Source organism: Magallana gigas, chromosome 4 (genome assembly GCF_963853765.1).
Source record: "Magallana gigas chromosome 4, xbMagGiga1.1, whole genome shotgun sequence".
NCBI lineage: Eukaryota > Metazoa > Mollusca > Bivalvia > Ostreida > Ostreidae > Magallana > Magallana gigas.
Window position 1 is genome coordinate 28,531,989 of NC_088856.1, and position 140,339 is coordinate 28,672,327.

The 140,339-nt window shown below is 32.6% G+C and overlaps 10 protein-coding genes and 4 long non-coding RNA genes across 21 annotated transcripts in view; 2 read left to right on the forward strand and 12 right to left on the reverse strand.

Annotated features, from left to right (window-relative positions):
* Positions 1-1,096: 1,096 nt before the first annotated feature.
* Positions 1,097-5,326, reverse strand: LOC105331077 (uncharacterized). The gene is made up of 6 exons (XM_011433113.4): positions 5,250-5,326; positions 4,497-4,560; positions 4,217-4,354; positions 3,250-3,372; positions 2,415-2,532; positions 1,097-1,355 (listed from the first exon to the last, which is right to left on the reverse strand). The coding sequence occupies exons 2-6, from the start codon at positions 4,552-4,554 to the stop codon at positions 1,115-1,117; spliced, it is 678 nt and encodes a 225-aa protein (XP_011431415.3). The 5' UTR covers positions 4,555-4,560; positions 5,250-5,326; the 3' UTR covers positions 1,097-1,114.
* Positions 5,327-6,856: 1,530 nt separating this feature from the next.
* Positions 6,857-13,046, reverse strand: LOC136274610 (protein asteroid homolog 1-like). Its single transcript, XM_066081889.1, has 2 exons — positions 12,877-13,046; positions 6,857-9,783 (listed from the first exon to the last, which is right to left on the reverse strand). Exon 2 carries the CDS (start codon positions 9,703-9,705, stop codon positions 7,612-7,614), a length of 2,094 nt encoding a protein of 697 aa, XP_065937961.1. The 5' UTR covers positions 9,706-9,783; positions 12,877-13,046; the 3' UTR covers positions 6,857-7,611.
* Positions 13,047-22,046: 9,000 nt separating this feature from the next.
* Positions 22,047-36,351, reverse strand: LOC117691721 (uncharacterized). 5 transcript variants are annotated; one of them, XR_010713064.1, is made up of 14 exons: positions 35,803-36,351; positions 35,470-35,589; positions 34,402-34,522; positions 33,427-33,573; positions 32,237-32,447; positions 30,657-30,746; positions 30,202-30,294; positions 29,125-29,191; positions 28,533-28,625; positions 28,224-28,298; positions 27,433-27,490; positions 26,765-26,899; positions 26,415-26,498; positions 22,047-24,657 (listed from the first exon to the last, which is right to left on the reverse strand). It is a non-coding gene; the product is annotated as an uncharacterized lncRNA (long non-coding RNA). The 5 variants fall into 5 exon arrangements; XR_010713065.1 differs by lacking the exons at positions 22,047-24,657; positions 35,470-35,589 and having other exon boundaries at positions 26,413-26,498; positions 35,803-36,350; XR_010713066.1 differs by lacking the exons at positions 22,047-24,657; positions 34,402-34,522; positions 35,470-35,589 and having other exon boundaries at positions 26,413-26,498; positions 35,803-36,349.
* A 9,713-nt stretch (positions 36,352-46,064) lies between these two features.
* LOC136274612 (uncharacterized) lies at positions 46,065-47,753 on the forward strand. Its single transcript, XR_010713069.1, has 4 exons — positions 46,065-46,131; positions 46,478-46,541; positions 46,684-46,821; positions 47,653-47,753. It is a non-coding gene; the product is annotated as an uncharacterized lncRNA (long non-coding RNA).
* A 1,048-nt stretch (positions 47,754-48,801) lies between these two features.
* On the reverse strand, positions 48,802-50,513 carry LOC136274613 (uncharacterized). The gene is made up of 4 exons (XR_010713070.1): positions 50,431-50,513; positions 50,032-50,095; positions 49,762-49,899; positions 48,802-48,925 (listed from the first exon to the last, which is right to left on the reverse strand). It is a non-coding gene; the product is annotated as an uncharacterized lncRNA (long non-coding RNA).
* Positions 50,514-53,679: 3,166 nt separating this feature from the next.
* Positions 53,680-54,776, reverse strand: LOC136275040 (protein asteroid homolog 1-like). The gene has a single exon (XM_066083301.1). The coding sequence runs from the start codon at positions 54,703-54,705 to the stop codon at positions 53,680-53,682; it is 1,026 nt and encodes a 341-aa protein (XP_065939373.1). The 5' UTR covers positions 54,706-54,776.
* Positions 54,777-63,967: 9,191 nt separating this feature from the next.
* LOC117682173 (uncharacterized) lies at positions 63,968-65,181 on the forward strand. The gene is made up of 2 exons (XR_010713071.1): positions 63,968-64,664; positions 65,082-65,181. It is a non-coding gene; the product is annotated as an uncharacterized lncRNA (long non-coding RNA).
* Positions 65,182-69,671: 4,490 nt separating this feature from the next.
* Positions 69,672-75,177, reverse strand: LOC136274611 (uncharacterized). The gene is made up of 5 exons (XM_066081890.1): positions 75,118-75,177; positions 74,734-74,904; positions 73,643-73,768; positions 72,121-72,238; positions 69,672-69,994 (listed from the first exon to the last, which is right to left on the reverse strand). Exons 1-5 carry the CDS (start codon positions 75,170-75,172, stop codon positions 69,754-69,756), a joined length of 711 nt encoding a protein of 236 aa, XP_065937962.1. The 5' UTR covers positions 75,173-75,177; the 3' UTR covers positions 69,672-69,753.
* Positions 75,178-78,362: 3,185 nt separating this feature from the next.
* LOC105331080 (N-acyl-phosphatidylethanolamine-hydrolyzing phospholipase D) lies at positions 78,363-81,924 on the reverse strand. The gene is made up of 6 exons (XM_020068480.3): positions 81,781-81,924; positions 80,974-81,125; positions 80,262-80,750; positions 79,900-80,048; positions 79,365-79,479; positions 78,363-79,278 (listed from the first exon to the last, which is right to left on the reverse strand). The coding sequence occupies exons 2-6, from the start codon at positions 81,121-81,123 to the stop codon at positions 79,156-79,158; spliced, it is 1,026 nt and encodes a 341-aa protein (XP_019924039.3). The 5' UTR covers positions 81,124-81,125; positions 81,781-81,924; the 3' UTR covers positions 78,363-79,155.
* A 2,896-nt stretch (positions 81,925-84,820) lies between these two features.
* LOC117682172 (tripartite motif-containing protein 2-like) lies at positions 84,821-102,788 on the reverse strand. 3 transcript variants are annotated; one of them, XM_066081891.1, is made up of 2 exons: positions 102,415-102,788; positions 84,821-86,934 (listed from the first exon to the last, which is right to left on the reverse strand). In XM_066081891.1, exon 2 carries the CDS (start codon positions 86,925-86,927, stop codon positions 85,263-85,265), a length of 1,665 nt encoding a protein of 554 aa, XP_065937963.1. In that variant the 5' UTR covers positions 86,928-86,934; positions 102,415-102,788; the 3' UTR covers positions 84,821-85,262. The 3 variants fall into 3 exon arrangements, with proteins under 3 accessions (XP_065937963.1, XP_034305116.2, XP_011421416.3); XM_034449225.2 differs by lacking the exon at positions 102,415-102,788 and adding an exon at positions 87,768-87,856 and having other exon boundaries at positions 84,822-86,934; XM_011423114.4 differs by lacking the exon at positions 84,821-86,934 and adding an exon at positions 99,289-101,055 and having other exon boundaries at positions 102,415-102,531.
* Positions 96,155-99,139, reverse strand: LOC109620921 (uncharacterized). Of its 2 annotated transcripts, none has more exons than XM_066081892.1 (4): positions 98,184-99,139; positions 97,728-97,831; positions 97,384-97,503; positions 96,155-96,496 (listed from the first exon to the last, which is right to left on the reverse strand). In XM_066081892.1, exons 1-4 carry the CDS (start codon positions 98,355-98,357, stop codon positions 96,301-96,303), a joined length of 594 nt encoding a protein of 197 aa, XP_065937964.1. In that variant the 5' UTR covers positions 98,358-99,139; the 3' UTR covers positions 96,155-96,300. The 2 variants fall into 2 exon arrangements, with proteins under 2 accessions (XP_065937964.1, XP_065937966.1); XM_066081894.1 differs by lacking the exon at positions 96,155-96,496 and adding an exon at positions 96,630-96,762 and having other exon boundaries at positions 98,184-98,693.
* A 7,216-nt stretch (positions 102,789-110,004) lies between the features above and the next one.
* LOC136274614 (protein asteroid homolog 1-like) lies at positions 110,005-112,789 on the reverse strand. Its single transcript, XM_066081895.1, has one exon. The coding sequence runs from the start codon at positions 112,662-112,664 to the stop codon at positions 111,078-111,080; it is 1,587 nt and encodes a 528-aa protein (XP_065937967.1). The 5' UTR covers positions 112,665-112,789; the 3' UTR covers positions 110,005-111,077.
* A 6,852-nt stretch (positions 112,790-119,641) lies between these two features.
* LOC105321134 (tripartite motif-containing protein 2) lies at positions 119,642-133,813 on the reverse strand. The gene is made up of 2 exons (XM_020064436.3): positions 133,691-133,813; positions 119,642-121,971 (listed from the first exon to the last, which is right to left on the reverse strand). The coding sequence occupies exon 2, from the start codon at positions 121,962-121,964 to the stop codon at positions 120,300-120,302; it is 1,665 nt and encodes a 554-aa protein (XP_019919995.3). The 5' UTR covers positions 121,965-121,971; positions 133,691-133,813; the 3' UTR covers positions 119,642-120,299.
* A 4,370-nt stretch (positions 133,814-138,183) lies between these two features.
* The window catches only part of LOC117682169 (uncharacterized), a 3,324-nt gene continuing 1,168 nt past the window's right edge, over positions 138,184-140,339 (reverse strand). Inside the window, exon 2 of the mRNA XM_034449220.2 lies at positions 138,184-140,043. Within this exon, the coding sequence (XP_034305111.2) occupies positions 138,339-140,036 (1,698 nt within the window). The 5' untranslated portion in view covers positions 140,037-140,043 and the 3' untranslated portion in view covers positions 138,184-138,338. The remainder of the gene's footprint in view (positions 140,044-140,339) is intronic.

Sequence of the window (140,339 nt, forward strand, 5' to 3'; positions counted from 1 at the left end):
ATAACTCGTCGACAGTCACTCAAAGTTTAGTTTATTACTAGAAATCTTTTCTAAAGCATTGTAATCAATAAAAAAAAATATTAATGGTGAATGTCAGCAGCCAGTATTTGCATGCTACAATATTATTAGATAAATGTTTTATGATGGCTGTCAACATCAAGTGCTTTCTGGCGGCAAAATAATCAAAAATGTATACAAATGAATATCTAGCTAAGACAAAAACTTGAATTTTTAGATTATTATTTGAGCCATGAATTGACGTTATCGAACGCTAACTAACTGACTTTGTCAGACTTATATAATCTAACCAGCCATTTATTACAAAGTAAGTCTGTTGACATGATTTATTTCAAATTAAAGGGCTTGGGGACAATATTTTACCTCTGAATATGACACTCATTTCTACTGTAATCTTGGAAACCAAAGCAAATTTGTTATTCCGTAGCATAGATCGCTAATTTGGTAACTCGTCCTAGCATTTTTAGATTAGGAGGTTTAAAACATACAGATTGGGTTTAAATGTATCACTGATGCAATCATTTAACGGGTGTAAAATAATTAAATCTCAAATTATTCTCTTAGGGATAAAAAATGCTATTGAGTTAGCTAGCAGGGGATGAGTGTAGTCAGGTTTTACTACGTTGTAATGAAATCGGATATTTCCTAAAATGTTGTAAATGATTTTTGAAACAATGATGATTTCGAAAATATGTTGTAATTATAATTAACATTTTTTTTATCATTTTCGGAATTGCCATCATTTAGGATATAGCAACAAAAATTGCGACATGAAGTTTATGCACGTTTTCTGAAGGGTTTATTTTACAGAGGTGCCGAGAGGGAAATTCGCTTTATTTGCGTCGTGGTGAAATTAAAGAGAAAACACATTCTTTGAGTTAAAAGTCTTGTGCCTTTTTCTGAGACTTGAAAACGGCTTAAATTGTATTTTAAGGTCCAATAAAAATCAAGGCCATTAGAAATGAGTACAAATTCAAGTAAATGTACATGATGTTTTCTCGTGTGTCAAAACTTACACATGAAAGACAAATTCCTATTTCGCCTGCATGTAAAAGAGGAAAAATCCCAAACGAGAGTGCTTCTTACAAACATTTTATTACTTAGCACGCAAATGAGAATAATAGCAGTACATCAGTCGCTGGTTCCGGCCTCCCCCTGTTCCCAGTGGATGTTTCCCAGTCGCGGAGTTTTTATTGTTGTGGTCCTCGTCATCAAAATCTACGCTCTCTTCTCTGACGTACATCCCTTTTACCATCTGGCAAGGGGAAGTAAATCTCAGCAGATAAAATGGGTGAGAATTTGGTAAGGCAATTGGTGTGTTGTACTGCCCATCGTCCCTAATAGAGATAAACAATAAAAATCAACATTATAAATAAATTAGCGCCTTTTCTCATTTTTCGCCTACACCCGTGCTTGAACGGAAAGTGCCTGTTACTAAAAATAGACGCCGGTACTTATCGAAACATGATTTTCGAAACCTACATCCCGATTTTATAATAGCGTTTGTAACCAAAGATTTGTCATAAATTCATGAAATCGGCATCGAAAAATTAAAACATAGATCTCTGTGAATAAAGGCAGTAATACATGTACATGTATATCGATTCGTGATACCTTCCTTCAAAATGTACTGAATATAAGCGTAAATAGTGTTATAGAAGAGATCTGTTTACACTGGACGTGCTCATACTCAAAATTAAACAAGATTTTTTTTTAATCCAGCAGATAAGATACATGCACATGGAATCTAAATGCTTTATTCTTATCAGCTTTAAGTGAAAAGAAAAAAATATGTTACTACTTGGTTGAATCGATCCAGCGACCGCAAAATCAAAAAAAGATCTATGCGTTACCACTAGGCCACGCACATAACATAGAAAAGTCATTAATTGAAATACAATTTTCAGTTCAAAAATTCAACGTAAACGTGTACTACGATGTCTTTTTAACCTAATTTTAATCGGATTTTTTTTTGTTTAAAGTGGTTCAAATGCTGAATCATTTAGGTTTTTATTGCATACTACATGTAACTAATTTCCGATACCTCTCTAACAAAACTTGAAGAGTTAAATGATGCCGTGTAAGATAATTAAGACTCTTTTAATATGATTATTATGTTATTTGCATATTTTTTGCATAAATTTTTATTAAATATTGTATAATATTTAAAAATAATGTCTGATGTTTGCAAAAGTGCTATATTGTAGGCGAAATTGAAAAATAAGTGCGCTATACCTCAGCAGTAACCGAGTGCTTGCATGATACATTGATGTCATACTTATGTAGGTTTTATAAACAAAATTATTTAGCAGATATGTGATATATTGTCACATACCTTAGATCATTAAATAACGGTATGATTTTGATGATTTTGGCACCCGTTGGTATATATTTACCTGCAGCAGTAGTTTATCTTGGTGTTTCTTCCGTAGGAACCCGTCGGTAATACTCCTCCGTGCGAGTTCCCATTGCGAGAATCCTCGTCATCCCAATACACAGAGCCAGGTTGAAATCCTTTAAAAATCAACCCAACTTAACTCATTACAACATGATCTTACATGTACAATGTTAAATGTCGGCCAAACATTTCAAACCAACAAATAACGTTGCCTGTGTTTATAGATCAGTACGGCTGTCAGATATATGTACATGTAACTACTAATGTGGAATCATCGATTGTTCGTGGAGGACCAATGTTCATGGCTTTCTTAGATAACCTTTGCCCATGAATTTACGTTCCCACCAACGTATATACAAGCATGTGTTAGATAATAATCATTCAAATTGTCCCGATTAGACTACCAACGAAATTAGGTCCCCAAAAAAACCAGTAAAGTTTTGGCTTCCCACGAACATTAATTGACCCCCACGAATAAAAATGATTCCACGGTATACAGTCATTATAATATATGTAGTAATTTGAAACTATCTGCAGGTCAGCTGCAGAAAAATTTCGGATGGCCGATCTTGAAGCTACAATTTTGAACGTGTTCAAAAGTTGCAATTTACGGCGCACAAAAAATTACGCTAGTTTTGTACTGATTAACCCTATTTTTAGACAAATTCTATTTTTAAATTTTACAGATAATGTATCACTTATATCATTGCAATATTCGTCTTAGACTTTTTGAAAGTATGCATACGGAGAGATTTAGCTGAATAGATTTTAGCCATGAAATAACAAAAATACTTAGTGTATTGAAAGTTTGTATTAGAGTTTACAAACCATACCCACTGGACACGACTCCCCATGCTGTAGTATACAGTAGTTCCCGCCTGGCCACAATCCGCCGTTCATGCCGATGTTTGGATTTTTGGTACAGTAGTAGAACTTCATGTTTCTTCCGAAACTTCCTGTGGTTTATTTTATTACATATTACTAAATTGTTTAGACCACAAGACATAAAAAATATTGAATTTTGTAAATAACATAGCAATCGACGCAAGGAATTGTTTTGATACACAGTGACGTTTCAAATAACACAACTATCATAACTAGTAATCAGTTTAAAAATTTGGGTATAATTCTTCGAAAAAATAAAAGTGTTTCATGTCGAATTTCTCAATAAAACTGAGAATGTAATATGAAAATGTTATGATAAATTCTAATAATTATAACATGATATTGATAGTTCATTAAATGAATTTGAAATTGTAAAATTATTAGAATTTATCATAACATTTTCATTATTCATTATGAATATCGTTGCTGGAAATCGCCAGTTTATGTCTGACACTTCGATGTAGATGCCTATTTTTTATGATAGAACGGTGCGGAAACGTCAAAGTGGAATATTAGGAAGCTCAATGGCCGTGGACATCTCTAGACTGTATTGATCTCCATTAGGAAAAAGAGCTCTATATAAAAATGTAGGAAAATACCCAAATTTTAAAAGAAATCATAATTGAATCTTTTTTACTAGATAATAAATATTAGCTAAAATAACAATTTCTTTATAATTTAGACACATCTGATGGTTAATTAGTTGATCACCCAGCCTCCTTAATTAGGAATAGCGCCTAATGCATTTTGACGATATATTACATGTATCAATCCCTTACAGATACATACAGCAATTAATTTTTGTTTTAATGAACTGATAAACTATCATTAATAGTGAACTCAGTTTACATCTAATAGATAGCGATTAATATTATGATAGAACATATAAATGCAACGACTTTTAAAATCTGGTACCGGCAAAATGGTGTCCGTATGATATACTGTTCCTGTTATGGCTATCTTCGTTATCTTGGTCGGTCCAGCCCTCTAGCCAGTCAGGCGGACAACCAGATCTTGGTTTTACCAATGTGTAAGTTCCAATTGGCCATTCCACTGATAAAAGGAAAGGAGATATTCAAGAGTTTATATATCATTCTCTGACACTGAGCATATATAATTTTGCTATTCAGTTATAGGCAAATTAAACATTAATTTTTCAAAACCATCATAGATCAATCAAATTAAATGCAAATACCTGCAAATGTGACGCCTGCGATCAAGCAGAGGACAAGACAAATTCCACGTTTTTCCATTAGAGACTGCAAAGATGAAAATAATTATCTCAGTGTGTTTATTGCAACCAATTCTCAATTAAGCTAGTATAATCGTAATGTTTCATACATGAATGTACTACAATCTCGATATTAACGCTGAATTCATTCTCAGTAAAATTCTTGCTTTAAACTTTGGCTTATGATATTTTTGGCCATAAACTAACATTCAATAAAAAAAAAATTGAATATTTTAGCTTTGAAATCTTAAGCAGTTTACTATATCTTTATACATAACTCTTGTTTACATGGAGGTACAAATGGCCTAAAAATGGCCACGATCATCCATAAAACAAGCATTCTGAGAGTATTGCATAAGCAATACACGTCCCCTACCGGTTTGTGGAAATTGTGAAAACAATGCACTGTTATGCAGAATATCGAACCCAAACAATAAAAAATTGGAATATAAAAAATTGATTTTCTCGAAAATATGTCAACCAGACGCTACAAAAGTGTAAACTTGATCTGTAGTTTGACATTTTGAATCTGTTCACCAAATTTCATATCATTCCTCAAACGCATGAAGAAAAAAAGTGTGGAAAACTGAAGTGGGACAGACAGACGGACGGACGGACAGATGGACGGACGGACGGACAGACGGACGCAAAGGAAAGCTTTAGTCCCCTCCGGTGAAAACCGGTAGGGGACTAATAATATGAATGAAATCAACTCACCTTGATTTGTACCTGATATCACGAACTAGGTATATTCCGGTGTTGCCATCGTTTTATACACATGCATCGCCGGAAAAAAACAATTTGGAAGGGGACACTTCGATAAATCTGTTACATTTTCTGCTGTCATTTCTATACCTTAATTAATAGTTGCTGAAGTATGTAATTCCAGCTTTGGCGTATGAAAATATGGAGTTAAAATAATGTTAACAGCTTTAAGGATGCATGTTGCGTTCTAGATTATTAAACTGAAATGTATGAAGAGTTGTTTAGTATCAATGCATGTATGAAATATGCACGCATCGCATGTAACCCATAACAACCAATCCCTCCAACGGAACTCAATAATCCCAGTAAAAAATGTTAGCTCTTATCAGCGGAATGTTGGGGAATCCGTAATGCAAAACAAAAAAAACTTGACATAAACAAATACATTTTTAAATGATAAAAAATGAGTTTCATATTATTTATAGAATAATGAGAAATTTCATTTTAATTATTATAACTAATTAAAACTGAACCCCATGTATGGCGAAATTTTAGACTTTTAATATAATTATGTTATAGTACGAATTACGCCCTTTTAAAGACATTATTGTCATTCGTATATCTAAATTTCTCGTACAATGTTCGTAAGACAAATTGACTCGAAAGAAAAGAATGTAAGGAAATTGTCTTGTACATATGACATATATCTTGACTATTCGAAAACTATTTCTTAAATACGACTGAGTCTATGTGGCTTGTACGACTAGTATCTTGAAGTTACGACCGAGTCTTAATACATTATAATATGATCCCCTATATTCAACAAATTCTCTCATATATACGACTTCTTCTGATTTATGTCGTTTGACTCGTAATTACAACATGTATCCTCGTTCTTGCGACTTGGTATCTTGTAAGAACGACTTGTTGGCTCGGATGTTTGACTTGCTTGAACCTCGGTATTACAGATTTAATATCTTGTATGTATGACTTTGTATCTCATGTGTATAAACAACATGAATATGTATACTCTGTCAAAAGCCATTTATGCAGCACATTTTGTTCAATAACTTAAAACTCATTAACACCCAAACTTTTAAAAGATGGTTATTCAAAGAGAAAAAGAAGAACGTTTAGAGAAGAAATCAGTATTTTTCAGATAAATCGGACAGAAACATTGGTAAAAAAAAAAACTAGAGAAATTAGTCTCTCCTCATCTCCGCCCCGGCCGGGGCTTGAACTCACGACCTCTGAAACCAACTATACTAGAAATGAGCAGCCGGGTTGGAGGTGGAGCTCCAATATAGTGAATTTTTCTGCCTAAAATACATTCCCTACTGTGGGAATGCATATCTCAGTTTGAGAGTTTGAGAGTTATTGCAATGTTTGCGCTTATTATATGTATATGTTAATGCGATATGTATCCTTACGATCCTCTCAAATTGTTGTTCAAATGCTGTTTAAATGCATTCAACCTGTCACTCAAACGATCCTGTATTGCGCGGCTGGAACGCTAGGTTCCGTTTGTCATAGAAAACAATAATAATACTTGTATTTGCTATATATATATTTTTATTTATTTCACATGTCTAGTTTAGATCCATTCAGATATGAATAATATACATATGTGCATACTACAAGTTTATTATCCAATCTGTAGTGACATTGACAGATTGTACATGCAAAGAACAAAAAGCAGGATAAATTGTCGGTTATATAAAAATGAATAATAAAAATTGCGGCAACGAAATAAAATTCTTACTATAAGTAACTGTTGTAATATTCAGATAGATTTTACAGCAAATAAACAACATAATCCTTAATTTTCGTTTAACACTTTTTCTGATTGTATGGAATAAGGATCATGACAGATGATGAATAATTAATTCAGTCCATTCAACCCGAAAAGCAAACCCGAATCATCATGATCACTGATGCGTTTTCTGGGTTTGTTCAATTAAAGTACTGTTAAGCATAAAATTGTGACATTGATATATCTCAAGTGTACTATGTTCTACAGCATCTATCGTAGGAGAGGCTTTTCTTTCAATTTTTTTCAATTTATTCTGGTCGACTATGTGATTATCGAAAATATGTGTAAATAAGCTTAACTTTAGCATAACATGTCAGGAACGTATTTTATGAATATCTGTACCTTCTTTTAGAGAATAACCAATCAACCCATGTACATGTAATAACATGACAATATGTAGACTCAACAAATGAATATGATCAAAATATAATGAGACGTCAGTGAATATATTCCAGTTGTTATAATACTTTTCTTCATGTCATACATGTATATTATTCGTATGTGCACCAGCAATGTATATTTTACGATAAATAATAATATAACTCCCCTTCAGATAAGCTCCTAGTCTTCGTCACTTTCTCTCATATAAAGAACGCTAAATCTGTTTCCGGTACTCTGGGAACTTGTTTGAACACGCTGTGTTCTTTTGTGTTTTTTCTTTTTTTCTGTATGATCCGTACACTCTTCAAAATATCTGGATGCGGCAGCTATTCCCTTTGAGTCAAGAGCATTAATCACAGCATCAAAAAGGCATTGATGTATTTGTGCAAGACTTGATTCCATTAAAAGAACTTTATGTATAAATAAGTCAGCAGATTCTTGTTTCTTAAGCTCTAAATAAACATTGTACAGAAATGTCCCTGAAAATAGATGATGTATGCATGGGTTTGGAAACGGGCACATCAAAAGAGAGTTTAGGTGCATAGTACCCATAAGACAAGTCTGGAATTGTGCAAATCCATGGATTACACTAGAGTCAACCGGGTGTTCTGTGGTATGGTGAATTTTGGCACTATATTGATTGAGTTTGAAAAAGACCTCTTTTAGAGACTCACCGGTCATGTCCAGAACTGTAACTTCTATCAAATTTTTTTCACATCCAGTAGTACCATGATGAAAAAGAACCCATTTCAATTTCAACATTATCAAACAGACCAGTATGCTGTGCAAATGGAAAATAGTTACATGTGGTTTGGCTCTCTTAATCCAAAATAAAACTATTCCCAGAACTAGTTCTAGGTCCTTAGTCATATAATCGATGCTAAAAGACGGCATATCGATTATCCGACGAAGAATATTTTCTTTTTCAGATGACGAAAGGTTTGGAATTACTGAAAGATATGGGAGTTCGCCATATCCTGTCAAAGTTCTAAGAGCATAAACAGTTTCACTCAAAAGTGTATGCCCTTTTCGATCATACTCCTCGACATCTGAAATCATGTCTGCTGTCAATCCTTTGTCTTCTATATCTTCTGAAAGCAATATTCCGTACATATATTCTCTAAGTTTTGCACTACACCGATAGGAGGATGTTGAATTTGGATCTTCCACCTGAGAGATCAAAAATTTTCTACGCAATGTTATTATGTCTAAGGAACTTGGCGGAAGAATGCCTTGTCTATGGTAACAAACATACCATTCCGGAATCATCGAACCATTTTGCCCTCGTATTGATTTTTCAATTGCACTGCTATTTTGCTTAAAGTGTGGAAACAGAGTAGAATCTGATGCATTAAAAGTAAATGCCGTCTTAGTTCTTTTAAGAGCAGATAGGATAGTTTCTAGATGTTGTGAAGTTAACGCTCTTGATGTGATTGCTGAAATTCCGTCCTCATATGTTTTCAACCCTCGTAACCACAGAATAACTTTGAGGGTCCTTTTGTCAGTTATTGGAATACTAAACGGTGTATAGCCTTCATACCTCCAGATTGAAGAATAAAATGGTTTAAATATTTGTGTGTCAACATAGTCATTTCCTAGGAGGGCAGCAATCAAGTGGAGGACTTTTCTACCTAAAGATGGAAAGAAATGTACAAAATTGTTCACATGATATCTTCGAGCAGAAAGAAAGTTTTCCAAACTATCATTCTCCATTCTGGTTTCCTGCTCCGTGAAACTTACACTTTCAAAAGGTATAAATCCAGCTGTTAAAGGAAAGATATAAAAATCACTATCATCAGACAAAACCGGACAGTTCAACTTATTTGCAAGTTTTGCGATTTCTATGTCAGCCTCAAAGTCACAAACTGCAAACGGAATCATAATTTCTTTCAAAACTGCTCGAAAAGTGTCAAACGCCAAGATAGGCATAACTTTACAGTCTCCCTTATGTCCTTTTGCCAGTTGCATAGCCATCTCGAGCCTCTGTTTCATCCTTTTATGACTTGTCTGGAATTTCATGTCATTTGGATCATTTCCTCCATCAAACACAATGTAAGGCTGAATGTTGCAACAGTGGAGAAGGTTAAAGAATTTAATTATTTTATATGCGTACTGGTCATAATCTCCACCGTGAAGAAAATCCAATTGATTACTATAAAAGATGAAGTGGTACAAACTATTTCCATCTATGACTACCTCTGTGTCATGCAGTCGAATTTCTTTCATAAGCTGTGGATTACTTTTCATGAACGTTGTCAATCCTTTAATTCCCATGTTTCACCGTCGTAAAGTAAACTAATATTAGGTTGTAACAACTGTAGATTTCTGATAAAAATGTCTCAATCGGGGGTTCTGAAAAAGAAATGGAAAAATACAGAATGTACATCATTAACATAATCAACGAGTACTTTTTTGGAAAGCAAAACAAGGAATGCAGTAAAAACTTCGACTGTTTCACATAAAAAAATAATCATATGCATATAATTATATTATAATGGTTATCATTGTCTTCAGAAGAGCATTCAAAACATAGAAACAAATATTGTCCAAAGAAGGATCAACTTCCTTGACAACGGGCTTTCATTGCAAATGGCCATCAGTGCATGTACTGCACTTATTCAGAATTGCTGTCTGTAAAAACCTTACATCATAAATAAACGAAAACTATTTTTTAATAATGAAGGTTTGAATCTAATTATCTGATTTTTCAAATGTATAAATCAATTTACAAGTTTCATTATTCAGAACCCAGCTATGTGTTCCCAAAACAATTTTAAACTTTGACTTGTATGATTTTCTTTTATTTAAATAGAAAGTTGGAGGTTTTCCAATAAACACTTTTCATGATCAAAGCCAAGAAAAAGATGTTAAGAAATTTTATTTTTATCTTAGATTGTGCTTCTTAAATTTGTTTACATATATTTTGTCCTTCTTTTCAAGCATTAGATAGATAGATAGATAGATAGATAGATAGATAGATAGATAGATAGATAGATAGATAGATAGATAGATAGATAGATAGATAGATAGATAGATAGATAGATAGATAGATAGATGCATTTTACAATTCATTAAATTAGGCTTTGCAAATTGAACATTCCTGTCGGGAATGCCATGATAAGCATGTTTTGTTATTGCTTGTTACGCGGGAGTTTATACTATCATATTATGACATTTCCGGTAAATTTCAAATGTTTGAACTTAAAAAAGAATATATGGTACACTTGATGATAATTTTGGTTTTTAAATAACAACCTCAAATTGATTTCGCAAAATCTAATCATAGGACGGTAAAACTTTTTTTTCAAAAAAGAAGAAAAAAGATATTCTACGAAGAAATCGTATAAAAGATTCAAAACTAAAACGGATTTGATACAAGATTCCTCAAACTTTGGATTGAATTCGGAATTAGTACGGGCCAACTAAATACAACACCAATCAACTTCATTTTCAATTACAGATATTAATAAAAGACGTGGCGTTTGCCAGATTTTGTAAAGTGTCAACCGTTTTGTTAATCCAAATGAGTGAGATCTTTTCAGTAATATGTTTGCTATCAATTTCATTTTAACACTGAGCTGCAACCCAGAACGACGGTTTGTGCAGTAATGACGCGGGGTATTCTTTTATCAAGACACTGCCTTGACAGAGACATATATAATTCATGTAAATGCTTGTATATTCATACCCTGTGTTATTTCTCAAAAATCAAACTGCATAAATTATCAATGCACTTTGAAAGGATTTATTCAACTAATGTTATGGCATACACTGTATTGGTTTAGAGACGTCGTCAGGAATCAAATTAAAAGTTCTTCATATTAATTCATCATAAACTTTCATCATGTTTCGTTATTTCGACACCTTCTACGGAATACATTCACAAAAAAACAAAACTTTAATTAATCTATTAAGTTTTATTTTAAGAAATTATTTTGACATAAACGAAAATGATTCTATAGATATAGTGGAAAAGTTCAACTTACGTATTTGGATGAAAAATTAAAAATTCCCCTTTATTTTCCTCCTAACTATCAGCGTTCTTGACAACGGAATTTCATTTTTTTTTTCATTATCACGCTTACATGCACTGCATTTGTTAAGATGCATCGTCGTCAAGAAACAAAAGTTCTTCATATTGATTCATCTTAAACTGTGTTCATCTACCATTGGTGTAGCTCTCTCTCTATTCAATACATTCACAAAATAATATAAATATATGTAAGCTAGTTGTAAAGGGCGAAGTGTGGGCCAATGTAATTCAACATAAATAAATATGTTTAAATGCATTCATCAAACTGAATTCATGATGATTATTTGCGCAATCATGACGCAGTTGATTCTTTTTTTGATGGACGACAAGGTCTTGTTTATCGATTAGTGCTATTCAATCGCTATATTTACTACGCACGAATTTGAAATCTATACAAGTGAAATACATCGTCTATGCATCTTTGTTAAGATACAAAATTGTACATTGGTTTCCTTAGATTCTTTTAATTTTCACATATTCATTGATAATGAAATTCATTTTAATTTTTTTATTAGAAAATAAATGCAATATGTATGTTTAAACAATAGTTGTTATTTTTGTTTTTTCAAACGATTTTTCAGACAGTTGCATTTTCAGACTGTAATCATATACTAGTTTCTGAAATAAAGGTGTTAGGACCCTTAAATTTTTGAACTGCTCCACTTTTAAATTATTGTGAAATGGCTGGGGCCATAACTACCTTTTTCAAGGTCTTCCTGTGAAACAAATAATGATTATTCGAGCAAAAAGATTAACGCAATAGCATTCGGACTGAACTCCGGGGGTAATGGGTAACCAAAACATATTTTAGATTCCTATTTAAACGCGAGGAATTAATATCTGCGTAAAAATGCGAGAAGCACATCTCACAAATTTTAAACACTCGCTTTAATTTTTGAACATATATTGTAAAAAACAGGAAACTGAGATAAAAATTGGAATTCGCGATTTTATATATTGTCGCGATTAGAAGGTAAACGCCTGAATCGCGGAATTAAGTACTTGCGTAAAATTAGGAATCTACAGTACATACACATTTATGGTTGAGTGACTCAAGATTTTTTAATTGTAGAAACAGAGAAAAAAAATATTTTGCTTTGGAGTCCTGAAAGTTTTACGTATACAACAGTGGTACATGTAAATACACTGCAATAACAGGTACCTTATCAACATAAAGATAAACTATAATCTTCACAACGTCAAGGCTTTGTGATTTCGAAACTCCATACAAACCTTGACATTGTGAAGATTATAAACAATATATTCCTGATATTGTTATCGAGAAAAGTAATTTTAAGAAGGAAACAGTTATAATAACTTTTATTTATCTATCTGTTTTTATCTAAAGAAACTAATTTGAAAAATTCTAAAGATTTTCTACAGAATGATCTATGAATAAAACTTATACTTACAATCTCACATGAAAAAAATAATCTCCGTCTAAATAACCATGAACGTACCAAACAACGAGTTTTATAAACTATGTTAATGATTACATGAACTGCATTTGTTTAGATTCGTCGTCAAGAAACAAAAGTTCTTTATATTGATTCATCTTAAACTGTGTACATCTACCACAAGTTTTTCCCTTTTTATAATACATGCACAATATTTAAAATGAAAGTAGACTAATTTTAAAAGCGAACTGATGGCCAGTATTTTTTTTAGTTTCAAATGATTTAAATTTAGGAACCTTTTTTATATACAATTCAAATTAAATCAATTTGTTGAAAGGCATTCATCAAACTGAATTCATGTTGATTATTTGCGCAGACATGACGCAGTTGATTCCTTTGAAAAATATCAAAAGGTCTGGTTTATCGATTAAAGGCAATTCAATTGCTAGTTTAATAAAGGAAGGAGAATTTTGAAGAAAAAAAGTTTACAAAGTTTATGTATCTATGAGAAGATACCAATTGTGTATTGATTTCCAATTTTCTTCCAACCGTGGTACATGTACACTCCGTTTAAAATTCATGTTGATTTGAATTAAGAACGCCTTATATATATATGTGTGTTCGAAAAATCTATTTTAAAGAAGCAATTTAATTGTTTAAGTATTTTGTCCTTTCAGACGTTATTTTAAGACACGTATTTACAGAATCCGTTCATGTACTATTTTTTTTAATACATGTATAAGAAAGTTAACCTAAAATTTCTTAAATGCTTCACTTATGAGTTATTGTGAAATAACTAGGACAAAAAATACCCTTTTCATGGTTTTCTTCGATAGGTGATTATTGGAGCATATACAGTGAGACAATATCACTGAAAAAGACATCTGTGGATAAGGGGTGACCATGGAATCCATAAAAATGCCATATATCACAATAATGTCAGGTATTTCTGTGTGATTCATTCATGTACAAGATTTATTTAAAAGAACTTAACAAGTAAATGAGTAGTTGTGGCGTTCTTAGTAATTCAAACTAATAAAACTGCCCTACAGTACACGTAAAGAAGAGTCAAATGCTTGGATATATCTTTGCACATGTATTTTCAAGCGACACGGTCTAAAAAGTAAATAGTGTGGATCTTAGAAAAAACGCAGATTTCAAAGAAAAATGACAGTGTAATTTGAAAACTTGAATTCGAAATTTGATATGAGAATTTAGAATAGTTACAGGAAATCGGGAAGGCTAAAAATAAATACAGAAAGTATGTTCAGACTATGAATCCATGGTAGACGAATATTCACAGGATGAATCTCTGTCATTCAGTTAACTGAAATGTGACTGATCGGTAACTGAAAGGTGACTGAATGGCATAGCTGTGCCATTCAGTCACCTTTCCAGACCATTCCGTTAAGATTCAGTTGACTGAATGGCAGAGATTCATCCTGTGATTGAATCCATTTGATGTAATGTCATGCCAAATTCCCAACGCCAAGGTTACTTTCACTTAGCCGTTTGTCGTCGGCAAATTTTATTTACATTAAATAACACAGAAAACGGATTGAGAGAGAGAGAGAGAGAGAGAGTGCCTTGCAACAGTCTTTTTTCTCTACACCAAATATAGGTTTTAATTCAAGTTGTACGGCTACTTAAAGGGTTATGGTCACGATTTTGTTCAAATTCTATTTTCTGTTTTTATTATTTACAATGCTTAAGGAATGCATTTCTAATGAACAAATGAAATTTGAGAGTCAGTCGTAGGGTTATAAGCAAGATACATGACTCACAAATCTATGTCATGTAAACAAGGCTCGTGCCCTGTTTTTTTAGTACATATATTCAATATACTAGTAAAAAATCGTTTTAAACCTGCTTTGTCTATGTTGTAATTCATTTCCAGCATAAATTAACAGTTCCTTACGTTTAACACATTCATTTTAGGTCTTAAACTGGAATTTTTACATTTCAACATTCAAAATGTAAACAAAAGCTTTGATCACATAGCAAGGATCGCAAGCTTTGTAACTCGCTTATAACCCAACGAATAACACTAAAATTTAAGATGCCTATTAAAAATGCCTTAATAAAGCATTGTAAACATTAAAATCGAAAAATTAATTTCTGACCAAAATCGTGACCATGTCCCTTTAAAAGAAGGTTTGAGTTTTAAGGTGTAACACATTACATTGCAAAATTTGAATTTACAACCGTTCTGAGGTTATAACCGTCGCATATTCAGGGCATGGGGATTTTCAAAAGCAGAAAAAATAAAGAAATGATGTAGAACAAGTTGAAACATGTACGTATAAGTAACCGCCTCCTAATCACAATTACGCACAGAAAATTAATAAAGACCATGCACTGATGTTTTGTTGTTTGTTTTTGTTTTTTTCGATACACCAAATTATGACATGTACATGGAATATCTATAATTACATTGAAAGACGACAATCTTAATAGTTGCATAACACATTAATATATGTAACACACATATATATAGTATATTCTTTCATTCGTTAATAATTTTAGATTAACAGCTGATATGTATTTACATTTAAATCAAATTCCATGAATACATAAAAGCGCATGGAACCCAGACAAAATATGTAAAGTTGAGTTAACGAGTTACACAATTTACATGAATCTTACTTTAAAATAGTGTTCCTGTTACCTTTTAGAAACTTTCTCTTCTAATGTGATATTTCCTTTTGACTATATTGTACGACCTACGATATCGTAATATGTATATGTATACTAGTTTTAGTAAAATGCTATTCTTTTCTAGTTTCCATACATTAAGACTACTTTTTTTCAAATCTGATTGCTTATTTCCTATACTTAGTTAGTTATTCTTCCATGAAATATTTTATATTCATTTTACAAGTTGAAATCTCCATCGCATTATGAAGAGTTCTTTTATCTATTTTTTTGATTTTTTTTTTGGGGGGGGGGGGTTGGGGGTTGGGGGGGGGTTTGGTGGGGGCATTGCTCTCTCTCTCTCTCTCTCTCTCTCTCTCTCTCTCTCTCTTTATCTGACAGACAGAACTACGATTTAATAGTCTGTGTACAGATGACATATAGAGCTTTCATGCTATTCATATGGAATAATGACAACCGATGAAAGTACTTCTTCCATTCGACGTGTACAGTCATTTCTAAGTTATTCAATCGTGATTATTTATCTTTATTAGTTAGAACATAAACAAGTTCAAACGTTTCCATCAAATATCAATTATTTGATCTTATACAATATTAACTTGACTTTTTTAATTTTTGTGATCGCCTTCGGCCGATCACTATTGTGTCCATATGAGGCATCCGGCAAATGCTTCCACGTGTGCACACATTCCGCTTGCATAAGTAGTTCTTATAAAAACTTGAGGTTTGCTTTAGTATTTAAATAACATTTTACTCAGTTTTATTTCAATTCATTTACCTTAAGAGATGCAAACATACATAAAATACAGTTCGACCTGTTAATTCAAGAATGCACATTTTGTCTCACGCGTAAGAATTTCGATTGAAATATTCATTCAGTAATGCAGATGACCTCGATGAACTGACCTCAATCATAAGAAGATGCTCCATGAACTGACCTCGATCTATTGATGTTGCATAATAGTAGCTAGGAAGACGGCTTGATTTATAAACAAGGTTACGTTATAATGCTACCTCAATAGCAAGTTATGATGGCATTCAATGTTTTTCAGTCGCATTAAATTATTTAATACAACTCTTTCTTTGCATACGTGTTAATTTTGAAGAGCCCTATTCAGTATTCTGAAGATACATTAAAATTTAATACTTACGTTAAAAATATAAATCTATACAAGGAGTTTACGAACGGTTTTCCCCAAATTTATTTCAAAATTAAATTTGTTGACGGTTTATAATGATGAAATTATGGTGTACAGATTCAAAATATTCTATATTTTGTAAAAATACACATCTTCGCTAGCCAAGGGTTTTCGGTCCACTTTGCTGATGAAAAATACAGTACTTTAAATAATTATTTTACACCAAACTGATCATGTTGATTGCTTCTAGCTATCAATATATCATTATTGCCGATCATTCCTTTAAAAGGAATACTTGGTTTTTCTTTTCTATTGCCACTTAATTTCAAAGAATGTCAACATGGACAACACTGCGCAATAACAGTTAAAAAACAACAAACAATTAAAGAAATCCATTTGGTTATATTTTAAGTCATGTTTTAAATCTGACCGAATATTAATCCATACTAAGTATGATGGCATGGTAATCATCCTGAAGTCATTACAACATTAATTGTAAATGTTAATAAAACATTTTCATCATTTGTTCATAACTCTTTCACCTGACGACTAGTAAATTGATCACAAAGATGACATCGTATGTACAAATAAATCTTTAAAAAATTAAGTTAATAAACATGTGCTCGTAACACTACTGGCTCTAAAAACCCCTGTCCGTATGAAAATCCCCTGTCTTCCCCTGTCACCCCCTGTGTTTTCACTGTCATCCCCTGTACATCCCCTGTGTGCCACTCTACAGAGCCCCTGTATACCCTGTCATCCCCTGTGCGCCCCTGTACACATCCCCTGTGTGCCACTGTAAGCCCCTGTCACCCCCTGCACGCCCCTGTCATCCCCTGTAAGCCACTGTCTGCCCCTGTGCATGCCCCTGACATCCCCTGTACGGCTTTTGACTGGGTTATTTTTAATATCATTTTCTTAATTCAACTATTGAAATCACATGTGTTATATTTTGAGCTATAAGTCCATATTTGCACTCAACAGCGCCGAATCACAAGACACACTGTTATCGTAATTTTAGAAATCACATGTTTTAGTTGATAATTTATTGACACTTCAAAATTCATGCTAACAACTAAAGATTTGAGATTCACCGGGTGGTAAACCTCAGGTGAGGGCGGGAATTATGTTTTATATTAGGTGTGCAAGCCCTCAGGGCATATAGTCCTTTGGAGCTCGGGAACATCGCTCCTCCCTAATATTTGAAAAACAGACATAACAATACAACATAGAGTGAACATAGAATGAATTATTCAGTTTTTAAAATTGTCTACAGATATATGTTCACTTTACTTATGAATATCTTAAGCCTATGAATCATATGATTCTTGGTAATAAACAACACACTACAAACTAGGATCAAGCGCGGCACATGGTTTTGTATATATCTAAACATATAAGAGCGACCTAAAATCAATAAATCAGTCAGAATATAGAATTTATAACCAGCTATGTAACGAGAGTACACCTTTTTACTTTGTTCTAACCAAGTTCTTGGTTATACCTTCATTAATTTCCCGTGAATACCAAAATAAAGCTTCAATAGCTTATATAAGTTTGTCTAAGAAATATTTTAGTATGTTTGTTCAATACGTTTCTGACCGGCTTATTGGACTCTTGAATTGAATTTAAACTGCTGTTTTAATCTCATAATCAATTTCATTAATTTCCAAAATCTAATTGTCATATCTCTTTTTACTGCAAAGTGGAAGATATCAAAGATAATTAAATTAATTGCCAGTGAACAGAAATCTGTCAGAAAATGTAAATGTGTTTTTTACACATGTAGGAGGTTTTATAGATATTGAGATATTTTTAAAAAACCCTGATTAGTAATGAGAGAGAGAGAGAGAGAGAGAGAGAGAGAGAGAGTTTGCATTGACTTTGAATTAAATTTATTAATTATATAGTTTACCCGGGAATTTCCTAATAAGAAAACATGCAATCCTAATTTTTATTACCTATTCTTTATTATTCCGCAGCCCTGGTCAGAACATACACAACATAAATGTAAATGTAGAACTAGTGTTTTCTATACATTTAGCCTATGGAGTTTATACAGAGGGAGAGAGAGAGAGAGAGAGAGAGAGAGAGAGAGAGAGAGAGAGAGCGATTGCATTGATTTTTAAATAAATGTTACTATTAGTTTAACTGGGAATTAATTTCTTAATAAGGAAACATTCAATTCTGATTAACTTTTATATTAAACAAATTTTCTATAATTATTTAGATTAACTTAGCTGTCAAATTGATTTTAAATTCATTAATGTTTTATACTACGTATACTAGATCAATTGATCAAAAAACTTGAAGACACGTGATTAACAACTAGCTGATTGAAGCTACAGTTTTCAAAGGAGACGATGTTGACATTATTTCACTCGGTCAGTGATTATATAATAGCTACTGTACACAGCCCTTCTTGACAATTTGCAGTTCACGGTAGCGAGATAGGTAAAAAGAGATGAAAGACACACGTGTACACGTATATATACACACACTTCCTCAGATCTGAATGGTCGGTCAGTGATTATATAATAGCTATATACTGTATACAGCCCTTCTTGACAATTTGCAGTGCACGGTAGCCAGACTGGGAACAATGAGGTGACAGACACACGTGTACTTGTATATACACACACGTCCTCAGGTCTGGATGCTCGGTAATGCTACACAATAATGCAATATGTTGTTGAAACACCCCTTATAACCCTTTTCCCAGTCTGTCAAGTAAAGAAACAAGAAATTGAAAATGTCAATTTTTCAGTTCTGAGAATTTCAAACATGAAAAGATTGAAGAGCTTACTTTAATTTTTCTCCAACAGTCATTTTTTTTGCGTTGGTTACCTGATTTGTCTGTTTACTCTGGATAATATCGATATGTTTCTCAACTTGTTCAATTATGAATAAAATTTCGTCGGGTGAAAAGTTCTCACTTCTTTTTTGGCAGTCATGTTTGACAGACGGACAAAGTAAGTGCATTGTGGGATACTAACCACTGGTTAAACAACAGTAGCCAGTGGTTAGTTAACCACTGGCTAAATTCGTTTTGAGCAACACAACTTTGACCACTGGTTAGTAAACCAGTGGATACTAACTTTAACCACTGGTTAAGTTAACCAGTGGTTAAAGTTAACCAGTGTTTTGAGCAACCCGGTCTAGTACGTTAGCTAAAGAAACAGCCTAATCGTCTCCTATGGAAATTTGAGTCGTGATGAACGAGAGATATAAATATACATTTAAGTTGTATTATAACTTGTTTATCAATCGTTGTAAAATATATAAAGTTTAGTTTATTGGTTTGTAAGATATATGTGCTCGTCTAATTTTAATACACTTGTAAATGAATTAGTTTGTTTGTAAACTGATTTTGATTTTTTAAATGTTTTCTAACTTATATTACATGTCTTCATGGATAACAGTACTAGAATGTGTGTTCATCGGTAACAGAAAAGCCTTTTTGTGTTATGTCGCCCTCTGCCTTCGGCATCGGGTGACATATCACGCTAGTGATTTCCTGTCATCTCGGTGCAAACATTCCGGTATTGTCGCCCTCAAAGCAATATGTAATAAATTATATGAATATTATAAACACTGTGCCAGATAACTCTGCCAGTGCCAAGGTGGCATTTTTGCACCCTTCAAAGCTGCATATATCTCACCTGTCTGGTGAGATATTTACTTTTCAAAAATAAATTCCCATAGGAAAAACAATATTCCTATTAGAAATTTGAAATTTCCTATCGGAATACAAGAACTTCCTATAGGAATTTCAATTCCGGTAGGATTTGATAAAATCCTATAGGAAAACTTAATATCCTGTAGAAAAACTACATGTCTGAATCAAATTCCTACAGGAAATGATAATCTCCTATAGGAAATATAATTCCCATAGGACTTTCTAAAAATCCTATAGGATTGTCAAATTTCCTGTAGGAGGTATAACTATAGGTATACCCCCCGCACCCACGGATTAGGATTTTCAAGATTTTAGGAATTAGTTTTTTTCCAATATTTCTGAGGATTAGTCAAGCCCCCCCCCCACACACACTTTCAATTTGCTTCCGACCCAGTGAATTTTAATGGTTATGATACATACAGCGCAACCCACTACCCAGAGAGAGAGAGAGAGAGAGAGAGAGAGAGAGAGAGAGAGAGAGAGAGAGAGAGAGACCGACCGGTACCTGTTTGTAGGTGTGTAGTTTCCAACTTTTAAATTTAATGGTCTGACTATATGCAATATCTACATAATTTTTTTTACCTGATTTTGTTTTCATTTTATTCCTTTTTATTTAGTTCAAAATGTCCTATTGTTTATTTCCTCCCTACTCATATACTACTGTACATGCATGCACAATTAGCTTAAAAATGGATCGATATTGACAGTAAAGTATGGCTCTTGCTAATATATATATATATATATATATATATATATATATATAAATCTGATTTAGGCATTGAGGAGACCATACCCTAAAATGTAGTTTAGGGAGACAATATACAAAATTTTTATATGTGCATATTTTTTATTGCAAATAGTCATTTAGAGGTCTTCAAGATTCAAATAACTTTACATGTGTTTTAATTTTTCAATATATCTTGTCCTTAAAAAAATACAGCAAAAATGGTCTCCTTAATATTTTGTTACTCTCTCATAAGGCTTAAGGAGACCGTGCATATATTTTCATATATATTTTTTATGGCTTAAGTAGACCATTCTTTTTTCCCATAGTTTTCATGATTTGCAAGTGCTCTATCATTTTTTATCGCCACGCAACATAGAATTAAGATATAATGCAAGGTCACTGTGTACATGTGCATGTATATGTAAGCTTTGTTAATATCTCACATAGTTGATGGTGTGGACTTTTAATATTCATAGATGGTCATTTAGAGGTCTGTGGAATGGCAATAATCTCACATCTGTTTTAATTTTTCATTACTATTAGCCCTTAAAAATATACTATATTGTCCCTCTAATATTTTGCTACTGTCTTATGCGGCTATGGGATACCGATAATACATTTTTATTAATATTACTTAATTAGGGTTTAGGTAGACCATTCTTTTTTTTTAACCATAACATTCGTGATTTGCAAGCCCTTTAATTTTCACTGTCCGGTTTTTTTTCGCATGTCACGAAATTTGCGAAAATGGGGAAAATATGTAGCATTTTAAATTTGCGTCCCTACTGAAGATTATCTTCTCAATTCAATCCATTCTACATGTATCCTAATGTGTTTTAGAATTTCACATTAATAAATGAAAAAAAAAAACATTTCACGTTCATGAACAAACTTTACTAATCATCAAAACTAATTCCAAATAGATTTCATTTATAATTTATGGACCAGGGTGTAAACATTAGTTCAATTTTGAAAGTTTAAACAATTAATCATTTCAAATTTATTAATAGAGCAATCATTTCCATTCAAAATTCAGTGTACATAACATGTCCATTATTTTGGTGAACTTGCAGTTCAATTACAACAGTTTCATTTTTTTCTGTGCAACAAAATCATGTATGTAAGGATCTGTAAATTTATGAAATCAAAATATTCATAATCTATTTTCAACCTTCATATTTCAAATTTCATACATTTCAAGAAAATAAAGCTTTTAAAATTGATTTACTTAATATTCTTCATAATTCATATATAACAATAAAAAAAGGTGATCAAAGATCACGTATTGAATGAACCATTCATTAATAAATGTTAATGAATAACATTGATAATAAGTACACATGTAAGAAATTGACAAAGTTTAAAAGTTACTCTGGGAGCAAAAATGACTGATCAAATGCATGGCCAAAAAAATATTAAAGGACGAACAGGATTATGCAGCTAAAAAAAATTCAAAATTTTCAAACATAAAGACATTAGGATGTCGTCTGCAATACATATCACGTTTAGGGGCCACTTTCTTGCCTTATAAGGAACAAAGGTAATCACAGATTACAAAGCACCGAGACGAGGCATCACCTTTATAAAGCATCACCTTTATGAGACCACCTTTATCATATTACCTGAAAATCATAGTTAATGATCTTGGATATCTATGGATACTGTTTCGAAACAATATCATATTACTATATCATATGTTAAAAAATTGGATAATAATCATATGTTCATTTCATATATTAATATAAGATACACACATATAATAATAAGAATAAAATACTGTAATAAATAAAGATGCAATATGATATTGTAACATATGATATGACATAGTGTCATGTTAAATACATTATTGCATTTGATCACATAATACAATATCATAATATATGATACAATGTCATATCACATAATACATCACAATTTTGTAACACATTATATTATATTGTATACTTAAGTATGATATTGTATGATATTATATCATATTTGATACATAATATGATATTGTATCATAAGATACAATATAACTTGATTCAACATTGTATCAAATCATATGATACAATATCATGTGATACAGTAATATATTATATAATACAATATCACTTTATACAATATCGTATCATATGTTACAATATTATATATTCCAATATCAAATAATACTATTTCATGTGATAAAATAATATATTATATAAACCAATATCATTTTATACAATATCATATCATGTGATAAGATATTATATATTACAATACAATATTGTATCATATTATACCATATTAAATATGGCAATATAATATGAAACAATAGCATGTGATAAAATAGTATATAATACATTATCATTTTATACAACATTGCATCATAATAAAAAATACTTTACATTACAATATAATGATACAATATCATATCATAATGCACAAAAATATTGATACAATATCCTACTAACTTTTTACAATATATGATATAACATTGTATCATATAAAACAATAGTGTATCAAATCTGACAATACTATATCATATGAATCATGTTATATCATTTAACAACAAACACATCTATCAATCAGGTTAGAGTGAGGTAGGATATTCTTTTTAAACATCCTTGATAATAGAGATCAGGATCTGAAACTGAAGCAACCTCTATGATTCATTTATATTATAGTTAAATTAACTATGCAAGCTATTGTCTATAAATCATGTGACCTGTTCCAAAATAAATAAACCTCATCCAGCATCCAAAACCTATGACTCAGATTCGGCATTCAAGCCTGCCAGATGCATCAGTATCATAAGACGCATCATCAATTCAAGTTTGGTTAAGTTAGGACCAGTCATTACTAAGATATATTTTTAGCATCCTTGATTATGAAGATCAGGCTCTGCATCTGAAGCTACCTTTGCAATTCATTTATATTATAGTTAAATCAACTATGCAAGTTTGAAATAGTACTAAATAAATTTAATATATGACCTGTTCCAAAAAACATAACCTCATCCAGCATCCGAAACCTATGGCTAAGATTCAATATACAAGCCTTTCAGGTGCATCAGTATCTTAAGATGCATCATCCATGCAAGTTTGGATCAGTAGTAATTTAGAAATTGCTATCAAAGGCCACCTGCACCAAAAACTTTAACCTGTTCCAAAAACCTTAACCTCCAGCATCTAAAATTCATTGCCCAGATTCAGCATCCAAGTTTTTCAAGTTCATAAAAAGGTCCAGATGCATCATCCATGCAAGTTTGGTGAAGATAGGACAAGAAATAACTAAGATAAAGGACCTGCAACAAAAACTTTTACCAGGTCCGGCCGCCAACGCCAGCAGTATAGCATAAGTTCCCCCGAACTTCGTCTCAGTGAGCTAAAAATAAATTATCATACATGCCCTACGTCTTGTTGTTACATTACAGTTACATTATATGTAAAATCATGAGATTCATGTTTGCTTTTTCATTGATTTCATTTCATTTAATTTTTTTAATGTCCTAAGTCTTGTTGTTTTTCTCTCGTTGAAGATTTTAGATCTAATCTTCAAAACTTTGGTCCTCTCATCAAGCCGTTCCAATGAATACATTTCATGTTTTTCCAAAAACTCCTGGATTTTTCTTTTACCTTGAAAAGATTTTAAAAATAATATAAACAATCAGAATTATTATATTGTTACATATTCATGTAAAAAGGATAATACCTATGTATAGATTCAAGGCATACCATACTCTGTATGGTTTTTGCTTCCACTACTTCTTGCTGAATATTTTGATTTTCATAAATACATTCATGCTCGAACTACATTCATCCACTTATATGTCAAGATTATCTGTTTTGAAATGCCCCCTCTACCGCTTTAGGCTTCAATACACAACCCAAAATAGAAAGCCTATAGGGATTTTGCATTGCATCGGCCATGAAATAGCCTGGATGACATAATTGAAAAATTGTATGAGGTATTTCAAGTGGGTTCCGAATGGTGAAAAGATGTAAACATTTCACATCATAATTTTCCATGAGAAATTTGTTTCTATTCCTGTAACGGTCACCTGAGTAGCATATAACCCATACACAAACTTGTCGAGGAGTCTCATATATGCATTTAATTAATTAGGTTTTATTCTGGAGTAGAAAAATTATAAATTAGTAATGACGGCCACCTCCCTGCCTGAAATCTTTCAAAAAGAACTGTGAAACCTACAATTTTGGCAAAAAACTTAAAAGATCGGGTCTACAAAATCATGAATTCAGTTTCCTTTCAGGTGTGTGGGAGTAAAAAGGATAATTTTTTAACACTATATGCAATAACACCTATACATCCATTTTGGCCCTGCCCTAGAGTTAAAACCCATACTCCAGGGGACATGAAAATTAAAATTTCAGTAGAGGACTTCCTGGTAAACATAATTATAGGTCAGTTTTTTATACAGATGTGTGAGAATAGAGAAGAAAATGTTATAACATTATATGCATTAACACTATATTGCCTCCCCCCTCATGTCCTGAACCCCTGACCCAGGGGCCATGAATTTTACAATTTAGGTAGAGGAGTTAGTGGATATCGTAACCATGTATTCAGTTTTTTGCCCACATGTGTGGGAGTAGAGAAGAAGATTTTTTAAGATTTAAAACATTTTACTATATGGCCATATTGGCCCCACCCTAGAGCCTGAACCCCTGACCCGGGGGTCATAAATTTCACAATTTTGGTAGAGGGCTTCATGGACTTTATAACCAGATATATATATATATTTATATGGGAGTAGAAAAGAAGATTTTCTAAGATTTAATACATTTTTACTATATGGCCATATTGGCCCCACCCTAGAGCCTGAACCACTGACCCAGGGGTCATGAATTTCACAATATGGACATCATAATCATGCATTTAGTTTTAACAAATATATATGGGGTAGAGAAGAAGATTTTCTAAGATTAAATACATATATACTATATGGCCATACTGGCCCCATTCTAGAGCCTGAACCCCTGACCCAGGGGCCATGAATTTCACAATTTATGTAGAGGGCTTCATGGACATTATAACTATGCAACCAGTTTTTTCCTAACATGTGTGGGAATAGAGAAGAATATTTTTTAAAATTTGGCTCTTTTTTTGCAAATTTGGCCCCACATGTGGCGCCCCGGGGGTAGTAGAGCCATGAATTTTACAATTTAGATTCCTCTCACCATAGAGATGCCTCACATCAAAAATGGTAATAATCAGCCCTGTAGTTTTTAAGAAGAAGTTAAAAATGTAAAATTGTTAAGGCACGATGCACGATAACGGACGAAAACGGATTGCAATAAACTCAGGTGACCTAAAAATTGCTAATTCATCAAATTGTGGATAGATAGACCAAGCAACAAAGATATATCACCTGAGCTGCTTTTAGTCTTCTTGGCTGCAACTGGGCTTGCAAGAACTTTAGTTCCATTATCATCTTCGATCTCAAAGAAGCACTCTGTAATAACAATATCATGAATATCTTACTTTGCAAATACTAAGGACAGGCATGCATAAAACGTAATGAAAAGAGAAAACATTATGGATGGGTTTTAATTATTAAACGATGCAAATCAATGTACCATTGTCATCTTAAAGAAAGAAAGAAAATTATTGAGAAAAGTTTTTATCATTTCAATAATATGACTTCTATTACCCCCCCCCCCCCCCCCCCCCACCACTACCACACACAGATTCACACAAATAAAAAAAAAGACTGATCACCTTATGGTGTAACATCCGATGCATTTGCATTTCCACTCTCGCAGGGTTTGGACATCAAATCTTCTTCAGTCACATGTGATTCAGGTGCTGTACTTGGACCTTTAGGATTGTGCACATGTAACTCCGACACTCACCCTTTTAGATAAACTTTCAAAAATGTATACAAATACAAAAATTATTTAATGAAGAAAAAAGAAAAAGAAATACATACACAGTGATTTACCACACTAAAGCACTGCCCATATGCAAATGTGGGGGTATTTTACCCAGTTTTAAGCTTAAGTGTAAAATTTTCCCTTACATGTAAATAATCCCTTTTACAGTATTGAAAGTGGTACTCAGCAAATGTTATTAAACACTTTACATTTGCATTACTATCTGAACATTTCTTGAAAGTCAAATGGAATTGTGCACTACAGCCTCTGTCACAAGTCACAAGGAAATAACTCCATCTATACATTGTCATTCAAAAGCCAGAAGCCTAACACCTAGCTGCAATAATGTAGCCCTCTCCTGTTTTTTTTTTTTTTGTTTTTTTTGGGGGGGAGGGGGGGGGGAGTAAACATCAGTTATAAAAAATCGGAGAGGGCTACATTGTTGCAGCTACATATGTATGACTATCCTATTATCAAACAAGAACAACATTCACAAAATAGATTGAAACAAACCTATCAAGTTGACTTCTTTCATCACAGGAACTGAGAGAGGGAAAACAATGGTATGGAACTGCAAAAGATCAAAGAATCGTTATTGCATAAATAAAGTTTAAAACAAGAAATCTTTTAAAGAAACAGTTGCCCCTTTTGTGGCTTTATCAATCTTAAAATGATTACTTTCTTTCACAAGTCAAAATTAATTATTCTTACTAGACTTTGACCCGTGCGTGCACGGGTTGACATTGCATATGATATCGGACATTCACTACATCGACGCACCGTATTGTTTACAATTACAGAACCAAGCTTTAAGCCTACAATAATGCTATTAATTTCACTACACTCTGTTTAGTTATAATAATCTGACAGGAACGCCTCCCATATACCCGTAATGTAGCAGAAAATTGCAGAATCGCTCCGAATCGATTTTTGAGAAAAATAATGAAGTTGTATTGAAAATAACAGTCAAATTATTCATAACAAACCATTCTGAGGCTGTAAATACTTTTCATCTAAATATTTAATTCATATTATTGAAGGAATCAACACTTTTTTGCTCGCTTCAAAATTACATACCATGTTGATATTCGGATCTCTTGGGATTTTACTCTAACACAGTGTATTTATATTTAGGAATATTATTACATATAGGAGAATTTATTACATCCATTACATTCCACTCATATCATGGAAATCAAATGCATTATCACAGCATTAGGGAGACCAGACAAACATGTTAATTGTTATACATAATAACGTTGCAACTTTGATTCTAATTCATTTACTTTGTTCAAAATGCTCACTGTTTTCTCTGAGGTTCAAGATGTCCTGTTTTTCCATTGCGTTGCGGCTAGCTTTCAATAAATCTGTGGTGGACTCTGTATAAAAGTACTAATATATTGTATTGTAAATTCAAGCTTCAACATTTACTTTTTAAATCATTGCAAATTTTATTCCTTATGACTAATTAAAATAAATATTACAAATATATTACCGGTACATCCATTACATTCCACTCATATCATGGAAATCAAATACATTATCCCAGCATTAAGGAGACCAAGCCCCAGGATCACATAATAACATTGCAACATTTAGTTTAATTCATTTACCTTGTTCAAAATACTCAGTGTTTTCTCTGTGGGTCAAGATGTCCCGTTTTCCAATTGTGTTGCGGCTAGATCTCAATGAATTTGGGGTGGACTCTGTAAAAAGTACCAATATATTGTATTGCAATTTCAAGTCTCTAAGTTTACTTCTTTATATCATTGCTAAGTTTATTCCTAATGATTAATAAAAATAAATATAACAAATATATTACATCCATTACATTTCACTAATATCATGGAAATCTAATGCATTATCACAGCATTAGGGAGACCAGACAAACAATTTTATTATACTTTCATGTTAAATGTTAAATACTGAAATCTGATTGGTTTAGACGCAGTTGGTAATCCGTTCTATTACCCTCAGCGTTAGCAACACACTTGGCAATTGGTAACACAACGAACTGTTACATGCGCTTAAATTATGAGCGTACGGTTTGTCGTAGAATTTACTTCATTTCTAAATAAAAGCAGTAAAATTTTCTTTAGAAATAAGACATTCAGTAAAATAAAATGAATAGTGCCTGTTTGGGAGGGTATCTATTGAAATTGACACCCCTCGAAAACCATTGTCAACCTCCGCTCACTGCTTTACCTTAGAGTCAAGCTGTCCTGTTTTTCCATTGTGTTGCAGCTAGATCTCAATGAAACTGGGGTGGGCTCTGTAAAAAAGTACCAATATATTGTATCATAAATACATGCTTCTAAGTTTACTTCTTTATCTCTTTGCAAAACTTATTCCTAATGACTTATACATGTACTTATAAGTATAACAAATATATTACATCCATTACATTCCACTCATATCATGGAAATCAAATGCATTATCACAGCATTAGGGAGACCAAGCCCCAAGATCACGAGCAATCTTAGACTTGAGTAGTAAATTGTACACTGCCAGTGGCGTAGCTACCATGTATGCTTATATGCCTGAGCATGCACATCATTTGGGGGAAAAATCAGTAAAAAAATAAATAAAGAAAAAAAAAATATAAAAATAGAATTCAAGTATTAAGGTCCATACTTAGTTATTCCATCAGCCCGTTTCCGTCACTCGGTCCTACTTTATCCGAAATCAATGCTAAACAAAGACGTATTAAGCACCAAATATAGCCACACAATATGGTCTTAAAGTACCATATTAAAGAAACAGTACACAATGCATGTACCTAAAAAGGCAACTATTTATTTTGCAGTTGAACTTAGTTTTACACATTTTAAATTTCCCCGATAGAATATCACAGCTTTATTGAGATATTCATTACCATAAACTATGTGAAAACGAACTTAAGAATAAAAGCTTTGAGTGGGTCAAAGGCAAATGTCAAAAAAAAATTCTTCTTTTAACTTTTAATAAGTTTTGTGATTTTATTTTATGCCTAAACTATAGCCAAAACAATTTTAACTGCCTAAAAATAGGCTTAAATAGTAAGCATTCCTTTCAATTTCTGCTTTAATTTTTGGTGTTAAAAATCGTCGGAATCCATGAGCTTCCAGGGGCTTTCGCCCCCTGAGCTTTGTCCTGGACCCACTGGGGGCCTCATGGTGGCCCCCACACCCCCTGCCATTTTAAGCATGCACTTCGTTTCAGGTCTAGCTACCCAACTGACTGTATTAATGTTTCTTGCTTAAAAACATAATAACATTGCAACATTGAATTTAATTCATTTACCTGCTTCAAAATGCTCACTGTTTTCTCTGAGGGTCAAGATGCCCTGTTTTTCCATTGTGTTGCGGCTAGCTCTCAATGAATTTGGGGTGGACTCTGTAAAAATACCAATATATTGTATTGTAAATACAAGCTTCTACGTTTACTTTTTTAAATCATTGCAAATTTTATTCCTAATGATTAAACAAAATAAATATAACTGTTACAAATATATTACATCCAGTACATTCCACTCATATCATGTAAATCTAATGCATTATCACAGCATTAGGGAGACCAGATCAACATGTAGATTGTTATACACAACTACATTTCAAAGTATATCTAGTTAATATAAATGGATTTACTTTAGTCTGAATTAAAATGACTGGGCTCTCAGCCTCTTGTTCTTTCAGGTATTTTTTGCAAAGTGAAAATGGACTGCAGATGCAAAATTATTCTTTAAATAATAACATTACCCAAAACCTTCGTATTTTCATCTGATTCAGAATCAGAACTTGGCGAGTAGTTTGATACACTAAATGGGTCAGAATCCACATCAGAGGGAACTGAAAGAAATTAAAACAATATAGAAAATTTTCTTTCATAAACATTCATCAATTATTAGTTTACCACATTTGGTAATTGATGTTTCTTTTTTATAAATCTGACAACAGACCACTGACTAAATCAAACTTTTCAGCCATGGTACAAAAACAAGACTGTACCAATATTCAGTGAAAAATGAATTCCAATTCAGATTGATGCTTAAATTAACTAACCTACCAAATCTGATAATTCTATGTAAATGTATATTTTTCAAGAAGTACATTCTGTAAACAATTTGCAAAATATACATATTTACTACAGAAACAGATCTTGTAATTTATCTAACAAAAAACAATTTTGCAAAGGAGACCCTCCACATTAGTGACAGATTCACAATGCACACTGACTTATATTAATAGCTTTTTGTTGGCATGGATGTTAGCGCGAGTGGGTCATGATGTGGGAAGAAGTTGGGGTGACTGGAGAAAACCCACGTGTCCAAGCAGGCGACCAATGTACCCTATCATATACAACAACTGTCGATCATGGGGATTAAACTTGGGTCGCAGTGGTGATAAGCAGGTGCATTGTCAACTGCACAACTGGACACCTCTTTCAAGCTTTTAATTTAATAGTGCTTGATAATGAAAACAAAATAAATCTATTCAGGTCAGCACAAGAACCGTATATAATGTTAAAATTGAAAGAAAATCAAACAACTATAAACAAAATAAAGTGAAATAAAACCTAACAAAACCATTACCAAAATCAAAAGGATCACAGCCTTTTCTGAAATCAATCAAAACTAGTACCGGTAAAAACATGTACATGAACAGGGGCTAGTGTTGTCACGATGATTGAATTTCAATCAATGATCAGTTGAAAAGGTTGTCGATTTATCATAATCGATTTTAGATTTTATAATCAATTATACTCAGTCTGGGTTTATTACATTAATATTATACCTATCATTTTGTTTTCTAATCTGTATTGAATGAAATGAAAACTGTTGTGAGCTGGGGGTTTTCTTCAATCTCAAAAGATGTGTAACATTCTACCTAATAAAAATACAGCAAAAGTCTTATAAGCTTTTAAAAGGAAGTGAAAATAGCACTTATATATTTTAGATTATACATAGCATAAAATTTAGTGCCCCATATTATTGAATTTAATGTAATTTGTTACCGATTCGATTATTGACCGATCATCAGATGGCAAGAGACAACCAATTCTGCTGATTAATTGATCACGATTTTTAACCTATTTAACAACACTTACAGAAGTTTTAGGCTTGTTTTTCAATAAAAACATATAAATTATCTATTCTGATACTTTTTAAATTCTTGAGAAAAACCTATTTTTTAGATTTGTTTAAAACAAATCAATGTACGAAAAAATGCAAAAACAAAACCAAAGCCGGATAACAAGATATCCAAAGCCTGATTGTAAATCACTAAACTCTCTCTTAATAATTATTTTTTGTGTATAATTAATCCAACCATTTTCCTACCTTGCTGCGCCACCGCAAGCTTTTCCCATCACAACCATAGTCATATACATGAAGTATCTCTTCCCCAACCACAATGTCTCTCTTAGCAAACAATCATAGGTATTCCCTTCCATTAAACACTCTGAGTTTATGGTGGAGTTTGCATCGTCCTTGCCATCATTTACAAACTGGCAGATACATGTATGGTTGTTCACTCCTGACAGCATCAATACTCCAGTGTACATAAAAAGAAATCAAACCTTAAATAAGAAGCATATAATTAAGAAATAAAGTACGAGTTTTCGTGAATGTTGCAGAATAACCTCCGAGGTCGAGAAATGTTGTTTTGAAATATAAAAGCCGAGGCGTTAGCCGAGGCTTTTATATTTCAAACAACATTTCGAGACCGAGGAGGTTATCCTGCAACATTCACGAAAACAAGAACTTTATTTCTATTCTACTAACAGCCCAGTATTTCTACAGATCGTTTCTCCTATAGAGAGACGATCTAGGTCATTTTGACGGCTGTTCCGTGTAACCCCAACGGTTTTGTTAGTAATGTTTACATGTGTATCGATCAAAGGAATCACATGCAGACGACATACTTTTTTCTTAGGATTTTAATACTCTTCACTTATTTATAAAATATCTTTGAATCACATTCCTAATATTTTAAAGACAATATAATACGATTATTACTACAACACGTTATATATTTTATGTAAAACCACGCCGTGAAAATGTGCTAGGGAGGTCCTAGGAACAGCCGCATTGATTTCTTAAGAATAAAGATTTGAGGCAATACACATTGTTTTGACTGGAACTAACACGTGAAATTGACATGGTTTTAAAACTTTTTACGGTTTGAAGTGGTACTTCCATGATCAGTGCGAGACAAATAGGTATTTCTGATCTGATAATTTACTGATGACGTTCGTGGTATATTGGAGAATAATGTCCGCGGCATCTCTTTGATCTCGGCAATAACTGTAGTAGAATTACTGGTATTTTTGCTTGACTTAATTAGAATTGTTTATAGTTATTTCTAGAAACATTACTGCCATACATAAATGTTAAAATATTACATTTAGCTGCAGGTCTGTATCTCCTGGTCTGAAAAAAAAATTTGGATAAACGTTGCTTCAATTTTTTTTTTTACATCAGGAGCTACATACCTCCAGCTTCATGTAAATATGTATAAATCGTATTACCAAAGTTCTTTTCCATTATATTTATAGATAAATATTTTGTTTTCTGTGCTTGTCTTCAATCTCTCCTCCCCATCCTGTCCTTTTAATGTTTCTCCTGCAGGAGAAAATCTCCACTGACATGACTGGTTGTGCTAATAACTCCAAAACCTACATTAAAACCACAAGCACCTGTGTGAAAGCATTGTTTATATGCAAAGAAAACCTTTGGATTCATAAACATCTACATTGAGCCCCATTCACAATTGGCGTACGAGCACTTTACAACTCTTTGCGATCGGAATGTTTTAGATTCGCACGAGCTCTCTCATATATTGCATGAGGTCTCGCATTTGTTGCATGCGTTTTAGTGCTTGCATCAAGTCTCCTTAAAAATTGTGGACATGCACACTATTCAGACGCGACTGAATGCGATCCAAATCATCGCAGTGCAATGCACGAACAATATATAGTACGAACATTTTACAACATTTTGTATACTCGCAAGAGTGCAGGTGCATGATTTTTAAAGGTCATAAGATGAATCGCTGCTGTAGAGAGAGAGAGAGAGAGAGAGAGAGAGAGAGAGAGAGAGTTGAATGTGATAATAGTCTACCATATATCATATGTGCATGTTCTAGTGAGAACATACATTAAATTGGTAAACAACAAAATATTTACAACCATCGACCTTTTCTAATGCTATCATGTATGAAACATGTCATGTTGTTCTAATAAATCAACAATTACAGGGGGAAGGGCGCCCCGGGTGCGCATAAACATTAAAATTAATACAAGTATCAAAAAGTAGTTTTAAAAGTGTTGCTACATTTGTCATGCTTCTGGATTGAATGTTCTTGAGAGCACATTGTGCACAACGCTGTGTAATCAAGACATACATGTTTTGCCTGGTCAACAGATCACACTCAGCCCAACGGGAATCTGCAGACACATTGTTTACAGTATTATTAATCATCAAAAGCCAAAAATTTTACAAACCTGATAATATCCGAAAACCAAACGAGAGTGATACTATGATGTCACATTTGTAAATGTGGGTCACAATTGTAAATGTGGGGTGAGCATCCCGGTTGTAAACATGGAGGCCTGACTATCTTACCTATAATAATTAAGTCAATTCGTACATAGAATAGTCGGCTATCTTTCCACTATACAAGTGAAAAAGAGCAACTGATCTTAATTTGCTTTTAATTCATTTAGGTAACAAGGGGTACATGTACATATATCTACATTACGTACATAATTAATTTAAAACAATATTACTTGTACATATAACTGTAATATAGAAAATTCTTCATCTCGATCTATTTACATAAAGCGACATTCTTCGGTTAACTTTTCTGTCCATTTTCAATAAACTAGCTATATAATTACAGGGATTTTTCAGCCTTTTTTTATTTTGAAAATGCCAATTTTTTTGGAATTGGGAAAATTGTATCGACAATTTCATGCAGTTGGGAGAAATCATATGTTGCATACATCATGATTTCTGAATTTATTATCATAATGGAAAACGATCAAAGAGCTAGACTTTAATTGAATAGAATCTAATTAACTTCACAATATAGATATATGTATAATATTCCTATATTTAGTTATTAGAACAAGTCTTTTTCCCTGAAATAAACACCTTCAACACTGGTCATAAAAGTATTACATTATTAAGAATTTATCAACATCCCCTTTTAAATTGAGAATGTATTTTTCTGTTTGAAATATTTCATAACATTTTTGCTCTGGAGAAGGTACTGATAAATCCTTGAATTACATTTACCTTTTACTTTTATATCAGTCTAGTGTGTGTAAAAAAAAAAACATGTACCATTTACAGTACGTACTGTACTGTATACCACAAAATAACGATGTTTTAGAAAAACAGAGGAAAATCGGATTAAAAGTTGGCGATGTTTACAGCGTGTTTGGAAACTTTTATGACTGCAGTTTTGCTAAATGGGTTTAATCATTTGTTAATACTGAACATTTATGGACATTCTGGTTATTTTACGAAGTATTTTTTGATAAGAAATAAACATAAGAACTATTTACCAGTTGGGGGAAAAATACTGCTATACTAATTGGGATCATAATTTGGACAGCTGCTGAAGTGAACTTATTTCCAATTGGGAATGGGGACGACTTTTGCTCTGGAGAAGGTACTGATAAATCCTTGAATTACATATACATCAAACGTACAGTGGAAATGAAAATCATGCTTTTATTGTTAACTTCGTTTCGAATGTCCTCGAAGATTAATCAACATTTGGTGTAAAATAGTCAAGTTGCACACATTATCGCCCTATTTTATTTGAATATTTTAAAAAAAAACTTCATAAAAACATTACTTTGTTCAATTGTAGTAGGATTATCAAAAATACTTACCATAAAATGGCTTTGATTCCTAAAAGGCAACACGCTGGCGTTAAAAGGTCCATTGTTTTAACCCGAGACGTTCCGAGAGTACTCGGAACAAATGGCGGAGAGCACTTGCCAAATGTTCAAACATGGTCAAGAAATTAACGACTTTTTTTCTAGTTAGGCTTTATACATAAAAAGTGAAAAAGTATTTTGAAAACAAGTTCATTTAGAATAATTAAAGGCTAAACAAATTATATATGTTAGATTTTTTGCAATATTGCAAGTTTTTGTTGGTCTCCTAAATGCAGAAAAATAGTCATTGCTAATTATACGATGGAGGCAGATTGAATTCCTTTTTACGAAAAAATATAGACAAAAGGTAACTATTGGATGTCAAATAATAGACACATTGATGCATTTTAGGCAAAGACACACCGTTCATTCATTTAAAGATAAGCCAATTACATTTTAGACAAGGTCAAAATAATACGGAGACCAAAATATGTCTCCCTAATCTACTGGTCTCCCTAATAAAGATAAAATAATACAATCGGTCTACCAAATGTATAAGTCAGGTATATATATATATATATATATATATATATATATATATATATATATATATATATATATATATATATATATATATATATATATATTTAATCTCTATATTAAAAAAAAAGATTAAAAACAAATCATATGTCAATGAGGCAGGTTTCGCAGTCTATACTGAAATAGCCAGTACACTCATTACAGATCATGTCAGATGTTTGATCCACCTCTAAATTTATCGCGGGAAATATAGCACGAGTGCACTGTGACGTCATCCATGACTTTGTTAGTCTTTGTTACGTTTCTTGACTCAATACGAAGGTATGGAAGCATGTAACAAATCTTTTGAGTCTCGCCAAAGCATATGCGGTACTCAAAACGTGTCTTCAAACTTTAAGTCACCGTAAATTACGAATTAAAAGTCGGCCATTTTTGGCATAGCACCACGGGTGAAAACATTAGAAAGCATAAGGGACGTAGACAAAAATTTTTGTTTGATGAACTGTAGGTTTAGCTCGTTCTTTTTCCCGCACACACTGGTTCATAGAGCTCGCTTCGCTCGCCGGCGCTGCGCGCCGGTGAGCTGCGCTCGCTATAACTATATGATATAAAAATCATAACATGGCAATTTTTATATCGCATCCTATATTAGCCCTCGGTCGCGGTATATCAGCCCCAGGCTAAAGGGCTGATATACCGCGACCGAGGGCTAATATAGGATGCGATATAAAAATTGCCATGTAATAATCTATATGTATGATACTGTATCATATTTGATAAATAATATGATATTGTATTATATGATACAATATAATTTGATACAACATTGTATGATATCAAATGATACAATATCATTGGATAAAATAAAACAGCATATAATACAATTAAATTAAACATATTGTATCATATGATACAATAATATATATAACAACATCATAAAATACAATTTCATGTCATATGATAATATATCATATTAACCAATATCATATTACACAATGATATGATACGATATTTTATAATATTACAATATCATATATACAATTTCATTTGATATAATTCTATATTAAAGAAACCAAGATCATATTATACAATACTGTATGATACAATATCATAGAATATATAATATTATATCATAGGATGCAATATTTTATATTGCAATATCATATGTAATAGTATCATGTGATTAAATAATTAATTAATAATACAATATAATATTATACAATATTGTGTCATAATATACAATCCTATTCATAACAATATCATGATACAATATCATATCATAAAATATTAAAAAATGATACAATATTATATCGTATCATATAACGTTACACAATATAACATATGATATTGTATTGTTTCCTATTAAACAATAGTGTTTCATATCATACAATACTAAATCATAGGAATCATGTTATATCATTTAACAACAACCACATCTATCTATCGTTTCATTTATAATATAGTTAAATCATATAGTAGTATCACTTCTTCGTCTTCGCATCTTCACGCTTCGCCGTCGCATCTTCTATATTCTTCATATTGTTCATGAATTATCCTTGCATTGAGGATTTCCACTATCATTTTGGATACAATAAAGATCGTGTGATCAAAATCAAGGGGGATATAAATCCCTAACATAGGCCCTAACCTTTTATCAACGCTTTTAGAAACAAACTTTTATTACTATAATCGATCAGTGTTTATTATCTACTAAGATATACTATAGTCAGGTACTCTTCACACATTTGCTATAAAAGAATAAAGTCTATTCATGATCACAAATACAACATAACAACAAATGTTTTGAATATGATGTTTATGTATTACGTAGAAGAAAACAAAACAAACGCAAAATGATTTTTTAAAAATCACTTTCCTCATGAAATGTAAATAAGAAGTATTCATATACCTGCCCCCTTAGTATTTTTCCATAAAGATATATACATGTATCATTCTAAGATTGACAATTCATTCACCAATGAAAGTTGCTTATATTATTACAACAATTATTCTTTCATGATTATTGTTCGTTAATTATCACACAATATCCTCATTGTGTATGAATCTTTCTTTATTTGCGTCATTTCCCGCCGTATGTCGACGAGAGAAGTGACGTAACTGTTTAACAATCAATTTGTGGCAATGTAAGAGTGTTTTGTGTGTGCTTGCTACGAATATGAAAAACTATATACAGCGATTTATTTACGGGGTAACCAATAAGGGGGGGGGGTCATTTTTCTATGGGGGTCATTTTTCTTCATGTTTAACATGAAGAAAAATAACCCCTGGGTCTTTTTTCTTCAGAAAAATCCAATTATTCTTCAGCTAGGGGGGGGGGGTCATTATTCTACGTCGAAAAATGACCCCCGGTCATTATTCTACGGGGGTCATTATTCTTCATTACACCGGTCCTATAATATCACGGTTGTATTTAATCATTTTATCGAAAAATCTATCAATACGGATATATTTCCAAAAACTAATGTTATTGCTAGATTCCTGCAATAAAAGGCCTGTCACGGTCTAACTAGACCGTGACAGGTCTTTTATTGCTATGTATTTAAATGGGATTCAATCGATATTTTTCAGTTATTCCATAAAGCACTAAATTGTATTAAAAGACTGTATAATAATTTGTCAATAAGCTCATATCTGTCCTCCAACAAAACAAATATAATCCTTCACTTGCACTAAACTCATTAACTAGTAATTAATTTCAATTGTACTTTAAAATGTGATGTAGGTAGACATCGAATAGATCAATACCATAATAATTGCTCTTAGTGAGATTAATTAAATGTAAAATGTTTAAGTGCAGTTTTTAACATATCGTTGAAATTTAAATGTCTTTTATCAATTTATTTTCTCAATGATCAGTAGTTAAGGAAATCAGATTTGATAAACTGGAACGGCAAGTAATTAATTGCAGCATACCAACTTTCAATAACTCTAAAAGAAAATATCTTACCTAAATGCAAACTGTTAATGAGTATTATTGAAGTTTTTTGTTTTAAAAAGTTCTTTCTATGATCAAGTAAAATATTGAATAGATTTACCAATCTAGTCTGAAATTGATGGATCTATAAGAAGCGCATCGAATATAATTGAAAATGAAAATCTGTAAAGAAATAGTTAAACATGTACTTGTAACGTCAGTTGAATAAATCCTTACAAAATGCAATGATCATTTATGCAGTTCAAGTTTTGCTAAAAAAGAAAGGGTATGAGTTTACAAGCACATAAGGCAGTGTCTCGATTAAAGAAAATCCTGCGTCATTACTGCACAAACTTTCGTTCTGAGTTGCATTTCTGCATTCATGCTTAAAATGAAATGGATTTCAAACATAATACTGAAAAGATATCATTCATTTTGATTAAAAATAAACCAGTTGGCACTTAGCGAAGTCTGTCAAACGCCTCGTCCTTTATTCATGTCAGTAATTTAAAATAAATTTGATTTAGTGTTGTATTAAGTTTGCCCGTACTCTTTCCGTATTCAACGGAAAGTCCGAGGAATATTGTATCAAACCCGTTTTAGTTTTGATTCTTTTATATGATAATTCGCAAAATATTGTTTTTGAGAAAGTGCTACCGTAAAGCACGAAATTGTATTAAAGACTGTATTATAATCTGCAACAAAAACTCGTGTTTTTTCTCTCACATTGTACTCTTCTTCGCTCTGCTCTTCTTGCTTTAACAAAACAATTCTATTCTTCCAATTGCATTAAACTCATATACAAAAAATACATTTCATTGTATAAAAATATATCATATAGGTAGATATAGAATAGATCAATATCTTACTAATCATACTTAATGAGATTAATTAAATATGAAGATGTCCATGTACGGCTTTTGACACGCCGTTTAAATTTGAATGATTTTATCCATTTCTCTTCTCAGTGATCATTACTTGACGAAATCAGTTCTAATGAACTAGATTGAAAAGTTAGTCATTAAATCAAACCAATCTTGAATAATTCTAAAAAATAATACCTAATCTGAATGCAAACTGTTATCGATTTTAATGAATTCTAAAAAAAGTAGTTTTTGGTTTTAAAATTCTGTGATGCTTTAAAATACTATATAGATATACCTAGTCGGACATTGATGGGTCTATGAGAACCCCATTGAATGTTATTAAGAAAGAAAATCGGATGAAGGAATAGTAATAACATTAGTTGAATAAATCCTTACAAAGTGCATTGATCATTTATGCAGCTCAATTTTTGCGAAATAACACAGGTTATGAATATACAAGCATTAACATGAATTGGATATGTCTTTGTCAAGGCAGTGTCTTGATAAAAGAAAACCCTGCGTCATTACAGCACAGACTTTCGTTCTGAGTTCAATTGCGTGCGTTCAGGCTTAAAATGAAATGGATTGCAAACATGTCACTGAAAAGATCTTAATATTCATTTGATTTAAGAAAGAGCGGCTAGCATTTAACACAATTTGGCAAAGGAAGCGTCTTTCATTAATATCTGTTATTGAAAAAAAGTTGATTGGTGTTGTATTTAGTTGGCCCGTACTCTTTCCGAATTCGATCTGAAGTTCGAGGAGTCTTATATCAAACCCAGTTTAGTTTTGAAGTTTTTGTACGATTTCTTGGTATAATATTTTTATTCTTCATTTTTTGAGAAAAAATTACCGTCCTATGATTAGAATTTGCGAAATCAATTTCCAAAAAAAATTTATCATCAAGTGTATCATATATTCTTTTTTAGGTTCGAACATTTAAAATTTACTGGAAAGGTCATAATATGATAGCATAAACTCCCGCGTGACAAGCAACAACAAAACACGCTTATCATGGCATTCCCGACAGGAGTGTTAAATTTGCAAAGCCTAATTAAACAAATGGTAAAATGCATATTATGTCATGCTTGAAAAGGAGAACAAAATATATGCAAACAAAATTAAGAAGCACAATCTAACATAAAAATAAAATTTCTTAGCATCTTTTGCTTGGCTTTGATCATGAAAAGTGTTTATTGGAAAACCTCCAACTTTCACTCCAAATTAAGAAAATCGTTCTAGTCAAAGCTTAAGATTGTTTTGGGAACACATAGCAGGGTTCAGGATAATGAAACTTGTAAATTGATTTATACATTTGAAAAATCAGATAATTAGATTCAAACCTTTATTATTAAAAAATAATTTTCGTTTATTTATGATGTAAGGTTGTTACAGACAGCAATTCTGAATAAGTGCAGTACATGCACTGATGACCATTTGAAATGAAAGCCCGTTGTCAAGGAAGTTGATCCTTCTTTGGACAATATTTGTTTCTATGTTTTGAATGCTCTTTTGAAGACAATAATAACCATTATAATATAATTATATGCATATGATTATTTTTTATGTGAAACAGTCGAAGTTTTTACTGCATTCCTTGTTTTGCTTTCCAAAAAAGTACTAGTTGATTATGTTAATGATGTACATTCTATATTTTTCCTTTTCTTTTTCAGAACCCCCGATTGAGACATTTTTATCTGAAATCTACAGTTGTTACAACCTAACATTAGTTCACTTTACGACGGTGAAACATGGGAATTAAAGGATTGACAACGTTCATGAAAAGTAATCCACAGCTTATGAAAGAAATTCGACTGCATGACACAGAGGTAGTCATAGATGGAAATAGTTTGTACCACTTCATCTTTTATAGTAATCAATTGGATTTTCTTCACGGTGGAGATTATGACCAGTACGCATATAAAATAGTTAAATTCTTTAACCTTCTCCACTGTTGCAACATTCAGCCTTACATTGTGTTTGATGGAGGAAATGATCCAAATGACATGAAATTCCAGACAAGTCATAAAAGGATGAAACAGAGGCTCGAGATGGCTATGCAACTGGCAAAAGGACATAAGGGAGACTGTAAAGTTATGCCTATCCTGGCGTTTGACACTTTTCGAGCAGTTTTGAAAGAAATTATGATTCCGTTTGCAGTTTGTGACTTTGAGGCTGACATAGAAATCGCAAAACTTGCAAATAAGTTGAACTGTCCGGTTTTGTCTGATGATAGTGATTTTTATATCTTTCCTTTAACAGCTGGATTTATACCTTTTGAAAGTGTAAGTTTCACGGAGCAGGAAACCAGAATGGAGAATGATAGTTTGGAAAACTTTCTTTCTGCTCGAAGATATAATGTGAACAATTGTGTACATTTCTTTCCATTTTTAGGTAGAAAAGTCCTCCACTTGATTGCTGCCCTCCTAGGAAATGACTATGTTGACACACAAATATTTAAACCATTTTATTCTTCAATCTGGAGGTATGAAGGCTATACACCGTTTAGTATTCCAATAACTGACAAAAGGACCCTCAAAGTTATTCTGTGGTTACGAGGGTTGAAAACATATGAGGACGGAATTTCAGCAATCACATCAAGAGCGTTAACTTCACAACATCTAGAAACTATCCTATCTGCTCTTAAAAGAACTAGGACGGCATTTACTTTTAATGCATCAGATTCTACTCTGTTTCCACACTTTAAGCAAAACAGCAGTGCAATTGAAAAATCAATACGAGGGCAAAATGGTTCGATGATTCCGGAATGGTATCTTTGTTACCATAGACAAGGAATTCTTCCGCCAAGTTCCTCAGACATAATAACATTGCGAAGAAAATTTTTGATCCCTCAGGTGGAAGACCCGAATTCAGCATCCTCCTATCGGTGTAGTGCAAAACTTAGATAATATATGTACGGAATACTGCTTTCAGAAGACATCATGGACGAAGGATTGGCAACAGACAGGATTTCTGATGTCGAAGAGTATGATCGAACAGGGCATACACTTTTGAAAAAAACTGTTCATGCTTTGAGAACTTTGACAGGATATGGCGAACTCCCAAAGCTTTCAGTAATTCCAAACCTTTCGTCATCTCAAAAAGAAAATATTCTTCGTCGGATAATAAATATAACGTCTTTTAGCATCGATTATATGACCAAGGATCTATAGAACTTGTTCTAGGAATAGTTTTATTTTGGATTAAGAGAGCCAGGCCACATGTAACTATTTTCCATTTGCACAGCATACTGGTCTGTCTGATAATGTTGAAATCAAAATGGGTTCTTTTTCATCATGGTACAACTGGATGTGAGAAAAATGTGATAGAAGATACAGTTCTGGGCATGACCGGTGAGTCTTTAAAAGAGGTCTTTTTCAAACTCAATCAATATAGTGCCAAAACTGACCACAACAAAGAAAACCCAGTTGACTCTGGTGTGATCCATGGCTTTGCACAATTCCAGACCTGTCTTATGGGTACTATGCACCTAAACTCTCTTTTGATGTGCCCGTTTCCAAATCCATGCATACATCATCTATTTTCAGGGACAATTCTGTACAATGTTTATCTAGAGCTTAAAAAACAAGAATCTGCTGACATATTTATACATAAAGTTCTTTTAATGGAATCAAATCTTGCACAAATACATCAATGCCTTTTTGATGCTGTGATTAATGCTCTTGACGCAAATGGAAAAGCTGCCGCATCCAGATATTTTGAAGAGTGTACGGATCATATAGAAAAAAAGGAAAAAAAACAAAAGAACACAGCGTGTTCAAACAAGTTCCCAGAGTACAGGAAACAGATTTAGCGTTCTCTATATGAGAGAAAGTGACGAAGACTAAGAGCTTATCTGAAGGGGAGTTATATCATTATTAATCTTAAAAAATACATTGCTGGTGCAAATACGAATAATATATGACATGAAGAAAAGTATTATGAAAACTGGATTATATTCACTGACATCTTATTATATTTTGATCATGTTCATTTGTTGTGTTTACGTATTGTCATGTTATTACATGTACATGTACATTGTGACGGGTGAATTGGTAATTCACTAAAAGAAGGTACGGGTATCCATAAAATACGTTCCTGACATGTTATGCTAAAGTTAAGCTTATTTACACATATTTTCTATAATCACATAGTCGACCAGAATAAATTGAAGAAAATGGAAGAGAAGCCCCTCCTACGATAGATGCTGTAGAACATAGTACACTTGAGATATATTAATGTCACAATTTTATGCTTAACAGTACTTTAATTAAACAAACCCAGAAAACGCATCAGTGATCAGGATGATTCGGGTTTGCTTTTCGGGTTGAATGAACTGAATCAATTATTCAGCATCCGTCATGATCCTTATTCCACCATGCAATAAGAAAAAGTGTTAAACGAAAATGTTTATTTGCTGTAAAATCTAACTGAAAAATACAACAGTTACTTATAGTAAGAATTTTATTTTGTTGCCGCAATTTTTATTATACATTTTTATATAACCTACAATTTATCCTGCTTTTTGTTCTTAAGTGCATGTACAATCTGTTCAATGTCACTACAGATTGGATAATAAACTTGTAGTATGCACATATGTATATTATTCATATCTGGATTTATCTAAACTAGACATGTGAAATGTCAGACTGAGATATGCATTCCCATAGCAGGGAATGTATTTTAGGCAGAAAATTCACTATATTGGAGCTCCGCCTCCAACCCGACCGCTTAATGCTAGTAGAGTTGGTTTCAAAGGTCATGAGTTCAAGCCCCGGCCGGGGCGGAGGTGAGGTGAGGCTAATTTCTCTAGTTTTTTTTTTTACCGATGTCTCTGTCCGCTTTATCTGGAGAATCATCTGATTTTTTCTCTAAACGTTCTTCTTTCACTTTGAATAACTATCTTTTAAAAGTTTGGATTTTAATGAGTTTTGAGTTATTGAACAAAATGTGCTGCATAAATGGCTTTTGACAGAGTATACATATTCATGTTGTTTATACCCATGAGATACAAAGTCATATATACAAGATATTAAATCTGTAAAACCGAAGTTCAAGCAAGTGAAACATCCGAGCTAACAAGTCGTTCGTACAAGATACCAAGTCGCAAGAACGAGGATACATGTTGTAATTACGAGTCAAACGACATAAATCAGAACAAGTCGTATATATGAGAGAATTTGTTGCATATAGGGGATCATATTACAATGTATTAAGACTCGGTCGTAACTTCAAGATAGTAGTCGTACAAGCCACATAGATTCAGTCGTATTTAAGAAATAGTTTTCGAATAGTCAAGGTATATGTCATATGTACAAGACAATTTCCTTACATTTTTTTCTTACGAGTAAATTTGTCTTACGAACATTGTACGAGAAATTTAGATATACGAATGACAATAATGTCTTTAAAAGGGCGTAATTCGTACTATAACATAATTATATTAAGTCTAAAATATCGCTATACATGGGGTTCAGTTTTAATTAGTTTAAATAATTGAATGACATTTTTCATTATTCTATAAATAATATGTAAACCATTTTTTTCATTGAAAAATTTATTTGTTTATACGACAAATGTTTTGTTTTGCATTACGGAGTCCCCTACATTCCACTGATAAGAGCTAAGTAAACATTTTTTACTGGGATTTTTGAGTTCCGTTGGAGGGATTGGTTGTTATGGGTAACATGCGATGCGTGTATATTTCATACATGCATTGATACAAACAACTCTTCACACCGTTCAGTTTTAAAATCAGGTGTATTCTGGAACGCAACATGCATCCTTAAAGCTGTAACATAATTTTAACTCCATATTTTCATACGCCATAGCTGAAATTACATACTTGAGCAATTATTGATTAAGGTATAGAAATGACAGCAGAAAATGTAACAGATTTATCGAAGTGTCCCCTTCAAAATTGTTTTTTCACAATGCGTGTGTATAAAACGCCGGCAACATCGGAATATACCTAGTTCGTGTTATCAGGTACAAATTAAGGTGAGTTGATTTCATTCATATTATATTAACTACGGAGGGTTGGATGATCACGGCCATTTTAGGCCATATGTACCTCCATGTAAAGAAGAGCTATGTATAGAGATATGGTAAACTGCTTAAGATTTCAAAGCTAAAATATTCGGGGTTTTTTTTTTACTAGATGTTAGTTTAAGGCAAAAATATCAAAAAACAAAATTTAAAGCAGATATTTCACTGAGAATGAATTTAGCATTGATATCGAGTTTGTAGTACATGCATGTATGAAACATTACGATTATCATAATACTAGCTAAATTGAGAATTGGTCGAAATATACACACTGAGTTAATTATTTTCATCTTTGCAGTCTCTAATGGAAAAACGTGGAATTTGTCTTGTCCTTTGCTTGATCGCAGGCGTCACATTTGCAGGTATTTGCATTTAATTTGATTGATCTATGATGGTTTTGAAAAATTAATGTTTAATTTGCCTATAACTGAATAGCAAAATTATATATGCTTAGTGTCAGAGAATGATATATAAACTCTTGAATATCTCCTTTCCTTTTATCAGTGGAATGGCCAATTGGAACTTACACATTGGTAAAACCAAGATCTGGTTGTCCGCCTGACTGGCTAGAGGGCTGGACCGACCAAGATAACGAGGATAGCCATAATAGCAACAGTATATCATACGGACACCATTTTGCCGGTACCATTTTTAAGTCGTTGCATTGATATGTTTTATCATAATATTAATCGCTATCTATTAGATGTAGACTGAGTTTTCTAAATGATAGTTTATCAGTTCATTAAAACAAACTTTAATTGCTGTATGTATCTGTGAGAGATTGATACATGTAATGTATCGTCAACATGCATTAGGCGCTATTCCTAATTAAGGAAGCTGGATTGTCAACAAATTAAATCATCAGATCTATCTAAAATTGTAAGAAATCGTAATTTTAGCTAATAATTATTGTTTAGTAGACATAATTCAATTATTTTTTTTTAAATTTGGGTATTTTCCTATATTTTTATATAGAGCTCTTTTCTCTAAAGGAGATCAATACAGTCCACGGCCATTGAGCCCTGTTAATATTCCACTTTGACGTTTCCGCACCGTTCTATCATAAAAACATAGGCATCTACATCGAAGTGTCAGACATAAACTGGCGATTTCCAGCAACGATATTCATAATGAATAATGAAAATGTTATGATAAATTCTAATAATTTTACAATTTCAGATTCATTTTATGAACTATCAATATCATTTGATATAATTATTAGAATTTATCATAACATTTTCATATTAAATTCTCAGATTTATTGAGAAATTCGACATGAAACACTTTTAATTTTTCGAAGAATTATACCCAAATTTTTAAACTGATTACTAGTTATGATAGTTGTGTTATTTGAAACGTCACTGTGTACCAAAACAATTCCTTGCGTCGGTTGCTATGTTATTTACAAAATTCAATTTTATTCATATCTTGTGGTCTAAAAATATAAGTAAAATGTAATGAAATAAACCACAGGAAGTTTCGGAAGAAACATGAAGTTCTACTACTGTACAAAAAATCCAAACATCGGCATGAACGGCGGATTGTGGCCAGACGGGAACTACTGTATACTACAGTCGTGTCCAATGGGTATGGTTTGTAAACTCTAAATTGGTTACAATGCACTAAGTATTTTTATTATTTTATGGCTAAAATGTATTCAGCTAAATCTCTCCGTATGCATACTGAGAGTCTAAGACGAGTATTGCAATGATATCAGTAATACAATATCTGTAAAATTTAAAAATAAAATTTGTCTAAAAATAGGGTTAATCATTACAAAACCAGCGCAAATTTTTGTGCGCCGTATTTTGCAACTTTTCAAAACTGTAGCTCCCAGATCATCCATCCGAACTTTTTTAAAGACCATAGGCTGCTGACCTGCAGCTAGTTTCAAATTACTACGTATATGACGGTATACCGTCGAATCATTTTTATTCGTGGGGGTCAATGTTCGTGGGTAGCCAAAAATGTACTGGATTTTGGTGGACCTAATTTCGTTGGTAGTGTAATTGGGATAATTTTAATGATTATTATATAACACATGCTTATATTTACGTTCGGGGGGACGTAAATTAGTAGTTATATACATTGTACATGTATATCTAACTGCCTTATTATTCTTTAAGTGGAATAACACATCATTACAAAATGGCTGACCGCTGATCGAAAATACATTTCGTTTTATTAAATGGATATTATGGACTGAAACATGGAACTTACTCCAGAGCCGAGTGAATAGTACATTTTTGGCTACCCACGAACATTGACCCCCACGAATAAAAATGATTCGACGGTATACCGTCATATACGTAGTAATTTGAAACTAGCTGCAGGTCAGCAGCCTATGGTCTTTAAAAAAGTTCGGATGGATGATCTGGGAGCTACAGTTTTGAAAAGTTGCAAAATACGGCGCACAAAAATTTGCGCTGGTTTTGTAATGATTAACCCTATTTCTAGACAAATTTTATTTTTAAATTTTACAGATATTGTATTACTGATATCATTGCAATACTCGTCTTAGACTTTCAGTATGCATACGGAGAGATTTAGCTGAATAGATTTTAGCCATGAAGTACTAAAATACTTATTGTATTGAAACCAATTTAGAGTTTACAAACCATACCCACTAGACACGACTCCCCATGTTGTAGTATACAGTAATTCCCGCCTGGCCACAATCCGCCGTTCATGCCGATGTTTGGATTTTTTGTACAGTAGTAGAACTTCATGTTTCTTCCGAAATTTCCTGTGGTTTATTTCATTTCATTTTACTTAATTTTTTCGACCACATGACATAAAAAATTGTTAATTTTGTATATAACAAAGCAACCGACGCAAGGAATTGTTTTGATACACAGTGACGTTTCAAATAACACAACTAGCATAACTAGTAATCAGTTTAAAAATTTGGGTATAATTCTTCGAAAAATTAAAAGTGTTTCATGTCGAATTTCTCAATAAAACTGAGAATTTAATATGAAAATGTTATGATAAATTCTAATAATTATATCAAATGATATTGATAGTTCATAAAATGAATCTGAAATTGTAAAATTATTAGAATTTATCATAACATTTTCATTATTCATTATGAATATCGTTGCTGGAAATCGCCAGTTTATGTCTGACACTTCGATGTAGATGCCTATGTTTTTATGATAGTACGGTGGGGAAACGTCAAAGTGGAATATTAAGATGGCTCAATGGCCGTGGACTGTATCGATCTCCTTTAGAGAAAAGAGCTCTATATAAAAATATAGGAAAATACCCAAATTTAAAAAAAAAAATAATTGAATTATTTTTACTAAACAATAATTATTAGCTAAAATTACGATTTCTTACAATTTTAGATAGATCTGATGATTTAATTTGTTGACAATCCAGCTTCCTTAATTAGGAATAGCGCCTAATGCATGTTGACGATATATTACATGTATCAATCTCTCACAGATACATACAGCAATTAATGTTTGTTTTAATGAACTGATAAACTATCATTTAGAGAACTCAGTCTACATCTAATAGATAGCGATTAATATTATGATAAAACATATACATGCAACGACTTTTAAAAACTGGTACCGGCAAAATGGTGTCCGTATGATATACTGTTGCTATTATGGCTATCCTCGTTATCTTGGTCGGTCCAGCCCTCTAGCCAGTCAGGCGGACAACCAGACCTTGGTTTTACCAATGTGTAAGTTCCAATCGGCCATTCCACTGATAAACGGAAAGGAGATATACAAGAGTTTATATATTATTCTCTGACCCTGAGCATATATGACTTTGCTATACAGTTATAGAAAAAACATTAATTTTTCAAAACCGTCATATTAAGTTAAATGCAATTACCTGCAAATGTGACGCCTGCAATCAAGCAAAGGACAAGACAAATTCCACGTTTTTCCATTAGAGACTGCAAAGATGAAAATAATTAACTCAGTGTGTTTATTGCAACCAATTCTCAATTTAGCTAATATTCTCGTAATGTTTCATACGTGAATGTACTACAAACTCGATCTTAATGCTAAATTCATTCTCAGTAAAATTTCTGCTTTAAACTTTGGCTTATGATTTTTTTGGCCCTATACTAACGTTCAGTAAAAAAAATCGAATATAATAGCTTTGAAATCTTAAGCAGTTTACAATATCTCTATACATAGCTCTTTACATGGAGGTACATTTGGCCTAAAAATGGCCAATATCATCCAACCCTCTTTAATTAAAATAATATGAATGAAATCAACTCACCTGAATTTGTACCTGATAACACGAACTAGGTATATTCCGACGTTGCCATCGTTTTATACACACGCATTGTGAAAAAAACAATTTAGAAGGGGACACTTCGATAAATCTGTTACATTTTCTGCTGTCATTTCTATCCCTTAATAATTGCTCAAGTATGTAATTCCAGCTATGGCGTATGAAAATATGGAGTTAAAATAATGTTACAGCTTTAGGGATGCATGTTGCATTCCAGAATACACCTGATTTAAAAACTGTTTGTATCAATGCATGTATGAAACATGCACGCATCGCATGTTACCCATAACAACCAATCCCTCCAACGGAACTCAATAATCCCAGTAAAAAATGTTTACTTAGCTCTTATCAGTGGAATGTAGGGGAATCCGTAATGCAAAACAAAACAATTGACGTAAACAAATATATTTTTCAATGAAAAAAATGGTTTACATATTATTTATGGAATAATGAAAAATTTCATTTTAATTATCAAAACTAATTAAAACTGAAACCCATGTATGGCGAAATTTTAGACTTTTGATATAATTATGTTATAGTACGAATTACGCCCTTTTAAAGACATTATTGTCATTCGTATATTTAAATTTCTCGTATAATGTTCGTAAGACAAATTGACTCGTAAGAAAAAAATGTAAGGAAATTGTCTTGTACATATAACATATACCTTGACTATTCGAAAACTATTTTTTAAATACGACTGAGTCTATGTGGCTTGTACGATTACTATCTTGAAGTTACGACCGAGTCTTAATACATTGTAATATGATCCCCTATATGCAACAAATTCTCTCATATATACGACTTGTTCTGATTTATGTCGTTTGACTCGTAATTACAACATGTATCCTCGTTCTTCCGACTTGGTATCCTGTAAGAACGACTTGTTGGCTCGGATGTTTTACTTGCTTGAACTTCGGTATTACAGATTTAATATCTTGTATATATATGACTTTGTATCTCATGGGTATAAACAACATGAATATGTATACTCTCTCAAAAACCATTTATGCATCACATTTTGTTCAATAACTCAAAACTCATTAAAATCAAAACTTTTAAAAGATGGTTATTCAAAGTAAAAGAAGAACGTTTAGAGAAGAAATCAGATGATTCTACAGATAAAACAGACAGAGATATCGGTAAAAAAAAAAAACCTGAAAAATTAGCCTCACCTCACCTCCGCCCCGGCCGGGGCTTGAACTCATGACCTCTGAAACCAACTCTACTAGCATTGAGCGGCCGGGTTGGAGGCGGAGCTCCAATATAGTGAATTTTCTGCCTAAAATACATTCCCTGCTATGGGAATGCATATCTCAGTTTAACATTTCACATGTCTAGTTTAGATAAATCCAGATATGAATAATATACATATGTGCATACTAAAAGTTTAATATCCAATCTGTAGTGACATTGAACAGATTGTACATGCAAAGAACAAAAAGCAGGATAAATTGTAGGTTCTATAAAAATGTATCATAAAAATTGCGGCAACGAAATAAAATTCTTACTATAAGTAACTGTTGTATTATTCAGTTAGAGTTTACAGCAAATAAACTACAAAATCCTTAATTTTCGTTTAACACTTTTTCTTATTGTATGGTGGAATAAGGATCATGACTGAAAAAAAACTGAACTTTATTTATTTTACGATTGATAAGCAAGCTCTACAACTTATATTAATATACAATATAGGATCATGACGGATGATGAATAATTGATTCAGTCCATTCAACCCGAAAAGCAAACCCGAATCATCCTGATCATTGATGCGTTTTCTGGGTTTGTTCAATTAAAGTACTGTTAAGCATAAAATTGTGACATTAATATATCTCAAGTGTACTATGTTCTACAGCATCTATCGTAGGAGGGGCTTCTCTTCCATTTTCTTCAATTTATTCTGGTCGACTTTAGCATAACATGTCAGGAACGTATTTTATGAATATCTGTACCTTCTTTTAGAGAATTACCAATCCACCCGTCACAATATACATGTACATTTAATAACATGACAATATGAAGACTCAACAAATGAATATGATCAAAATATAATGAGACGTCAGTGAATATATTCCAGTTTTCGAAATACTTTTCTTCATGTCATATATTATTCGTATTTGCACTAGCAGTGTATTTTTTAAGATTAATAATAATATGAATCCCCTTCAGATAAGCTCTTAGTCTTCGTCACTTTCTCTCATATAGAGAACGCTAAATCTGTTTCCGGTACTCTGGTAACTTGTTTGAACACGCTGTGTTCTTTTGTTTTCTTTCTTTTTTTCTGTACGATCCGTACACTCTTCAAAATATCTGGATGCGGCAGCTATTCCCTTTGAGTCAAGAGCATTAATCACAGCATCAAAAAGGCATTGATGTATTTGTGCAAGATTTGATTCCATTAAAAGAACTTTATGTATTAATAAGTCAGCAGATTTTTGTTTCTTAAGCTCTAGATAAACATTGTACAAAAATGTCCCTGAAAATAGATGATGTATGCATGGATTTGGAAACGGGCACATCAAAAGAGAGTTTAGGTGCATAGTACCCATAAGACAAGTCTGGAATTGTGCAAATCCATGGATTACACCAATGTCAACCGGGTGTTCTGTGGTATGGTGAATTTTGGAACTATATTGATTGAGTTTGAAAAAGACCTCTTTAAGAGACTTATCGGTCATGTCCAGAACTGTAACTTCTATCAAATTTTTCTCACATCCAGTAGTACCATGATGAAAAAGAACCCATTTCAATTTCAACATTATCAGACAGACCAGTATGCTGTGCAAATGGAAAATAGTTACATGTGGCTTGACTCTCTTAATCCAAAATAAAACTATTCCCAGAACTAGTTCTAGGTCCTTGGTCATATAATCGATGCTTAAAGACGGCATATCGATTATCCGACGAAGAATATTTTCTTTTTCAGATGACGAAAGGTTTGGAATTACTGAAAGCTTTGGGAGTTCGCCATATCCTGTCAAAGTTCTAAGAGCATGAACAGTTTCCCCCAAAAGTGTATGCCCATTTCGATCATGTTCTTCGACATCAGAAATCCTGTTTGCTGCCAATCCTTTGTCGACGATGTCTTCTGAAAGCAGTATTCCGTACATATATTCTCTAAGTTTTGCACTACACCAATAGGAGGATGTTGAATTTGGATATTCCACCTGATAATGTTATTATGTCTAAGGAACTTGGCGGAAGAATGCCTTGTCTATGGTAACAAACATACCATTACAGATTCATCGAACCCTTTTGCCATCGTATTTGTTTCGCAATTGCACTGCTATCTTGCTTAAAGTATGGAAACAAGGAAAATTCCGAGTCTGTTGCATTGAAAGTAAATACTTCTATGGTTCTATCTAGAGCTGATGATATAGTTTCTAGCTGTTGTGGAGTTAATGCCTTTGATTTGATTGGCGAAATTCCGTTCTCATACGTTTTCAAACTTTCTAACCACAGAAGGACTTTGTGGGTCCTTTTGTCAGTTATTGGAATACTTCTAAACTGTGTATCCCCTTCATATCTCCAGATGGAAGAATAAAATGGTTTAAAAATCTGTATGTCAACATAATCATTTCCTAGGAGCAGAGCCAGCAAGGGGAGGACATTTCTTCCTAAAAGTGGAAAGAAATCAACAAACTTGTTCACATGATATATTCGAGCAGTAAGAAATTTTTCCAAACCATCATTCACAATTCTGGTTTCCTCTTCAGGAAAACATACACTGTCAAGAGGTATGAATCCAGGTGTTAAAGGAAATATATAAAAATCACTATCATTGGACAAAACTGGACAATTCAACCTGTTTGCAAGTTTTGCAATTTCTTTGTCAGCCTCAAAGTCACATACTGCAAACGGAATCTTAATTTCTTTCAAGACTGCTTTAAAAGTGTCAAATGCCATGATAGGCATTACTTTACAATTTCCCTTATATCCCTTTGCTAGTTGCATGGCCATCTCAAGCCTCTCTTTCATCCTTTTACGATTTGTCTGAAATTTCATGTCATTTGCATCATTTCCACCATCAAACACAATATAAGGCTGAATGTTGCAACAGTGGAAGAGTTTAAAGAATTTAATTATTTTATCAGCGAACTGGTCATAATCTCCACCGTGAATAAAATCCAATTGATTATAATAAAAGATGAAGTGGTACAAGCTATTTCCATCTATGACTACCTCTGTGTCATGCAGTCGAATTTCTTCCATAAGCTGTGGATTACTATTCATGAACGTTGTCAATCCTTTAATTCCCATGTTTCACCGTCGTAAAGAAAGTGGAATTTAGGTTTTAACACTTGTAGATTTTTTATACAGCTGATTCAAAAAGGACTTCTGAAAAAGAAAAGGAAAAATACAGAATGTGAATCACTAAGTTACTAGTAACATAATCAACGTAATAATTTTTGCAAAGTAACACAGGAAATGCAGTGTAAAGTACGATTGTTTCAACAACAAAAATTCGTAATACCATATAATATAATTACATGTATAATAATTACAATTCTCTCCAAACGTGCATTTCAAACGGAGAAATAAAGTTTATCTCAAGAAGGAAAAACGTTACAAATTGCACTTGCCCATTTTGTGCTTTTTGTAACGACCAACTTCATTGACAAAGGACTCTCATATTTTAGGACCACCAGTGCATGAACTGCAATCCTGTAAAATTACCTCAGTAACAACTGAACATCATAAATAGATCATTTAAAAATAAATGTGTAGATCCAAATACTCCAGTTTTATTTTTCAAAACTTTAAATCAGTTTACAAATTCCATAACCCTAAGCCTGGTATTCGTTCCCAAAACAATTTTAAACTTTGACTTCTGTGTGGGTTTTTTTTTTTTCATTTAAATAGAAAGTTTACTTTCGTTCTGAGTTCCATTGCGTGCGTTCAGGCTTAAAATGAAATGGCCTGCAATCGTATCACTGAAAAGATCTCATTCATTTGGATTTGAAAAAAAAAAAATTGTACTGACGCAGGGTATTCTTTTATAAAGACACTGCCTTATGTGCCGAGATCCGATTCATTGGTAAATATTCAAATTCTTGTATATTCATACCCTGTCCTATTACGCAAAAATTAAGCTGGATAAATGATCATTGCATTTTGCAGGGATTTATTCAGTCTGATGTTATTACTATTCCTTTAACCGACGTTCTCTCTCAATGCCATTCAATGCGGTTCGTATATACCCATCAATGCTAGACTACATTGGTAAATCTATTCAGTATTTCACTTCACCACAGGATTTTAAAACTAAAAACAACATTTTTAAAATAATTCATTAATACTCAATAACATTTTACATTCAGCTAAGCTATTATATTTTGAATTATTCAAGATTGGTTTGGTTTAATAACTGACTTTTAATCTAGTTCATTGGATGTGATTTCTTCAAGTACTGATCATTGAGAAGAGAAATGGATAAAATCACTCAAATTTAAACGGTGTGTCAAAAGCCGTACATGGACAGCTTTATATTTAATTAATTTCATTAAGTGTGATTAGTACAATATTGATCTGTTCAATATCTACCAATATCATATAGTTTAACACAATGAAATTTATTACTTGTATATGAGTTTAATGCAATTGGAAGAATATAATTGTTCTGTTAAAGCAAGAAGAGCATAGCGAAAAAGGGGAAGAGAAAAGACAGGAGTTTGTTGATGCAGATCATAATACAGTCTTTCATACAATTTGGTGCTTTACGGTAAAACTTTCTCCAAAAACAAGCATTCTGAGAGTATTGTATAAGCAATACACGTCCCCTACTGGTTTGTGGAAATTGTGAAAACAATACACTGTTATGCAGAATATCGAACCCGAACATTAAAAAATTGGAATATAAAAAATAAATTTTCTCGAAAATATGTCAACCAGACGCTACAAAATTGTAAACTTGATCTGTAGTTTGACATTTTGAAGCTGTTCAGCAAATTTCATATTATTCCTCAAACGCATAAGGAAAAAAGGTGTTGAAAACTGAAGTGGGACAGACAGACGGAAAGACAGACAGGCGGACGAACGGACGGACAGACGGACTGACGGACGCACAGGAAAGCTATAGTCCCCTCCGGAGAAAACTGGTAGGGGACTAATAAAATTTTTTTACGAATAAATCTTATAAAAGATTCAAAATTAAAACTCTTTTGATACAAGATTACTTGGAATTTGTATTGAATTTGGAAAGAGTACGATCCAACTAAATACAACACCTAATCAAATTTATTTTCATTTACAGATATTTATAACGGACTAGGCGTTTGCCAGATATTGTTAAGGGCCAATTGCTTTTTTTTTTAATCCAAATGAATCAAATCTTTTCAATAATTTGTTTGAAATCTATTTCATTTTAAGCCCAAACGCACGCAATGGAATTCAGAGCGACAGTTTGTGCAGTAATGACGCAAGGTAATTTTTGATCTTATGGAACGCGATCAGATACATTGGTAAATGCTTGTTTATTCATTCAGAAATATGCCAACATGCATTTTGAATGTTGAAGTGGAAATTCCAGTTTTGCACCTAAAATGAAGGTGTGAACGTTAGAAACTTTCAATTTATGCTTTAAATGACTAAGAAGATAAACAAATTAGCTCGAAAAAAGGTTTTTTTCTCGTATATAAAAACTCATGTAAACAAAAACAGAGCACGAGACAAAGAATTGTAAGCAATGTATCTTGCTTATTATTCTAAGACTGACTTTCATTTGATCATTTGAAACGCATTTCTAATGCATCGTAAATAATAAAAACAGAAAATTATAATTTAGACAAAAATCGTGACCATGCCCTTTTATAATTGAAAGCTCTCCTAATATACCCAAAAATGTCTTCTGGTTTTTTTTGTCCACAAAATTTAGATTCGAATTCTTTCAAAGTTTTAGAGATAATCTGATAACACAAAATATTCCTTTTATACACACGAATCATTGACAAAACACAATGTTTAGTTCGTTAATGCTCATTCATTTTCTACTGTCATTCTGCCTTATTGAACAGTTGCAAATTTGGCGTGAAAATATGAAGTTAAAAAAATGTTTACAATTTTATGGTGTTCAAATTTGCATATCTGTAGAATAATTATTTGTGAATTTATAGGTGATATTTCTTAAAGTGCATGAATGTGAAATAATTAGACAAAGATAAAGACATAAATAATGTATAATTATTACTTTAGATTTTTATTAAATGAAAAATGAAAGCTAACATCTTAAGAGGATCTCTTATTCGCATACATATGCTTTATTGACGTATACATTTGTGTTAAATTAATATGTACCTTCTATACGTGTAATCATCATGTCCTTATACTCGTATACGACAGCTTATTTTCATCAACAAAACGAAACAAAACAAAAAATAAACATAATTCATATGAAATACCACCTTACTGTCTATTAAATTTAACAATGCTTAAAGGAATAAAAAGAAAGTTACATAGATAAAATATCAAATATTAAACGTGCAATAAATAACACGTATATCGACGGTAAAGTGGACAACAAGAAATGCTGTCTATACACATGTATTGTAACGGTCATTACAAACAAAAAATGTAAATCAAAAAACTATACAACGCCTGTCGTTAACAATTATGGGCATTATACCGAAAAAAAAAATAATTATCATTTACTATTCTATCGAATATTTGTTTTGAGTGCTGATTGACTTTTTCAATCAATCTAAAATGGCCAAAATAACAGATTTTAAGGCACTTTTTTAAATCATCCAAACGACTTTGACAACATAAGCCAAAGTTATAATTGTACTAGCTATAGTATATTGACAAATTATCTTTGCATAGAAAAATCTTTAATCGTTAAACAGTAGTAACGTTGACGTTTCTTGAACTGATTCAAGGAACTGCGGTTATATTTTATTAGTTTCACGGTCAAGAGATATTTTTACATATGGTCCACTCACTTTCTAACTAAACAAGTGCCTTTTGTGATAATTAATATGTAAACGGTGTGACGTAGGACCGAGCGCAGATTTAACACTTTGCAGTTTGATTTTTGTAGAACAAATTAAATTTATTTGAAACGCACACAGCAGAATCCGCCTGGTTGCCTACTCAAATCATTAGCCAAAGTTTAACTAAACGTCGCGTGCTCAGTATATATTATGACGTCATGTTTCAGACATAAATCGTACACGCTTTGTCTTCGGAAATAGCCGAAGAGAGTTATGTTAATTATTCCGAACTTTTTTTATTTCTTCTTTCATATAAATGCCGCGGTAATAAATTTGAATACTTATTCAGTATCTAAAGATCAGTTCCTTGATGTTAATGTTTTTTTTCATTTTCCGATAATTTGATAAGACATACATAGAACTAGTCGTGTCTTTTGATTGAAGCACTATTGAAACATATCTGGTGTCCTCTTCTATTTCTTTTAATTCAAACTACCTTCTATTAAAACACTGGAACATTTTAATCGAGTTTAGGGGCAATAAACATCGATAAGCACCAGTCAATCAATAACCGAACTAACTTTTTAAAAACAAAATGGCTGCCAATATGGCGGCGCCCAGGGCTGGAGGACATTTTTTTGGCCTTAGTACCCCTGATTCAACTTTCATTTTTCACTGATTTTCTTATATATATGTGTTACCATTCATCCTTGCTTCGCCCACCTCTTGCTGCGCTCGGTATAATCATTAATATCGTTGCCATTTTTAGGCTACATTGATATTTTTTATAAAAAGGACTTCTATATGAAAAGTAGGAAAATATCGAAATTTAAAGTGTAAAGGACTATATATGATAAAGGCCTAAAATGGCCCCCTAAAATGAACATCATCATTTTACTATCATTCTTTGTTTTCTTAGTACAGATATGTATGTGATGTGTTTACATAATATTCATTTTTGTTCAAGTGCTCACAATTTAGAAATGCGACATTGTAAAGACAACCTTTTCCCGCCATTTTTGCATTTTTAGTGTAAAACAGCTTGTTTTCAAGCAGTTTTTCCTTCCGAAAACATAGAGCGCATTCTTGAACAAATAAAATATTTTAATCAGAGATGTATCTAGCCAAGACTAATAAGTGAGAAAAAATTTTCCTTGTTCAAGCATGCGCTCTATATTTCCCATTCGTAAATAGATAAGAAAAATGTTAATTTTTGGCTGATTTTGATTGAATTTTAGAAATGGCGTCACTTTTGACGTCATATACTGCCAGTGAGTGCAAATAAATCAAATAAATAGATGAAAAATATATTTTATATCAACTCTTCTAAAAAATTAATTAACATTTTATTGTATCCGAAGCACTTAAAAAATGGCCAATTATGGGGGCCAAAATTAACTCTTATCATATATAGTTCTTTATGGATTTTTTCTTTACAAAATGATAGTTTATAGCTGAACAAACCATATCTTAAAACTTAAAATTTGATGGTTGATTTGTTGACCATCCAGCCTCTTAATTAGTTTTTTCTAATTTGTTTTCACTTGCAATTTAATAATTTGATGACCTAATTATGATAAATTAGTTATATCCATAATTTGTATATGCGTTAAATCTGTGGATGTTTGGTACTTGTACATGTACATATATGTACCATTAAAGTTCAGCCATAATGAATTTTGATGATTTTACAGTTGAAACAAAATAATCACTTGTATTGTCTACATCACTCTTCAGAAAATATCACTCACTTTCTGCAAAAGAAACGGGGGCAACTTTGTTACAAACGATTTTAAAGTATATATATCATTCATAAATTTGGACGCAACATGATCATTTGTCTTTACTGTTGTCTTCATGATCAATTTGCTATCTGAAACATCTATATGCAAGTGGGCCGAGAGCCTTAATTACAGCATCATAGAGGCACTGGTATGCACGTGAAACACTTGAGTTCTTTGAAAGCAGTTCATGTATGAATAAAATAGGAGATCTTTGTCTCTGGAGCTCTATACAAATGCTGTGCATCAAAGTTCCTGAAAATATTTGTGATATGGATGGACTTGGGAAGGGACACATCAAAAGATAATTAAACTGCATAGTTGCCATAATGCAAGTTTGAAACTGTGCAAATCCATGAATCAAATCACATTCTAATGGATGTTTCTTATTTTCTTTAGACCAGGCGACAAATGATTGAAGTCTGGAGCTGATCGCTTTTTGATTTTCAGTACCCATGCTTAAAACCGCATCTTCTATCAAGTTTTTCTCACATCCAGTAGGACCATGGTGAAAAAGTACCCATTTTACTTTCAACAAAATTAAACAAACCAGAACACTCTGCAAATGAAAAATGGTAACTCGTGGCTTGGCTTTCTTTATCCAAAATACAACGATTCCGAGAACTAACTCAAGGTCTTTGGTTATATGATCGATGCTAAAAGAAGGCATATTAATTACTAGACGGAGGATATTTTCTTTTCCACATGGTGAAAGGTCTGGAATCTCTGAAAGTGTTGGAAGTTTGCCATATTCAGATAAAGTATCTAAAGAGTGAACAAGTTTGCCCCTGATTTCTTGTCCACTACGATCAAACTCCTTGACAACATACATCCTGTTTGAAGCCACTCCCTCATTTGGTAGAAATCCATCAATGTGCTCTGAAAGTAAAATCCCATACATATATCTTCTTATACTTTCGCTGCATTGATAGGAGGACACTGACGATTTAGGATCTTCCACTTGGGGAACCAAAAGCTTTCTGTGTAATGTAATAATATCCATGCAACTTGGTGGAATAATTCCTTGTCTGTGTTGACAAACATACCACGCTGGAACCATCGATCCGTTCTGACCTCGTAATGGTTCGCTGAATATAGTGCTCTTTTCCATGAAGTAAGAACTCAGAGAAAATGTGGTACCTGTTGTATTTGGTTTAAACGCCTCCTCGGTAATTTTTATAGCCAATGAAATAGCGTCCTTATTTTGTGACTTTGACAGAATTTTCTCAATGCCTTCTCTATATGATTTTAAGTTTTGCAGCCAGAAAATGATTTTAAGAGTCCGTTTGTCGTCTGTTGGATCCGTGAGTTGTGTTTTTCCTTCTAATTGGATTGAAGCACAAAACGATTGAAATACTGTATGGTCCACATAGTCATTTCCAAGGAGGGCAGCTAATAATGGTAATACATCTCTTCCTAGAGACGGAAAGAATTTAACAAAATTATTGACATGGTATCGTCGAGCAGGAAGACAATGTTTCAGACTACCATTCTCCATTCTCATGCCTTGCAACGTGAAATTTAGGCTTTCAAAACGGATAAATCCAGATGTTATAGGTAAAATATAGAAATCACTATCGTCGGATAAAACTGGACAGTTGAACTGGTTTGCCAGATTTGCTATTTCTATGTCGGCCTCAAAATCACAAACAACAAACGGTATCGTAATTTCCAACAAAACCGCTATAAACGTGTCGCGTGCCATTATTGGCATAACCCTGCAATAGTCACGTTGTTGTTTTGTTAGTTGAATGGCCATTTTTAGCCTCTTTCGAATTCTACTTAGAACAGTCTGGAATTTTTTATTATTTGGTTCATTCCCACCATCAAGAACAACAAATGGTTGTATCTTGCAGGAGTGAAGAAGGCTAAAAAACTCTCTGATTTTTAGAGCATACCTGTCATAATCTCCACCGTGAAGGAGGTCAAGTTTGTTTTTGTAATATAAAAAATGGTACAAGCTATTGCCGTCTATGACTACTTTTGTAGCATAAAGTCGAAATTCATCCGTAAGTTGTGGATTACCATTTATAAAGGTTGTCAATCCTAAAATCCCCATGTTTCATCGAGAATGTTGTTATTTTTGTCGAAACAATTGTAGACCTAGAAAGAGATATGTTTTTTATGGGGTCCTGAAAGTTACAACAGTGATGCATAAATTGAGATACCAGGTCAACAATTATAAAAATTATTCATGATATTTTGCCGAGCAATTAATCAGGGAAATAGTCATCATAACTTTATAAAACTATCTAGTTTTACTTAAAGAAATTAATTTGAAAAAATTCTGAAGATTTTCTGTACATGTATATGTATTGCATAAAAGTTTTACTTACGCATTCATATGAAAAATAATTTCCCACTCTCTTATTTTGCCTTGTCTAAATACGAGCGTCCTTCACAACGGGTTTTTATTTTCTATGCTCATGCGTACATGCACTGTATTTGTTTAGATCTATCGTCGTCAAGAAGCAACACTTCTTTATATTGATTTGTGTTAAACTGTGTACGTGTACCATAATTTCAACTCTTTCTGTTTGATATATTTAAAAAGTTCACATATTTCAAATGCAAGTACCTTAGCTCTGAAAAGCGAATTGTTGGCCAATATTTGTTAAAATTCAAAATGGTTTATGAATTTCTTTTGATAGATTTTTTTTCTTATGCAATTCAAAATAATCTTATATGTTAAAAGGCACTCATTAACCTGATTTGCACAGTCATGACCCTATTAACACTTTTATATAACGTCAATAAGCTCTGATTTATTGTTTATTGTTATTCAATAGATCTGTTTAATTATTGACTATTTAAAATGTTAATAATTTATATAAAGATAGAAGAATATACAGTTCAATCGTTTAAGTGCTGTGTCTTTTTTTATAGACGCTTTGCAAGACAGTTGTATTCTCGGAATCAATTCATTTACTAGTTTTTTGAAATGCAGGTGCAAAAAACTCATTTGTTATCCATAAATATTTCTTTAATTTCAGACCAGGGAAAACATTCATAATTATCCAGAAAGTTATACATGTATCTATGTAAATAAATATACTAAGTTCTATATCTATCTATCTATCTATCTATCTATCTATCTATCTATCTATCTATCTATCTATCTATCTATCTATCTATCTATCTATCTATCTATCTATCTATCTAATAAACTACTAGTATATATTTCTGATTGTTTTCGAGTTCAAAGTGGTGAAAGGAAAAAAGTACGTATATTTATCTATTTGGTTTTCTCAGAAGAAACTGACTTGATAAAACTAAAAATTTCTACAGATATAAGGCATATATTTTAACTTACAAATTCATTTGACAGAAATACTCTCCGTCCTTACAACCATGAGCGCACTTAACAACATAATTTTAGTCTCTTTTCACATGCTCGTATGCACTGCGTTTGGTTAGATTCGTCGTCGTCAAGAAACAAAAGACAACTTCTTTATATTGATTCGAATTGAACTGTGTACATCTACATGTACCATGATGTTTACTCTTTCTATTCAATACTTACACAACAATAATTTAAATGCAAGTAACCAGTTTAAAAAGTGAACTGTGGGCCAATATCATTTCCAAATGATTTTTAAATTTAATTTATTTTTCATATGCAATCCAACGTAAATCAATATGTTGAAAGGCATTCAGTAAACTGAATTCATATTGATTATTGCGCGGTCATGACGCAGTTGATTCTGTTTTTAAACATCGACACGGTCTGGTTTATCGATTAAATGCTATTCAAGTGTTATGTTCAATAAACGAGAATTTAAAAAAGTTTGTTTACAAAGTGAAGTGCATGGTGTATGCATCTATGTAAAGATACATAAATGTAAATTGATTTCCCATTTTTCTTTTAAGGTGGAAGGCTACATCGTCACAACATGTCTGACTTCCGTTCGAAACGCCATTGTGTTCCGGATTGATAACATGTCGAGGTACAAAATAGCTATACACCGTTTAATCGAACTCTTCTAACTGAGGAGAAGAGATTTGAATGAAATCACCAAAACGCTTAGAAAATATGTCAATTTTCTTCTTGTTTAAAGCTTTTAACTAACATTGATTATCAGCTGTTTTGTACGGAAAACGTGGAATCTAAAAAATATACCGTTTCCCTGCTCTGCTGCTATTGGCAAAACATTTTTGTCATGTCATCTGCAACAGACGATCATACATATGTGGCGGATTATCGATATAGGTAAGCAGATGTCAAATTTTCATTTAAATTATATATGCCTATGATGAATATAAAACGAAAGTACCGTAGTGCGATCTTTTGAATTGATCCTAACTTCCCAAATTAAAAAAAACATTTGCAGTAAAAGACTTTCACTGAAACTTTGACATTAAACTAATGTATTTTGATTAAAATAGATACAGCTAGAGGTGTAGCAATAGCAGTGGAAGCCCGCAAGCCAAATGAGGGAAAGACAGAATTCTGAAAAGGAGCATGTTTTTCATTTCCACACATGCATGTGTATCACTATGGACATCTAATGTATGTATTAATATGCGTATGGTTGTTGTGTATGATTGCTATTGTATATAAAAAAGTAAAAGGCAATTTATAATATAATTAACTACTAGTATTCTGTTCTGAAGAGTTAAATATATATAGTGCATTCATCAATAATATAATTTTTCAGCTTCAAACATTATCATAAGCACTACTTATCTTATATCTACATATTTAGCATAGACTTGTTCCTTTTTTTAATTTTTCTTCGTGATTTTTATTAATTAAAAAATTGATCCCAAGATATTTGAGACCATGTAAAATAAAGAAACACAACTCTTAAACAGGATCTTTCATTCCAAGATTTTTGCAATAATTAAGTATTTCCTTTAATTTTTCAATTTCATTCAATTTCTTTTCTTCATCCCATTCACCAACGAATATTGTTTATATTTTCAGGTTTTTGTGGGATTTTGTCCAGCAGTTTGCCTTAAAAGAATTTTTTTTATATTTTAGTTTCATGTTTATGTGGATTCCAATAAAAATCATACAAACTTCATTCATGATCTTTTGTTTTTCATTTCTAAACTTAATAACATTTCACTTTCATAAGAATTTTAAAACAGAAATGTTTAAAATTTTGATACATAATTAAGGGGTTATCTGGAACCAGACTGATATTTTAAAAATTCTCTAGAAAATAGTGTATTGTAGTTTGAGGTCTATTATTGTTGAATACTGTGCCTAGTATTGGTAACAAATGCATGCAACAAAAATCTCCTACACTTATTTGGTGTATAGATCCACCTTAACCATGGTACATGTATACTTGTTTTAAAAAATTTCTTAATTTGTATTTAACAGTTAACACAAAACTAAATGCATTATATATGTGTTCAATCACTCGATGTCAGAGTAGCAATTCATTTTAAAGTATTTAATCCTTTTAAACGTGTCTTTTAAGACGTGTATTTACATAATTCGTTCATATAAAAGTTTTTGAAATGTAGATGCAAGAAAATTACTTAATCGGTTTGTAACAGAGAGAGAGAGAGAGAGAGAGAGAGAGAGAGAGAGAGAGAGAGAGAGAGAGAGAGCCAGCCTTGCCAGAGAGCTTGTCTAGACTCGGTTAATTAAACAATATTTATATTATCAACCATTCTACACGTGGTTGAACACGAACGATAACTCGGTTCTGAATATCATCGTTAAATTTAAAAATCCACTAGATGGTGAAATAAGACATACATCTTAAAAGATGATGATATTTTAATATAAATCAAAGTAGAATATGATATGAAAATCGACCAGTAATTACGTATTTTGAGAGTATTATCCGAACACTTATACTTACGCTCAAAATTTCTTTGAGAGGGTTTATATAGGCTTTGCCTGTTGCCTAATCCATTTGATTACTCAATAAAATATGTTTAAATTTACATTATAAAAAAAATCACAGGAACTGAACAAATCTCGGTGAAGTCTCGTGAACTTTCATTCGAGCACCTCTGGATTTATTACACACTTACCAACGATAAAGAAAACATTCCGAGCACATTCGCAGGGGTGAATGTGAAACAACAATGCAGATTTTGAATTTGTAACTGCTCTGCGGGTATAAACGTCACATTTTCAGGGGTGAGGAATTTCAAAAGCCAGAAAAAATAGAGGATATTTTAACGTTTTTAACAAACTGAAACATGTGCATAAAGTAAACGACTCCTATTCATATGTATATATAGAAAAGATAAACAAAACAGACGTTGCGCTTTGTGGTTGTTGTGGTTTTTTTTTTCGAAACACCAACTCATTAAATGTTCGTGTATAACATAATTTTATGGAAAGACTACCTTAATACTTGTGTAACATTTATGTATGTTACACAATCATATAGTACATTCTTTCATTCGTTTTTAACGTTGGTTTTATTTGCCCATCTGTATTAACATTTAATAAAATTCCATACATGAAAGCATTTGGAACCCAAACAAAATATGGTAAGTTGGGATAACAATTTACACGATTTACATGAATCATATTTACAAAGATTGTTCCTGTTATTATACTCTGTTCCGAGTTGTTTGCTTCCACCACTGTTTGCTTGATATTTCGATAATCATAAATACCTTTGTGCTCAAACTACGTTCATCCGCTAATTTGAAAAATGTCCAGATTATCTGTTTTGAAAGCCCCCCTCTACCGTTTCAGGTTTCAATACACGTCCAAAAATAGAAAGTCTACGGGGAATTTGCATTGCATCAGCCATTAATAAGCCCGGATGATAACGTTGAAAAATTGCTTGAGGTATCCCGAGTACCTCCGAATGGAGAAAAGATGTAAACATTTCCCAATTTAAATCTCCGTAAGAAATTTGTTTTCGTTCCTGTGAACTTTTATGAGTGAAAAATGATAAGTGTTCAATGAAGATATCTTGGATATATTCCCTTTTATCGATAACAACTGTTATTCTTTCACATGAATGTGTATTTTTATTAAAAATCATGACGATCGTACAACCTAAGATACCGTAATACGTATATGTATATTAGCTTTAGGAGACCGATTTTCTGTTCTAGATTCCATATATATATATATATATATATATATATATATATATATATATATATATATATATATATATATATATATATATATATATATTTATATATATACATATATATATTATTATTATCTGATAGCATATTCCCTATACTTAATTGGTTATTCTTCCATAAAATGTTTAAATGTTGTTAGCAAGCATAATTTTATATTCATTTTACAAGCTGAAATCTCAATCGCCCTGAGAAGAGTTAATTTAATTTTTTGGGCACTATTCTCTTTCCTTTATCTGACAGACAGATCTAAAGATATAATAGTCTGTGTACTAGATTGCTTCAAACTAAATTTCATAAATAACATATAGTGCTTTCATGCTATTCATATGAATCAAGGCTAGGACAACGAAAAAATAGTACTATTTCCATTTGAAGTGTAGAGTCATTTCTAAGTTATTCAATCGTGATTATTTATCTTTATAGTTAGAACATAAACAATTTCAAACGTTTCCATCAAATATCAATTGTTTGATCTAATACACTAAAACTTTTATTTTTTTATTTTTTGCTCTTTTCTACTGGCATGTAATTGCAAAGACAGCCAACATTTGACAACACTTCGCAAGTACAATTGAAAAACATCAAACAGTAAAAGAAATCCAGAAGAAATTGGTTATATTTCAGTCATGTTTTCAAATCCGATCGAATATTAATATTAACAAAGTATCATGGCAATCATCTGTGTTTATTAAAATATTAATTATGAATGTGAAAAAACTACTTTCATCATTTGTTCATAAATGTTCCTCTTTCACGTGACTTTCTTCTCTGGTGACTAGGAAATTTATCACAAAAATGACATCGTATATAAAAATGAAGTTCACAAATGTGTACATGTAGGTCATGGTAATTATAAGATAAAAATAACTGTAAAAAATGTAGCAAAAATAAAATAATTAGAAAATAATACAGTATTTCAAATATGTCAAATACTTGTTTCAATACGAAAAACGTCCGGTGCTCATTAACAACGACAAAGTACACGTATGATGAACGTATGCAACACTAGTATTTAAAATTATTAACATCTTCAATATTACATTGCTCTGTTTTAATTACTGTATACAGGGTTATTTTCGCCCCGTGTTATTCTCGCCCTTCTACACTTGCAAAAGATTTCGCCCCGTCTTGAATTCGCCCAGACATAGGTTTGTTTAAAGAGATTATTTTAGACATTGGCATTGTCCCTGTCTTAAATTCGCTCGCAGACAACGAGGGCAATATCCTAGCAAAAATAAAACAGGGGCGAATATTTCCCTCTATACAGTAATAAGTATGGAATCATAATTGAAATTGACAGAATTTTTCCGAATTGCCTTAGCGCAGCACCATTGATATGAACCATCAAATAAAAAGATCAATCAACAATACAACTATATAATCGACTGAAACAATCGATATATCGATTAATCAATCAGTCAGGAAATCTACAAAATATCTATACACAAATATATCACAGTAAGTTAGTTGTGTCCAATAAATATTTGAATGTTTTACATTATTAAATCGTAACTCCTCCCCCCTTTCCCTCGTTTGTTAAATAATTTTTCCCCGAGAGGCGACGGTCAAACATGGTTTACCACACGCAAGCATGCAGAGTAAAAACACAGTGTATCAAGGAATGTTTACACTAATTGACTCTATGACTTTGATTACTAATGATTTTATACAAAAATACCCAGTTACAAAATTAACGAGTAAAGAAAATGGTAAATATTAACAAAAACAATTTTGCATGCATTTTGAAGTTTCTTTGACTGCACAATGCATTAATAATTTTCCTAAGATTTCTTAAATGAATCTGGTTATACAGATTTGAAAATGGTTTTCATGTAGCCTTATATATGTGTGTTTAAACAAACTTAATATTGTTAATATCATAAGAGGTAGTGCTCTATCACCTATAAACTCTATGTTTACGTCAGCAGCGTGACGTCACCGTTGTCAAGATGGGATTGGTTGTCCGATCGTGTGCACTTGACCGTGACGGAGTGTGAAGAATTTCTCTCTGTCGATTTTCTTTTTCAATGGTGCAATAACAAGTACACCAGATTGTTTATCAAAACAGCATGCACTCGTTAAAAATAAGATAAGAGATCGTGTGACGAAAAAATCCCGACTTTTGATAGCACGATATACTATAAAATATGTATTTATTTATCAATGAATTTATGGATAAATTCATTCAGATTAATATTACAGTTGTTTAGTACGCTACAATCACAAAAGCGATAACTGGTCCAAGGAACCGTCATGAATGCGAAAACAAGATTTCTAAGGAGCACTTGAAATAGTTGTACTATGTTTTATATATAAAATAACTTAATAGAAAGAAAGATAAGGAGTCAACCATCTATACTGTCAAATTCTATGAGGACATATTTTGATAGATATAAAATACGATGAAGAAAATAACGTAATTTTAAGCCGAAAACCAATACCAACAATGGGAAGGAAAAATCTACAAAAATGTAACAAACTTAACAAATTGAATCAACCAATCAAGCACATTTTATTTATTCAGTATGCAGTGGGGTATAGTAGCAGTACATGAGGTGCTGGTTCCTTACATATCCAGTTCCCATTGGGTGTTTCCCGGTCGCATAGTTCTTATTCCTGGTGTCCTCATCATCAAAATATACGGACTCTTCTCTGACGTACATTCCTTTTACCATCTGACAAGGGGACGTAAATCTCAGCAGGTAAAATGGGTGAGCCGTTGGGAGAAGAATTTCCGTGTTGTACCGACCATCGTTCCTGAGAAAAGATAAATATCATGAAATAGCACTTTTCTTAAAACTTACCAAGACCGACCAAGTTCATATCCAAATGAACTCTTTTAACATTTCTGTGTTTTTCTTCTATTAAAATATCATATTTACAAAAAAAATTTATAAGACAAAGAGCTCGCAGTCAAAATGGACTTTAAAATGGGAATGAAGAAAAACATGAATCAGTGTATTGCTTAAAAATTATAAATCAATTGCAAGGTAAAAAAGCATTCACAAAATAGGGATTGGAGTAATATCATTTTTTCTAAATTTGATGATTTGTGCTATTGATTGTTTTAAAATTTGCCCCAAGGAAAGCAATCGAAATTTACGCCAAAAATACACATTAAGCCGATATAAAAAGAAAGTACGTCGAATAATTGCGACGGTGCCCAAATCCCCCTTTAAAGAAAATTCGGTCACTCACTGATGAATAATTTAATTTTGTGGGAGCCAATTTTCGTGGATTGTGGGGTTTTTTGGTCATTCAATGGAATATAACTTCCTCGAATGATTCTATTTTTATTTTCAACAGAAAAAATTAATTTTTTAATTAGTTTTCGTCAAGGATGTAAATTTGTAGGATGGAGCGCTACCCAAGAACATCTCGAAAATTGGGCCAAAACAAATTATAATGATTCCACAGTAATTTTAAATGCAATTTTAATTTTAAAAAAAAACCAACATCTCCGATTTTCCGCCCCCATCTGAATTTATATATATATATATATATATATATATATATATATATATATATATATATATATATATATATATATATATATATATATATATATATATATATATATATATATATATCTATCTATCTATCTATCTATCTATCTATCGTATGATTTAGATTAACATGTATTGCAACTACATGTAACACTTTGTCGGATAATAATGCCAGTTCCAAGGTGACATTTTTACATCCGTCTAAGCTGCATATTCTGCAAAATTCAACTTTGCCATAAAATAGACCATTGCTTGAAGAGTAACCAGCCACCTTTGTTATCCTTGTATCTCACCTGTCAGGTAAGATACTAACTTTTCAAAAATAATTTTTTACGGTAGAATAATTTTTCCCAAAGGAAAAACAATATTCCTATGGTAAATTTGAAATTTCCTATCGGAATAATAGAATCATTCGTTATTACGAGTGTGGTATAGTGAAATTCCACCGATGGGACAAGATTCACGGTCTAGGACGAGGCTTTGCCGAGTCCTAGACCGTGAATCTTGGCCCCGAGGTGGATTTCACTATCCCACACGAGTATATAATGAATGATTACTTTTCTCGCATTATATTACCTTAAAAAATGATGTTTGACAACTTTCTGTTTTGACGTTCAAAAGATTACTTTCGGTTTATCCCTCCGCGTGCTTCAAATAGTGCAAGTCAAAATGAGAGCATACGACAGTTTTTTAATTAAAAATATGATAAATTGTAATTAATTAAGCAACACAATTACTTAATGGATAATCTCAATGCACCATTTTGCATTTCCCTACAGCAGACAACGTTTGTTTACGTTTTAAAACGGCTTAGTAATACACAGTGTAAGACAGAAAAATCTCACACTGCTGTCTCACACCGGACAAACCGATCTCACACCGGTGCTAATGCGAGAATACAATATCTCTGATACGATTTGATAAAATCCGATAGGAAATCTACATTTCCTTCAGGAAAACTATCTGTCTCAATCAACTTCCGACAGGAAATACTATTCTCCTATAGAAAATATAATTACCATAGGGTTTTTCATAATATCCTATAGGATTGTCAATATTTCCTGTAGGAGTGTCATTTCTCCTATGGGAATTATCATTTTCTTATTGGATATAAATTTTTAAAGATAAATATCTCACCTGTCAGGTAAAACTCGCTAAAAACAAAAGTGGTAAGCAAAAGTGGTTTTATACCCTTTAGACAATGGTTTATTATTTAGCATCTATGGTTTTTCCCAGAAATGTATCTTAAACAGGTGCAATAATGTCACCTTGGCAATGGTATAATTATCCGGCACAGTATTATATACGGAATTGAATAAAACGATTTTAAAAAGTTTTAATTGGTGGTGTGCGTTCGTTTAATATGCATTTACACACCTGCAGCAGTAATAGATATCGGTGTTTCTTCCAAATGAACCCCTTGGTAATATTCCTCCATGCGAGTTTTTATTTAACGCATCTTCGTCGTCCCAATGAACATGACCAGATTCAAATCCTTTTAAGAAATCACATTATTTATAATCAGTGAATTGATATCTACATATTTATTGCGATCATACATCATTAAATCTTCTTGATTTAATTTAAACAGGACTGCTTTGCGACGATATTATTTCCTAACTTTGCAAATCCTAAATATATTTACATTAGGAATACTGGAATTAAAAATCGGTGACACTTAAAACTAAATCAGAAGATCTCCTTGGGCCATATCGCTCACCTGAGCAACAATAGCCATAACAAAATCACTTTCATGGAGCTATAAACAGACTAATGAAGTAAAATAGGTCCTGAAATTTTATTTTCAAAAATTCTAATTTGCTTCCAGATAATCTTATGTTAAACATCAATCATCTTCTTGTAACAGGATGAATTTATAGTTTTATCACAAATCAAGCATTAATGTCCTCAAAACAAAAGATCTCAAACAACTGTTCATATTAGGGATATGAATTAACATCAAACGTTGAGCCCTTTGTGGGGCCCAATAATTGTTAAGGGGCAAAAATCTAAACAATTTTTTAAAAAAAATGACAATATGTCAAAATGCTTGCATATTCCATATGTTATAACATTTGAGTTTTTGAGAATAATTTACCTTTTTTTCCTTTGTTAACTTTGATCCCCCCAAATGTGGCCCCACCCTACGGAAAATCCTGAAGACTATGATTTTGACGGATTGAATTTACATTATATAAGATTTCTTTCACAAAAGTTAAAGCTTTTTTAGGCAAATGGTTTTTAGATGAAATAGGTCTTTTCTCTATATCTTCCGATGTAAAAAAAATTCGGCCCAAAATCGTGGCCCTTCCTATATCCCAAGAATCATCATTTTAACAAACATGAATCTACCTACCTGAGGATGTTTCCACACAAGTTTCAACTTTCCTGGCCGATCGGTTTCTGAGAAGATTTCTAAAGATTTTTCTCAATTATTCCTATGTAAAAATTCACCAACCCACCTCCATTGTGGCCCCACTTTATCCCCGGGGATCATAATTTGAGAAACGATGCTTCCACACAAGTTTTCAGCTTTTTGCCCAATAAGTTTTTAAAAAAGAAGGTTTTTAGAGATGTACTGTATATATGTGTATGTAAAAATTCGACCTCCTATCCTAACTCCGGGGACCATGATATGAACAAACTTGAATCTACACGACCTGAGGAAGATTTCACTTAAGCTTCTCAGCTTTTCTGGCCAAATGGTATTTGAGAAAAAGATATTTGAAAAGAACTAGCAAATTTTCAATAATTCTTAATAATCTCCCCTTGAAAAAGGCCGTGGCCTTTCATTTTAACAAATTTGAATCTCTTTCACCCAATACTGCTTTGTGCAAAGTTTGGTTGAAATTGGCCCAGTGATGATGGAAAAGAAAAAGTCACGGTATGAATGGCTTACCCCCTGCCGGGCAGGATTCTCCGTGTTGCAGAATGCAGTAATTCCCGGCTGGCCACCTGCCCCCTCTATCCCCAACATTTGCAATCTTTGTACAGTAGAAAAACTTCATATTTCTTCCAAAACTTCCTGTATTTTAGAAATGAAAATATTAAATTATTACATCAAATTATGATTTTTAGAGATGTATGCTGTTGAGGAATAAATAATCATTGAATATTATGAGATTATATTTTTGTCGAGGCGTGATCAAGTCCAATTTATGATAAATTTGATCACTACTCTACCAATTAATTACCACCTCTTAATATTCAAAGAGCTATTCCTTATTACTTATTTTTATTTAGTTTTCAGCAAATGTACGATTATCTATTAAAAAATTGACATTTTTACTTTATTTCCATTTCGTATATTTTATGCTAAACCCGTTTGCGCTCCAACATTTAGTCTACTTGGTCATTGATGAAATGAATTGAACTATATGCTACAAGTTTGATTTGTGGTGTTATCACAAAGAATTTAATTCAGAGAGGATTAAAAGTACTCGATGGCCGTGGCCAAGGTTAGACTGTATTGATCGCCTTTGGAAGAAGAGCTCTAGATATATAAAAATATAGGAAAATGCCCAAATTTAAACGGTAAATCTTATGGATTTTTTATTTGCTAAATAATTATTTATATCTAAACAAATCATATCCGAAAAATTTAGGTTAGATTTAATGCATCAAAATATGAAATAAATTTACACAAAGTTGTCAGTCCTGTCACTGCATAGTTAACTGCATAGTTAACAAAGCGTATTGTGTGCGCAAATAGTAGAATTCGCCGAATGCCTGATACTATACATGCAATTTTCATTTATATAGATCATAATTATTTTTGAAGTATGAACCCTTTAAATTCTGAGATAAAAAGTAATGGCTATACATATACGTAATATAACGTTCAAATTAAGTGGTTAAAAGCACAGGCTAGAGTCGGTGGAATCTGTGATATTCTTAGGTATTTCACGTTTTCGTTAAAAACATATGCTTTTGTTCAACGTATTGCAGTCCTTTTTAAAGGACAGCAACTTGTATGTGTTTTATTCGTACCGGCGAAATGAGGATCATAGGAAAAACTGTTCTTATTATTGCCATCCTCGTTGTCTTGGTAGGTCCAGCCTTCTCTCCAACCGGGCGGACAGCCAGATTTTGGTTTAACCAAAGTGTATGTTCCGCTCGGCCATTCCACTGAAAGAGGTGTCCGTTTAGATATGTTCAAATCTTTAAAATGATTTATATTTTGTAATAAGTTTAAAAGTATGAAACTTTCAGTTACTAGAACTAATGTTACTTCAAAGACTTTTTAGCAATACGGTTGTTTGTTCTTCGGTTACCAAATCTTTTAATTCAAAAAATTTTTTTGAAATCATAGAAATTCGTACAAAGAGCTACAGCAGCATTGCTGAAACCGTTTTTGAGTACCATGATGATTACCTGCAATAGCTACGGATGTAAGACAGAGAACAACAATAGCGCAAAATGTTTCCATAAGGAGACTGAAAAAGAGGGAACTGCTTTTTAGCCATTAATTGAGTAATATATATATATATATATATATATATATATATATATATATATATATATATATATATATATATATATATATATATATATATATATATATATATACACATACACATACACACACACACACGGTAAACATGGCTCATTGGGCTGCAATTACTGTGCTCTGTTACCATATTTCCTACATCAAAGTTCACATGATCTCGGCTATCAATTGAAAATAGTTAACAACCCAAGTGTGTTCATGCACACTTCATAGCTTTTTTTCAATGTTAGGCATGAATTTAGAAAACTTTTGGCAAACAGAAGAGCAAACGATATTTTTCGTTCAAATTTTCACAAAAACTTATATTAAGGACGAGATTATCGTATTCATAAATCAAATGTAAGCTTTGCTTCGACAAATTCAATGTAACTAAATAAAATAAACGTTGAAATGTAAAAAATAAAATATCAAGCTTAATGCACTTACCTGACTTTAAATGATACAATCTGCAATAGATAAACTTGCACAAATGACAACCTTTTATACACGATTAACTGGCTAGACGGAAAACTTCTAAAAATATGTTACGTTTTTTTGTGTCATTTCTATTGTGATAAATGTTTGTGAAGTTTACTGCACACCTTGCGTTAAAGATAATGTAAAAAGAGCAGGTTCAATTTTAAATGGTTTACAATTTGTTTGTTAATAATTCCTGCAAAAAATTCATCATTGTTAATTGCACAATTTTTAACTTCATTTTCAACACCGTGGTCCCTTGCTTCAAGGTTGCACATCCAGTGGTGGCCCTATGCCTATATCCTGCCAAAATCACGTACTTTGAAATTTTCAAAATGCGTATTTTTTTTCCAAAGTAGCGTTGCAACAGAGCTTTTTTATTACATCGGGCATACGTTCACAAAACATGATATGGTTAGTTTGGAATTGGTAACCGTTTTATAATTTGTGATTGTGTTATTTGTAACTGACATATTTATATGGGAATAAGGATTTTCAAAAGCAGAAAAAAAAATAAACAAAGTTTAGACGTTGTAGAACAAATCGAAACATTTAAATATAGGTTACCGGCTCCTCTTCATATAATATTGGAAAGAAAAATAAAAGTATACCATGTGATTTGTCGTGTTGTTGTTGTTGCTTCTTTGTTTGTATTTTGTGTTGGTTTGTTTTTTAAAATCAACACCAACTAAATACATGAATAGGTATAATTTTAAAAGAACTACTTGTATAACACATTGATGTATGCTACACATAATTATACATTCGTTCATTATTTATTAATTAACTTCAGTCATGTAGCCCATATGTATTAATATTTAATAAAAACTCCATACATGAAAGCATATGGAACCCAAAAAATTAAAATCATCCTGACGTTTTGAAGCAGTTACTGTCGCTTTTTTAAAGTATCAGTCACGATGAATTAACAAAATTAATATGTAAAGTTTAGTTAACAATTCATTTGATTTACATAATTATAATTTCAAAGAGTGTCATATCTGGTACTTTTATTTTTTTTTTTGTGTGGAAAATCCCCCTTCTAATAATTATTGTAACATTGCTCGTTGACTATTGTGATTTAACATATACTATCTATACTAGCTTCAGTAGATTGCTAGATTGCGAGCTTCCATTATATAAATAGTGCCTGCTTGGGAGGGTAACAGTTGAAATTGACACCTCGATAAAACCATTGTCAACCGACCCGAAGCGGAGGTTGACAATGGTTTTCAAGGGGTGTCAATTTCAACAGTTTCCCTCCCAAACAGGCACTATTTATTTTATTATACTGAATGTCTTAAATTTAGAGAAAATTTTACTGCAACCGTATGCGCATAATTTACGCGCATGTAACAATTCGTTTTGTTACCCGTTGCCAAGTGTGTTACTTATTAGGCTGAGGGTAATAGAACGGATTATCAACTGCGTCTAAACCAATCAGATTTTAGTATTCAACATGAAAGTATAATAATCTCATTTATTCTTCAACTGTTGCATAATTATATTCTATACTTAATGGGTTAATGTTTTACAAATTGTTTTTTTTTTTTTGGTCAATTTTGTTAATTTTTCTATTGATTTTTAAAGTTAAAGAATTTATCGCCTCTCTCCATCATTTCATTCTTTGGGCACACCAACCCCCGCCCTTTATCTGACATACTGGACTAAGATTTAAAATTCTCTGCTCTGGTTTGCTTTAAAATAGATTCACAAATTGAATGTATAGTTTGCATGGTATTCATATGAATTAAGGACAACGGATGAAAGTATATTTACCATATGTACTCATTTCTAAGATGTTTGTACAAAAGTTGCCATTAAATATGAATTATTTCGTCCTTTAAAATAAAACTTTTTAATTCTTAATTCTTTAGTGTTTTCTATGGCCATTTTAAATCACGATCCAGATTGTAGTATTTTTTTTAAAAAAATGACCAAACCAAGGCGAGATGAGAATTTTCGTTTATCGATCTGGCTTACAAGATGATTTGTGATAATTCATAATTGTAAAAGTAACATTTGACAATGCTGCACAATTACAATCAGCAAACAAAAACAATTAAAACAAAGTTTCGTTATATTTTCAGTCATGTTTTTAATCTGATCAAAAATTACTTTATTCAATTCAATCATCACGTATTCGTTAAAACAAATCACATATACATGAAATCGTGAAAAAAAATTAAGTTTTTTTTATCATTACTTCATGAATCTTTCACCCTCTCTGCTACCCTCTCACTTCCCTCTCTGGTGACTAGGAAATTGATCACAAAGATGACATCGTATAAACAAATGAATCTTTAAAAATTTAAGTTCACAAATATGTACAAGTAAGTCATGGTGATGATAAAAAATAAATAAATTAAAAAAAATGTAGCAACATAAAAAATTAGAAAATAAATAGTATGTAAAATATGTCAAATACTTGCTTCAATACGAAAAACGGACAATGCTCATTAACAAAGACACATTACATGCATGATGAACGTCTAAAACACTAGTATTTAAAATATATTACATCTTCAATTTACATTGCTCTGTTTTTATTACTGTATACAAGGTTATTTTCAACCCGTGTAATTTTTGCCTTTCTTCACTTGCGAACGATTTCGCCCTGTCTTGATATTCGCCAAGACATAGGTTTGTTTAAAGAGATAATTTACGACCTTGGCATGCGCCCAGTCTTAAATTCGCCCCCAGACAACGAGGGCGATAGGGGCGAAATAAAACGGGGGCGAAAATTTCCCTGTTTACAGTATTAAGTATGGAATCATATATTGAAATTGACAGAATTTTTCCAAATTGCGTTAGCGCACCACCAATGACATGTACCATCCAATAAAAAGATCAATCAACAATCCAACTATATAATCGACTGAAACAATCGATACATCGATATATCGATCAATCAATCAGTCAGGAAATCTACAAAATATCTATACACAAATATATCACAGTAAGTTAGTTGTGTCCAATAAATATTTGGATGTTTTACATTATCAAATAGTTACACCCCCCCCCCCTTTCCCTCGTTTGTTAAATAATTTTTCCCCGAGAGGCGATGGTCAAACATGGTTTACCACACGCAAGCATGCAGAGTAAAAACACAGTGCATCAATGAATGCTTACACCAATTGACTCTATGACTTTGATTACTAATGATTTTATACAAAAATACCCAGTTACAAAATTAACGAGAAAAAGAAAATGGTAAATATTAACAAAAACAATTTTGCATGCATTTTGAAGTTTCTTTGACTGCACAATGCATTAATAATTTTCCTAAGATTTCTTAAATGAATCTGGTTATACAAATTTGAAAATGGTTTTCATGTAGCCTAATATATGTGTTTAAACAAACTTAATATTGTTAATATCCTAAGAGGTAGTGCTCTATCACCTATAAACACTATGTTTACGTCAGCAGCGTGACGTCACCGTTGTCAAGATGGGATTGGTTGTCCGATCGTGTGCACTTGACCGTGACGGAGTGTGAAAAATTTCTCTCTGTCGATTTTCTTTTTATCCAACTCTTCTCCAAGCTTGACTGGGGGCTCCAGGTAAAACTGACCAATAAGAAAATCAGATACAAATTACAAACAACTCCCTTTTCAATGGGAATATGAATTATTGGTAATGAAGATAAACTGACCTCCCGTGTCATTTTGAAGGTTCCCCAGTGGATTCCCAGGGCGTGCCTCGCTTTGACATCCTCGTATACCTTCACTGCTTCTTCCGGGTCAACGTGCATAGGCCTCATAAACCATCTAAATCAAAGTGTTGAGAACTGCATTTAATATAATATAATAATACGTCTAGTTGATGTTCATTGTCAGGTACACGTATGTGATAAAGTGACACAAAAGCTAAATTTCAGCACAACATACGACACGCACTTAAATGGCATCGTTGATTAAACTAGATATATATAATCAAAAGGAATTATTAATATTTTTTATTCTGATTTGTTTTAAAAAATATTTAATTCAGGGGGCTGGATTGGGAACAAATTATCCATCATATTTGACTTTAAAATTTCAGTTTAATATTTTTTAATTATCAATAAACTTTAATTGTTTTGAGAAGAAAAACACCTAGATTCTAGTATATAAGTTGTCATGGCCATCCAGTCCTCTTTTTTTATTTTAAAAAGGGAGTATTAATTATTATTTATTACGAAGTTTAACCTTGGATAATATGCGCCAATGGGAATTGCGGCAAAGTCGATAGGACCATATTTTCTGCCAATCTGTTTGAACCCACTGCAGTAACCAGTGTCTCCAGCAAAGTAGAAGCTGTGTCGGGGTCCTTTAACAATCCAACTACACCACAGCGCCTGGGCACATGTAACCAACACAATCATATTACATGTAGTGATACACGTGTATATTGTACATGTGTAATAGACATATTAAATGATGTAAACGCTTTACTTGAATACATTCAACGTATATACTTTCATTTTACATAATCTGGTTAAATTCGTAATGCAACGTACATCATTGTATACTTTCTATTAGTATATATCTTGCCACTTGAAATAACGTACCTTCATTGAATCCCACAAGGTTCGTTCACAACGATGTTGGCATGGTACACTAGCGAATTTAAAATCGGGTCTCCCTGGGAATTCTGCCTCCTCCCACCAAGACAGCTCCACCACATTTTTACAACCTGCGTTGATCATCCATTCCTTCGTTCCCGAGGCAACGAACCACGTGATCTTGTTGTCATATTTGGAATTGAGGCTCTTAACGCTTCCATGATCTAGGTGATCATAGTGATTGTGGCTAATGATGATTGCGTCTATGTGGGGCAAGTCTTTAACTTTGCAGGGTGGGGGTCGATATCGTTTGGGTCCCAGAAACTGCACGGGGGAACACCTGTCACTAAATACAGGGTCCGCAAGAATTGTGAGTCCGTCCATTTGTACTAGAACGCTGGCGTGGCCTATCCACATGATCTGAATGTCCGATTCTGGTGGGTTTTTCAGTTTCTGGAAATTAGGGGTCTCTACGGGGAGAGTCTTGTCCAATTCCTGTGATGAAACAAATAAAGAAGAACAGGTTTTTTAAATAAAATAAAATTGAACACTTTAATTTGGTACATGCCTTCATATGATAATTTTCAACACAGAAAAAATTAATAAAATTCAAAATGTTTAAAAGTGACATTCTAGTAGAATCGATGTCAGTACTAAAGTTCATGTTCTGTTCTTGCAGACTCTTGGGTTCATGATTTGGCTTTTTAATCAAACGTACCCTTGGACTCGGAATGTTGCTGTGATCTTCGCTTCTCATGAGTTTCAGAAATGTTCCCATTCCTGGGGTGTCTTCCCAGGTGTCAAATGGGTTTTGGTACCTGCCGTTCTTAAAGATGGGGCGGATCAAGTCCTCCTCTGTACTGTCCATTTCTTAATTCATAACATAATTTTAATGCATTGATTTTTTCACACTTATATATAAACAATAGCACACTGTCGGATCAGAGAAATAAATAACGTTATTTATGTCTCTGGTCGGATACAATTAGTACTACAGTATCAGGCCTTCTATGGCAATTTTTACATCAAGAGAAATTTTACAGATTAACAAAGGCCTTTACGATTAACCGATATCTTATAGTTTAAGCTGTACGCCAAATAATTTTATATATTTAAAAAAAAAACCCACATGGATATACAATGAATTAAAGCAACACACAATGTTAATGCTTAAGTTGTAATGAATTTATTTCTTGGCGATCTGGCGCACCATACTGTCTTTCATACTGATTAGCTGAGGGTACATATGAATATTTATGTTGTAAACAAAACACGGATGTAACAGTTTTAAAAATGCTTTCAGTGAATAAACATTTTAAAAGAAATAGAACGATTTTGGACGATGTACTGGTATTTATATTTGATTTTCTTATTAGCTAATACCGCTGATTAGCTTTTAACCCAGTTTTAATAGTTATGTAAAATTTGATGATATAAAGCAATAATATAAATTCAAATTATTAATTTTTGTTGGTATGCTCTGTTTTCATTGAAAGACATACAAATAATCAAAAAATTAACTTACCTTATGATTTTGACAGGCTTTTAATTATTGGAGACTTCAGAAGAAACAAACAGTCGTGTATTGGATAAAATTCCTCGAGCGATTCGCGTTCTAATTAGCGACCCTCAAAGTAAGTTTGGAAATCCAGGATAATTACGCAATATCATATTTTTACCAACATGCATCATGGGACGATCTGCGATATCTAACGACAGTTTTCATGGATTCTTCATAACGGGTGCCATTATCTAGAACAACTTGGGTATATTTATGTAAACATTCTGGTCAACCTGTACGGAAGCCCGGGAGAACCATAAAACAAAACTAATTTAAATTTATTCTGGTGTTTGTTTTTATAGATCGTAGATTCTTTGTAACTATTTTCTGTATGCTAAAATTAATTCAAACATATGCCAATCTTATTGTATTATTTTTCTTCTTAATATTTTACCAAAAAATCATATAACAAACATGAATTAAAAAGAGATAAGGTTTGCGTACTAATATTTCTATGTGATATGGACAACGTATATACATGTGTATTTGGAAAACGAGTTTTAAAATGTACACAGACTTAGATAGAAAACTAACTGTCAAATCATTACGTATATCTTTGCATGTGATCAAAAGCTAATCTACAGTAGCATGGGATGTAACACTAGATGATATACCGCGCAAATTATACGACTATGCCAGGATATATCAAGGAGCGTGCAGGGATAAAAAAAAAACTAAAACTGAAATAGATAACATATAAATGTACGTAGTCTTTATTTTCTCTATTTTTATTTTTACTTTTTTATTTTTTATTTTTTGTTGGTTTCAGCTGGCCGGAAAAAATCGCTATTTTATTTTATTTTTCAGACTAGTAATTTAGTTAAGGAATGAATTCAATATTTATTTGTTTTTTACGATATAAAATGGTTTGGGGCAGTTTACGCTTTATAAACCGCGAAGCGGTTTATATAAAAGCGTTACAAACTGTTTCAAACCATTTTATATCGTATAAAACTAATAAATATTGAATTCATTGCTTATAATTTAATTTTGTACTCTTGATTGTAGATAAAAACGGTCATTTGACCTTTAAAATGACGTAAAATTGTACAAAATTCAAACGTAACGTCAGGCGTATTGATACATTTTTGACGTTAGTCTTACTATGACGTAGGCAACATTCTTTATACGATATAAAACAATTTTTTAGCCAATCAGAAAGCGCGTTACAACTAGAATTAAATTATTACGCCATATCTTTGAATTTTGGATTTTATAAGTTTCAAATTTTACTTTATTTTTATCCCTGTCCCAAATAAGACTTGTCAAAGGACAGTGAATATGTTAAACCTGCTTCGTCCGATTTTTTTGTTATTATAGTATCAAAATGTTTTCTATACAAACCATTTAAATTAGAAAGTTATGGACTTTCTCCTATTTACACCAACAGAATCAGTCTCCTTTCAAAGTTAGAACTATTCAAAGTAAATAAAAATAATTTCTTTTTGGGCAAACGAAAAAACAAACCAAGATGCATCACGGGAATGTTAGAAAAGGAAACCGTTTGGTTTCGTCCCCCGAATAATTGGAGTTATTCAACCCGCGTGCTATGCATCGATTGTAAAGAAAGCAAACTTCAAAAATATTAGCGAACAAAATGTACACATGTTTATTTGTAATTTGTCTAATCATTTCGACCTTTATTTAAAGCGATGTCAAAGTCGTAATACCACCATACCCGTCTCATCGTCAGAGTTGAACTTTAACATGAGGCGAAATAACGCAGTACCCTTTTATGTCGTTTGTTTTGTTAGCAAATTTTGTACGTATTTTTTTTCATTGAAATTTGGTTTAATTGACTGGAAAAATAACTGCAATGTCTATTACATGTATTATACATATACTTAGCATAACCATTGTTTAAAAGCGTGCAAAAATTGATATAAAATCGGACCAAGCAGCTTTAAGAAAAAATGATAAGACTTGCAAAGCCACACTAAAAAAAGAGGCCAACAGGTAAAAAAAATAATTTCCTTCCATCATAACTCGCAACTCGCAACTCTTAGTGAAACAAACTTATGTGCTACGTTCACGTTTACGTCTACGTTTACGATCTCCGATAGGTTAGTGAAACGGTCGCCTGGACATCCCGTTCTGGAATGATCTTTCCATCAAAACTAAAACTGTATCAAAATGTTCCATTTTATTTATTGACTTTTCTGTATCCAAGGAATCTGCCCGTGATGCATGATGAACTCGTCTTACACTTTTCGCAAAGGCGTTAGTAAGTTAGTAAGTCAACCCGCTTCTTGGTTACCCCGTTCTAGAAAATTCTATCCCGTTTTCTCACCAGACGTTGTGCTAAATTCGCGAGAGAATTAGTTATATCCATCAAAACGAATACCGTGCATTCAAAAAAAGAATTGGCTTATTTTATTTATTTAACATTTGTCAAATCTTAACACCTATTTGTACACTAAATACGTTTCAATTAAATATTTTCACTCTTTACGTATTCATTCAATATTATTTCATTGAAAGTACATATTTTCATGCAAACCGACCTGGATCTGCAAAAGCGTGTCCACCACCTTACTCTCATTTTCGCTATTTCGGGTTGGTTCATGGAAAATAAAAGTAGGTTTTTAATTAATGTTATAATTATTATCAGGTAAAATTCAATTATAGCTTAAGGAAATCATATCACTAGTGAGGAATATCAAAGGTGTAAACATTTAATCTATTATTAAATGCCGTGAGATTAAAACATTTATACAATTACACAATGATTCAAATCTCGGTTTTTTTCTTGAAAAGCATGTTAATTTTAATTAAACGTAAACTTCGCCTATTAAGAAAAAAGCTTGTTCATTATTGGCTATTTCATGTCAGTCTTTCCTTGAAAACGAGTACTTGTTCAGATTTAAAATTCTTAACAATAAAATCAAAAACATGTAAATTTTACACGTGATTTATCAGTGATATACAAAAATGCAATCGCAAGTACAAGTAGAATTAAAATAACTTTTGTTTTTCATGTTTTTGGAAACAAATAGCATGTTCTGTAAAATAGAAATCGGTGTGAACATAATGAAGTGCAGTAAACGGAACAATCTTATATTAAACCGAGACAACTTGAAATATTTGAGAGAGAGAGAGAGAGAGAGAGAGAGAGAGAGAGAGAGAGAGAGAGAGAGAGAGAGTGGGTGGGTGTGTGTGTGGGTGTGTTTGTGTGTGCTGACATTCAGGGGCACAAGTTGATTGTACGCCAAGAATCGGTATTACAAATATAATTAGATGAAGTGGAAAAAAAAGTAATGTCAAGTTTTCAAAGGAGCATGACTTTCAACATCTGAGTGGTCTTACAAATACAAATGCCAAATGCCGTGGTTGAAGTTAAGCCTATTACAATCCATGGTGAGGACAATATATAATCGCTGGATATATTTCAATATTGATAAGTATACTATAGAAGCAGTCACGTTTATTCTCTCAAATGTTGATGTCTAATTAAAATATTTGATTTTTTTAACACTGCCTTTCCAATACTCACATACAAACAGATTGTCATTATTGTCTACAGATAAAGCATAAGGATTCTTCAGATCACAGTTATCAATGTAACAGAGAAACTGTCCATTCTGATTCAGAATGTGGATACAATGGTTGACACCGTCTGCTGTCAGGATATGACTCTGACTGTCTGTTGTAATACCACGAGGTTCAACTGGTTCGTTCTTGGTAACTGAGGGATGACCAGTGTATCTCCATCTGAGTTTCCCGTCCTGATTAACCACCACTACTGCACCAGCTCCACTGTCGGCTACACAGATGTCATGGTTTCTGTTCTCAGTGATGTATTTAATTCTATTATTCCCGGAGTACAAAGGTTTACCTTTATCATCAAATTGAATTGTTTGTTTCTCTGTAGATCTCGAGTAACGGACAACTTTGGCTTGAGTTTTATCATCACTGTACATGGTAACCAAGAGATCACCAGTAGCGGTGATGCAAAGATTAAAGGGATTCCACTCCTCTAATCTGATCAACTCTTCTGTCTTTCCAATATTTACTTCATATACTGTATTCAGTTTTCCGTCAGAGACAATTAGATTCCCATCAATGTCTACATCTAAATCATTAGGAAATTCTCCAGATTTTGTATAGACCGTCTGAAGGAGCGAACCCTTCATGTTGAAGCATTTGATATTATTGGTCTGTCCACTCGTCCATATCCTGTCATCGTTATAACAGGTAACATTGCGTAGTTTTTCATGTCCAGTCTCCATGGTGGCAACAAGCTCCGGTTTATACAGTAGTTCTCTGACTGAAGTATTGGGTTGGTTAAGTGACAAGAGATTATCTCCGGTAGTAGTAGATAATGGAATAATCTTTCCAAACAAGCAATACATCTTCGCATTATCTATTGGTTTTGATATGAATGTTGGCATTGATACGTGAACTTTGGGTGGTAACTTGCTAAACTCTCTGATCCTAGAACTGTATTTAATTGTAGGAGATACTTCAGTGGATTGTTCGAGTTCCTCTAAATCTAGTAAAGTTTGCTTTATGAGAGACTGTACCTGTTTGATTTCATTTAAATGTTTCTGTAAAATGCCTTTGTGTTTTACTTTTATCTCGCTTATTTCAGATTTCATTTTGTTGATAATGATTTCGATTTCTCTCTGCCATTCCGCTCCTTGTTTCGATAATTCTGTTGTAAGTTCCTCATATCCTCTGTCCAGATTGGCAAGTTTCTTTTCCAAGTCAAAGACAATTTCTTCATATTTAGGAGAAATAAGGTTTTCAAATTCTACTTTATCTTTTTCAATGACGTCTTTCTTTGCCTTGTAAACCTCTGATAATTCTACAAATGTATGCCCTCTGTGTTGCACAGATGCCATACATGAAGAACAAACCAAACTATTGTTGCAGTCCTCACACTGAAAATCACAGATTTTGTGTGAATGGGTTTCACATTTCGGAAAAATGAGGGTTGATCTGCGTTCCTCAAAAGGGACTATTTTATGTTTGTCATATTCATCTAAAATATGATCTAGTATACAGGGCTTGCACAGGTTGATATGACAAAAGTCACAGTAGCTGTGTATTATGGCGGTCTCACAAAGGTCACATCGGTGAACATCCTGGGCACTAGATTGTGGATCCATGGTTGCTCTGCAAAAACAAATTTTAATATTTAAAAACTTTATAGTGAATAGCACTAAAAAAATATTTACTTGAAATATAAATGTGCATTCTTAATTTTAATAAACACATCGGGAAATAAAAAGTTGTAGGTATAATATTTTTTAAGTCGAAAATGAAATTGAAACTTTTTTTGAACACTTTATTGCAATTCACAATCAATATCACTAAAACATTTGTAATTAGTTTGGTCTAAGTAATACAAGTCAATAAAGGAATATCCCAACAACCCCTTTTAAAGACTCTCGTATTGGTGCATGTATAAAACTGGGAAGAGCTAAAATTGACCTATCCTCGCTAGTGTAATAGATAACACATGTACGTTTTTCTAGATCCTTCTATTGCTAATCTTATATTGTATTTGATTCATTTTTTTTATTTATACACAAGATAATTGATATAGTAAAGAATATATATCTAATCTGTAATTTTAGAAAACTGATGCCATTCTATTTTAATTTAATATACGAGCAAAGAAACGTGTGACGTCATTTAGCCATTACACATTCTATCAGATAACACCCCTTCCCCAATCTTTCCTTTTTGAGATTGAAAATTGAATATCACGGATCACTTTGAGACCTTTTTGGGGATACTAGTAGATATTTTGAGAAGATGCCGTATCATGTGGCTTTAATATACCTTTAATGTAACATTTTAAAACAACCCCATAAATGTTCATGACAGTAAAATACACAGAACGTAGAGTGAAAGTAGATTGAATTTAATTTCTTGTGCCATTTATATGAATCACTTTTATAAAAGACTTAGAGTTAGGTCAAGTACAAAAAATGAATACACACCGTGTTTAGTAAGAATTTATGTTTTTTTAACCGTCTCAGGCGTCTGGTTACCGGTAACTGCCTAAAACATGGCCGACCCTGCCCTGAATTCTCATAAAAAGGGCAAAATATTAGAGTTACTTTCCTTACGTTATATGTGGTAGTATATTTAACCAATTGGGTCATTTGCGCCACTGGTGATATAGCGTTCGATATCAATTCTATTTCGTTGGTGTAAATATTAGACCCATACTCAGAAGGACAGTATTAATCATTTTACAAAAATTTTAAGAAAGAGTTTGGAGAACGTTTTACTTGGGAAGTCTAATCTCAACTTTCACGATTAAAGAAAAGTTGTAGCGATTCTTTTAAATTTTGATTGAAACAAATGTACTTAGGAATACCCCAGAAGGTAACTACTCCATGGTATGATTTATAAAATCTTTTTATAAAGCTAAACTCTAGTTGAACTCTGTGGCCTAGAAAATGCTTTAACGCATAAATGGATAATTATAAGCAAAATTTAAAAAGAAAAAAATAATTGCTTCAATAAAATAGAAACCTAAGGTTTCGCTTAAGTGTTATCAAACATATAATCGTGATATGAAGTTAATGTAGAGATATAAGAAAATGAATAATGTGTTGTATTAAATTCTTCATATATTATACATGTGTATGACAATTTATTAATATTTTTGTTATTTAAATAAGTACAAATCTAATAATTAAGGCATCAAATGTAGGTAGTAGATCGTAAAACTTAACGAATATTTTATGATATCTATTGATAATCAAATTAATATAATTAGATCGTAACTATTGTAAAGTTAAATCTAAATAGTATCATATAAAACAAATACATGTTTATTAACTTTCAAAAATTCGAAGATTTCAAGAATCCCAACAGGCGTTTATTAATTCCTATTTAACACAACAAATACCCCATTTTCAATAAGATATAAGATAACTGACTTTTTTGTTTGGGGGGGGGGGGGGGTGTATAATCATGCAAACCTACGCAACTCGCGTATTTGAAAAAAAAAGTATTGAACTAATAGCATACGTTACGTTGGTTTGTTGTGTTATCACAAAGACTCTGGAAAATGTTGACATTTTTACGTCATTTTAAAGATCTGAGTGATAATATTTGTAAACATATTAGCAGTTTTGGCATGGGGTACTCCCGTTGAGACCGGACTAATTCGTATTGAGCCTGTAGCTGAGAGTACGAGCAAATTTTTACAAAATAGAGGACGAATTCCACTTTATTCTAAAATGTAAAAGATAGATAGATAGATAGATAGATAGATAGATAGATAGATAGATAGATAGATAGATAGATAGATAGATAGATAGATAGATAGATGGATTACAGAAGTGATCTTTATTAAAGTGTTAGGTCTACAATTATTTCTTAATTAACTTACGACATCCTGTTAAAACTCTCATTTGTAATTTTCCAAATCAAATTCTTATTTTAAACGACAAACACCTCATTATGATAAATGAGTCACTTACAATTAAACCTTTCTTGTCAAACATAACATTAGGTTAGACATATTCAACAAATCACTACTGGCTCAAACAGTACTGTAATTGCTATTTGTTACTGATAGAATCTGATATTTACTGATCGTTTTCTGTTAGTACTGAGAATTCCTGATATTTACTGATAATTTTACTGTTGTTACTGATAATTGCCGTTGATACTGATATTTACTGATATTTACAGAAGTCCTTGTGTGAGTTCTGAGAATTACTAATATTACTAAGATCTACAGTTGGTTCTGGGAATTGCTGAAAATCGCTGAGAATATTTCAAAAAAACAAAACCTTTTTTAACTATACAAAAGACAAAATTCAGATTTAACGCAATTTACATGTGTGTATTCAGTATTTATATGTTACAGTATAGAAACAAAGTATACCATTGAGGAAGTCAGCAAGACTCAAAAGCAAGTCTATTTTCCGTGGCGAAGTTATAACGTCAGAAAAATGGAATTAAAGGCACGCGTATCGTTTTGTGACGTAGGCAAGTTATGTTATACGATAAAGATGAATGAGGATAGCCAGTAATAAAGGGCATTGCAACATGTGTATCAATTCATCGAACTGACGCACCTTTGTGCAGGGAATTAGTCTATTTACAGCGATTTTCAGAGAATCTGCTAAATCTATCGAATTATTCTTATTATGTGAAAACTGAGTAGAGGTATAAATAATATTTCAATCTATATATAGAATCTTTTTTTGAATATATGTTACTCAACATCTCTATTGAGGTTTGGTCCAGCTAATCATATCAAACTTTATCAAATTTATTGATGACATATTATATTATATCATATTATATTATTATGAAAACCTACCCTGAAAAGTTGTTTTCGTGATCCATAGGTTTCTGAGTTTTATCTCTAATATTTATTTGAGATCCGTCTGCGTGGTAATAATGTTATCGTGTTTCAAACACAGTGTCGCTGATAAAATCAAGCGACGCCATTTTAATGAAATATATAGTAAACTGCACATTTTAGTCGAGAAATGCATTTCAGTCTATGGTCCAAACTTTTAAACGATTTAGACGAAATTAATTGTACTCAACACAATAACAGAAGATATAGGTTTGAATCAATTCATAAAAAAATCAATCTGTGTTCTCGGCCAATTTTTTGCAAAACAACTTTCAAGATTTAAAAGATTATATTAAACCTTATATTTTTATTATGACGTCATCAAATCCTTACATCTGCATGAAAACCAAAAAATGAAAATGAGTTGATTGACAAGACTAGCTGACTAACACATCATGTCGAGAAACAAATTATGTAAATACGTATACTAATTAGACATTCTTATAGATGTTATCGAATGCACAAATGCATAGAATGTAAGGTTGTGATGAGAACAAAAATGGCTATTTTTCTTTGCCTGAAACTCTGAGTCAATCAATGCAAAAATAAACAACTATTGACATGATAAGTTTGTAATCGTATAAATTGAATAGATTAAGTCAGGAGAACTTAAATAGATCGGTAGAAAATACAGAAATAATAATTGTAAAAGAAGCAAAACTAATGCATACAATTCAATTAATCTACTTGTTTAAACATGATTTTAAATGAAGGAGTTCAAACGCACACCCGTAGCTTTTAGAACAAAATCTGACAATGTAAGTAACGTTTATAATTTTTTAGCATTTGATAATTATAAATGTTTGGTTTGTATAAACTGCAATTAAGCTTTTTTAGTTATCTCCATTTATGTTTCTAAAATTCATTTGTCATTTTTTAGAAAAATGAATGAATTTGCTAAACTTTGAGTCCTATTGTAACGTCAGCAAACCCGCGAGCTAGGTTAAGCATATATAACAAATTTTTCGCCTTGTTTGTTGTGGTTGAGTTTTTAGAAATTGCAATGCAAGAATATAACATAAGATTATATACTTCATATCTGTATTGTAAGAACACTTCAAGATTTTTGCTGAATAATCAAAAAGCTATGTCATGATTGTACTCATTAAAATTTGCATTGCTTGTTTAAAAAATACAATTGTATATAAATTATCATAAGAAAAAAGAGTGGTCGAAATGTTTTACTTAGATGACGTTGTAATAGATCTAATTTCATAATTTATTATGATGTACTATAGTCTGTCCCAAGATATTAATGCTGCATATTTGAACGATTTTTAATAAAAATACACATACCTGTGACAGAAGTGCAATTAAAATCGATGAAAGGAAAAATTTTCAGGATAACTTCATTCGCACTTTATCATTTTTCCCTCGTAAAAATTCACAGGAACGAAAACAGATTTCCTACGGAGATTTATAATTGGGAATGTTGACATCTTTTCTCCATTCGGAAGTACTGAGTCGGGACACCTCGCGCAATTTTTCAACGTTATCATCCGGGCGTGTTCATCTCCTTGGCAGTGGAAAAACCCTGTAGACATTTTATTTTTAACAGTGTATTGATACCCGCCAAACTGGATGGGGCGTTTCAAAAAGGAAATCTAAGGATTTTTTCATACTTTTGAATAAACATCGTCTGAACCAAGAGGTATTTATAAATATCGAATAATTTTAGGAAATATGCGGCAAAATATCTTGGGACAGACTATAGTATAATTACACATACAAGTCTTGAAAATTTATAATTACTACGCTATTTGTGATTTAGAACTGAGCTTCATAAAGGACATTTTATTTGTACTATATAGAAAAGTAGATTCTTAAAGGTACTGAAACACTAACCGGTTCTATGAGCTTGAGTTTAAACATCGATTTTTAAAGCGCTCACAGGATACATCATCTTTAGATTGTCGTATATGTAACACCAATACAATGTATGTACATGTACTGGTTGGTTATTTCCGAGACAAATTACAGTTTGTAGACAAAGTTTTATCACCGCCCTCAATATCTCTCTCTCTCTTCTCTCTCTCTCTCTCTCTCTCTCTCTCTCTCTCTCTCTCTCTCTCTCTCTCTCTCTCTCTCTCTCTCAGCAGTATGCGCTAACCATTCAACAATCTCAGCAAAATAAAAATGAATATTTCATATCAATCATCGAGGTTTTTTTTTCCATGTCAAGAAAAATTAAAGTGAGTAAAATTTCAATTTCTTTACGTAAAGTAGTTTCTTAAATTTAGGACAATTGTGTGAAGTATGACCAATTTATTTCCGAGATTAAAGTGTTTAGGCTTTATACAATAAGTAATATATGGATACACAATTGCTAATATCACGCAAGAAGGCGCTTCTAGAATTCATTATTTTTGCTTGAAAATTTATACCGTGACAGACGTTAAACGAGCGGTATTTCAACGGAGGCAAAACATAATTATTGGTTGTCCAATAATAATGTCGACATAGAAGACTTCTTCTTTTTAAGGGGGATAAAATGTTTGAAACAGAGATATATGATCACTACCTGAAACGTTCTGTGTGTGAGAGAGAGAGAGAGAGAGAGAGAGAGAGAGAGAGAGAGAGAGAGAGACCGATGTGGATGGGTAGGATTCTTATTATCCATCCTTTTGCATACAACATAAAATGTTGAAAAATTACACATTCTTTTTATGCATATTCGATGCATCAATTTATCTTTCTAAACTATATCAAGTTCTATTGATGAATTATAAACTCTCGTAACTATTACACACGCGCAATGTACAGCTGCTATATCAATTTAAAATAAGAGAATTATCCACGTTTTAATGGATGTTATACCGGATCATTTCATTTCAGATTTGAAATTAATATTTCTATGAACCTGTAAAATATTTTTTTCATAACGATAAAACAAAATACATGAAATCGTAGACATTTGATTTATTGTGGCATATAGAAATTTTCGAGCATTCGGCTAAAATTTAAAATAATTTGATTTTGAATATATTTTTTGTTTCTGTTGACTGCATTAGTTAATTGTAAAAATTCTGTAAAATACGTGTACGCCCGCGTGAATATGGTAAACTTAAGTAAACGAACAGTCTAAAATTAAATGGGGAAATAGGAAAAAATCGAAATTTTAAAATAATTGTTGATATTGAGGCACGGTTAGCATGAAAATATTAATGCCTCGATAACAGAGGAAAGAGCCATCCTGCAACTAGGTGACGCTGTCTTTGAATGTTTGCACATTGCAAAAAATGTTTATATCAATTCGCCGAAAAAAATTTCAATATACACAAAAGTCCCTTTTATTTGATTTGAAATATTTTCGATGTCTAGTTTAAATATTTGATTTTCTTTACACTGCCTTCGTTATACTCACATATAAACAGATAGTCATTATTGTCCACACATAAACTCTAAGGATTCTCCATATTACAGTTATCAGTATAACAGAGAAACTCTCCATTCTGATCACATAAACCAAAAGGATACCTCAGATCACAGTTATCAATGTAACGGAGAAAATGTCCATTCTGATCCAGAATGTGGACACAATTGTTGTCTCTGTCTGTTGTCAGGATACGACTCTGACTGTCTGTTGTGATACCTCGGGTTTTAAATTGTTCGGTTTTTTGGTAACTGGGTAATGGCCGGTGCATTTCCATCTGAGTTTTCTACCCTGATTAACCACCACTACTGCACTAACCTCCAGATATCATGGTTTCTGTTCTCAGTGATGTACTTGCATTTTATCTTAGTATTGCCTGAGTACAGAGGTTTACCGTCATCGTCAAATTGAATGGTTTGTTTGTAGATCCTATGTAACGAACAACTTTCGATTGAGTTTTATCATCAGTGCACATAGAAACCAGGAGATCACTAGTAGAGGTGACACACAGCTGACGAGGCTTTATCCCTGTAATCTTATCAACTCTTCTGTCTGTTCATTTTTAACTCTATTTACTGTTTTTGTTCTTCCATTTGAGTACAGTAGATCCCCTATGTTGTCTACGGCTATATCATTTGGGAATTTCCCTGATTTTGATTTGATTGTCTCAAGGAGTAAACCTTGAATATTGAAGCACTTGATATCATTGGTCTCATCACTTGCCCATATCCTGTGTTCATTACGACAGGTAATATTTCGTTGATATTCATGCCCAGTCTGTATTGTAGCAACAAGCCCCGATTCATCCAGTAGTTCTCTGCCTGATGGGTTTAATTGGTTTAGTGACAATATAATTTCCTCTGTAGCAGTAGATAATGGGATGATCAGTCCAAACAAACTTAACAACTTCCCATTGTCTATAGGTTTTGGAATGAATGTTGGCAGTGATACCTGAACCTTGGGTGGAAGCTTGATGAACTCTGCGATCTTAGTGTATTTCTTGAGTTCCTTTAAGGCCAGTGATGTTTTTTTTATGAGAAATTGTACTTCTTTGACCTTATTCAAATGTTTTAGCAAAATGTGTCTGTGTTTCAATTTAATATCGCTGATTTCAATTTTTATTTTGATAATTACAATTCGATTTCTCTGTGCCGTTGCTCCCCTTGATTGGATATAGCTGTTGTAAGTTTCCCATATCCTCCATCCAGGTTTGCAAATTGCTTTTCCAAGTCAAAGATAATTTCTTCATATGAAGGAGAAATTAGATTTTCTAAATCTATTGTATCCTTTTCAATTACTTCTTTCATTGTCTTGAAAACGTCTGTAACATCTACAAAGTTATATCCCTTGTGTTGTTCAGATGCTATGCAGGAAGAACAAACCAAACTGTTGTTGCAATCTGTGCACCGAAATTCACAAATTTTATGCGGATGTTTTCCACATTTTGGATAAATGAGAGTTGATCTGCGTTCCTTGAAAGGGACAATTTCATGTTTGTCATATTTATCTAATATATGATCTAGTATACAGGGTTTTCAGAGGTTGACATGACAAAAGTCACAGTAGCTGTGTACTATGTCGGTCTCACAAAGGACACATCGATGTACATCCTGGGCACTAGAACGAGGATCCATGATTCAAATATATGAAAATTTAATGTCTTATCAGTTACAGTGATAAGTAAATAGTATTTTGAGAGAAAAATAATTATTACAGGGTATTAACATTTTTTATCTCCATAAACAAATTGAGGAAACATGTTATCTGTACAATATTTTTGCAGTAAAGAAAATGAAATTAATGGGGTTTTTTTAACTACACTTATTTAAAATTTAGATTTACAATGACATATATACATTTGAAAGAATTTGATTTTTACTATAGGAATATCTCGACACACCTTTTTGAAAGAATTGCCCATTGGAATAAAATTTCGAAAAGCTAAAAATCTTAATAATCCTTGGTAGTATCCAAATTGAAAGTATCAAAAATGTTGGTATTTTTATATTATAATTAATCTTACATTGTATTGATTCTTTCTTGATTTTTCTCCAAGTTGTGCATATTGGAAAATATATATAACCTAATCAGTGATGTTTGCTTTTATGTTCCTTTGTATTGTCAAATTGAATTATTTTTAGCAACCGGTTACTCGATTACTTCTCTTATCCAGTAGTGGGTTACACGGATGCTTTTTAGTTAAAGATCTATTATGCATCCCATCCTCTTAACCTATCAGTAGAAATAAAAAACGATTTTACTGTCAATGAATTTTATTCACAGAGAGAGAGAGAGTATTAAATCCTTAAAAACTTACCTGTCTCTAAAACATTCACTTCAAAGACCTTGCAGTATTCTTGTATTGCAGTCTTCTCATGGGCAAGTCCCCATTGGATTGATGCTCTTTTTTTCCAAGTTGTATGCACTCAGTAGTCTTTTTTTCAAGGACATGTTTAACCAAAAAAATTTCGAATGGATTTTGAAATGATCTAAATCTTGTTATTTTAAAAAACATACTCTCAAATAAAATAAAGCTACTGTAGTTTTATCATTTATTGAATAGCACAATATTGTGTCAATTTTATTTTTATTTTTTTTAAGTAGATCATTAAAATGAAGAAATCATCGAAGATATATGGTTTTTTCAAATATGTTCAGGGCTACTGTTGAAGAATTTACATCATATTCTCAATAGTGTGTGATTTTAAAAATTCAGAAAAACTGATATCTTGAAACTAAGTATCTTTAAATATTTCATAATGCATCTTTACTAATGAGGTTGAGGAGACATGCACAGTGTTTTTTGAAAATCATACCTGTTTTTTCGAACAGCTGTAACAATTTGTCCAAAATTGGATGCTGTGAAACGCAGCTTGCGAACTCTGGCCCACAAGGTATTTTCCCGCTGCCCTATAGTGGTCCATGCAGTCTGGATAATTTGCTCTGGGGACATTGAAAGCTTCTCCCTATAATCATGGTTTTTAATTAGATAGTGATTCTGTTAGAAGATATATTTAAGGGAAAAAAGCTGATATATGTACCATCGGCTTGATTAGAATATTATTGATACAGTGCAATATAAATATGCTGTCAAAATATTAGGTTTAAACATGCCTTAAAAAGGATTACTTGCATTCAGCATCCAAGAAATCTTTACTTTGAAATAGTGCTTGTATCAAGACAACAGGACTATCTTAAGTTGTGGGTTCTTTCGACAGAATCCAGTGCATTGCTGTACAAATAAATTAAATCAGAAATATTTTAGTCTGAAATAAAATTCACAAAGTGCATGTTTCTGCTTGGCATTAACTTATGAGAATATTGTTAAATAAGAACCTTCAGTTTCTGTTCGTTGACATTTGACATTACAAATATTGAAATTAAATATACTGCAAGCATTTGTGTCAATACAAATATGCTTGTCTGATTCATTTTTAGTAAAATGTTATAACAGCCATGGCTTAATACAACCAAAAAATAACACTAATATCAAAGTACATTTAATATCAAAATTCCAGATACACAAAAAAGTATCTTATAATGATAAATCTGAAAAAAAAGTCAACACCCCCCCCCCCCCCCCCAACAAATCAAGTTTAAAAAAAAAAGAATGAATACATCCAACGTGAGAACATATTAAAAGGGAAGAAATTGAACATGAACTGGGAGAACCTGTAAATCTGCCTAATTGGCTAAGTTGATTATAAAAATATAATCGGTCTTCATCCGTCACCACACGTTTTAAGGCTCTATAAGTGTGTGATATTAGATATATAAATATCCACAATTTTTACTGAAATTAAGTATTTTTTGTTGAAACGTTGCTTTGAAAATAAAAAAAAACTACATGTACCTGTATCCTGGTTGTTTTGGTGGAAATAATTCCTCCATGGTTGTTGTCACCTTTGGCTGTGCTGACTTTGGATGTTTTAACCAACTGCATTTTATGTCGGTTTTGCTTGCCTTCTTATATCTGCAATTTATAAAGAATTATGGTAAAAAATATTTGATGGAAAAACAACTGAATATACAGCAATTATGAGAAATGCATGTTGCATTTTATAATGATATCTGAAGAATTTTCACTCATCATTTACTACCCTTGAGTTGACATCTAATACACATCAAAAGTGAACAGATTGTCCAATGATTTTCAAACATTAACCACATTTTACAATAATATACCAGAACACTTGCCCATAAAGGAGAGTTGCTGCCACATAATGACACTTATACCTCCCCATAGGACACTCGCATGATGATGACTCCACCACACCGTTATCTTCAGATTCAAGGAATATCTATTGCAATGCATTGTAACATTAAAAAGAGATACAATACATGTACATGTACCTACACTTGTCAACAGACAAAAAATTTAATCTTTCTCAATCTGTTGTAATTCATACACACGATCTAATCATACACGTGTGGTACAATAGAATTATCCAATAATCAGATATATAGGTATGTCTGTGCTTGCTTGCAGATTTGTTTATGCATGTACGATAACGTTAGAAAAATGGTTTGTTTTGTTTTCAAGTATGATTACATCATATAAGGAGCAATCTTTCGAAATGTTAATGATTTTTTTTATCAAAAGAGTAAAAGATATGTTATAGCCTATACGTGAGTAACAAATCAACAACGCACCTGAACTTTGTATGATATGTCCCTCATTGATGCTTGAACATTGGCAGTAATGACACGCAACTCGTCAAACGCGAAACGGAGAACCCTCTGAGACTCAACTGCAGCTTCACTTTTCCTTTTAATCTTTGTTAAACCCTCAACATAGTTTGCCCAATACAATATCGATAACGCCATATCGCTAGAGGTACCCGGAAGTTAATAATCTCGTCAAATCTCGTTGGTCAGCTGACGAGACTTACAGACCCTATATCAACCATTAATGATAAATCGCCGCCTAATGATACAATTTTATCATTAAGCGTTGCGAATGCAAATCTTAAGATTTGCGCACGAATTGTGCATTGCACTTCTTTGCTTAATTTACAGTGACAGCTTCAAGTACATCGATAAAAGATTTCATGTATATTACTAAAAACATTATTCTTATGCGTTTGTCTTGAGATTAAATCATTTATAGAGATATATAAGGATTCAAATCACGTGTTTCTTTACATGCATATGAATTTTAATTGAAAGTAAACTTCATATATTAAGAATAAAGTTTGTTCAGTCCTTGCTCTTTAGGAAATCAACAGCTCATTTTTATTGCATGTAATGCTTTCGCATTACTTTCACATGAATCTGACTAATGATACGCATTCCGCTCATTTCTTGAAAGGGAATTCTTGTTCAGATTTGAAATATTTAACAGCAAAATCAAAAACATGAAAATTTTACCCGTGATTTATAAATGACACACAAAAGAAATCGGATCGAGGGAACATATATGTTTAATAATAAGTTTAATGTTTAACTATTCTTTTGCTTTTGATATTTTTGGAAACAGATGGGATACTCTGTAAAATTGAAATCGTAGTGAACATGATTAACTGCATTAAACAGAACAATCTTATATCAAACCGAGACAACTTGATATATTAGAGAGAGGGTGCTGAAATACAAAGGCACAAGTTGGTTATACGGCAAGAATGGGTAGTACAAAATAATGAGATGAAGACTAGTGGGAAAAGTAATGTCAAGTTTTCAAAGGAGCAGACATCCAGCACCTGAGTAGTCGTATATATACAAATGCCGTTATAGTATTAAAGCCTATTATAATCCAAGGTGAGGAAATATACGCTGGATATATTTGAATATTGATAATTATACTACAGAGGAGTCACGTTTATTCTATATACAAAATGTTAAAATTGTTGATGTCTAATTTGAATATTTGATTTTTTTTACATTGGCTTTCCAATACTCGCAGACAAACAGATTGTCGTTATTGTCAACGCATATACCATAAGGACTCTTTAGATCACAGTTATCAATGTAACGGAGAAAATTTCCATTCTGATCCAAAATGTAAATACAATGGTTTTCAAAGTCTGCTGTCAGGATACGACCCTGACTGTCTGTTGTGATACCACGGGGTTTACATGTTTTGTTCGTGGTAACTAATGGATGAGCAGTGTATCTCCATCTGAGTTTCCCGTCCTGATTAACCACCACTACTGCACCAGCCACACTGTCAGCTACACAGATGTCATGGTTTCTGTTCTCAGTGATGTATTTAGTATAACCATTCCCTGAGTACAGAGGTTTACCTTCATCATCAAATTGAATGGTTTGTTTCTCTGTAGATCCTGAGTAACGGACAACTTTGGATTGAGATTTATCATCACTGAACATGGTAACCAGGAGATCACCAGTAGAGGTGACACACAGATTAAAGGGCGTCCATCCCTGTAATCTGATCAACTCGTCTGTCTTTCCATTATTTACTCTATACACTGACTTAATTCTTCCCTCAGAGACAATTAGATTTGAATCGCTGTATACAGTAATACCCAGGGGTAATTTTCCAGATTTTGTATAGACCGTCTGGAGGAGTGAACCTTTACTGTTGAAGCATTTGATTTCATTGGTCTCCCCACTTGTCCAAATCCTGACCTCGTTATCACAGGTAATATTGCGTAAGGATGCATGCCCAGTCTCTATTGTGGCAACCATCTTCGGTACATCTAGTAGTTCTCTGACTGAAGTATTGAGTTGGTTTAGTGACAAAACAGTTTCCTCAGTAGCAGTAGATAATGGGATAATCTTTCCAAACAAAGTATACAGCTTATCACTGTTTGTTGGGTTTGGAATGAATGTTGGCAGTGATACTTGAACCTTAGGTGGAAGCTTGCTGAACTCTCTGATCTTAGAGCTGTACTCAATAGTAGGAGATACGTCAGTGGATTTCTGGAGTTCCTCTAAGGCTAGTAAAGTCTGCTTTATGAGAGACTGTATCTGTTTGATTTCATCTAAATGTTTCTGTAAGATGTCTTTGTGTTTTACTTTCATATCGCTGATTTCAGTTTTCATTTTGTTGATAACGTTGTCGATTTCTCTATGCCATTGCTCTTTTTGTTTAGAAATTGTTGTTGTAAGTTTCTCATATTCTCCATCCAGGTTGGCAATTTGATTTTCCAAGTCCAGTGCAATATCATCATATGTAGGAGAAATAAGGTTATCTAATTCTACTTTATCTTTTTCCATTACCTCTTTCTTTGTCTTGTAAACCTCTGATAATTCTAGAAATTTATGGCCTCTGTGTTTTTCAGATGCCATACAAGATGAACAAATCAAAATGTTGTTGCAATTCTCACATTGAAAATCACAGATTTTGTGTGAATGTGTTTCGCATTTCGGATAAATGAGGGTTGATCGTCGATCCTGGAAGGGGACTATTTTATGTTTGTCATATCCATCTGTAATGTGTTCACCTATACAGGGCTTGCACAGGTTGACATGACAAAAGTCGCAGTAGCTGTGTACTATGGGGGTCTCACAAAAGTCACATTGGTGCACATCCTGGGCAGTAGAATGTGGATCCATGGTTGTTCTGAAAAAAAAATTAAATTCAAACACTTAATAAATTGTTAATACCATTTTTTAAAAAGACTTACTTGAAATATACATGTACTTGTACATTCTTAATCATAATAAAACACGTCGAGAAATAAAAAAAATTGTAGGTACAATATTTTTTAATTCGAAAATGAAATTAAAACTGTTTTTGAACAACACTTTCTTGCAATTCACAATCAATATAACAAAAAAAATAATAATTATAATTTGATCTAAGTAATACATGTCAATTGAGGAATACCCTAACAACCCCTCTTAAAGAATCTCGCATTGGTGTATAACTTAAGGTATCCCATCCATATTTGGACCAAATTGTTCCAACCTTGAATATCTATCATGTATTTAATACTTTGATATGTATTTGAAGCATTTACGAGTAGAAAAAGATTTACCGAGAGAAATCTTCAAAAATATTATTGACTAAGCAGTAATCAATTAATGAAGATTGCATTAAGGTCTATGGAAACTATCACATTTTTGTAAATAAAAAAGTAATTACTAGGAATATCAAAAAATGCTTTGGTGGAAAGATGTATTTTATCATTAGAAATACAACAAATATTGAAATTAAATTTTATACCGTGTAGATTGTTTTAGAATTAATTTTTATAGAATAACAGCAAAGGGGGACAACTCTTCAAAAAAAGAAAAGGTCATTAAAAAGGACACATTCCACTCTTTCATATTGATACTTATATAGGAAAATTATGTTCAAGTATACTGAGTATTTAGCCCATACATACCTGTTATGCATCCACAATCATTGAATCTGAGGCTATTATAGATCGGATACCTTAAACTGGAAGAGCTAAAATTGGTCTATCCTTGCTAGTGTATTATAACACGTGTACGTTTTTCTAGATCCTTCTATTGCTAATCTTATATTGTATTTGATTCATTTTTCATTTATTCACAAGATAGGAAATTGTTCAAATAAAGAATATAAATCTAATCGGTGATTTAGAAAATGTTTTGCCATTCGTTTATTTGATTTAATTTACGAGCAAAGAAACGTGTGATGTCATTCAGTCATTACACATTCTAGCAGATACGCCCCTTCCCCAATCTTTCCTTTCTGAGATGGAAATAAATATCACGGATCACTTTGAGACCTATTTGGAGAAACATATTTTGAAAAGATGCTATATCGTGTGTTTTTGATTTACCTTTAATGTACAGTTATTAATAAAACAACCCCATAAATGTTCACAACCGTAAAATACACAGAACGTAAAGTGAAAGTAGACCTAACTTGTAATTTCTTATGCCACTTATTTTAATCCCTTTTATAAACGATTAAGGTTTGGTTAAGTACAAAAAAAAGAATACTTACCGTGTTTAGTAAGAATATAAGTATCTTTAACCGTCTGGGTTCCTTGCCCAAAACATGGCCGATCCTGCTCTGAGTTCTGATAAACAACGCAGTAAATGATAATAAAAAATAATTAGAGTTATTTCCCGTTCATTATTGTCAATCTTGGCGGAGTGAAAACTTTTGCTCATTTTACATGTATCTCTTGTGGTAATAAATTGATAAAATTTCAATTGCTTCATTTACGCCATCGAGTAATACAGCTGTGGATCCAAGTTTTATTTCTTTGGTGTAAAGATGAGGCCCAAACGCAGAAGGATGCTATTTTTGGAAGGAGTTTGGAGCACGTTTTTCTGAGGAGAGTCCAAACTCGATTTTGACAAGGTTGAAGTAAAGAAAAGTAAAGTTGTAGCGATTCTTCTATATTATAATTTTGAAAAAATGTACTTCTGAATATCCTAAAAAGTCAGGACGTCATTGTATAGATCTTTTCATAGTGCTTAATTCTAGTTGAACTCCAAAAAAAATATTAACATACCTTTATGCATAGTGTACAAATGTTACACCCGCTAAAATAATTCACTATAAGCAAAAAAAATGCTTTGATGTTTTCTGTGGGTATGATGATAGCAAACACTGCAAAATAGAAACTTAAAGTTTCGCTTAGGTGTTATCAAACATAGATGATATGCAATTCATGTAAAGATTTAAGGAATAAGGAATCATTTTTTGAGTATTATGAGGCGATAATTTCGGTCGGGCGCTTTATGATAGATTTGACCACGCCCCGACCGAAATTATTACCTCATAATATTCAATGAATGCTTCCTGATTCCTTATTACTTTATATTTATATAATTTTCGGCAGTTGTATGATTAAAATTAGAATATTAAGTATGCAAACCCCGCTTGCACCCCAACAGTACGCCATTCGAATTTATTGGGCTGTATAGCACAAAATAGATTCGTAGTGTAAACACAGACAGAGACACTGGAATGTGTAAAATTTGAAAAATAAATAACATGTTGTTTCAATTTTTTATATATAATATGGCAATTTATACTTCCTTATTATTTAATTAGATAAGTACAAATCCAATTATTAAGGGATCAAATGTAGGTAATGAATCGTAAAACATGTTCTATGATTTTGTTAAAATTAAGTATGTTCACAAGCTGGGGGGGGGGGGGATCCAGATACCTATCTATCTATATCTACTATATTAAAATAATAGACTCGAATTTTTGGGTTTTAATACCGAGAAATCAAAAGAGTACTGTTATTTGTTTTATATATTTTGTTTTGAATCATTATTGGCACTTGAAGATTACCAGTTTGTTTTTATTTTTTCTCAATCAAGCTTCGCTAATTAATAATCAACGAAAACTCCTTTAAAAAATCAGGAAATCATATGGATTTTTTTAATTTTACAGTCTTGCGCATGTGCATTACATTCACGGTAAATCACGGGAGGCTCTTTAGTTTTTGTTTCCACAAATCACAAAAAGCGATATTACAAATACGTGTAAATTTTCATTGAAAATTTGTCATATATATATATTGTGAAAACTACTTTTCTTAGGAAGACTTTTCCGCTTTGATTACGATTCCCTGCCGAAAAAAATCTTTCTCGATCACTAGGCTGATGTCCTGCATGCTATATTTGTCGGAAAAACAAAAAGGATTTATCCCCGACATCATAACAATCCTTCACCTATACGACCTCACAGAATACTTACAAGACTGGCTGTACAACGGAACTTTCCCAACCAAAGACTCTTCGAAAAAGATTGTCATTTATACCTTCATCTATACGGAAATTGCCATCAACTCCCGACGAAATCAACTTGTGTACAAAAATGCATTGCAATTATAACTGTAAAAATATGTATATCTGTGTACTGTATAATCGCGCATTCGGGGATGTCTCCTGTCACTGCTCATGTACGTGTCCAGTTACATTCGATTTTCGAAATAGATGGCGGAGCGTGATTATAATTACTTCAGAGCCCTCCGTTTAAGCGTAATGTGAGTTTAACAGTTCTGACAAACATTTTGTGAACGATAGTGCAAATATGAAAATTTTGTAAGTCAATTTATCTTTTCTTCTCACCTTTGTCCTTATTATTTGATGTTTTCTTTTCTGAGAATTTATAGCTTGTATGTATCTTCATTGTCTCTTTAAGGAGGAAATAAAGTATGACTTAATGAATAGGGGAGAATTTTAAGTAACTGTACGATTATGTAGGAGTTTAGATTTATTAATTATTGTATTAATAAATCCATAAACAAAAGTTATTAATTTATTGATAATCAAATTAATATCATTAGGTCATAACTATAGTACAGGTGAATTTTAAGTAGTCCGAGTATCGCATTACGTCATAATACGATTTTACAATATTGGTTCGACTTTTACAAAGCGTTTTAAATATCCGGTGTTGATTTTGCTCTACATTGCAGCATCGCAATAATAATATTAGAATTAGAATTATAATTAGAACGGTAATTTATGTATTCTATGAGAGATTGAAATGATCAATTGGTTGAAAAACTCAATTTTGTTAAAGTAAAATGAAAAAAAAACGAAACTTCTGTTTAACCAGTATCTCAGGTATGTTTATATCTTCTATGTTTTGACTCCCCCCCCCCCCTTACGATTTTTTTTCTTTTACTAACACCGGTTTAAAGAACGTGGGGGAATAAGCCGAGACATATACTCCCTTAAGCCCATTTGAAAAACCCACAATTATTTTTCAAATATCACTTTTGTTACATTTATTACGCATATGTGATTGTTTGCATTCAGTATTGCCAAAACCTTCAAAAACTTACCTCAAATTTAAATGATATTAAGACATCACAATATGTATAAGCTAATTGAGCAACAAAATGCTAATGAAATCGGATGTTTAGACTAAACAAAAAAATGGTACCAAGACCCACTCTATAGCATAAAGCAAGTTCTCTTCCTTTAATTTTCAAGATGATCATCAAATGGCAAAGACCGATTTATGTTTGTGCAATACTAAATTGAGGTTGTTATATAAATAAGATAAAACTTGTGATACTGTGGTGTAGCGGTTAGCAACGAGTTCTTGGAACATACGTATGTTGAAATGGGTGTTCGATTCCAATGAATCGTGTTGTAAATACTTTTTTATATCTTTGTTTACTTTGTTTAGATTAGAAAAAATCATTTGACGTAAAAAAAAAAAAAAAAAAAGTAAAAACTCCGTTATTATGATTAAAACACATGCACTTAATCATTTTATAGTTTTTTTTTTTTAAATAAATTATCTTTAGTATTCTTTTTAAAAGATAACATGTGACTTTGTTGATGGGGTACTAATTATAGACTTTCAGACAAAAGATTGAAATTCTTTATTCTATGTGCACGCACATAATAAATTTTCTGGAGATATGTAAAATAAGCACAGGAATAAAAGTATTTGAAGTTAATACACATATTATACTAAATGCGTGATTGTCATTTGAAACATACAATGTACTAGTGATAGGATTGTGGCCACTTGTGGGCATATGCCTCGGCTTTATCCCCCAGGTTCTTTAGAGACAGAAGTTAATTCGAATTTAATTAACTGTCAGTGAATAAATGTCTAAATAATATCTAACATTGTTGACACATCTAAGCAGAAAACTGTAGCAAAATGTGATTTTTACGGAATTTTTCTTCAGGGTTTACTTGGTTAAGAGCTTATAGCGTAAAAAGTCATCCATCAAAATATTATTTATTTTACTAAATATTTTCTTCTAAGATGTCATTCTATAGAATAAACACCAAAAATTTAGGTTTGAGTCCATAAAATAGTAAAAATTGACCAAATACAATACATGCATTGCATTTTTTTGTATTCTATTTTGATACATCAGGCCCATAAAGCGTACTTACTAACAACATTTTTCGAAAAATGTTTATGAGATATGGTTTTAATATATGTTTATTCTCTATTTTGTATGTCCAGTTCTGATTTTCCCCAAATTGGTAATTATTTTTTAGGAAAAACGGACGTCTGGCAAATTTCATAATTGTCAATAATTTTCGGAAGAGGGTACTCCCTTCTGAGACGTGATAACAAAAAAAAAAAAAAACTAGCATGTAAACATACATAGTTTCTTTTCTTCATGTATCGCTATAACGTATATCTATTATTTAAAGCTAGGCTTCTAATTAATGAGTCCATTTAGTGCTATGGATAGGGCTATCTTAAATGAAATTCGGAGATACCCAGAACCCCAACAGGCGTTTGTTTAATGTTATTCCACACAACAAATTCCCCTTTTACAATTGGATATTAAATACTGACATTTTTAAGGGGTTTTTTTTCAATTCGTGTAACTATGCCAATCTACGCCATTTGCGTCATTGATAAAATGTATTGGTCTAATAGTATACTTTACGTTGATTTGTTATATTATCACATTCAAAGACTCCGGAAAATGTAGATATTTTGAAATACAAGTCATTCTTACGATCCGAATGATAATATTCGTAAACATATCAGTAAGTAGTTTCGGCGTTGGGTGCTATCGTTGAGGAAAGAGACCGGACTATTGATGAACCTATAACTGAGCATACATGCTTATTCTGCAACTTCGACAAAATAAAGCACTAATTCTACTTTCTTCTAAAATGTACTACATGCAGTTATAATAATTAGTGTTATGTTAAACAAAAATTTTTTTATTTAACTTACTACAATCTATTTAAACTCTTATTTTAATTTTCCAAACAAACTGCATATTCATACTTTGCATTTAAACGATAATGTTGCACGTTACAGTTCAATATATATATACTATACCTATTTATTTAATTATTTGGCAGCTCTAAACTTAAACTTTAAACACTTTAAGAAGCACTTTAGCAACAAGTTTACACTAAGACTCCGCGTAGGAAGGGCAAACAGAAAATTGGACATAAAAACAGACTAGTACCGTGTAAATAATAGGACGTTGATTTTAATTCTTCAAAATTAATAATCAGATTTATTTTTTCAGATTTTTCTCGTCCTAAGGAATATATCCTTTACCTAATAAATCAATGAAATGGCTTTAAATTTGCAAGGTAGGAGTATTTTTAGCGATGAAAATGTATTCCGTAAGGTGTTTGTGAAAATTTGTTTATTTGTTTATTTAGGTTATCATGTGTCAATATAATTTAGACGTATGACTTAGTATTCTAGAAAATATTATCAAATGAAGGCTATGGGAAATTTTGGAGCTTGCATGCATTAGAATGGTAAATTTTCTTTCTAAAAGCAAATAATGAATTTTTGCCAACCATTATCATATCCCGTATTTTTCTTGAAACTATATGTAAAAGACACCAACTTTTCAGTCGATTTTCGAAAAGAATCTGTGTCTGCAGCCATCGCCCATGATGGAATTTACATTATAACTTCTTTTTCTAATTTATGGTTTTTCATCATGATTGTGTATAGCGTTTAATAAAACCCAGGGTAGAAAACAATAGCCCCGGTGTTTTTCACACCTGTACAGGATTAAAGAAAAACTCAAAATTACTTACGACTTCATTCAACCGTCCAACACCTCCCTTTTTATCTTACAGAAGATGATTTTTATTAATATGAGTGTCCTATATCCATGCAGCTGTCTTCTGTTTTTGATCCTTATGGGTGACTAAGAGAGAGAGAGAGAGAGAGAGAGAGAGAGAGAGAGAGAGAGAGAGAGAGTATTTCTTTTAAATGAAAATGATCATAAACGAATAATTCCTTATTACTTAAAAACAAAGATCGATATAACTAGATAGCTATGCTATGGCCTTACTGAGTAAAATTAAGTAAGTTTTGCAGCATGTTAAAACTAAATTCAATTGTGTAAATCCCCATCCATTTAAAACAGCATTTGATTATAGACTTAATAGGTCTGCATACTGACAGCATATTGACAGCAATCTTTGCTATATTTCTGAAGACAATTTAATAATTGTTTATAATTTATATGTACATGTTTTACTCGTATCGCTCGCAATGTGATGGACACAGTTTTTACTTTTGAAGTTGTTGCCGATCTCTATAGATATCACATGTGTGATGCTGACATTCGCTAACGTACACCAAGTAAATGGACAAGAGCTAGTAGAATTGTTCAATCTTCATTTGTTATTCCATTGTATATAACTTGTAAGTTGTAAGAACTTGTTTCCAATCATTTTGTGTATTTTACACAATAAAATATGTTCAAATCAATCATATAACCTATGTCATTGATGCTTGTCGGATCCCTTATTATCTAGTTTGCCTTTGAAGCGATTTGGTGTCTTTAAACAACTTGAAATAGTTGTCAATATGTTATATTATGTATGTGTGAAAACCTAAATAGGGTAATCATTACACAGAGAGAGAGAGAGAGAGAGAGAGAGAGAGAGAGAGAGAGGGGGGGGGAGGAGTGTGTTCCTGTTTTATTGTTATCTTAGATGCATTATTTATTTCAATCCAAGTCACCTTAACTGTGTCTCGTTCGTTTTTTGATCGTAATCTTTTACATTTTAAGTCACTTATTTGAAACAACTAGACCACTGTTGATCAAAAACTTCAAGATGTTTTCTTGTAACTAATCATCATTGATAAATATTCCGACCAAGATAATTCACGCCACATGTACAACATTTATATCATTTAAAATATTCTATTTGTTTCTACAATGAACTGGGTAATAATCAAGATCTATAAAAAAAAAAACCTTCTCCCACATATAAGGTCAAGTACTGGAAGAACAAACTATTTCTATAGAAGAGAGAATCTATGGTTTACAGAGTTATATATTATTGATATACATGAACATTGTACTCAGAGCAAAAAGCTGTTTCAATACACTCATGCGTTCACATCTACATTCATTTGCAAACCCAACACCTTCACTCAGTGATAGGAACGGCCTTTTCATGCAGGATTCAACTTCTTTAAAAATATATAGAAATGATAAATACTTGTACCTAAATAAATACTCTTTAAAATATTTTAACAATACAGAATCAAAGGCCATTTAGAGACTTTTGAAATATTTTACGATATAAGTTGTTTAAAAAAATCCGATGAACTGTCATTAAGAATAAATTTTATGCGAAAAGGTAAAAGTTTGTCATTTTCTTTGGATTTCAAACAAAACATAAAAATTGCCTTTTATAAATAAAAAAATCGTATATAGGTGAGGACTAAAATTGCAAGTTTTATACAGTAGGTCGACGTAAAATATTTTCCGTTTGCCAAATTGGATGGTTAGGTTAAAGTTACGTGTTGACTGAAAAAGTGATAGAATGATAGCTAGTCCGTGAACTGCATAATAATTTTTCAGATTTTTGTTTGAATAAACATTGACATGTAACGCTTTATGTATGAGTACCGTTTCTTCCTTTATCACAGTGCTTTAAAACGCTCACTTGAGCATACAACAGCCAAAGTGTCACGTAAAAAATATTATGAAGTTAATTTTAAAAGCAACAAAAACAAAATCCTTTAAATACATGCAAATTATTATGATATGTTATCTAATACATGCAAATATTTATAAGAATAATGTATTTGTAATAAGATATATTAAGTAGACAGTGAGTACATATCCCACATTGCAGCAATTGCTGAATTCTAAGTACATTCTATTTTCTTGCTTAATATGACAATGTTACATTTTTCATTTTGTAAGAAAATTTTCGTCAGAATCACAGAGATTTGTGTACATGAAAGAAATGCGAAGTAAATTCAAGTTCTAATTAGAGTGGACAACTAATGGCGAGAACTGTACTTATCATGTACATGTACACGTATTTCTCAAGTTTCATAGAGAGTCATGCGGGTAGAGAATCCAACTACTCATGCAGTATACGGTAAAAGTGTTATCAATACTCAGCATTATTCGCATCAAATAAGGACATATAGATAAAATTAAAAATTTATAAATCATTTTTCATAATCTTGTTATGATACTAAGTTTGATTCTTGCCTAAATCGCTAAAACATTACATCTTTAAAAAACAAACACGTTAAACAATGCTTCACATATAGTTTAGTGCAAGTAATATGAGGTGAACCAAATTTATTATATGCTTTATTAATTCCTAGCTCTTTTAGTGACCGATTTCCAACAATCGAGAGAAAAATAAAACGTTTTCTTCACTAGCATTCACTTGCAAGTTGTCTTTGCTTGACAACACTCGATATGATATATCTGTATCAAATCGTTGCTGAATCATATACATGTAATGACACAATTGTTGCTGATGGGTTTTTTCCCGACCCTTATGATGATTAAAGTTGCGTGAAGTGGTTCAACGTTTTGATGTTTTCACATTTTTATAAAAGATAAAATACACTGGTTGTTTCATTAGTATCACTTACGTGCCCGGAAAGATAAATACATGTACTTATACGGGTGTAAGGTCAAGAACATAGCTTTTAACAACAGGTTTTCTTCCGATGCTTATTTTTTATTTACAATTCAAGATCAGTGCACAGCAACATCTGTTGCACTTGATCTTTTCGTTTTAGCCTTATTCTAGTTTTCCTCAAAAAGACAGGTTTTGAACAACTTTCAACAGATTCATATATGTGTGGTAAACATTTTTCATCATACAGTTTTCCTACGTATGGAGTGTATTTGCTATAATGATATCTGTTCTCTGTATATCTAAATGCAGTTGGTCCTACAGCTTTATTGACAGCATCAAAGAGGCATTGATAAATCTGTATAAGATTTGAATTCTTTGATAGCATTTCATATATAAATTGATCAGGATCTTTTCTTTTATTTTCTTTGCAAAAGTTATATAAAAAGTTCCTGAAAATATGTGTGGTATGTATGGACCTGGAAAGGGGTCCAGAAAAAGAGAATTCAAATGCATAGTAGCCATAATGCAAGTCTGAAACTGTGCAAAGCCATGGATTAAACCACAGTCTACTCGAGATGTTCTAGACTTTTTATATTTACTAAGTTTTTCATTGACCGTTTTTAAAGTTTTGGCTTTTATGCCAAATAGTGCAGCTTCTATCAAATTTTTCTCACACCCGATTGAAGCAGGGTACATAAGAGCCCACTTTACTTTTAGCATTATCAAACAAACCAGGACACTTTGCATATGGGAAATCGTTACCTTTCGCTGGGAATTCCTAATCCAAAATATAACTATTCCCAGATTTAGTTCAAGATCTGGTGTCATATGATCAATGTTAAAACAAGGTATATCTAAAATCATGCGAAGTAGATTTTTTTTCTCATTTCGCGAGAGGTCTGGAATATCTGATAGTTTAATCGATTTGCCAGAATAGGTCTCAGGTTTTACAGGGTTTATACCCTGACTAATAATTATATCTCCTCTTCTGTCAAACTCCTCAACAACACTTTTCATGTTTGATGCTATTCCCCAGGCTCCATTTGTCTCGAAATCGGCACTGTCCTCAGAGAGCAGTATTCCATATATATATTTTCTTAGGTTTACGCTAGATTGATAAGAGGAAGCTAATGAGTTTGGATCTTCCACCTGAGGACTTAAAAACTTTCTGTGTAATGTAATAATGTCCAAACAATTTGGAGATATCAACCCTTTTCTGTGATGAGAAAGATACCACATGGGAATCGCGGATTCATTAACAAATCTTATTTGATTTTCACCTATCTGTTCTTTTCCCATGAAGTATGCATATAGAGAAGATTCAGTTTCTGGTACATTTGCTTGAAATGTTTCAATAATTATGCCTTCACTATATGATTTCAACCCTTGTAACCAAAGAAGAACTTTGAGAGTCCTCTTGTCACCAGGTGATTTCCAATCCTGCGTTTCACATTCATTTGACTGGATTGAATCATTGAAAGATTTAAACACATCTTTGTCGATATAATCATTTCCAAGGAGGGCAGCTAACAATGGAAGAACTTCTTTCCCCAAAGACGGAAAGAAATTATCAACATGATAGAGTCTGGCACGAAGAAAATGTTCCACGCTGTTATTCTCCCCTTTAATTTCTTGTAAATTGAAAATTACTTTGTCAAAACTAATAAATCCGCCCGTTAATGGAAAAATAAAGAAATCACTATCGTTTGATAGGACAGGACAGTTCAACGTATTTGCAAGCATTGCAATTTCTTTGTCAGCCTCGAAATCACACACTGCAAATGGTATGCTCAGTTTCTTTAAAACTGCTTTAAAAGTATCAAATGCAAGGATTGGCATAACTCTTTTCTTGCATCGAATTCCACTAGCAATTCGCTTGGCGTTTTCAAGTCTCTGCTTCATTCTCTTTTGTATTGTTTGAAATTTCAGGTAATTTGGATCATTACTATAGTACCACCATCAAACACAACATAAAGCTCGATGTTGCAGGAGTGAAGGAGGCTAAAGAATTCTGTGATTTTTATGGCATATTGATCATAATCCCCTCCATGATAGAAATCCAAATGGGTATAATCAAAAATGAAATGATACAGGCTATTGCCATCTATAACAAGCCTTGTTGAATGCAGCGAAAATTCCTTCGTAAGTTGTGGATTGCAATTAACGAAGGTTGTAAGTCCTGGAATTCCCATGTTTCACTGTGATGTTGTTGTTGTTCTATGTTTCTGTCATATGAATACTTGTTGAAGAATCAGGGAATGAAAGGCCTCACTGAAAGTTACGATGACAAATCAATAAATATAAAGTAATTATGAATATTTAATTTTATGTCGTTTTTGGCGAGCAGCGCAATGTACACATTATGTTCAAACATTAAAGTTTACCTTAAATCAGAACTGCATTCTTAACAATTCACAATTTAAATGGTATTTCAGTCTTACTTACGCCTTATGATAGAAAATATTTCTCCTGTTTTCTATGGCTATCTTATAAATTATCTGATTATCAGCTTCATTGACAACGTATTTCATGTTTATATCATGCATACATGTTTTTTTGCTTGTTTATACTCCTGGTCATTCAAAAAATCAATATTATCGTCAAAACAAATAAACTATGCAATTAATGATTGTTTGATAATATTTTAAAACTAAAGAAATACATTACCTGATCGATGAGTCGAGACTAAAATTCTCGTTGGTTGTTGACAAAACAGTCTTAAGCATTGAATGATGATCAATATGTTACAAAAATTATTCCAATACAAAGCTGGAAACTTTCCAGTGAACATTTTTTGTTGCATCGACAGCAACAACCAAACAATCAACCTTCTAAAATAAATGTTTCCTTTGAAAACTTGTCTCAAAAAGAATATATTTATAAGCATGCCAGGTCTATCGATTTTTTTCATTTCCTACCTATTTCAAAAATTTATATTCTTTGAAAACGTTAATATACAGAATTGTAATTTTATTTTAGATCACTTATATCTAAAGGAGTTTCGCAAGTTCACTTTATCATGAAAAAAAGCAATTTTGTTTTATTTTCAATTTGTTGAATTTAAAAAGAAATTAAATATTTTTGGTTTAGAACCCAATATTTATAGAATACATTCAAAAATGCGGATTATAAAATCAGTGATTAATCACATAAATTTGAAATAACCATAAAGGAGACCGTAGCTTAGTGGTCAAGAAATTAGCAATCAGATCTGAATTTAAAAAAAAATTCAATTATAATATTTTTTGCCGTAAACTATTATTTAGTAAAAACATATTCAAATATATTAGATTGAAAACTTGAATACTTTCCTTACTATCTTTATACAGAGTTCTTTATCAACATTAATTTTAGATAGGCTAAAAATGGTCATGACCACCCAGGCCTCTTAAGTTATGTATTGGCTCATCTTACACATTTATCGTAATTTGGACTTTTTTCTATCAAGTGCCATGTATAGCATATGTTATTGAAATTTGGCTAGTTTTATGTTTAATGGGCTCCACAGAAATAAGAAATAAGCTATTGTAAATTTGGTTTTTAAAAATTCAATTTAAAGGTAATAAGCATGCAATCATAACGCAGGTTATTCTTTTATTAAAATGGTTGCTTTATTTGTCGAGGACTGGCTTTTCGATTAAAAGTGATTTTTAAAAAACATAATGAATTAAATTATTCATACGTGTTGTATGAATTAAAATTAAACTTTTCATTTAGTGTGGAAAAACGCCATCTGCCAGAGTGTTGAACATGTTCTTTATTTGAACAAGACATACCGTTTTCAATTCCGTTGCGCACGAACGCAGAAAAATACCCAGGAAATGTGTACATGTGTAACTAACTCGTGTCTGTGCTACTTGATGTGAGGGACTATTTAATGTAATTCAAAACCTTTATTTTTATCTTGTCTACTCAAATGTCTCAATCCATGCACTGTCTTCATCAGTGTTGGTAATCCAAAATTAGAAACTATGGCTAATTTTGGGTGGAGTAATTCTTTTCATAAGTATTGAAATAATTATGTAACGTGTTTTCAAAATATTGATCATAAAAATTACGTAATACAAATCTTTGATCTTGTCAAGTATATTGGCTTTCCATCAGCTAATCTAAGCACTAGTATTTTGAGACTACGATGGTGTGATTTGTATGTGACTTTATCATTGTTTATAATGTATCATGACCCCGAATACCTTAGTCTGACCTCACAAGGGGCATAATTCATACTACATTTAGCAGAGTATAAAATCAACATGAACACGGATTTTTACTATGTTATTATCACGAAGCCGATAACTGGTACAGTAAATCGTAAAAACTCGGCATATTCGGGGCGTGCTTAGAAGCACAAAACAAGATGTTTTGGGTTCTAAATAATGATATAAACTAACAGATTGATAAACAAGGAGTTCACTTTTTAAAGTATGTCAAGTTTTATCCAAAAATATCAAGAAATAAGGAATTACGAAAAGAAAACGTTAAATTTTAGCCGATAACTGGTACAGTGCCAGTATACTTCCGAATGCAAAATATAAAGAAAATGACAATATTTTCATTTTTGGCAAAATTGCAGGAATTGGGTCATTTAGGTGACGTCATAGATAAACAACTCAAAGTTCAAGCTCTTGTAAAAATGACTCTCATTTTTGCTATTTCGAGCTTGTTTATCGAAAATGAAAGAAGCTAGGTTTTTGATTAATTTCACAATAAAAACTTATCAGTTAAAATTCAATTATATCTTACGGACATCATCTAACATGTTTTGAAATACCAAAGGTGTAAGCAAGTACTCTGGTGCAGGCATTTTGTAGTTTATTTGCAAAATGCCTTAATTCATAAGTATAGATACTTATATTTTCAACCTCGATTGTTTATCTAATAGAGTCATTTTTACAAGAGCTTGGACTTTGAGTAGTTAAGTCAAACAGAAAAGTGACATGGGCCTGTCTGAAGACCTTATGATAATTTTCGTATTTCGTAGCTACTGTGTGCAAAACTTGCTTCTTCAAAGCTCAATGTACAATGTACATGGTGTCATCAACATTTGCAATTCATACACAAATTATGTAGCATTAAACAAAACGCTCTATTTTGATTTTTAAAGCTTCATTTGAAACACAATTTAAGATATTTCAATGTGAACGAGATTACATAATATTCAAAATACCTTCGAGACTACTGTTTCATAATTCTTATATTGTACAATTTTTGACAAGTAAATGAAGCTAAAAAATCTTTAAAAGGTCAAAATTATTTTTAAATATGTAACCATTGCACTCCTCTGCTATACAGCAATATACACTGTAACGGAATAATGCAATTATAAGAATTTTTAACTTTTCTATATTTTGTTCAAAGGTAATGAATTAATGGTATACAATACAATACAAAGTATATCTCATCACGGTACAGTAAAATGCATTCACTATGTATACGGTATATAACATTACATATGTCCAATTTTTTGTTTTTGAAAATAGTCAAATACTATAAAGTCTCCAATGATTTAAGATATTTTAAATGATACTTTTACATATATATATATTTTCAAACTCGGTTCTTTATTTAATAGAGTCATTTTTACAAGGGCTTGGAATTTGAGTAATTAAGTCAAACAGTAAAGTGACATTGGCCTGGTATGACCGAAATTACCACCTCATAATATTCAAAGAATGATTTCTTATTACTTATATTTATATCATTTCCAATTTCTACAGTCTCAAACAATAATTTTATAACCACTATTTTTTTTCATTTAGCACATGCTATGTATTACTATGCGGTGCAGCCAATGCCGTTTTTCGGTCATGCTATTAGACACGCCCATTTTGTGTCGCATATCTTTTATGAAATTATTGTGCTATAGGCTTCAAAATTGATTCGTAAAGTTGTCACAGACAAGGACAGTTAATGTAAATATTAGTTCATAAAACTCTCAGAACGTGAACCGATGATCTTTTCCCGGTGACCAGACTTTATGGACCATTGAAATGCACAGATGACATGATACGTATACGTTAAAAAATGTTTAGTCGAATAAATTTTACTTATAAACTTGATTAATTTTGATATGATTAGCTTGACCAAACCTAGATCGAGACGTTGAGTAATATATATTAAGCATATCTAATTTATCACTTAGTTTGTTGAGTTTGAGTTTTTAGAATTTATTTCAAAACTACATGCAAGAATATTATATACTTCAGGGGCCATTCTATCTGTATTGTATGAACACTCCAACATATTTGTAGATTAATGAAAAAGCTTATTGTCATGATTGTACTCATCAAATCTGCATTGCATTTTTCAATAATACAAATAGTATATATTCAATAAGCCCATGGGCCACATCACTCACCTGAGCAACAATAGACATAATAAAATCAGCTTTATAGAGTCATATACAAAATATCTAAATGTCATATAATAAATCCTGTATAAAAACAAGAGGTGTTTGTAAAACACTCATGCCCCCTCCTTTTAATTGAAACATTTCCGAAGAAAATGAACGGAAACTGCAAATAATTGGATGGAATTTTTCTACGTCAAAGGGGCATAACTCTGTATAAAATTGCTCGATCGTACCCAAAATTAATCTTGACCTAGATATTATCTTGATTGACCTGTATACCAAATTTCATGTCAATATGTGCATCCTCTGTGAGGAGAATGAACGGAAACTGCAAATAATTGGAATTTGTACTTCCAAGGGGCATAACTCTGTCGAAAACAGCTCGATCGTACCCATGATCGAACTTGACCTAGATACTATCTTGATTAACCTGCATACCAAATTCTGTTTCAGCATGTTTATCTTCTGCGAAGAAAATGAACGGAAACCGTTGGTGGACCGACCAACATACCGACAGACAGCAGCAAATCAATATGCCCCCCTTCTTCGAAGAGAGCATAAAAAATTTCCCTGCATATTCTTAAGTTTATCATTGAGTCCCTTTGTACACGTAACAGGATAAGTTTACAGTTTATCACATATTGTGTGTTGCAGTTCTCGAGAAGATCTTTAACAACTGTTTATAATACCAGGTAGATTATTATATAATAAACCTTTATCGAATTTTGAACAGCTTGTGAGTTGTGAGGCCCACGAATTTCCAGGGGCCAGAGTCTAAACAGTTTTTAAAGAAATAACAATACATGTATGTCAAAATGCTTGCATATAAGTAAAACAATACAAAATAACATTTGAGTTTTCGTGATTTATTGATTTATGTTTTCCTTTGTAAAATTGAAGCCACTCCCTCCATTGTGGCCCAACCCTAATCTTGAAGATTGTGATTTTTAATCTAATCTATCTGTACTGACTAACGTTACAGCTTTTCTAGACAAATTGTGTTTTAAACACTGATTTTTCCTTATATATTCCTATGTAAAAGTTAGACCACCCCCCCCCTTTTTGTTGCCCCACCCTACCACTGGGGATCATAATTTGAACAAACTTGAATCTTCCCTACCTGATGATGTTTCCACACAAGCTACAGCTTTTCTAGCCAATCAGTTTCTGAGCAGTTTTTTTCTCTACAAGTTCCAATGTGAAAATTTCACCTCTCACTGTGGCCCCACCCTACCCCCAGGAAAGCATTGTGATTTTATCAAACTTGAATCTACGAAGATTTTTTTGAAGGATTTTTTCTATATATACTGTATTCCTGTGTAAAAATTCGACCCCCCCCCCTCCCAATTGTGGCCCACTCTACCCATGGAGATCATGTTTTGAACAAACTTGGATCTACACTGCCCGGGGATGCTTCAACACAGGTTTTAGCTTTTCTAACCAAATGGATTTTAAGATGATTTTTGAAAAATACCAACAAATTTTCAATGATTTTTAATTAACTCCCTTTGAAAGAAGGCATGGCTCTTCATTTTAACAAACTTGAATTCCCTTTACATAAGGATGCTTTGTGCCAAGTTTGGTTGAAATCGGCCCAGTGGTTCTGGAGAAGAATGTAAAAAAATTACAGACAGACATACGGACAGATCGACAGACGCCAGACAAAAAGTGATCAGAAAAGCTTACTTGAGCATTCAGCTCAGGTGAGCTAAATAGGAGTAATCAAATTTTTAACTTAGATCACGCTGTAATAGAACTAAGTTCACAGTTGATTATGATGTACTAGTATAATAAACAGTTATACTTATACTGTCTTGAAATGAATGATGAAATATTTTGCATGACGCGAAGAAGATAATAGCATACCCTAGTAAATACTTTCATTTGCATAATAACGGTTACTGCACGTTAACTGATAATGAGGATTTTCAATTACTACGCTCACGCTCACAGAATCCGCAGGCACGTAGCATCAAGGGATGGGGGGGGGGGGGGGCTGGCCCAACTTTTCAAGATTTTTTGGATGAGTCTGCTCCCCCCCCCCCCCCACCCCCACTTTCAAAATCAATGCTACGTGCCTGAATACGATTCTCCTTTAAAAGATTATCGTACATTTATCACCAATACAATGTACGTACTGGGTTATTACAGTTCATTGTGGACAAAGGTTGATCAATGCCCCCGAAAAAATATCTCTCTCTCTCTCTCTCCTAGCAGTATGCACCAACCACTCAACCATCTAAGCAAATTAAATGAATATCAAATATCAATCACGGAAGTATCGAGGTTTTTTTCCATGCGAAGACAAATTAAAGTGAGTAGAATTTCAATTTCGTCAGGTAAAGTAACATTTCAAATTCTCGATAATTGTGATGCATTTGCTTGAACATTTAAACCTTGACAGATGCCAAACGAGCGGTATTAAAACAGAGGCAAAATATGGAGAGAGAGAGAGAGAGAGAGAGAGAGAGAGAGAGAGAGGTATGGACGGTAGGATTTTAAATACACTCTTTTGCAAACACCAAAAAATGTTAAAATAATAACAATTTAATTCTATGCATATTAGATGCATTAAAAGATTTTTTTTAACTTCATCAAATGTCTATTTATTAATTAGAACCTATCGTAACCTATTACACACTCACAATGCATGGCTGCTATATCAGTTTAAAAAAGGAAATTTATCTATGAATTGATGGATGTTATATCAGATTTAAAGGATTTCTATGAACCATTACCTGGTAATTTTTTTTCTTCATAAACGACTAAACAAAATACATTAAATTGTACACATTTGATTTATCGTGGCATACAAAAATTTCGGAGCATTGAGCTGAAAGTATTTTGATTTTGATTAAATTTTTCGTTGCTTTTGACTACATTAATGAATTTTTTAAAAAATCTGTGAAATATGTCCGTGTGAGCATGGTGAACTTCAGTAAACAGAACAGTCTGAAATAAAATGGGGGAAAAGTTGAAATTTTGGAGAACAAGTGCCGATATTGAGGCATAGTTAGCATGAAACAATTAATGCCTCGTTTACAAAGGAAAGAGTCATCCTGCACTTAGGTGATGCTGTCTTTGAATGTGTAAATATTGCAATTTATGTTTTATAGAGCAATTCGCAGAAAATTTCAATATCCATAGAAGTCACGGTTATTCTATATTTGAACAATTTTCAACATCTAGTTTAAATATTTGATTTTCTTAACATTGCCACTGTAATATTCACACACAAACAGATTGGCATTATTGTCCACACATAAACCATAAGGATCCTCCAGATCACAGTTATCAATGTAACGGAGAAACTGTCCATTCTGATCCAGAATGTGGATACAATGGTTGTCACTGTCTGCTGTCAATACATGACTCTGACTGTCTGTAGTGATACCATAGGGTTTAAATGGTTTGTTCTTGGTAACTGAGGGATGACCGGTGTATCTCCATCTGAGTTTCCCGTCCTGATTGACTACCACTACTGCATCCGCCCCATAGTCAGCTACACAGATGTCATGGTTTCTGTTCTCTGTGATATATTTAGTAAAGCCATTCCATGAGTACAGAGGTTTATCTTCATCATCAAGTTGAATGGTTTGTTTCTCTGTAGATCCCGAGTAACGGACAACTTTGGATTGAGTTTCATCATTGCGGAACATGGTAACCAGGAGATCACCAGTAGAGGAGACACAAAGATTACGAGGCACCCATCCCAGTAATTTGATCAACTCTTCTGTCTGACCATTTTTTACTCTATTCACTGTTTTTGTTATTCCATTTAAGTACAGTAGACCCCCATCATTGTCTACAGCTATATCATTTGTGTATTTCCCTGATTTTGCTCTGATTGTCTGACAGAGTGAACCTTCAATGTTGAAGCATTTGATATCATTGGTCGTTCCACTCGTCCAGATCCTGTCCTCATTCAGACAGGTAACACTGCGTAGATATTCATGCCCAGTCTGTATTGTGGCAACAAGCTCTGGATCATCCAGTAGTTCTCTGACTAAAGTGTTGGGTTGGTTCAGTGTCAAGACATTTTCTTCAGTAGCAGTAGATAATGGGGTGATCTGTCCATACAAACTATACAGCTTCTCACGGTCTATTGGTTTTGGAATGAATGTTGGCAGTGATACCTGAACCTTGGGTGGAACCTTGCTGAATTCTCTGATCTTAGAGCTGTATTCCATGGTAGAAGATATTTCAGTGGAATTCTCAAGTTTTCTTATGGCCAGTAAAGTTTTCTTTATAAGAGTCTGTGTCTGTTTGATTTCATCCAAATGTTTCTGTAGAATGTCTTTGTGTTTGACTTTTATCTCGCTGATTTCAGTTTTCATTTTGTTGACAACGATGTCGATTTCTCTTTGCCATTGCTCTCCTTGTTTTGAAATTTCTGTTATAAGTTTTTCATATCCTCCGTCCAAGCTGGCAAGCTGATTTTCCAAGTCAAGTGCAATTTCTTCGTATGTAGGAAAAATAGAATTTTCTAATTCTACTGCATCTTTGTCAATGGCCTCTTTTTTTTTCTTGTATATCTCTGCAATTTCTACAAATTTATGGCTCATGTGTTGCTCAGATGCCATGCAGGAAGAACAAATCAAAATGTTGTTGCAATTTACACATTGAAATTCACAGAATTTATGTGAATGTGTTCTACATTTCGGATAAATGGGGGTTGATCTGCGCTCCTTGAAAGGGACTATTTTATGTTTGTCATATCCATCTGAGATGTGTTTGCCTATACATGGCGTGCAGAGGTTGACATGACAAATGTCACAGTAGCTGTGTACTATGGCGGTCTCACAAAGGTCACATCGGTGCACATCCTGGGCACTAGTATGAGGATCCATGGTTGTTCTGCAAAAAATAAAAAATTAATATTAAAAAACTTAGGTTTTAAATGACAGTGACTTTGATCAGTGAATAGTTACATAAAGCCTACAGGTACATTTTGAGTCTCCATAAACACATTGAAGAAGAAAATGTTGCATGATTAATATTTTGCAGTTTAGAAGATGATGATGAAATTTTTATAAAACTGTTTTTGAACTACACTTAATCAAAATTCAGATTCAATACAAATTCGATATAAAAAATCAAAGGCCGGAACGGCCACAAAGGCGTCGAGCTGACATTTTCTTTTATATAGAATGATATCAATAATTTTAATTTCTGTACTAATATATATAGTCGTTTATCAAATAATATTAGAACAAGAGGCCCATGGGCCACATCGCTCACCTGAACAGCAGTTCCTTGTAACATTACATTTCGTAGCATATGCTTTTTCTATTTTAAACATTGAACCCCTTTCTTGGGACCCAGTTATGGTCCGAGGTTTATGGTTGGCTTGAACAACATAAACAGTAACATAGGAATGAAAATGTGTAGCACTGCGGTAGGACCGCACGTACACAACCTGAAAAACTGAACGTAGCAGAGTTCCACTTCAAGAGAAATAACTCTCAGACTGTACAGAACATCAAGAAAGATAACTCTTGGTTTCACTACATTAGAGTTTACACAATTTGAGGATCCTTGCATAATAATCTCACAAACTGTAGCATTATAGTTCTCGAGAAAAACTTTTTAAAAACATTTTCAATATATCTTTCTATGTTAAACTTTGAACCCCTCTTGGGGCCACAGTATTAGTCCAGGGCTAAAGTTTTAATTATTTGGAATCTACATTATTTAAGGATGCTTGCATAGTTATCTCACAAGCTGAAGCATTATAGTTCCCTAGAAAAAGATTTTCCAACATTTTCCCTCTATATTTCTATGCTAAACTTTGAACACCTCTTGGGGCCCCAGTATTAGATTGAGGTCACAGCTTTTATAATTTCGAATCTACACTATTTGAGGGTGCTTACGTAGTTATCTGACAAATTGATGCATTGAAGTTCTCGAAAAGAAGATTTTTAAACATTTCCCATATATACCGGTACTTCTACATTTAACTTTAAACCCATCTTGGGTCCCTAGTATTAGTCCAGGGGTCACTATTTTAAAACTGTCGAACTTTCATTATCCAAGGTTGTATCCATGATAGTATTCTCACAAATTGAGGCATTGTAGTTCTCGAGAAGAAGATATTTTAACGTTACCTTTATATTTCTATAATAAACTTTGACCCCATCTTGGGGCCCCAGTATTGGTCCGGGGGTCACGATTTTACCAATTAGGAATCTACATGAGCGAAGGCATAGAAATTCCACAAACTAAAACATTGTAGTTCTTAAGAAGAAAATTTTTAAACTTTTCCTTTATGTTTTTTAAAATGTTTAAATTTTGAACCCCTCTTGGTGCCCATCAATTGTCCAGGAGTTACAATTTTTTGAATCTACATTATTTAAGGATGTACATGTATGCATAGTAATATCCCAAACAGTTGCACTATAGTTCTTGAGAAGAAGATTTTAAAACATTTTCCTATATATGTTAAAATCTAAACCCCTACTGGGGCCCCACTTTTTGTTCAGGGGTCACGATTTTTACAATCTTCACTATATATACAACCGTTTGTGTATGTATTGGCATTTTTGGTGAAGTGGTTTTTGAGAAGAAAATTTTTAAACATTTTTCATATGTAGTTCTATGTTAAACTTTGAACCCCGCCTGGGGCCCCAGTTTTGATTTGAGGGTCACGATTTCTACAATTTAGAATCTTCATTATACATACAAGCTTTTGTGTAAATATTGGCATTTCTGGTGCAGTGGTTCTTGAGAAGAAGATTTTTAAAGACATGCACCCTATACTTACTGTTTAGCAATTATCTCCCTTTTGAAAAGGGCTGTGCCCTTTATTTTTACAATTTATAACCCCCTTTCCATAAGGATGCTTTGTACCAAATTTGGTTAAATTTGGCCCAGTGGTTTTTGAGAAGAAGTTGAAAATGTGAAAAGTTTACAGACGGACGGACAGACAGACAGACGGACGGACGGACGGACGACGGACAACGGGTGATCAGAAAAGCTCACTTGAACCTTCGGTTCAGGTGAGCTAATAAAAAAGGAAATAAATAACGTTTTGTGCTGTTTCAAAAACAATGATCAGTATATTTCGTTATAAAATAGGTAGTGATGAGTTTATAATACAATAATTCATCATGGTTACAAAAATCGAAGAAATTTCAAAGTTAAAAAAAAAATTATTATTTTTTTTCTGCTTTAAAAAGTCTTTGCACATTTCACAGGCTCATAATTTGAATACATTAACAGTGTGTCCCTAATTATAATAATAAAACATACTTTTATTTATTTCAATTCCCGTTTGAACAAGATTACCTATGCTATGGTTGTTTACAAACAAATCCACAACACGTGCTATCTAAAATGCTCGACCAAACCAACTGCATTATCGTGTTTATTAATTGCAACAAAATCTATAGATAAGTTTATCGCTTACAATTATTTTGGAGACCATGCCAGATAACAAATACATTTACATATCAAATTTTATTTCTATCGGGCACAGTCTCCAATCAAAATGTAAGCGATAAACTTAAAATAATATCAATCTCTACCCAGAGTTATCGTTCCTGCTTCGCTCCACTTATAGCGCAGCGTAATACGCCCTCTGGTGAGAGATTGAAATAATATTTTAGTGAATGTTTACATTGCACCTTATTGTATTCATCCGCCATTTCTTTTTTTCTTTTTTTTATTTTTTTATTTTGACATTTTCAATTCACAATTGCATATAAACATGTCATTGGTATAATAGCAAGTGAAATTACAGTTTCAAAAAAAAAATTCTCATTAGCTAGTGTCTTATATATATATATATATATATATATATATATAGCAATATATATGCATATAAATATACAATTAGTGAAAGTTATAGGGGAGAAAGTTCAGAAAGAAGGACTGATAGTATTATGTACAGAAACATTGTATTGGAGCACTTAGATAAGTAAAATTGTCAATCTATTGACATACATGAATTTATCAAAGTCGATTTTTCATTGAAAATTTCATCAGTCAGAGTAGATCACAAATCTGTTTCAAGTGTTTTTCATACTGAGTGAAATTACAATTTTTTAAAGTAAATATTTTTCAATAAGTAATCTATTGGTTATTATGGTAAACAATGCACTCATATCCAGTTTGGGTACCATTTTGTATTTACAGGCAAAAATAAACTGTTTCACAACAAGTGTCAATAAGTTATGAACTTTGTAAATATTATTGTTGTTAAATTTACCGAATAATACACCTATCTTATCAAAAACTATTGGAAAATTAAACTTTGATAAAAACATTTCTTCAACTGCACACCATATCTCAGGGTTTAACATTAGGACAATCATAAAAAAGGTGCTCAATGGTTTCGACTTCTACCTTACAAAATGTACAAAGCTCATTGTCCTTTAGTTTTAATTTCGTTAAAAAGTAGTTTGTTGCAATTATTCTGTGTAATATTTGAAATTGTAACCAGTGATATTTAGATTCCTTTGTAGTTTTAAAAGGAAGCTCGAAAATTTTACCCCAATCCGAGTCACTAAATCTATAACCTTCTTCATGCCATTTATAAACTGCTTTGATTGTTTCTTTCTTTTTACTTATTAAAATATTATACATATCTTTACAACCTTTGTTTGCTTTCTTGAAAATTGCAATTGTATTTGGTATATGTGCTTGTATTTTAATTCTTGCCTCTTTAATATTGTAAGTACCAATTCTATCCAACACAGCCTTTTTAAGTCCAGCATATTCTAAAAAGTTTGTATTTACATGTAAATTATTAAGGGATTCAAGACTTATGAAATTGCCTTCTGGATCAAAAAGATCGATTATAAATATGAAGCCTGCATAAAAATAGCTTTTTAGGAAAGCTGAATTACTACCAATTCTAATATGTGGGTTATACCATATGTGTTCACTGTGAATGTTTTCATTTTTAAGGGCTGAAATGTCTATTATTTTCTGCCAGCTATAAAATACTTCTTTCCAAAAACAGTTATGCATTATATTACCAAGTCTGGACAGAAAGTCTGTTCCTCTTAGCCATAAATTGTTCACTGTTGTATTTAGACTTGTCTCTAACAAATTAACCCATACAGATTTTGAGTGAGTTAGTCTCCTTATCCAGCTTGACTTCAAGGCCAGAGTAAAGTCATTATAATCTACCATTTTAAGACCGCCAGATCTATAGTCTTGTATAATAGTTTGTTTATTTACTTTGTGTATTTTGCTTCCCCAAAGATAAAGGTATAATTCTCTCTCAAAGTTTTCTAAGAAGTCTTTACTTGGATTTGGTAATGTAAGTATCAAATGATTCATTTTTGGAATTATAAGGGATTTTATGACAGTTAATCTTCCTAATATTGTTAATTTACGTAGGTTCCACTGCTTTATTAGTTTTTTTATATTGTCTAGTTTTACATTGTAATTTAAGTTTATCATATCATCTAAGTTTATCGAAAATTTTATCCCTAGCAAGTCAAAGTTTGTATTGTTCCAATCAAGTTTCCATCTCGAGTGATGAAAAGTTTCTTTTGAGAATTTTTTACTTCCTATCCACACCATCTTTGTCTTAGAAAAGTTTATATTTAGTCCTGTTATATCCGCAAAAAAATCTAGTTCTCTAAGAATACCATCTAATGTTTCTGGTGATCCATTTGTAAATAAAGAGGTGTCATCTGCATATTGTGAAATTTTGTATTCAGTATCACCTATTTTTATACCTTTAATGTCTTTATTATTTCTAATTATTGCTCCTAATATTTCTGCGCAGAGCAAGAATAAGTAGGGTGATATTGGGTCACCCTGTCTGCACCCTCTTTGAGGGTAAAAATATTCTGATATTATTCCGTTTTGAATAATACATGTTTTTATGCCATGATAAAAGGTTTGTATCCAATCTTTTATTGAATTTCCAAAATTAAATAGGTCAAGTGTATGAAAAACAAATTCCCATGATATAGAATCGAAGGCTTTTTCAAAGTCAATTAACATAAGTAAACCTGGAATATTGTTTCTTTCAGTATAGTTCATTAGATCATATACTAATCTGATATTTTCACCTATGAATCTACCTTTCAGGAATCCAGTTTGATCTCTGCTAATTAATTTGTCCATGTATAACTTTAACCTATTTGCAATACAGCCTGATGCAATTTTATAAATAACATTTAAAAGGCATATTGGTCTCCAATTTTTTAGATACTGTTTAGATTTACCACTTTTCGGAATGCAGGTTATTATACCCAATTTGTTAGGCTCTGAAAAATGCTGAACTTGTTTAGAAAAATTAATAGCTCGTGTAATAAATGACCCCAGGTCATGCCAGAAGAATTTGAAGAATTCACAAGTAAAACCATCAGGACCTGGGCTTTTTTCATTTTTCATATTTTTGAGAAAGGATAAAACTTCATTTTTTGTTATGGGCCCTTCAAGACTAATTGACTCATTTTCACTTAATTTTGGCAAGTTACAAGCATTCAGTTTGTCATTAATTTCACTTAAATCTACATATTGCTCTCTTTTTTGGTATAAATTCTGATAAAAGCATTTTGTTTCATTTAATATATCAAATTGATCATATAGAATAGATCCATCATTTTTAACAAGTTTTGGTATTTGCTTATTGATATAATTCCTAGATTCTAGTGTAAGGAAATATTTACTAGGTTTTTCTCCTTCATCAATCCACTTTACTTTTGATCGTACACATTGGCCTTGAAACTTTTTTTTTCTTATATTTTCGAGCTCTTTCTTTTTAATACTATACTCATTTATATTCTGATCTGTTAAATTAAGCTCTAAGTTAAGTATGTCCTTTTCCAATTGTGTTTCTTTTTTATTTATTTGTTTTTTCTTAAATGCTGCAAAAGATATTGATTTACCTCTAATTTCTGTGAGCAGGATATCAAGGAAGGTTTGATCATTAATTGTAAATTGGATAAGCTCATTGTCTATATTTGTAACACTTTCTCTCTCATATATGGGGCATGCATACTGAAGCTTCACTTTGTTAATTTCTTCCTTAATTAAAGTAACATATTCCTTATCTGTTAATAAAGAATTATTAAATTTCCAAAAACCTTTGCCTTTTTTAAAATCACTAGTTTTACAAGATAATATGACAGGTGAATGGTCAGACCGGTAACTGTTCTCCGACTTGACTGATAATATCTTGGGTAGCAATGATTCTGATATTAAAAAAAAATCAAGCCTAGCTTGTTTAATGGGGTTTCTTCTTCTCCAAGTAAACATTCTAGAATCTGGGTAGTTCTCCCTAAAGACATCTTTTAAGTTTAATATATTCATTAGATTATTAACTTCTTGTATAGATTTAGGGTTATTATGATGTAGGTAATTCACTGAATCTAATTCTTTGTTTAAAATCAAATTAAAATCACCACCTAATATAATGTATTGAGAAGAGTAAATATCTTGGAGGGTATTCAGTAGTTGAGAATAAAATTCTGGTTTGTCAGAGTTTGGACCATATATATTTATAAGCAGAAAGTGTAAATTCTCTACAATAACATCTAAAATCAAGTAGTTTCCGTTATCATCTCTGTATTGTTCATGAATTGTTATCTCACAATTGTTGTTAAAAAGAATAGCAACCCCTCTTGAATTAGATTTGTACGAGCTAAAAAAGGCTTTGTATCCCCATTGTGTTTGTATTAGGTTTTCATCTTCTTGAATAAAGTGAGTATCTTGAATAAAGTAAATATTATAATTCTTAGTTTTTAATATCTTAAAAACATCTCTTCTTTTATTTGGGTCCCCAAGGCCTTGACAATTGACAGTAAGTACTTTTAATTGAAAGGAACTATCCATTATCAAATTCATACACGGTGGACATTGTGCTCCAACATAATTGTGCAGACATTGTTTTGATAGAGAAGGAAGGTGCATAAACGTATATACAAAAAGTCGGATAAACAAAAGTATGTAAAACGCATGATGTCATATGTAATGAAATCATACTAGTAGGGTAGGGGGAGGGTGGGGGGGGGGCACCAAAAAATGTTTTCAAAAATACTAAATATCATTGTATTCTTTAATGAAAAATATATGGATGCGGTTCTGAGAAATTCAAGAGGTAAAGCCCTATCTCTTATGTTTCATACATATAGTTATAGTCTCTATAAAAAATACGTTAACGTTAGAATATATTGTAATACAGTCATAGTCTTGATTCTGCATAAATGGAGCTTTGTTTCATAATAAAAACTTTACCTTCAAAATTTCCCTGTGTAAATGGTAACATGAAATAATCCATTGACACATATAACATACATTTTTGTTTACAGCTGAGCCATGAGTTACAACACCGGAAATAAGAAACGAAACATAATTATGACACATTAATGTAGAACTAGATATTCCGGAATTATATTAAAACAAAGTGGAACTAAATATTCCGGAATTATATGACAAAAAAAGTTCCGTAAGACATAAAAATAAATAAAACAATAAACAGTACACAACAGAAAAGAAGAAAAGGTAATATTGGCTCAGATTATTTTTGTGACTTAATTGAATGGTTGTGTCTATCAGAAATAACAAACTAAACTAATTACTTTTATATTAAAAAATCCAGAAATAAGGGAGAAATTATTGCTGGTGTTTTTTGTTTATGTTTCAAATATTAATTAGACATCAAAATGTCATGTTTGAGTTTTGTGTCTAACATGCAGTATGTTTGTTAAATACAGTATATTTTACAGTGGATATGGTCACTTAAGGATAAACCTGAACACACTACGGGGTCTCACTTTTTGATCAACCGGAGCCGGGGAGTTTCTTTAATGCACTAATCCCAGCTTCCTTAATGTGTCTAAATCTCCTCGGTCCTATCTTTGAACCGTACCAACGAGAAACAACCACAAGAGCGTTCTGTATACCGTTTTCATCAAAAGTACTGAGTAGCGCGCGACCCGCCCCATATTCACCGTCATCGTCCGAGCCTTCATGTATAGTTCCGTCTTTACTTGCAAAACGGTATGCAAGTACGTTGTGACTGGCACTGACCACATTCGGCAATCTCAGAATTTCAATAACCGACTCTCTGACCTTTCGATAGGAATCCACCGTTATGGCGTGGGACGAGAACCGGTTTCCATTGTCCTCAACCTGATTACCTGAATTTCTTGATTAAGCAAATGCAATGAGTTGTCAATAACCAGGGAGGCAAAGTTGGGTTTTTTGTACACAATTTAGTTGAATAAAAGGAATACAAATCTTGTAATACGTTTAATACTTCAAGGAACTTATTTTTTATGCGCATTAAAAAGGCGGTGCAGTGCATGAATTTTTGGACGATTGCCAATCCAGACGATCGCTAGAAGGCTGCCGAGCATTAGCTCGACGCCTTAAAAACATTTGTAATGAATCGATGTTTAATGTGATAAACAAGAGACCAAAAGGCCTTTACGATCACCTGAGTATCATAGCCCATACACAAACCTTTTGATATATATATATATATATATATATATATATATATATATATATATATATATAAATTAAATAAGAAAACACGAAAAACGTTCAATATAGCTTAAGCGCTTTCATTTTAAAATCTTCAGAAGCTATATAATGGTAACATAGTATATATATATATATATACACACACACATTTAATCATCATGGTAAGCTTCATTCTAGAGTAAAGTATATAAAATCTAGAATATGGTAATGACCACCACCTTCCTACCTGAAATCTTACAACAAAGACATTGATAGGAAATAATTGTTCCATATTTGTTAACTTTCAAAATAGCTTTTATGTTTATTGCGTGGACCCTGAGGTCCACGCAGAAAATAAAGTGAGGTAAAAGCGGATGCAATTGGGGAAAATTCAGCTTGAGCATGAGCTAGGCTGGTTCCTGTGCTGAATTATGGGTAGGCCAGGGAACCAGGATAACACATGTTTATCTGAATCGGGATTGAGATTCCATGCCATGAACACATGTTAAAGTTCAAAGGCATTGTCAGAGATTATAAAGGCGTCTGTAAACAGAACAGAAACAAAGTATTCAAGTCTTAAAGAAATGATCAACATAAGATATCAACTGTCAGCATCATATGTTATGCCGAAACTAAAACAAGCTTCAAATACGGTGGTTTCATTAATATTCAATTTTCGTGGATAAAGTGAAAATCACAGTTTCAAGAAAACGTAAATTCGTGGCCGTGTTACTTTCAATACAAAATGTTAATAGAAATTGCAGTTCAATGAACACTTAATTTCGTGGATTAACTTAATAACAAAATCCACGAAAATTGGTATTCAACGAATATTGATAAAACCACAGTATATAGCATAAATTGTGATGTTTTGTTTTTCCAAACTAGCTTATCTTTACTTTCAGGCGAGGCTAATGTACTTCCGAATAAAATTTTTACTCATCTAAAGCAAAATGTGATTGAATAAATATTTGACTGTATAGTGATATTTTGTTATATCAATGAATTCTCACGCTTTACCTGCCTGTTCAATTATCAACCATTCATTCAATGACATTATCTGGCATTTATCAAAAAATTATTGTAGACATACCATACTTCAGTTTTTTTGGCTAGATAATTTGAATTACTTTACTATTAACAAGTTTAATTTCAAAAAACTGTTTTGGTTGTTTTGTTTAAAAAAAAAAAAAAAAAGTTGAACTCTTTAATGGGGCATGGTCACGAATTTGGTGAAAAATTATTTTTCCAATTTTAATATTAACAATGCTTAAGAGAGGCATTTTTGATAGGCAACCGAAATTTGTTGAGTTATAAGCGAGTTACAGAGCGTGAAATTCTTCCCAATGAAAACAAAGCGTTTGTTTACATTTTGAACGTTGAAGTAAAAATTTCCGTTTAAGACCTCAAACGAATGTTTTAAACGTTAAGAACTGTTTATCCATGCTTAAGATAAATAAAAAGATAAACAAATAAGCTTAAAAAAGATTTTTTACTGAATATTTATATTGAACCTATGTAAAAAAAAAACAGGGCACGAGCCTTGTTTACATGACAAAGAATTGTGGGCCCTGTATCTTGCTTATAACTCAACGAATGACTCTCAAATTTGATCTGACATTAGAAATGCATTTCTAATGCATTGTAAATAATAAAAACATAAAAATGGAATTTGACCAAAATTGTGACCATGCCCCTTTAATTATTTTAACTAGAGCTGAATAAAATAATTTTTTTTTTTACATAGATATGATAAACAGCCAACCCACACCCATTATATGGATTAATTTAACACTATTTGACTATTTTGGCCCTACACTTGACTTGAGTCAAACCCCTTCCCAGGGGGACATGAAATTTAAAATTTTGGTAGAGAGCTTCCTGTTCTACATAATTATGAATTCAATTTTTCATACAGATGTGTGGGAGTACAGAAGAAGATTTTTTAAAGTAAAGTAGATTTCCTAAAATAGAAAACATGTTAATTCAATTTTGACTAGTGAAAATTTACCATGTACATGTAGTTTTCAAGATAAAGTTAAAATTGTTAATGAATGACAAACAGCAAAACCCTAAATATAAATACATATTCAATATATGGTCAGAGGATGAAGTCCACAACTATGCTCGAACTCGGGACCCGTCAGTTTAAAAACAAGCGCTCTACCGACTGAGCTAAGGGTTAACCCATAAGCTATAGTGCTAGTGCGAGCGTGGCACTACTGAGCCTTTACACTCTTCCCCATTTTTTTTTTTAGATTTCTATCCCTTAGAAATCTCACACGAGACTCTCTAATCCGCTCCACCTGGGTTATTTTGTTGGGCACCAATAAAATAGAAGAGGAGGTAGTCCACAAGTAAGCTCGAACTAATGAGCGTTTTTCAATGTATATATAACGACCACATTTTTTACCTAATAAATGGTCTGGTCCATCATTATTTCTCCCATCCCGTTACATTTGGTACCGTGGCCAACCCCTGAAACTGACAGGTGAACTCCTGCCAGGGGAAGAGCCTGGGTGATCTTCGAGGGCAGAGATCATTTAAGGGGGGAGGAATGTGACGGTCAGACCGGTTCGAATACCGGCGCCAGATAGCTCAGTTGGTAGAGCACCTGACTAGAGATTCAGGGGCCCCAGTTAATTCGAATCCCGGTCTGGTCCGACATTATTTCTCCAATTCCGTTTCAATTATTATCTAACAATAGTCATGTACTACATATTTAACCAGTTAAAAATTAAATGATTTCAAATTCTTCAATTTCCCTTCATTATACATTGAATACCTTAAACTGAAGGATCCCGAGCCTAGTTATAGACTTCCACCTCAACTATTACATAAGTTAATTCTCAATAAACATTTTTTTTTTGGCAGTTAAAACCCCCTATCCTCAATCTCTACTTTTAGAGATGGATATTAAAAATTAAGGAACACAATAACTCCGGACCCGCTCTACTTTTATTTCTTGAACCGTTATAAAAACAACCCAATTATGTTCTGGACGATAAAATACAGACTGACAAACACTGAACATGAAGTGAAAGTAGATATACATGTATAGTTAAACTTCTTGTGTCATTTACTTGAATCATCTTTCAATTTAATGACTTTTGGTTATGTACAAATGTAAAAGAATACATACCGTAACGCGTGTTTTACAAGAATATAGGTATTCTTTAATCTCTGATTTATGTGCCGGCAGCCATGATCATGCCATGTCAAAATAAGGCGGATGCGCGCACTTGATTTTCCATCAAAATGTACACTCAGCACACTGTATAGGCGTACACCGGATGTACACTTTTCTACACCGAGTCAGGTTGTTTGGTGTAGTACCGCAACCTATATTACCATGATTACGGACAGATGTTACGATTGCGAACTTGACAAATTATATCAAGAAATATAAGTTAACGAATTGAAAGGCATTTTGAGGTTGTCTTTTGTAAATGTGTTTGTTTTATTGCATTTATAGCAAAAAAAGGCTCGGATTGTCGCAGAACATCAGATCCTATTAAAACTGCATCCTTTTCCGCAATATTGTTTTGTTAACTTCCGTACACCATGTACACTTAACCATTGGGATTTAAGTGCACTTGATATATACAATACAAAAAAAATTGTTCACACTGGTGTACACCAAGTTAAGTTAAATCAAGCGCGCCCATTTACATGCCTGAATACTTCCCTTGCATCGTTAATCGCCCTTACGTTTACTTACAAGGTTTTTTTTAAACACGAAGATCTATACTAGCGCAAAAAAGAAACTGTGCATTATTCAATATATGAAAAAACATTTAAAAATTACAGTAAACAAATTTTATTTTTTGTAATACATGTATTCGTAACAACATCTCATAACACATTAATGTCAACGTCGAATAACGTCAATTTCAGCACACTCGGAAGTCACTGTTATTTGAAATTGAATTAACAAAATTAATAACGCGTGTGACCACCATTTGGGTTCACGCATGCTTGACAGCGACGCCTCATTGATGCCACTAAAGTGTTCAGGAATGCTTGAGGGATGCTGTTCCATGCCAGATGTTGGTTAAAGCCTGGCCTAAATCAGCCAATGTCGGTAAACGGCGTAAACGTCTTTCCATTTCATCCCAGACGTGCTCGATCGGCGACAAATCGAGGGAACAGCTGGCCAAGGCAAGACATCGACATTCTGTTGAACAAACAAGTCCCTGACTACACGTGCAACGTGTGGCTTAATTGCGTTGTCTTAATTGCTGCAGAGTTATGTACGTGATTTTGATGTCTCTGTATGAAGGGTATCACATGACGCTGAATAACATCTCGATAGCGTACGCCGGTGATATTTCCATTGACAATCTGTAGATTGGTCCTTCCACGTGCTGATATTCCACCCTACACCATAACGCTACCTCCACCAAGGTGTCGACGTTGCACGACACAAGCGTCCTGGTAACGCTCCCCAACGCGACGATATACACCCTACAACGGCCGTCACTGCTATCCAAATGAAATCTGGATTCATCAGTGAACAGAATATTGGCCCAGTCCTGTATTCTGAATCGCAGATGTCGTGTGCACCACGCTAGTCTGGCGATACGATGACGTTGAAGCAGTACTGGGCGCACCGCTGGACGTCTTGGTCTGATGTTTTGCTCGCGCAAACGATTACGCATGCACAGTTCTTGGACTAATTGGTCGAAGCCTGGAATGCTACGGGCAGTCAAACTTGCTGTCTGGAAACGATTTCTCACATGCACAAGTCTAATGTGGTTGTCCTGTTGACGTGACGTCACACGAGGTCGCCCAGAGCGCGGTCGATCCTGAGTGTTGCCAGATTGTTGAAAACGTCTCCATAATGACTGGATGGTGTTACAATGAACTCCAACGTGTCTTGCTACAGTATTTTGTGCCATTCCAGCTTGCAGCATCCTAACAGCACGATTACCTTGGTCTTCGTTGAGTCGGGGCATGATATAGGGGTAAATTTTGTTGAAACTAAAGTGATTTCCTTAACAAAAAAAGTTTTAAAAATTCTTTACAGTTCTTATTCCAAACAGTATTGGCCCGCAAAACTCGTGCGTACAAATTCTTCAATAAACAACAGGTGCTCACTAACCATGAAAAAGTCCGTGCACCCGGACGGTTACCATCCGATATTGTCAAAAACATTAACATTATCGATTGTTTAAATTTTATAAATACAAACAATAGATATAGACTATACTATATATTCTATAATGCACAGTTTCTTTTTTCCGCTAGTATAGTATGTTTCCATTGATTACATGTGTATGAAAGTATTCTTGTCAAATTCAATACATGCACAATTTGAGGACCCCTTTCTTCAGCTCTGTTTATAAATTAAGCCATATCTGGTTGGGCTCTGTTATCGAAACATTAAATGATAAACATATATGCATGTACCTTTTGAGCAAAAGATTCTGCACTAGCTGAAATATTTTATTATCTGGAAATTACGCGTTATAGTTGCAATTTTTTTCGTAAAAAATGTTTGATCTTTCAAACGGGTTACAAGCAAGCAAAAATTGTCAATACAGTACTTATTTCGATTGGGAATTTTTAAATGCCTACTATGCATTTACTGACTAAAAAGCACTTCTATTTTTCAATGTGTCGGTGTAAACAATAATACCTTTACGTTACAGACCCATGCATGCAGTCAGACATTTACGGATATTGTTAAAAGACGTAAAATTAGTGGTATTAATTTAAACCAATCGCAATTCGCTCATTCGACATTCAAAATTCGAGATTTGAAATACGAGATTCAAGATTCGAAATTCAATATCTAAATTAACCAATTAAATCATGGATCTGAAACCTGTATCCTAGCAACATCACACTCTTCTAAATAAAGATCATTCGTACATGCTCTTACCTACAAATAAATGTCTTTTAAACATGCAGCTCGTGTATATATACGAGAAGTTGTTTTTTTAATGGTTAAATTAACTTTGATGAATCAACCCCACACAGTATACACAATATTTTGTTTGCCCTGTATGTATCCCCCCTAATACATTTTAACCCGTAGTATCATTCGCCCCAATTGTGTTAAAAAATCTGTTCGCGAAGAAAGATTTGTTTCATCTATAGTAAGTAATTAAAATTGAGTGTAGTTTTAGCAATGAAAAGAAAACCATAGAAGATGTACAACCTCAACGATAACAGTCCAAATACGAATAGTTAATTGTAGTGTACAACAATTTTTAGGTCAAAAGAGAGAGAGAGAGAGAGAGAGAGAGAGAGAGAGAGAGAGAGAGAGAGAGAGAGAGAGAGAGAGAGAGAGAGAGAGAGAGAGAGTTGTGTAAGGGACAGCTTTACAATGTACAACCCCCTGAATCAATGTCATACGAAAATCTGGCAAGCGGAAATAGAATGCAGAGTATTACGCTTTCAAATAAATTACGATGTATTTCTTTGAATTTGACGTCTTTGGAAACACCAGAGACATGCATGCATTATGAGTGGATCATCATTTCTGAAGTAAAGAGAACAATCAGAACTATCTAAAATATTGCAGAGGGGTGCTAGATAGAATGTTCTATAGTCCTACGGACCCAGAGACGTATATACGTCCCTGGAATAACACACCTGGAAAAAGTCAATTAAAAATTTACTGGACATTATTTGATAATGAAAGATATAATGATAAATAAACTGTACATGTGTCAAATAAGCGAAAAATTTCCAGTTTGGGGATAAAAAATGAATATCTAAAAAAATCAATTCAGTAAGTAACAACAAATGTCCATTAAAATCCTTTAAATAAAACGAAATGTCGTTTCTATCAGCGTTCAGTCATTTTGTGATGTGTTATGCCACCTTAACGGTTTAACCTGAGCGTAGCCTGGTCACGGTAAGATTTTTTTTCTACTGGGTGCTGATACTGAGGGACGGGAGTTGGTTTTACAGATAGGAATTTAATTATTTAATTATTACGGGCGAGTTAAGAGATGTAATGGCAATTTCAACAAGAGGCCCATGGGCCACAACGCTCACCTGAACAACACAACATAATAGTTACATTAGTTAGCTTTATGAAGTTTTATCCAAAATATTGGGACAATGAATGAGTAAAACAGATCCTGTATTAAAAGATTTTCAAAATTTTCTACAGCTGTTCTTATGTTGAGTTCCTTTTGTAACTAGATGATTTCATAGTTATATCACATATTGAGAAAAGATTTTATCACTTCAAGCTTTGAACCCCTGGTGCCCCCCCCCCCCCCTCATACTGTGGCCCAACCCTACCCCCAGGTATCATGGTTTGAACAAACTTGAATCATCACTAATTGAGGATGCTTCCATACAAATTACAGTAATTGTTTATTGAGAAGAATTTTTAAGGACACCAACAAATGTTTAAAAATTCTTAATTATCTCCCTGTGAAAATGCATGACCCCTCATTTTAGCAAACTTGAATCTTCTTTACCTAAGGATTCTTTATGTCAAGTTAAGTTAATATCGGCCCAGATGTCTGGAGAAGAAGTAAAAAATGTAAAGCGTTTACAGACAAACAAACAGACTGATGGATGGACAGATGGATGCTTGACAAAAAGTGATAAGAAAAGCTCACTAGAGCTTTCAGCACAGGTAAGCTAAAAAGGACAGATTCTATAAAAGAAAGGTAAAAATTTTATTGCCATCAGGGAATTAATGCATATGCCTATTGCAATCTAAGTTTGGAGCAATTCCCAGGAAAGTCAATATTATTTAATTATAAAAAAAAATCGAATTCACTTTTATTCATTGACAAAATTTTAACAAATGTTGATGTCTATTTTAAATATCTAACTTTCTTCACATAGCCTTCGTTAAACTCACACACAAACAGATTGTCATTATTGTCCACACACAAACCAAAAGGATCCTTCAGACCACAGTTATCAATGTAATGGAGAAACTGTCCATTCTGATCAAGAATGTGGATACAATGGTTGTCTTTATCTGCTGTCAGGATATGACTCTGGCTGTCTGTTGTGATTCCACGGGGTCTAAATGGTTTGATCTTGGTAGTTGAGGGATGAGCGGTGTATCTCCATCTGAGTTTCCCAACGTGATTAACCACAACTACTGCACCAGCCCAAAAGTCAGTTACACAGATATCATGGTTTCTGTTCTCTGTAATGTATTTAATTGTAATATTCCCCGAGTATAGAGGTTTACCTTTCTCATCGAATTGAATGGTTTGTTTCTCTGTAGATTCTGAGTAACGGACAACTTTGGACTGAGTTTCATCATCACAGTACATCGTAAGCAGGAGATCACCAGTAGAGGTGACACACAGATTATAAGGTCTCCATCCCTGTAATCTGATCAACTCTTCTGTCTGTCCATTCTTTACTTTATTCACTGTCCTATTTTTCCAGTCAGAATACAGTAGATCCCCATCACTATTTACTGCTATATCATTTGGGAATTTCTCTGATTTCGTTGTGATTGTCTGGAGTAGTGAACCTTTGATGTTGAAGCATTGGATTTCATTAGTCCTTCCACTAGTCCATATCCTGTCTTCATTCAGACAGGTAACATTGCGTATTATATTATGCCCAGTCTGTATTGTGGCAACAAGCTTTGGTTCATCCAGTATTTCTCTGACAGTAGTGCCTGCTTGTACTTTTTGTTCTTTGACTGAACTTTTGGGTTGATTAGGTGGGAGAACATTGTCTTCTGTTGCAGTAGATAATGGGGTGATCTGTCCAAACAAACTATCCATCTTCTCCTGGTCTATTGGATTTGGAATGAATGTTGGTAGTACTACCTTAACTTTGGGTGGAAGCTTGCTGAACTCTCTGATCTTAGAGCTGTATTCAATGGTCGGAGATACTTCAGTGGATTTTTCGAGTTCCCCTAAGGCTAATAAAGTTTGCTGTATGAGAGACTGTATCTGTTTGATTTCATCTAAATGTTTCTGTAAAATGTCTCTGTGTTTTACTTTAATCTCACTGATTTCCGTTTTTATTTTGTTGATGACGATGTCGATTTCCCTGTGCCATTGCTCTCCTTGTTTGGACATTGTTGTCGTAAGTTTCTCATATCCTTTATCCAAGTTGGTAAGTTGTTCTTCCAAGTCGGAGGCAATTTCTTTGTATGTAGGAGATATAAGATTTTCTAACTGTACTTTATCTTTTTCGATGACTTCTTTCTTTGCCTTGTATACCTCTGTAACTTCTACAAATGTATGGCTCCTGTGTTGCACAGATGTCACGCAGGAAGAACAAATCAAAATGTTGTTGCAATTCTCACACTGAAATTCACAGGTTTTGTGCAGGTGTATTTTACATTTTGGATAAATGAGGGTTGATCTTCGTTTTTTAAAAGGGACAATTTTATGTTGATCATATCCATCCGAAATGTGATCTACTACACAGGGCTTGCATAGGTTGACATGACAATAGCCACAGTAGCTGTGCACTGTGGCGGTCTCACAAAGGTCACATCGGGGCACATCCTGGGCACTATGACGGGGGTCCATGATTGTTCTGCAAAAATGAAATATTTAAAGACTCTGACCAATTTGTTGTCGATGATGAGGATCAATAAAAATATTTTAAAGAAAAAATATGACACTTACACTACATGTAAATGTTTGATCACAATCAAGTGGCATATTGAAAAAGATTCGAATTAATAACAAAAATTAAATAAGCATATTTTAGCTTTTACTTTTTTATATGTTTATATATATATTTTTAAAATGATTAAAATTATAAAACACTTAAGGTACCTCACTTCACCTAGACTTGTACATTTTAAGACACTACGTCACAAGATGGCG

Bases quoted from the DNA above. Each gene is read 5' to 3' on its own strand.
- LOC105331080 (XM_020068480.3), bottom strand. From the start codon at position 81,123: ATGGACAGTACAGAGGAGGACTTGATCCGCCCCATCTTTAAGAACGGC. The intron at 80,751-80,973 runs GTACGTTTGATT...GTTTCATCACAG, and splicing joins GCAACATTCCGAGTCCAAGG to GAATTGGACAAGACTCTCCC. The intron at 79,279-79,364 runs GTCAGTTTATCT...CTTATTGGTCAG, and splicing joins CCTTCAAAATGACACGGGAG to TTTTACCTGGAGCCCCCAGT.
- LOC105331077 (XM_011433113.4), bottom strand. From the start codon at position 4,554: ATGGAAAAACGTGGAATTTGTCTTGTCCTCTGCTTGATCGCAGGCGTC. The intron at 3,373-4,216 runs GTACCAGATTTT...AATAAACCACAG, and splicing joins ATACGGACACCATTTTGCCG to GAAGTTTCGGAAGAAACATG. The intron at 2,533-3,249 runs GTATGGTTTGTA...TGATTTTTAAAG, and splicing joins TGGGGAGTCGTGTCCAGTGG to GATTTCAACCTGGCTCTGTG.
- LOC136274611 (XM_066081890.1), bottom strand. From the start codon at position 75,172: ATGGAAACATTTTGCGCTATTGTTGTTCTCTGTCTTACATCCGTAGCT. The intron at 73,769-74,733 runs GTACGAATAAAA...TCTAAAATACAG, and splicing joins CTATGATCCTCATTTCGCCG to GAAGTTTTGGAAGAAATATG. The intron at 69,995-72,120 runs GTGTGTAAATGC...ATCTTTTCTCAG, and splicing joins GATATCTATTACTGCTGCAG to GAACGATGGTCGGTACAACA.
- LOC117682172 (XM_066081891.1), bottom strand. From the start codon at position 86,927: ATGGATCCACAATCTAGTGCCCAGGATGTTCACCGATGTGACCTTTGT.
- LOC109620921 (XM_066081892.1), bottom strand. From the start codon at position 98,357: ATGGCGTTATCGATATTGTATTGGGCAAACTATGTTGAGGGTTTAACA. The intron at 97,832-98,183 runs GTGCGTTGTTGA...GCATTGCAATAG, and splicing joins ACATATCATACAAAGTTCAG to ATATTCCTTGAATCTGAAGA. The intron at 96,497-97,383 runs GTACATGTAGTT...CCATGATTATAG, and splicing joins CCAAAACAACCAGGATACAG to GGAGAAGCTTTCAATGTCCC.
- LOC136274614 (XM_066081895.1), bottom strand. From the start codon at position 112,664: ATGAAGCAGAGACTTGAAAACGCCAAGCGAATTGCTAGTGGAATTCGA.
- LOC136275040 (XM_066083301.1), bottom strand. From the start codon at position 54,705: ATGGGAATTAAAGGATTGACAACGTTCATGAATAGTAATCCACAGCTT.
- LOC136274610 (XM_066081889.1), bottom strand. From the start codon at position 9,705: ATGGGAATTAAAGGATTGACAACGTTCATGAAAAGTAATCCACAGCTT.
- LOC105321134 (XM_020064436.3), bottom strand. From the start codon at position 121,964: ATGGATCCTCATACTAGTGCCCAGGATGTGCACCGATGTGACCTTTGT.